This window comes from Muntiacus reevesi, chromosome 3 (genome assembly GCF_963930625.1).
Source record: "Muntiacus reevesi chromosome 3, mMunRee1.1, whole genome shotgun sequence".
Classification (NCBI taxonomy): Eukaryota; Metazoa; Chordata; class Mammalia; order Artiodactyla; family Cervidae; genus Muntiacus; species Muntiacus reevesi.
Window position 1 is genome coordinate 111,158,748 of NC_089251.1, and position 137,571 is coordinate 111,296,318.

Below are 137,571 nucleotides of genomic sequence, written 5' to 3' on the forward strand. Positions count from 1 at the left end.
TCCTGGTTCAAACCCCCGACTTGAGTGAAAAATAATTTCAAAGTTCTACTTGTATTAGGGGGCACTATTTGGAGAAGGTATACTTTGCCTACTTAGGCAATTTCAGGCATTTGCTTCCATTATTGCTGAAATAGTTCTAGGGTGTTGGTTGTTAATTTTTATTCAGGGATGGTGTCATTTTCAAGTGGAGCCTTTTAACAACTGTTAAGAGTCGGGTATGGCAACTTGTTATTGCACAGAAGTTGCAGGATTTGAGAAAGCCACAGTTAAGGTTACCTTATCAGTATTTGTTAAGAGTTCAGATTGTTGAGATCTGTTGAGACATAGACCAGGCTAGGAGTTTGGCCACTTTCTGTCCTTTGGGTCAGTCTATGTAGATGTTATCCCCATTTTATAGTTAAGTGATTCAGAAGTGAAGTGACTGGCTTAGATTATATTCAGTAAGCATCTTTTTTTTGTTACCTAGAAATTAGGATGAGGAAGGTGAGCTTGAACTTTTTTCCCCCCCTTCCTGGAAAATATTTACTGATTTGACTAAATGTGGAGCATGAGAGTGCGTGGACTTAAAAATCAAGAAAGTAAATGTGAAAACCTTGTAAGGACATTTAAGACAATCTTAATAGCTTGATCAGTGGCAGTCCTGACCTGAACATAGGAAAAAAAACAGATTCTCTTCCCTATGCCTTGTCTCCAAGCCCAGTTGGAAAGAGTTGCCAGTAACCTGCCTTGAACTGCTTTCTTGACTCTTAAAAAAAAAAAAAAAATGACTTAAACAGGAGGATTTCTGTCCCTAAGAAAAATCTTGGCTTTTTTGGTAGAGTGCTTCTAAGAACCCAGGTGGTTCTTTCCAGCTTTTCTGCCCTCAGAGTGTGGTCCACCCACCACCCCTCCCCAGTCAGCTGCTCCAGACCTCAGCTTTATTCCAGTGTGCAGAGGCAGAAGATGATTTCTTTTTTTTCTTAAGAATAATGAATTATTTCACTGATGTGCCTCAATAGCTTGAGTCTGATTGGTCAAAAGTAGATCACCTGCTCACTTTTAAGACGGTCATGGCAAGAGGGATGGAACCACAGAATGTGCTGAGGATTCAGCCAGAATTACTGAAATTAAATAGGGTAGAGATGATAACAGAACTGTGAGTGGATTTCACCACTACACTCCAGTCCTGTGATGTCTCCAAGCCTCACGTTGCCTGGCTTGACTACAGCATTTAATATTGCTGAGTGCAGGCCCCCCACCTTATTTCAAGTTGAGAAAAAATTAACACTGTAAATTCCACCATTTTAACACATAGTTGAGTGGTTTTAAGAATATTCACAAGTTTGTACAACAGTTTCCACTATCTGATTGCGAAATATTCTTAGCACTCCAGAAAAACCACATACCTACTAGCAGTCATTCCCCATTCCCCCTCCCATCAACCCTAGGCAACTGCTAATCCCCATTGTCTTAATTTTTTTAATTAATTTTTATTGAAATAGAGTTCCACATTGTCTAGTTTGGCCAATCAAAGACATTGCATCTAAATGAAATCTTAGAATACAAGGTCTTGTGACTGACTGCTTTCACTAAGCATGTTTTCAGAGTTCATCCATGGAGTTAGTTGCAAGTACTTCATTCCTCTTGCCAAGTGTCCATCGTATGGATGATAAACCATTTTTTATCCACTGATGAGTTGGACATTCAGGTTGTTTCCACTTTTTGGCTATTAGAAATACTGCTTAAAATATTGTATATGAGTTTCTTGTATGGACATGTATTCAGATCTTTGGGGCTTATGGTATCTCTTATGTTTTAACTTTTTGATGAACCAACAGTTTTCCATAGCAGTCGTGCCATTTTACATTCCTACCAGTGGTGACAAATGAGGGTTCCATTTTCCCCACATCATCACCAACACATATTTCCTGTTTTATTATAGGCATTCTGGTGGGTATGAAGTGATGTTTCATTGTGGTATTGATTTACATTTCCCTTATGACTTGGATGTTGAGCATCTTTTCATGTGCATTGGCCATTTGTATATTTTTTTTTAAATTTTGGCCAAGGGCTTGTGAGATCCTAGTTTCCCAACCAGGGGTTGAATGTATGTCTCCAGCAAAAGAAGCACAAGAGTTTTAACCAGTGGAGTGCCAGAAAATTTATTTATTTTTTGAGAAATGTTTATTTAGATCCTTTGCCCATTTTTAATTGAGTTGTCTTCTGTTGACGTGCAAGGGTTCTTTATATATTCTGCATACTAGATTCTCAGATATATGATTTGCAAGGACTCCCATCCTGTGGGATTATCTTTTCTTGTCATGTGACTATAGCAGTCTTTATATTTGAAATTCAGAAGGAAACAGCTGAGTTCCAAAACACACTCAGGTCCAAAAAATGAAGGAATTTTTTTTGAACTGCCATGTTCACTCCAAAGCCCATCCCATCTCAGCATCCAAAGATTAAGGACATGTTCTGCTTAGCTATATGATAGAGTGGCGAACACACTGCACCACTGATGTCACAGGACAGTTCGCTATAAAACGACGTCTGCCGCTGGGCCCCAGCTTCACTTTTTCACAGGCTATCTTCATCCAGAGCAGTTGTCTGAGCATCCCTGTAGACTGCTCGTGCTGTTCTGCCAGGACGAGAGCAGGCACGGCGACAGACTCCAAGAGGAAGCGCTTTTCAAAGTTGTAGTTCCTTTGGCAGCGGTGTCAGTACTGAAGATTCTTTCTGGGGAAGACAGTGGACTGTGCCTTAACCTTTCTGTCCTTAACATCTACTCTGTTGCCACACAACACAGTGGGGATGTTCTCACACTGGTACCAGATCTCTTTGTGAGTTAGGCACATACTGTACATGACTCTCGTTAACAACATCAAACATGGTGGCACACTGCGCCTTGGATATAATAGTCATCTCTCAGTCCACCAAATTTCTCCTAACCAACTGTATCCCATACATTGAATTTAATAGGTCCTCTGTTGGTATGGAACTCAAGGAGATGGACCTCAACACCCAAGGTGGTGGTGGTAGTGGTTTAGTCGCTAAGCCGTGGCCAACGCTTGTGACCCCATGAACAGAGGAGCTTGGCAGGCTACAGTCCATGGGATTCTCCAGGCAAGAAGACGAGTGGGTTGCCATTTCCTAGGTAGCTACGTAATCTCAGTCACCAGTCAGATGTTTTACCAGTTTAGTTTTTTCCAGTACCACCACCACCAGCCAATACAAGCTACTTGGAACTGAACTTGGGATTCTCCTTGGGCAGCCATCGATTTATTTTTGAAAGTGTCTCCATGCCCATCCGACTGAGGGCCGGGTTTTATTATTTAATAGTGTGTTTTGATTGATTGTGATAAATCCATCGCCTAGTTCAAGGTCATAAAGATTTACACTTAATGTTTTTCTAAAAGTTTTAAATTTAATTCTTAAATTTAGCTCAACCATTTGAGTTAATTTTTTGTATGTTGTGAGATCTAAGCTGTTCTGGATCTCTTCCTGGGCCTTCCCATTTTCTAAGACACCGTTTATCCAAGTCTTTGCCTTATGACCACTGAGACTCCTTTGAGATCCTCTTCTACAGTTTCTCCTAGTAATGTCATCCAGTGACTCCCATTTTCATCTTCCACCCACATCTCTGGAGTTTAGTATTCCCACCATTGCACAGATTCTCCTGTGCAATCCCATCTAGACATACTATAGACACCCCAAGTTAAGCATGACCCACATGGAGTTCATCTTGCTCACAAACTAACCTCCCCAGCTGGTCTCTGGTCTGGTAAAAGCACAATATCCATTCCATCCCTCAAACTATCCTGAAGTTTAGCCCAGATAACCCCGCTCCCTCTGTCATCACACATTTCCAGTGAGTGCTGAAATCATGGAGACCTTTGGGAAAATTTTTTTTTCATTTTTTTGTCATGAAAAATTTTAAACATGCAAAAGTAAAATAAACCCCAGTGTACCTATCACGTTGTACAGTTGCTAAGTCTTTTCTGACTCTGCAACCCATGGACTGCAGCATGTCAGGCTTCCCTGTCCTTCACTGTGTCTTGAGTTTGCTCAAACTCATGTGCATTGAGTCAATGATGCCATCCAACCATCTCATCCTCTGGTGCCCCTTTCTGCCCTCAAATCTTTCCTACCATCTGGGTCATTTCCAGTGGGCTGGCTCTTTGCATCAGGTAGCCAAAGTATTGGAGCTTCAGCTTCAGCATCAGTCCTTCCAATGAATATTCAGGACTATTTTCCTTGAGGATTGACTGGTTTGATTTTCTCACTGTCCAAGGGACTCTCAAGAGTCTTCTCCAGCCTCCACAGTTCGAAAGCATCAATTCTTCGGTGCTCAGCTTGCTTTATGATCCAACTCTCGCATCTGTACATGACTACTGGGAAAACCATAGCTTTGACTATACAGACCTTTGCTGACAAAGTAATGTCTCTGCTTTTTAATACACTGTCTAGGTTTGTCATAGCTTTTCTTCCAAGGAGCAAGTGTCTTTTAATTTCATGGCTGCAGTCATCAGCTGCAGTGATTTTGGAGCCCAAAATGACATCTCTCACTGTTTCCATTGTTTCCCATCTATTTGCCATGAAGTGATGGGACTGGATGCCATGATCTTAGTTTTTTGAAGGTTGCGTTTTAAGCCAGCTTTTTCACTCTCCTCTTTAACTTTCATCAAGAGGCTCTTTAGTTGTTCCTCACTTTTTGCCATAAGGGTGGTGTCATCTGCATATCTGAGGTTATTGATATTTCCCAGCATTTCGCATGATGTACTCTGCATGTAAGTTAAATAAGCAGGGTGACAATATACAGCCTTGATGAACTCCTTTCCCAATTTGGAACCAATCTGTTGTTCCATATCCAGTTCTAACTGTTGCTTCTTGACCTGCACACAGATTTCTCAGGAGGCAGGTCAGGTGGTCTGGTGTTCCCATCTCTTGAAGAATTTTCCACAGTTTGTGGTGATCACACAGTCAAAGGCTTTAGCATAGTCAATGAGGCAGAAGTAGATGGTTTTCTGTTTCTCTTGCTTTTTCTATGAGCCAATGGATGTTGGCCATTTGAGCTCTGATTCCTCTGCTTTTTTTAAAATTCAGCTTGTATATCTGCAAGTTCTCTATTCATATACTGTTGAAACCTAGCTTGAAGGATTTTAAGTATTACCTTGCTAGCATGTGAAATGAGTGCAACTGTGCGGTAGTCTGAACATTTTTCGGCATTGCCCTTTGGGATTGGAATGAAAACTGACCTTTACAGTCCTGTGGCCACTGCTGAGTTTTCCAAATATGCTGGCATATTGAACACAGCACTTTAACAGCATCATCTTTTAGGATTTGAAATGGCTCAGCTGGAATTCCATCATCTCCAATACCTTTGTAGTAATGCTTCATTTGACCCACTTGACCTCACACTCCAGGATGTCTGGCTTTTAAGTGAGTGATGACACCATTGTGGTTATCTGGGTCATTAAGACCTTTTTTTGTACAGTTCTTTTGCATATTCTTGCCACCTCTTAATATCTTCTGCTTCTCTTAGGTCCATACCATTTCTATCCTTTATTGTACCCATCTTTGCATGAAATGTTCCCTTGGTTTCCCTAATTTTCTTCAAGAGATCCCTAGTCTTTCCCATTCTATTGTTTTCCTTTGTTTCTTTGCATTGTTCACTTACTAACTGAAAAGAAATATCTGTTACATAGCTTCAGTATTTATCAGCTCATGCATGGCCAGTCTTAATTTAATACCACTGTCTACTTATTCCTCTTAACCATACATAGCCTGACATCATATTTCATCCATAAGTACTTCAGTATATATGGATATGAACTTTAAGATACACAATCATAATATCAGCATATCAAAAACATTAATTCCTTAATGTTATGAAATACTGAAGTTCTCAAATTTCTATGTCTTTATTTTTCAGTAATTTGTTTATTTGAAAATCCAAACAGGGTTTTACATTAAAGTTAGCATATTTCTTGAAGTCTTTTTGAGCTGGTAGGTTCTTCTCCATTTCTTTCCCAGTCTGGCTTTTGCTAAGGTGTCATTTAACAGGTTTCTTTAACCTTTGTATTTCCTGTTAATTAGGAATAGATCTGGAAGTGTGAGTGAATTCAGATTTAATGGCAAGAAAACCTCATAGATAGTGGTGTATCTTTTCATCAAAGATGCATCATGTTTGATTGTGTTTTTCTGTGTTGCAGCCATTGAAGCTCAATGCTTAGATCCATTAATTTATCAAGTTTGCAAAATGGTGATAATGTCTTTTTACCATTCCTCTTCCTTATAATACCTGAAATACCACTATAAACGGAAACTTGTCTACATTACCGTTCATATTGGAAAGAGGAAAAGTGTCCAGATTTTTTGCCAGTTTTCTAAATAATGAGGTGATTTACTGACACCCTCCAAAAGTGACCAGTAGGCTGTTTTTTTTTTTTTTTTTAGTATCATAGTTACTGAATTAAATAAATTTTATGTGTTTCAGTTCATTGCAGTTATTAAACATCAATGATGCTTAAATTGTCCTTAATTTTGTCCAGTGGCAGTCTCTTCAAGTTGGCTCCCAAGTTCTTTTGCTATAACCCTTTTGATAGTAATATTTGGTAACTTCTTTGCTATCTAGTATGATAAGATGTTCCAAACACATCTTGTCCATTTTCTGCTTCAGACCTGGAGTCAGTTATTTTTAGGGGAATAGAACAAAACAACAAAATTCATCGTTCTTTTTAGTGATGAGAGGTAAATCTAGGCTCTAGAAGGCCCATTTGCTGCTGTGTTGGTCATTGTTTCTAGGCCTTTTTAGGACACAAAGCTAGTATACATATTTTAAGATAAAACACAGAGATACTTCCTGTTCAAATTCAAGACTTCAGAATATTTTGTTTTTAATATTTATTTATTTGGCTGTACCTGGTCTTATTTGCAGATTGTGTGATCTTTGATCTTCATTGTTTCAGCATGCAGGATCTTTAGTTGCAGTATGTGGAATCTAGTTCCCGGACCATCGATCGAACCCATGCCCACTGCAGTGGAAGTATGGAATCCTAACCACTGGGCCACCAGGGAAGTCCCTCATTTAATTTTACTTATGTAAAATAATTATGTAGTTCCAGGTCTAATCTTTAAAATATACTCAGACAAGTCTAATTTCTGTTCCTGTATCATCCTCTGGCTTCCCAGGTGACTCAGTGGTAAAAGAATCCACCTGCCGATGCCGGAGACATCGGTTCGATCCCTGGGTCAGGAAGATCCTTTGGAGAAGAGAATGGCAACCCACTCCAGTATTCTTGCCTGGGAAATCACATGGACAGAGGAACCTGGCAGCTACAGTCTGTGGGGTCGCAAAAGAGTTGGACACGACTGAATGGCTAAACAACATCCAGTCATCCTCTACCTTATGCCCTCGCTTCCCATTGAGGGACTTTTTAATTTTTTTCCTTAAAATTTTTTAACAGATAAATAATGTGATATTCCCCCTTTCTTTTATGCTTATTCACTTAATATAGTCTGGAGATGGGTAATGCCCCTTTTACAGTACCATTTTGTGTTATATTTATGTGTATTTCAAGTCTTTTGTATATAGTTGTTAGGTAGTGTATTTTTTATCTTTTAGATGTTTTTTAAAAAATTTTAGCTGCTTTTGGTATTTAAAAACGTGTGTGTGTTTGCTCAATGGTAATGAGTAATTATAATTACTTTATAGTAAATTACCATTACTTTATAGAAATGCCTTTATATGATAAACTTAGTCTCTTCCAACCCCAAACTCCCAAATCGTTGACCTTTCTTACTTTTTCCCCACCAGTCACTACTTCTCTCTGTATTCATTTGCCTTCTCACACCTTAGGTTCCACTGTCCAGCACCGAAGCGACACTCAGCTCCCTTCTCCCACCTCCATCACTCTCACCAAGCACTTAGCCAGCATGTGCACGCAAGCAGCTGAATGTTGCAGAGGACACCTACCACCATGCAGCCAGATTCACTTCACAGTTTAGACATTTCAAATGGGCCCCAAACACTGCCGACCTATTACATTTCTCTGAAAGACTCAGCTTTCCTCTCAGTCTGTTCCGTCCCATTACCTCCTCTCCCATCTGCAACACCCCGTCTCCATCCCATTGGTGACTTCCATTCAGACTTCATAGTCATGGAAGATGCAGTTGAGAGGAGCCCCCTTGTCTTCCTGCCACCTGCATATCTCCCAAAGGTGGGGGAACACCTCTCTTCTCTAGTCCAAGCCTTTGACTTGGTGTCCAGATCCTTCCCTCTCAGCTCCTCTGAGACTAAACCCACACAGGTGCCCCCTTTCTCTTATGCCTTATCCATTTCTCCTGTCCTGGATTGTTCTTGCCTCAAGAGCATCTTCCCTTGGCCCTCTAGTCACCACCCCATTCTTCTGCTCCCCTTTACAGTAAAACTACTCAAGGAACTTGTCTGTTTTCTCCATCACCACTTCCTCTTCCCCTAGTCTTTCCTCAGCCCACTCTAACGAGGAAGCTTTGCCTCTCACCCACCTGTTAAGCCACAGTGGTGTACATCTTGCCAAAGTCAAAAATGTCTGCCTCATCTCCTCTTTGCTCTCAACCGACCTCTTTTCTTCGATGTTGACAACCAGTATTCTGACTTTACCATCTACATGTGTGCGTGCTCAGTTGTGTCTGACTCTCTGTCACCCTGTGGCGTGTAGCCTACCAGGCTCCTCCATCCATGGGATTTTCCAGGCAAGAATACGGGAGTGGGTTGCTGTTTTCTACTCCAGAGGATCTTCCCAACCCAGGGATAGAATGCGCATCTTCCGTGTCTCCTGCATTGGCAGGCAGGCTTGTTACCACTGAGCCACCTGGGAAGCCCACCATCTACATGACAGTGACTCAAATTCCTATCTCCAAATAGAACTTCTCCCCTCAAATCCAGACTTAGACAACTTAATAGACATCACCAATCTACCAAAATTTATTAATTTTCCTAACAAAGTACCTTTCCCTCAAGCTTTCCCCATCTAAGTAAATAGCACCATCATCCACCAAAACTTTTATTTCTCTCTTTGCCCGTCCATCACTCCATTCACAATCAATCCATCAATAAATTTTTTTGGTCCAATTTGAAAAATCTGTTTTGGACCCAACCAGTTTACAGTGTCCTAAATGCAGAGGACACAGACTCTATGAGATCCCTCAGACTCCTCAGCTGCCTCTGCAGCTCTTGTTTGGACCCCACCTGCACCCAGTCGCCTCTCTACTTTCAGACTTGGATGAAAGACCACCCTTGGGCCACGAAACCTGACTTCCTAAAAGGCAGCCCAGCGGCTGGTCCAGAACTGTGGAGACATCAGCTCAGAAACACGGGGGACAGGAGATGAAAGGTGAACTGTGGTAGTCAACACCTCTGCCTCCTCCAAGTTTCCTCCTTTCAGCCCTTCCAGAAAAGTCTCTTGTGCCAAGTAAATACAGCCTCTGAATGGCCTGCTGTGTCTCTGCAGATTGTTGGGAAACAGTAGCCAGTGTATCAGGCATCCCATCTCATGACTCTGCATCTTTTCCGTTCCTCACCCTTGTCGCTCTGGGCTTGCTTAGATCAAGTAAAGTTGTTTTAGTCACTAAATCATGTCTGACTCTTCTGCGACCCCCTGGACTGAAAAACACCTGCTTCACTGACTACGCTAATGTCGATGATGGTGTGGATCACACCATACTATGGGAGATTCTTAAAGAGATGGAAATACCAGACCCCCTTACCTGTCTCTGAGAAACCTGTATGCAGGTCAAGAAGCAACAGTTGGAACTGGACATGGAACAATGGACTGGTTCAAAATTGGGAAAAGAGTATGTCAAGGCTGTCTATTGTCACCCTGCTTGTTTAATTTGTATGCAGAGTACATCATGCGAAATGCTGGGCTGGATGAAGCACAAGCTGGAATCAAGGTTGCTGAGAGAAACATCAGCAACCTCAGACATGCAGATGATACAACTATAACGGCAGAAAGCAAAGAGGAACTTGATGAGGGTGAAAGAGGAGAGTGAAAAATCTGGCTTAAAATGGAGGAAAAGCGGAAGCAGTGATAGATTTTATTTTCTTGGGCTCCAAAATCACTGTGGACAGTGACTACAGTGTAAAATTTAAAGATGCTAGCTCCTTGGAAGGAAAGCTATGACAAACCTAGACAGCGTATTAAAAAGCAGAGACATCATTTTGCCAACAGAGGTCCATATAGTCAAGGCCATGATTTTTCCAGAAGGCGTGTATGGATGTGAGAGTTGATTCATCAAGAAGGCTGAGCACAAAAGAATTGATGCTTTCGAATTGTGCTGGAGAAGACTTGAGAGTCCCTTGGATGGCAAGGAGATCAAACCAGTCAATCCTAATGGAAATCAACCCTGGATATTCATTGGAAGGACTGACACTGAAGTTGAAGCTCCAGTACTTTGGCCATCTGATGCGAAGAGATGACTCATTGGAAAAGACCCTGATGCTGGAAAGATTGAGGGTGGGGGGAGAAAGGGCGCCAAGAGAATGAGATGGCTGGATGGCATCACTGACTCAATGGACATGAGTTTGAGCAAGCTCTGGGAGATAGTGAAGGATGAGGAAGCGTAGTGTGCCTCAATCCATGGGGATCACAAAGAGTCTGATACGACTTAGCAACTGAACAACAACAGTAACATGGACTGCAGCCCGTCAGGCTCCTCTGTCCATAGGATTTCCCAGGCAAGGGTACTGGAGTGGGTTGCCATTTCCTTCTCCAGGGAGTCTTCTCGACCCAGGGATGGAACCCACATCTCCTGCATTGGCAGGTGGATTCTTTACCGCTGAGCCACCAGGGAACCCTCTCAAGTAAAATATCAGTACTTTAATCCTTTCCTCAGCCTTTTCTCTCCCAAGGAACAAGGATAATACCAGAGTAAATTACAACCCAGTTCCAAGCCACTGTTCACTCTCTCTGGGGCGGTGCCTCAGAGCACCTGTGAACTTGTGAGCAGTGCAGCCCTCCCCAGGATCCACAGAGTTGGACTGCTGCAGAAGGGGCTCAGGACTCTGATTTGAGAAGTTCTTCAGGTGGTTCTTGTGCCCATAAAGTTTGAGGAAGAAAGAGTTTCTAAAGGAGAAAAACCTGCTGCTATCTTCCTCTCGTTAACTCCCTGTTTGGAGGCGTATGAGGGTGTGAATCTTGGAGCTGTAGCAACCACTTTGTGACCACATGGCCAGATGTTGCCAATACACAGGAGATGGCAGAGCAGAAAGCCTGGGACAGCCCTGAGCTGCTGAGCTCATTTCAGAACTACCAAATCTAGATACTTATTTTTGTCTGGTAATCTGTTACATGCAGCTGAAAACAGCCCTAACAGACTCCATGTGTGTATGCTCAGTTCGGTTCAGTTCAGTTGCTCAGTCGTGTCCGGCTCCTTGTGACCCCATGGACTGCAGCACACCAGGCTTCCCTGTCCGTCACCAACTCCCGGAGCCTACTCAAACTCCTGTCCATTGCATCAGTGACGCCATCCAACCATCTCATCCTCTGTCGTCCCCTTCTCCTCCTGCCCTTAATCTTTCCCAGCATGATTTTTTCAAATGAGTTGGTTCTTCGCAGCAGGTGGCCAAAGTATTGGAGTTTCAGCTTCAACATCAGTCCTTCCAATGAACAACCAGAACTGATCTCCTTTAGGATGGACTGGTTGGATCTCCTTGCATTACTGCAATGTATATTTGAAAGTTGCCAAATATACAATAGATGGTAAAAATATACAATATACAATATATACAAATATGCAATAGATGGTAAAAGTTTTCGTGGCAGGGGAAAAAATTTGAAACTATGTATGCTGACAGATGTTAACTAAACTTATTGTGGTAATCAATTCCCAATATATACAAACATTGAATCGAATAAAATGAGTACAATATTATATGCTGATTACATCTCAATAAAAATAAATAATTTAAAAAAGTATATTGGGCCTCTCCTGCATGCTTGGCTCAGTCCCAGGTGCTGGGGATATAATGGCAAAGAAAACAACAGGTTCCCCATGTCTCCTGTATTGGCTGGTGGATTCTTTACCCCTGAGCCACCAGGGAAGCCCGGATTCCAGGAATTGGAATGGAAGATTCTCAGTGACACTGGTTTCTGGACAGAAAACATAATGTGATATTATAGTCACATCATCTGGATTCTTAATGGGAAATGCAATTTAGTAATTCCATGTGTGTGTGTGCTCAGTTGCTCAGTTGTTTCTGGCAAAAAGGGAAAGGAGAAAAAAGAAAAGGAGAAGGGATAAAAAAGGCAGGTTCCGTCTCTTGCAAAGCTCACACTCTATGGGGGAATCTGATGTTAAACCCAGAAGCCCACCAGTGGACACACAACTGCAAACTGAGTCCTGCAGAAAAAGAGCATGGTTTAAGAATCAGACAGTGGGGGAACTTCCCTTGTGGTCTCCCTGCTTCCACTGCAGGGAGCACAGGTTTGATCCCTGGTCGGGGAACTAAGACCTCACATGCCACATGCCATGTCATACAGTAAAAAAAAAAAAAAATAAATGGCTTTAAAAAAGAATCAGACTGTGGGAAGGAGGGATAAATTGGGAGGTTGGGATTGATATATATACCCTACTATATACAAAATAGATAACTAATAAGGACCTACTGTACAGCTCAGGGAACTCTACTCAATACTCTGTCATGACCTATATGGGAAAGGACTTAAAAAAAACGAGTGGATGTATGTATATGTGAAACTGGCTCACTGTTCTGTACAACTGAAACTGAAACAACACTAAGTCAACTGTTGTTCAGTCGTGTCACTCTCTGTGACCCCACGGACTGCAGCACGCCAGCCTTCCCTGTCCTTCACCATCTCTCGGAGTTTGCTCAGACTCACATCCATTGAATCAGTGGTGCCATCCAACCATCTCATCCTCTGTCATCCCCTTCTCTTCCTGCCCTCAATCTTTCCCAACACTGGGGTCTTTTCCAATGAGTCGGCTCTTCCCATCAGGTGGCCAAAGTATGAAAATGATTTAAAATGTACAGAACAGAAAGACATGATTAATACAAAAGAAGAAGAAGAAGAACCAGGCAGTAGTCTCCTAAGGCCACTATGGGAATGTGGAGGGGCCAGGTGAGGGACTGAGGCTGGGGAGGGAATGTCAGCCAGGGGACCTTCTGGAGGGACCAGAGTGGAGTGTGATAGATGGAAGACCGGCTGGAGACGGAGGGCCCACAGGACGCAGGCCCTGCGTGCACAAAGACCTGCTCTCCCCTGCTGGTCATTCCCCTGCTCCCAGACCTTCTGTGGAGCCCTCTGTTGGCCTCCGTGGCCCTTTGTTGGCCTTCGAGTTCTACTCTACAGGGAGAAACCTGAAGGTCATTCTCCTCTCTTTTCTTTCCCCTCTTCACCCCTCCACGTCCAGTCACAAACATTTATCATATGTGTCTGGTAACCAGACAACTAGGCATATATACACAGTAGGCATGTCTGGGTTAATACACAGCAGGCAGCAGAGTGGATGTGGCTCCTGCCCTTTTGGAGGTGACAGGCTGCCTGTGTCCTGAACGGCTCCCTCCAGCTCTCCAGCCATCACCTTTCCAGTCCAGCCCAGCCTTCACCTTGATCACCAGTGGCTTCCTCACTGTCTCCAACCCCACGAATGTTCCTCACATTCTCTTCTCTACACTGAAGCAAGGCGCGTAGTTTAGAGATACAGCTCTGCATTTCCTAAGTCTGAGTCGTCCTGTGGTTGTTCATGTTTTGGTCTCGTGTTTGTTTCCTCTGCAGCTATCACAGTCTGTAATTATTACTTCTTTTAAATATTTATTTATTTGGTTGCACCAGGTCTTAGATGCAACACACATACTCTTAGTTGAGGCATGTGGGACCTAGTTCCCTGACCAGAGATGAAACTTGGGCCCCTTGCATTGAGAGCACAGAGTCTTAGCCACTGGACCACCACAGAAATCCCTAAGTCTGTAATTATTCATCTGTTTACTGGCTCAGGTAAAAATGGAAGCTCTGAAAATTATGGCAAATTGAACATACGCATCTAATTTCACTCCCTTCCTAAAGTTCACTAAAACTACAGTAAAGGGATTTTGTTTAAGGCACAAACCCTTTAACATGAGCGGAATAAGGGAGGAGACAAGAGCAGGGCATTGGAAGCTGGAAAACAGATGGTCGGGTGGTAACTGCACTGCAAACCCAAGGAGACCACTGCCTAACCTGGGGCGGGGAAGGAGCGCCAACCCAGGTTAGACCCCTGGCTCCCCTGAAAGGCGCGGGTACCTGTTTAAATGGGGGTGGGAATACGAAATAAGGAGAAGAGGTTGGAAGATGTGTCAGCATCAAAACTGTTAGGTCCCTGTGTCCCTTCTCCAATCCTGGGAGGAAACTGGAGGTTTATTCTCTGACAGAATTAAACAGGATCATTGGGACGGTAGACCATAGGCATAGTAGAGGGCAGGGGTATCTTTCCCAAACCAGCTGGTGAAGTGACTGTATACACTGGGAGGGCTGAGACAACTCCCAGCCTGTTTCTCAGCCTGCCTTCCAGAAAGCTGGCAGCCATGGCTCTGCTCTCTGGGCAAGAGGATCAGAAAAAGTTCTCTCAAGACTAATCTGGCCCGACCGAGAGGAAGGACCTACAGACACATCTTCAGAGAGATAAGAGAAATAGTTTGTCCAGGAGGTAAGAATGGGATGTTCTTTTAAAAAGAAACAAACATCAACAACAAAAAATTCTTGCAAATTAAAAATTCAACAGGGACTTCCCTGGTGATCCAGTGGTTAAACATGCACCTGCCAATTCAGCGGACACAGGTTCGGGGAGATTCCACAAACCTGGGGCAAAGAAAGCCATGCAATTACTCACAATTACTGAGCCCAGGCTCTAGAGCCCGAGAGCCGCAACTACAGAAGACCATGAGCCTTACAGCCCAAGCTCTGTAACAAAAGAAGCCACTGCAATGAGAAGCCCGTGCACCATAACTAGAGAGTAGCCCCCATTCACTGCAACTGGAGAAAGCCCTGGCACAGTAATGAAGACCCAGTACAGCCAAAAAAGTAAAGTAAGTCAATAACTTCATTAAAAATTCAGTGGAAGGGTTGGAAGACAAACTTGAGGAAAGCTTCCAGAAAGTAAAACAAAGAAAATAAGAGATTAAAAAAAAAAAAAAGGAAATAAGAGATAGAAAAGCAGAGAGAGAGGAGAAAAAAAGAAAGCTAGAGTATTGGTCCGAGACACTCAACATCTGAATAACAGAAATTAAAGAAAGAGAAAGCAGAAAGAAACAGAGAGGAAGTGTCATCAATTAAAAATTGAAGAAAATTCCCAGAACTGAAGGACATAATGTTTTCATGTTGAAAGGTGTCTCCAAGGCAAAAATATACAATGGAGAAAAGATAGTCTCTAACAAGTGGTGCTGGGAAAACTGGTCAACCACCTGTAAAAGCATGAAACTAGAACACTTTCTAACACCATACACAAAAATAAACCCAAAATGTATTAAAGATCTAGAAACTATAAAACTCCTAGAGGAAAACACAGGCAGAACACTCTCTGACACAGATCACAGCAGGATCCTCTATGACCCACCTCCCAGAGCAATGAAAATAAAAGCAAAAATAAACAAATGGGTCCTAATGAAACTTAAAAGCTTTTGCACAATAAAGGAAACTATAAGCAAGGTGAAAAGACAGCCTTCAGAATGGGAGAAAACAATAGCAAATGAAACAACTGACAAAGAATTAATCTCCAAAATATATAAGCAGCTCATGCAGCTCAATTCCAGAAAAATAAACGACCCAATCAAAAAATGGGCCAAAGAACTAAACAGACATTTCTCCAAAGAAGGCATACAGATGGCTAACAAACACATGAAAAGATGCTCAACAGCACTCATTATCAGAGAAATGCAAATCAAAACCACAATGAGGTACCATCTCAGGCTGGTCAGAATGGCTGCTATCAAAAAGTCCACAAACAATAAATGCTGGAGAGGGTGTGGAGAAAAGGGAACCCTCTTACACTGTTGGTGGGAATGCAAATTAAGACAGCCACTATGGAGAACAGTGTGAAGATTCCTTAAAAAACTGGAAATAGAACCGCCATACTAGCCAACAATCCCACTGCTGGGCATACACACTGAGGAAACCAGACTGAAAGAGACACGTGTACCCCAATGCTCATTGCAGCACTGTTTACAATAGCTTGGACACGGAAGCCACGTAGATGTCCACCAGCAGATGAATGGATAAGGAAGTCGTGGTACATATACACAATGGAATATTACTCAGCTATAAGAAAGAACACATTTGAGTCAGTTCTAAAGAGGTGGATGAATCTGGAGCCTATTATATAGAGTGAAATAAATCAGAAAGAAAAACACCAATTCAGTATATTAATGTACATATACTGAATTTAGAAAGATGGTAATGACCACCCTATATCCAAGACAGCAAAAGAGACACAAATGTAAAACCAGATTTTTGGACTCTGTGGGAGAAGGCGAGGGTGGGATGATTTGAGAGAGTAGCACTGAAACATGTATATGACCATATGTGAAATAGATGACCAGTCCAAGGTCAGTGTATGAAACAAGGCACTCAGAGCTGGTGCACTGGGAAAATCCAGAGGGATGGGGTGGGGAGCGAGGTAGGATGGGGGTTCGGGACGGGCCGGGGTGGGGGAACACGCGTACACCCGTGGCTGATTCATGCCAGCGTATGGCAAAAACCATCACAATATTGTAATTAGCCTCCAATTAAAATTAGTTAATTAATTTTAAAAAAAAAGAAAGGTGCCTCCAAGTGCTCAGTGCCATGGATGGAAATGGACCTGTCCCAAAGGTACTGTCGGGGAGGAGGGCAGGGGCCGGGAGATATAAAGAGAAAACCCTGTAGCTTCCAGAGCAGAAAAGAGACCCCACACAAAGCACCAGGGATCAGGATGCCTTTGGACTTCTCACAAGAACACTGAAAGAAAATAATCTCCAATAAGAGTTTTTTAATAATAATGAAAACAAAACTCCTGTCACTTACGATGTGCCAGGCACTGTTCTAAGAGTTTTCATATATCCTGTACTGAGCCACATTATTAAGGGCAAAGATAGAATGAAGATATTTGCAGACTTGTAAGGTCTCAAAAATCCTCTTTCCCACATCCTCTTTCCTAAGAAACTGTTCGAAGAGGTACTCCACTGAAAGGAAGGGTAAAAAAAGAAGCAGTCCCAGGGAAATCCAACAGAGGAGTGAGATGAGAGATGCCCCTGAAGACCCCAGGATCAGAGAGGGGCTCACTTAGAACCTAAGCTTCTGGTTCCTGCAACTCTCCCCTGGGCACTGGCGTGCTGGGGTGGGGGTGGGTTGTAAGTGTTCTCTAAGGAGGCGGGGAAAAGCCAAACAGAAGAAAGCATTTCCGCTGGATTGCCCAATCAGAGCTCAGAAGAATCTCCAGGGATCTCAAGCTCCAGGAATTTATTGATTTATCAATCCAAATGAAATATACCTAACTTTGTATATACCTATTTTTTGAAGGGCCCCCAGATTGTATAAACTTGAAACCCTACGAAGTCTGGATCTTTCCCTGCTCGGAATGAGAACCGTTCACCAGGTAGAAAGGCCAGCACTCCAGACTGGAGCAGAAGGTAGACTCCAGGGAAAGTTCCCTTTATGAAGACGGGATTGACAGAAAACCTGATGTGGTGGTCATGGAGCTCGCCTTCCAGAGCCCTCTTCAAGGAAGGGCTTGTGGCCCAGCTGTGGGGAATTTGGACAGCAGACCACCTCCAGCTGTTAGCTCCTTCAGGGTCGGTCTCTGATCCAGAGAGCTGCATTGAAAATGCAGATCCTTCCTGGGGCCGCCCACAGCGGGGACTGAGTCAGGCATAAAGGCCTGGCCATTTCAGTGGGGTTCAGGACACTCTAAGATGGGCCATACTTGCTTCCGCGCTCCCTGCCAGGCGAGTGGAAGCTTTCCAGGCTTCAGTGCAGTTCCTTTCCCTCTGCCCCATCCGCTTCCACCCACTGCCACTTCAGAGGTGTTGATCCCTAGTAAACATCTCTGTCTCCACCTCTATTGCCAGAGACCCCAACCTGAGACACCTGATTCATAGGAACCTCTTGAGAAGAGATTTAGATAACTGGTAGGGGGTGGAACACATACAAACTAAGCAAGTGACGAAACAGGACAATTACTGACTCTGGGGAAAACAAAAAGGTGTACAGGAAAGGAAAAATGATCATAGCATACATATAGTAATGTACATAGTGACTACTGAACTAACCAAGATTATACTGGCAATTTGGAGACGTGGGGATTATGTGTATGATGGAGCAGGGGATGGGGAAAGAGAATTAAAACTGTATCTTCCATAGTAGAAAATCAAAAGATAGTGTTTAAAACAGAAACATCTAGGGACTCCCTTGATGGTCCAGTGTTTAAGGACTCTACCTTCCCACATGGGACCTATCCCTGGTTGAGGAACTAGGATTCCAGATGCTGTGAAGTAAAAAAAAAAAAACAAAAAAACTTTAAACCCCCCTAAAACCCTGAAACATCTAGAAGTGGCAAGATGAGAAGATCAGAGATGATGGAGATGAATCTAAAATACAGTCAGTTAAAAAGAGTTCAAAGTATCCATAGATGTGTCTGTGAACATGGAGATGAGGCAAAAGCATAGTGGACCGGACCATTTTCCGTTTTCAGAGAAAACCTTGTAATACTTGGTATGTCTTTAAACCACGTGTATGTATCACTTCTGTTTTTTTAAAAGAATATAAGCTTTCTGGAGGTACGGACCATGAGAGTCTTGTTCTATAAAATCCCCAGCTGAAGTAGGTGTTCAAAAAGTTATTTGTTATTCGAATAATTGAAGTCAACTTGCGTTGAAGCTCTAAAGAGCTCCTCATAAGGCATACATACTATGATGATCACAATGCTTGTGATGCCTCCAGGGACGGCAGGTGGGGTCTGGCCCCTGCAAACTCCTCTCCCTGACTCTTCCTCTCATGCCTCTTTCAGGTGCTCACAGGCACACTGTTCCTTCCTGCCTCAGGAACTTTGCACATGCTGTTCTTCTACCTAAAAAGCTCTTCACCAGAATCACCTAGTTCTCTTCCATAAATCAGACTTGAGCTCAAATGTCACTTCCTCCAGGAGGTCCTCCCTGTCTTGTCTCCCTCTCTTTACCACCAGCAGGCCTATCCCAGGATCCTCAAGGACCTTGTAGGTTATGTTAAGGCATTTACTCCTTATCGAGAAGACAGGGAGCCACCAGTGTTGCCAGCCAGGAAAGATAAGATTGAACATGCTAGTAGGTCTGGGGCTCAGAGAATTACGAACAGTAACAAGCAACTTACTTGGGACACAGATGACCCTTGCTCAACAAACAACGGCCTCATCCTATCTCCCCAGGGTACCTCGGTAATTCCCTATGTGTTTTCCAGAATGGGGCATGACTACCACTGAGGGCTAAATGAGTAATTTTAGAGGCATATGGCCAAATATTTTTCAGAGTTACATATTTTCTTAATGTGCTAAGTCACTTCAGTTGTGTCCGATTCTTTGTGACCCTATGGGGTGTGGCCCGCCAGGCTCCTCTGTCCATGTGATTTCTCAGGTAAGAAAACTGGAATGGGTTGCCGCTTCCTTCTCCAGGTGATCTTCCTGAGCCACGGATCAAACCGGAGTCTCTTCTGTCTCCTGCATCTGCATGCAGGCAGGTGGCTTCGTTACCACTGGTGCCACCTTGGAAGCCCTAATTTTTATTTATTTATTTATTTTTGACTGTGCTGGGTCTTCGTTGCTGTGCGGGTTTTTCTCTAGTTGCAGCGAGTGGGGGCTACTCTCTAGCTGCCGTGTGCAGACTTCTCGTTGCTGTGGCTTCTTGTTGCAGAGCACAGGCTCTAGGGTGGGCAGACTTCAGTCGTTGTGGCACGTGGGCTCAACAGTTGTGGTTCCTGGGCTCTAGAGCACAGGCTCAATAGCTGCATCACGTGGGCTTAGTTGCTCTGCAGTGTGAGGGATCTTTCCAGATCAGAGGTAGAACCCATGTCTCCTACATTGGCTGGTGAATTCTTTACCACTGAGCCACCAGGGAAGCCCAAAGACTTACAAATTTATTTCAACTGGTATTCAAAAATAAAACTTTCATACTAAACCCATGATTTCACGGCCATTATTGCTTAGGACAAACTTCATGAGGTTGACACTCAATTGACCAACTAAGATTTGGAGCCTCTTGGTCAAGTCAAATTTGTCAAATACCCTAAAAATCCCTCCATGTCTTTTTCTATACAAGTCTCCTGCCTGAAAGGTCTTTCCTACCCCCTGCTTTGGAAATTCTATGTACCCTTCAAAGTCCCAGTTGAATCCCTGCTCAGGAACATGGCCTTCAGTTAGGGTAGGAGGTTGGCATAGTGGTTAAAAGCCAAGACTTATCAAATATATAAAGTTTGGGCTTTGGGTGATAATGATGTATCAATGTAGGTTCACTGATTGTAACAAATGCACTATTCTCAGTGTGAGATGCTCAAAGGGGGAGGAGGTCATGTGTTGGGGCAGTAGGCACAGGGAAACACTGCATCTTAGCTTGATTTTGCTGTCAATGTAAAAATGCTGTAAAAAAAATAAAAGTCTATTTGAAAAAAAAAACAAAAAAGCCAAGGGAGTTCCCTGGTGGCCTAGTGGTTAGGATTCTAGATTTTCACTCCAGAGGCTGCAGTTTGTCATTGGTGGGGGAACTGAGATCCTGCAAGCCCCAAGCTTGGCCAAAAAAAAAAACACACACCAAGGCTTAGAAATTTGATCCTTAGCTAGCTGTGTGACTTTGAGCAAGACACTTAACTTCTCTGAACTCTTCCTCATCTGCTGGATAGGAATAACAGTGCCTACCCTTAGAGGATTGTGGTGAGAATTTAATGCCATCATGCATATAAAAGTAATCAGTAAATGTCTACCATACAGTAAGCCCTCTTCAAAAGTAACCTGTTATTTTCATGAGTATGGGGAGCAACGAACATGACTTTCCCTACTTACTTAAATTATTCGTCTTTGTACGCCTTTCACATAGTACGTGCTTAGGAAAAGCTGGCTGGTCGTTGGAGAATTCGCTGCCTTTGGAAGGGGCCATTCTCATCCACACCTCCACACCTCCTTCTTCAGTGAGCAACAAGATGCTGGCGGTTACTGGATGTCCACACCCGAGTCCTATGCCGTCCTGAGTAGGATCCACGGCAGCTGGGGGAAGCCCTGGTGACCGCTCCGCCGCCGCCATGGCAACTTCAACCCCATTTCTGGAAGCTAGATGGTGAGGAGCAGGGTGTCTAAAGTCAGTCTCCCCAAGGGCGGCCCTCCCGAAGTCTTGGAGACCTGTTCTCCCGCTCTGGCCCTGAGGAGACTCTCCAGGTACCGGGTAGGCGCTGCTCCCGGGGGCCACACGGTGGCGGCGTAGAGCCGAGCCCCGCGCCCCACCTGGGAAGCGCTGGCAGAGGCAGAGCCCCAAAGGGTGGCCTCCTGCTCCCCACCCTTTTGCCAGGACAGGTCACGGCATCCAGGCCGAGAGAACCGCTGGGCCTAACCTCACTTCACTACCTCCGACTGGACCCTCGACTCCCGACCCTAGGCCGGACGCTCCCGGTTCGCTTGACTCGCCCTCCGCGCCCGACAAACACTGCCGGAGCTACCCCGCCGTGCCGCCACTCCCGCGCAGCACACCTGGCGGGTACCGCGCCAGCTCGTGCTCAGATTCAGGCTCCGAGCCCGCCGGACCCAGACCGAGGGTCCAGTCCCAGCTCCCATAGTGCGCGGGCCCGGAGGGATGGAGGTGGGCGTGGGCTCGGACTCTGAGGTCCTCACAGCCCGGACCTCCGGCCCGCTTCATCCTCGGCTTCCGCTTCCGGGCCTGCGTCGTCTCCGAGCTTCTCTTAATGCCGCGAATCCCCTTCCCTGCCATCCGAACGCAAGTCTCAAGGACTGAAAGCATCCCCAGGGCTCGACCTGTAGCAGGGTCCCCTTAACGGCGGGGAGAGGCAAACAGGGCAAGCGCGGGCACAGGGGGCGGGGCTTTGGGGGCGGGGCCTCGGGCGGCACTTTGGGGCGGGGCCCTGGGGGCGGGGCCTCCGAGCTAGCGCTCCCGCGGGCCGGGGAGGTACGCGAGGCGCGCGCAGGGTGCCGGGAGCGCGAACTACGCGGAAACCGGGTGGGGGAGAAGGGAAGGCGCGGGACTGGGGGCTGGGCGGACGCCGAGGTGGTTTGAGTGAGCGAGCGCAGGGCCGGCTAGACCTGGGGGGTGAATGGTCAGGCCCTGGGACTGGGCCTGGATTTGGGGCCCGAAAGCGACAAGGGCCTGGGTTTGGGGGGGCGAGAGGAAGAAAGAAGCAGGAACCCCGCCCACTTTCCGACCTGGGTTTCTTGGAACGAGCCAGGAAATCTTGGGGCTTGATCTGTCGGCCATGGTGTTTATAGAGAGGGCTGATAGGGGGCCCCATATGGTTTTTATAGAGATGGCTGATAAGACACCCATTTCCCCCACATTCCAGGAAGTTCTCAGGCTTGTGCCCCAAGTGTTTGGGGGCGCTCAGCAGCCCCCTCCCCCACACGCTGCAGAGTGAGCCCCACCCTGAGAACCCAGGAAGGCCCTGTGGTCCCTCCAGAGCCCGCCCTCATCTTCAGTTTCAACGAGATTTGGGGAGAGGAAGTCTTGGGGGCCACAGGCCACATACATCTAGAAAGATCTTCAGGCCCCAGGGCCTTCACTCTTCCTCCTACCCTCCTGGCTCCCACAAACCTTACTCTCCTTAGCAGAGGTATTAGAGGGATCTCCGTGGGGCGAAATGGAGCAATTTCAACTGGCTTCTTTCTGTTGCAGTCTGCAAAAGAGGACGTGGGGCGAGGACGAAGATGAGGGGCCCTGTTAACCCTTCCTGCCCTGCCTAGTGGCTGGCAGGAGCTCAGCATTGGGCTGAGGTGCGCAGAATCTCGGAGTCCTTTTGTTTTCTGGTGTTCCGTTCTGCTGTGGGCCTGGGAAACACAGCTAGAAACTCTGCCAGTTTTTTAAGCCCCTTCAGTGTTTCTCTTTTGTGTAAAAGTAGTTCATGCATATTATATTTTTTAATTAAACTTTACAAAAATACAGATTTGAAAATTGCAAAACATCTTCACTGGTAATTGCTTAACATGTATAAAAACACAGCCATACATAAAGGGATCAAACCACATATAGTTTTGCAACTTGCTGTATATTGTGGACATTTTTAGTGTGTGTCATTTATAGAGATACTTCATTTTTAAGGAGTTCATAATATTCCAGAATACAGGTACCCCATAATTCTTTTGATCTACTGATAAACATTTAGTTTTATGCTTATGTTTATAGTGATCTTCATGTTGTTTCATTTTAAATTACAAATACGTGCTTATTGGAAAAAATTAAATAAAATCTTGATAAAGGCAAGAAATATGGATAAAGGCAGCACCATATTCGTACCAGCTAACTCCTTTATTTTGTCAGCTACGTTTTATGGAACGCTTACTGTATGCCAGATACCATGCTAAGTCATTCACGGAACAGCAATCTGAGGTTTGAAGAAATGTCTTCAGTGAGGCTTGCCCAAGGTCACACAGCTAGAAAGTAACAGAGCCAGGACCCGATTTTATCTGATTCCAAAGCTTTCCTGGCATCTTCCTGTTAACATTCGTGTGTCTTTCCTTCCAACCTTTTTTTTTTTTCTTTAAACATGCAACAGGACAAAAATACTCACATGTAAATATGCACTGTTTTTCCTCCTCCCAAGGCTTAGTTCTAAGGAGCCTTTGTAAGGAGGGCAGAGGGAGACAAATAGACCTAAGCAGAAGAGTGGAGAGACCTGGAGGAATTTCCTTCCAGTCCCACTCAGGAAAAGCTGCTACTGAGAGGAGGGAGGGGAGTTGGCGGAGTTTGGGTGGTCAAGAATTTGGAAAAAAAGGAGAAAAAAGGGAGAGCTTGGGGAGCTGTTGTAATAGTGTGGAACTTTAAGGAAGAGAGATTTGGGAGGATTCTGAAAAAGAGGTCTTGCCATGCGTTGTGCTTCGTAATCAATCCCTTTGCAGTGTCCTCCAGAGAGCTTTGGTAACAAAGCTTTTTGTTTCCTGCCAGTGCTTTTTGCAGTTGGATCGATTTGTTTTGGGTGAGAAGGGAGCAAAGAAAGACGAGCTTTCTCCAGGTTCTCGTGCATTTTGTTTACTTTTTCTTTTATGAAGATGAGATAGTCTCTCTACTCTTGCTCACTCAGTACCCGCCCCCTAGAGTGCCCTGTCTTTCCTGTGTCCTTCTCCAGTCCCCTTGTCCTCGAAGGCTCACCTCTTTCCCTCCGGTTGGCCCTTGCTTTTTCCAAGTCCCTCATGATAGCCCAAATCAGGACAGATGACTGGCCTCTTGCTGGTAGGCCATATTGAGTAGGAATTTTGCCATCACCAGAATCTCTTTGGTTACAACAAACTGTGCTGGTTTGCTGGCTTTAGAAATCCTGGTGTCAAGCAGAGTACCCACGCACCAGTTATCATTACCAGGGGAAGACTCTATAAACACGTCTACCCATTTCCTTTTGCCATCTGAGTAGTCAAGGGAGACATAAAGCAGTCAAGCACCAGATAGAACAATGCTTTACTCACGTAGAGAAAAGACAGAACAAGATCAACTTCAGGAGTGGGTGTTGGTCTCTCATTGCCTGGGGATCTCTCGCACAGGGAATTCACTGTATTCCCCGTTTTGTGCCACAAGGGGAAGGACCTTGTCCTCTCTAAGAGGAGGACAGATACAGCAATGGGGTTGACTCGATGCCAAATGACCAACATGCTTTAAGCAGAGATGAACGAGTACTCGTGACACCTGAAACAAGGAAAGAAACCCACACAAAGTGATAAATCCAGCACTGGTTGCATGGGCTCTTTATCTCCTGGTTAGGAAGAGTTCCAGACCCAGGGCCCATTCTTATGTGATTGAGTAAGGGTTCAAAAACTGCAGGCAAGAGACTTTCTCAACATTTGGCCATCATGACTCTTGTCTCCATCTTTGTTTTGACTGCTAAGAAACTCAGAACTTTAAAAAGAAATCCATATTTTGTTTATTTAAAATTTTTATTTACTTATTTTTGTCTGCGCTGGATCTTTGCTTCGTGTGGCCTTTCTCTAGTTGCGGTGAGTGGGGACTGCTCTCTAAATTCGGTGCACGGGCTTCTCATTGCAGCGGCTTCTCTTGTTGCAGAGGCGAGTGGGCACCATAGTTGCGGTGCACAGTCTTAGTTGCTCCACCGCATGTGGAATCGTCCTGGAGCAGGAATCGAATGTAAGTCTCCTGTGTTGGCAGGCAGATTCTTAATCACTAGACCATCAGGGAAGTCCCAGAACTTTTCTACTGCTGGATCGGTATTTTCTCTTTGTCCCAATTTTCTTAATTACTTATTTTTAGCCTTTAAAAATCTTTTTATTATGGAATATTTCAACATTTATTTATTTATTTTTGGCTGCATCAGGTCTTAGTTATGGTAGTCCAGCTCCATTGTAGTTGTGGAGTGCAGGCTTAGTTGCCCCAAGTCATGTGGGATCTTAGTTCCCCGACCAGGGATCAAACCTGCATCCTCTGTATTAGAAGGTGGAATCTTAACCAGTGGACCACCAGAGAAGTCCATTTATTATGGAAGATTTCAAACACTTGAAAGTAGAAAGAATGTAATAAATTTTCGCGTATCTATAACCCATCCTCAGTAATTATCAACATTTTGCCAATCTTGTTTCATCTGCCTTCCCACTTTTCCTTCCCTCTGAAGTATTATAAAGCACACCCCAGACATCATATCACTTCACTGGAATTATTTCAGCATATGTCTTTAAAAGACAGGGCTTTTTCAAACACAACTGCAATGCCACTATCATACCTAACAAAATTAATACAAACTCCTTAAAACCTTTTAATACCTAGTTCATGTTCAGATTTCTTTAATAGTTTGTTTCAATCAGGACTCAAATAAGGCTCACATAGTTCATTTGGTTGATGTATCTCATAAGTAACTTTTCATCTGTAACAGTTTTCACTTTTCTTTCATTTTTCATGCTATTTATTTGTAAAGGAAACCAAAGAATTTGTTCTGTAAAGCTTCCCACATCCCAGAAGATTTGACTGATTGTTTCCTGATGGTGTAGTTTAACTTGTTCTTCTGTCTCTTGAATTTCCAGTAGACTGAACGTTAGATCTAGAGCTGGATTGTGTGTGTTAGTCGCTCAGTTGTGTCCAACTGTTTGTGACCCCTCAGACTGTAGCCTGCCCGGCTCCTCTGTCCTTGGGATTTTCCAGGCAAGGATACTGGAGTTGGTTGCCATTTCCTTCTCCAGGAGATCTTCCCAACCCAGGGATTGAACCCCGGTCTCCTGCATTGCAGGCAGATACTTTACTGTCTGAGCTACTAGGGAAGCCCCAGAGCTTGATTAGGTTTAATGTCTTTGGCAAGCATACCTTATTGGCGATGATGTTATTATGTCATATCTAGTGGTACATAATATTGACTTGAAATATTTTTATTGACTGATTCATGGTTTCAGGGCCCTTGGCCTAATCTCTTCATTATAGAATTTCCCCCAAAGTTTTATCTGTTAATTTCAGCATCCACTGATGATCCATTATTTCATTAGGTGTTACAAAATGGTGACTTTCTATTAATAATTCTATCATTCTTTTTGCATTCATTAGCTGGAATTCTTCCATAAAGAATAACTTTTCCTCATCCATTATTTGATTTTCCTGAAACAGGGTGTACAGGAAAGTTAAGATAAATGCTTCGTTCCTTTTATGTATTTTTAATTTTTTTGGCTATGCTGTGCATCTTCAGGATCTTAGTTCCATGACCAGAGACCAGGCCACTCCAGTGAAAGTGCTGAGTCTTAACTACTGGACTGCCAAGGAATTCCCTCTTTTTTGTATTTTTATAAGTTGCCTAAACTCCTTTGTGGAACAAGGTGTTACAAAAAAAGGAGAGGGGGTAGGCAGAGAAGTGGAATGGAAAGAGCACAGGCCTTGGGTTTGGACACCATCCTGACTCCATCACTTCCTAGCTGTGTGACCTTGGGTCAGCCTTCTGGGCCTCAATTTCCTTAACTGCAGATTGGGGATATTGCTCCCCATTTCCCCACACCTTCAGTAGAATCATTTCTACTGAAATGATCTAGGCCTAGATCAAGCAATTCCTTTCACAGGAAAATAAAATAATTTTATTCATTGTGGAAATTTTAGAGGATGCAGATAAATATAAAGGAGAAAAAAAGGAAGAGAATACTAAAAACTCTGAAAAGCATCTAGCACATGATTGGCATATAGGCTTTTTTTTTTTTAATCTTTATCTATTTGGCTGTCTTCATTGTGGCACGCACAATCTTCTTTGGGACGTGCAGGGTCTCTAATTGTGGTGCCTGGTGGAGAGGACTCTGAAGTGTGGAGGCTCAGTAGTTTCGAAGTGCAGGCTTAATTGCTCTGAGACATGTGGGATCTGAGTTTCCCGACCAGAGAGAGAACCCGTGTCCCCTGCATTGCAAGGCAGATTCTTAACCACTGGACCACCAGGGAAGTCCCTGTATCAGTATTTCTGACAACTCCAGCTTGACTCTCAGGCTGCCCTGTATCAGCATCCTTCTGGAAGAGAGTAGATGTAACCAGCCATGACTCCAGCCTCAGCCTAAGAAAATCCTAGCGAGAGCGAGAGATGGCGGCCTTTGGGAGGGAGCAGGAGGTGGACGCCTCTGTTCTTATGTTGAGAGCTAGTGAAGTTAGACAGACCTGCCACATACTTCCAGTGAGCTCCTGGGAGAGTCACAAGCCCCTGAACCATAGTTTCTCACCCGTAAGATAGAGGTTGTCAAGGTTGACCTGCCAGAGTCATTGGGAGATTCCCATGAGATGTTGATGTGGAAACGCCCACCTTGGGGACAAGTGGGAGGTGCGCAGGAAATAGGGGTTAGCTTGATCGGTCTGGAAACCCCCTTTCTGAGCCCCCATCAAGTGTAAAATCACAAGTGACTCGTCACTGAAGGGTTGTGTAAGGCCTGGCTTGAGTCCAGCTCAAAGTTCTGTGTGAACTGGGTAAACCTCTTCCCCTCTGGGGCTTGGATTCTTCCATTTGTGAAATGGAAGTCCAAATGGAAGTACATTAGGGGTCCAAATTCCAAGCCCCCAGGAGCAGTCAGGTAGCAAGTGAATGAAAGGGAAGAGGCATTGGTACAATTGGGGGTGGTGGAGACTGTGGTAATCTGATGAGCTTGTTTTACCTAAGAAAGGCTGCCTGCTGATGGTCACAAAACTGGACTGTGAGCCCAGGTAGCCTGACTTTTAAAGAGGCTGGAAAGTTCTATTTTAAATTTTCTTCTTCCTGTTTGTTTGGGTTTTTTATATACACTTTCTTTTTACAAACCCTTCTCTCTGCCTTTCAATAGATCCCAGCAAGGAAGCTGCTGTGTCACATAGGAAACTCCAACCCAGAAGCAGGTCATCTATGAATGGTTTAACCCCAGGTTCCCCGCCAATGTGCGTTGTGTGACAGGTGAGGGGGTGGCTGCCTTTCCAGCTATGCCTCCCTGGGCTTTCCCTGACCAGAGGGGCAGCGGAATGTGCCTCCCTGTATTTTTAATTTAAATTCAAGTTATCTGAGATACTTAGCAACCGTATGAACTACACAAAATGTAAATATAAACAAAATGTAAAATAGGATTAAGAGCATAGACTCTAAGAGAACTTCATGCACCAGCTTTACCACTTAATTAACTGTATAACTTTGGGCAAATCATTTAGCTTCTCTGTGCCTCACTTTTCTTATCTGTAAAATGGGGGTAATTATTGCACCTACTTCACATGATTGTTGAAAGGGTCACATGAGCAAGGACAGGACTAGGCTGAGGTTACTAGAATGAAGTTAATGAGGAACCATCCTGGATGCAGATTTTAAGGGGAGCACCACCAAAAAAGCTCAACAGTGCGTGGGCTTCTCATTGTGGTGCCTTCTCTTGTTGCAGAGCACAGGCTCCAGAGAGTTTGTCTTAGCATTTGTCTAAGGCTTCTGGGCCTTAGGGTGCAGGCTCAGTAGTTGTGGCTCATGGGCTTAGTTGTCCCACAGCATGTGGGATCTTCCTGGACCAGGGATTAAACCCATGTCTCCTGCATTGGCAGGTGGATTCTTTACCACTGAGCCACTGGAGAAGCCCCACATGTGTCTTTTTGAATTGTGATTTCCTTAGGGTATATGCCCAGTAATGGGATTTGCTGGGTCATATGGTAGTTTTTTCCCTAGTTTTTTTTAAAGAATTTCCATACTGTTCTCCATGACTATATCAGTTTATATTCTCACCATAGCTTTATTCTTAAAACATGATGATACACATAGAGAACACCCATTCCACCTCCAGGCCCAGTGGTTCAAGACTAAGAGAGAGAAAGCATTTGACTTTGTTCACTGTCATATCCGCAGCACCTACCATGGTGCCTCATACATGGGTAGGATCTTAATAAATATTTCTTGAGTGGAGGAAATAACGGGGTGACACATGTCAAACCTTAGAACAGTGCCTGGCACCAAGCAGGTGGCTCAATAAAATAATAATGATGATTATGTTTGAGAAGATAACAATGTCATTGTCTGTGGGTCCTGTTCTGTCTTCAAACCAATGGTGATCTTGGTATGTTTGACACCCAGAATGTATCTTTTTTTCCCCCCGAGTTATCAAATTTTATTTTTCATTAACTTCTTTAACTTATATTTTCTGGTAATTATTAAAAAATATTTTTATTTTTACTGCAGTATAGTTGATTTACAATGTGTTAGTTTCGGGTGTACCACAAAGTGATTCAGTTATACGTATATTCATTCTTTTTTAGATTCTTTTCTCATATAGGTTATCACAGAATATTGAGTAGAGTTTCCTGTGCTATACAGTAAGTCCTTGTTGGTTATCCATCTTGTATACAGTAGTGTGTGTAGAAGAGATCATTTTTTTAAGGCCAACATGACAAGAATTATCTTCAGTAATAATCATGAAATAAATAATAATAATGGCAGAAAAGCAACAAAAATAGTAAACACTTGCTTTCACTGAACCTCATGTATGCACTCAGACCAATAAAATTTTTAATAAATTAAAATAAAACTTGTAAAAAATAAAATAAAAATTGTAGTACAAAGGGGAACAAAGTAATGGACTAATAATTTTTGGTTACATTAGTTTATTTTTTTTAAGAAAAAGGGACATACACACACGACAAATGCCTCTAAAAGAGGCAACTTGTCAAGTTCAAAGAATGATTTATACAGAGAATGACAGAACTGCAGTAACAATTTACTGTTTTACCATCACTGTGCTATCACTATTGATTTCAAATCTGCTGTTTAAATGCAGGGACATGGGAACTTCCCTGGGCATCCAGTGGTTGTGACTTCGCTTTCCAATGCAGAGGGTGCAAGTCTGATCCCTGGTCAGGGAGCTAAGTTCCCACGTGCCTCACAGGCAAAAAACCGAACCATGAAACGGAAATGTTGAAATTCAATAAAGACTTTAAAAATGTAGATAAATGAAGGGACACAGGGACATGAACACTTCTGATGTGAGCTCCAGTGATGCTGACCTGCTATGAACTCTCAAACTGAAGGTGTATATTGGGGCCAGTTGTGTAACTGGGAATTCTTCAAATTAGCTTCCATGTAGAATGCATTTTTTATGAAAGGTTAGGTGATAAAATGTACTAATTTGAAGCCTACACACACACACACACACACACACACACACACACACACACATATGTATGTATATAATTTAAGTTAGACCAATAAAGATCTCTTCAGGAGGGAGGGTTTTATCACCAAGGACATTGTTTAGAATTGCCAGGGCATGGTGATAATAAAAGCTGACGCACCCAGTTTCACTAATGTTTTAAACTTCTCCACAGACAATGCATGCCTTCTGTCTTGCACATGGAGGACTGGCCACCACCCTTACCTGATTCACCTCTTGCCTCAGGCCATCAGTTTCCTATCTCTGGCTGAGACAGTCTCAAAGGCCCTTCCAAAGCTGACATTGCACTACTTTCTAATTCTGGCTCTGCAAGCTGTTTCAAGCTATATGACCCTGGGTAAGTCAGGTCCTCCCTCCAAGTCTCAGTTTCCTCATCTGTAGGGGAACAGTAACCCCAAGCCATGGCTTATCCCGTAAGGGCTCAAGGAGATGGTGTGAGAGAAGACTTTGTAAAGAAGGAGATACCGCACACAGGTGGCAGGTACCCAGATGCAGACCTTGATGACAAAGGTGACAAGGTTCCTCCAAAGTCATAAAGGAATTGTTCCTAGATCGAGGATCTGAGATAGGGGAAGGGGATCTAGTGGGTGCTGGACTTCACAAATCACTGACAGTGACTTTTTCCTTCCAGGAAAAGGCTTGATCCTCTTGGCCAGGAAGCAGGGGCCTGATCACAATGACCCCAGTTCCTCTCTTGCTGTATTACATCCCAGCTGGGAGGGAGCAACTTCCCTTCCCGGGGAAGGTGGCTGAGGCAGAAGCAGGGTGTGAGGAAATGCGGATGCCGGCTGGTTCTGAAATTAGCTTACCTGCTTGTTTAACCATTTCTCCAAAGAGAATGCAAGTTCCTAGAGCAGGGGTTGACAAAAAAAAAGATTTTTTTTTTTTTTTCCTGAAGAGCCAGCTAGTAAACATTTTAGGCTTTCTTGGCCATATGGTCTCTGTTGCGACTGCTCTGCACTGCTGTTGTAGTGTGGAAGCAGCCCTAGACCATACGTAAACGGAGCGTGGCTGTGCTCCAATAAAACTTTATTTATGGATCCTGGAATCTGAATTTCACATAATTTTCACACGTTATAAAATATCCTTTTGATTTTTTTTTTTCAGTCTTTTAAAGATGTAGAAACCATTCTTAGCTCATAGGCACATAAAAAGAGGCCAGACTTGGTCCACGGGCCATTCATAGTTTACCCACCAGTACTGGGCAGAGACCCTCTCTGTTTTCCTCCACGGTGTCCTCAGTGCCCAGAACGGTGCCTGGCACATAGCTGCCCATTAGTATCTGTCGATGACCCCCTGCTTACTCACTGCCCGTTGTCTCCAGTTCCATCCTCATCTCTTGTTACTACTGTATCTCCCTCTCCTGCCAGCTCCCATCCTCTGTAACCTGCAGCGAGAAGCTTCTGCCTCTCTCTGCCCTCCCACCCCCGGTCCCATCTCCAGGTCAGCGGAGGAGCCCATTAGCTAATTCTCCAGAAGCCCTGGGACTGTCTCATCTGGATGCTACCGTGTCTCCTCTTCTTCTCTGACTACCTTTGGCCTCATATTTATTTCTCCAGTGTCTAAAATCTTTTTACTAACAAGGCAGGGTCTGGGGTTAGTTTTTGTAGCAGCAGCTGGCCCATTGGTTTCCGGCACACTTAAACTTCTAGCCCTTGGAATGCAGGATTTGCCTGTACACCTCTCAGTTTTCACCAGGACCAGAGAGCAGGCCAGTGCTACAGCCCTTGGGAGAGTCCAGGCCCAGCTGGTTGAAGGTGAGGATCTTGCTCCAGGCCTTGGAGGTGATGCTCTGGGTGCAGCTGCTCCTGGGGCAGTCCACACACCCTCCGTTTGGTACCTTCTGGGCAGGCACATCATTGATTAGAGTCCCTACAACCACAGGTGTTTTGCCTTCCCGGCCAGGAAATTCCATCTTCCAGATCATCCGGGAAAGGGCCAGAGGTGACTGATTGGTGCAAATCATGAATAACCTCTTTAGCACAACTTGATCAAAGGATTTGGTTCATTTGGCCAGAAACCTGTACAGCTTGACCAACAGCCTTAAGTAGATGTCCTGGCTTTTGGCCTCATTCTTTACCAGCCTCTTGATCACAGTTATGGCAGGAAGTGAAGAAGAACCAAAGAACTTCTTGATGAAAGTGAAAGAGGAGAGTGAAAAAGTTGGTTTAAAGCTCAACATTCAGAAAACTATGATCATGGCATCTGGTCCCATCACTTCATGGCAAATAGATGGGGAAACAGTGGACACAATGGCTGCCTTTATTTTTCTGGGCTCCAAAATCACTGCAGATGGTGATTGCAGCCATGAAATTAAAAGACGCTTACTCCTTGGAAGAAAAGTTATGACCAACCTAGACAGCATATTAAAAAGCAGAGACATTACTTTGTCAACAAAGGTCCGTCTAGTCAAGGCTATGGTTTTCTCAGTGGTCACATATGGATGTGAGAGTTGGACTATAAAGAAAGTTGAGCCCAGAAGAATTGATGCTTTTGAATTGTGGTGTTGGAGAAGACTCCTGAGAGTCCCTTGGACTGCAAGGAGATCCAACCAGTCCATCCTAAAGGAGATCAGTCCTGGGTATTCATTGGAAGGACTGATGCTGAAGCTGAAACTCCAGTACTTTGTTCACCTGATACAAAGAACTGACTCATTTGAAAAGACCCTGATGCTGGAAAAGATTGAGGGCAGGAGGGGAAGGGAATGATGGAGGATGAGATGGTTGGATGGCATCACCGACACAACGGACATGGGTTTGGGTGGACTCCAGGAGTTGGTGATAGACAGGGAGGCCTGGCGTGCTACAGTTCATGCGGTTGCAAAGAGTCAAACACGACTGAGCGACTGAACTGAACTGAACTGATCACGGAATTCCTTCAAGCTGAAGCCTCTTCTTACATCTTCATCTCACACCAATGGAGAACTCACCCAGTGAACCCCCCAAGCCCCAGTCCACTGCCCTCCTCCTACTTTTCAGGGGCAAGAATTTGGAGAGAAGGGAGAGAGTCTATGATTGTTACATACCCTTTCCAGTGAGCACTGATCATCTACCAGACACTGCACAGGTATTTTGTTCCCTGACTTCACCTAATAACTCATAACCACTCCTATTTTACAGATGTATAAACAAACTCAGAGGTGTTAACCAAAATTCTCAGTCATGCAACTAGGAAGCGGGCGAGCAGGGGTTAGAGTCCAGGTTGGTGTGGCTCTGTTCACAAGCCTATTTTGAGGGCTTGCCGTGTCTGCCATATCCAGCGAGTAGCAGTAAACACAACAGACAAGTCCCACCTCATGGAGCTTTTTTCTAGTGGGAGAAACAAACAATAAACCGGTAAATATACAATATGATTGCTGGTAGAGAGGCATGCCACGAAAGAAAGATGAGAAAATACCATTGGGACTTCCCTGGTGGTCCAGTGGTTAAGAATCCACCTGCCGATGCAGGGGACAGGGGTTCGATCCCTGGTCAGGGAACTGGATACCTCATGCCACAACGAAGACTGAAAACCCCGTGTGCCACAACTAAGACCTGGTGCAGCCAAATAAATAAATAAAATATTTTTTTAATGTTTAATTATCCAGATTAAAAAAATAAGCTGTCATAGCTGCTGATGATGATTATTTAAATGCTGAGCCAAGTTCTGGTTAAAGGTAACTACCATTATGATCATTCTCTGAATGCTGTTCTACCTGCTGCCAGGAGACACATGTGCCAATACCTTCCTCTACTGAAAGGCCAGGAAAAAAATAATGACAGACTCCCTTCCTGGGCCAGGGAGCATCCAGAACCTGCACTCTTGAACATTATAGCAAGCTCATGGCCAGGCTGCAGGAGAAGGACCTAAAACCAAGTGCTCAGCCCCTATCAGTTCAGACCCCTGCTCTAGGCCAGAATAACCTCTTCCACAGGGGACAGACTAAGAACCTCACCTGTGTCCAGCACACACTTATGAGTCATTCATTTAACAAACACCTCAAGTGACTGCCCAGAACAGCCTGTTTTCATCCTATTATGAATAGTAATCATAGCTAGCATTTATGCACACCTCAGAGTGTAGCATTTCAGAGCCTGAGAATAGGATCCGAGTCCCAGATTTGCTGTGTTGTAACCAGATGATGTTGGACATATCATTTAGCCTCGCTGAACATCTCCTATGTGCCAGGCAATGTGTCAGGTGCCAGGAAAACAGGAAAGAGCCAAGAAGAGCCGACTGCCGCCCTCTCACAGCTTACTGTCTAATTGGAGAGCCAGATGTTAATCAAGTAATCACAAAAACAAATGCAAAAGTATACCTTGAGGTATACTTCCCTGGTGGCCCAGACACTAGAGAATCTGCTTGCATTGCCGGAGACCTGAGTTCGATCCCTGGGCTGGGACAATCCCCTGGAGAAGGAAATGGCAAACCACTCCAGTATTCTCTCCTGGAGAATGTCATGAACAGTGGAGCCTGGTAGGCTACAGTTCATGGGGTCTCAGAGAGTTGGACACGACTGAGCAACTAACAGTTTCATTTTCATATCTTGAGGAGCACTCAGGAGCAGTGTCCATTGTCCATAACAGGGAGGTAGAGAAAGATGTCCTGGAGGAAGTGATTGTGGAGATAAACTGGCTTGAGGAATATGGAAGCTAGTTTTAAGAACAAAGAAGAAGGTGCTGTGGCAGGAGAACTGCAGGAAAGTCAGTGTGGCTGGAGCCTGGAGAGAAACTGAGAAAACGGTGAACTGAGGTGGCAGTGGGATCAGCATATTGTAGGCTATAGACTGGTGTCTTGGTGTCTACAGCTCTCTGCTGAGTGACCGCAACGTTCCTACTACAATGATGGGAAGCTGACCTGCCCAAGCTCCCAGGCAGGGCCCAGGAGTCCTCTGTCTCCTCCCCCACCCTCCGCTCCCTTTTTCATCATGACCTGCTGCCTCCCCAATACTTTTCAGAGGACACAGGAAATGAAATATTCATAGGAAAACACAATCACTACTGGATCCTTAAATTGAGATGATGCACTTGATAGGGAATCCTTTCGTGTAAGAAGGGGAAGGACAAGACCAGCAGCTTCAGGAAGGGGGCAGACTGAAGGCAAAATCATTCCAGTTTTCCCTTCATCTACACCCCTCCCACTCATCTACCTCATTTTCCTCACCCAGTCCTTTGCCCTTATTCTCTGGGTCTCAATGTCTCTTCCCAAGTTTAATTTATTTAAACTAGCTTGCAGCCAGATATTTGGCCCCTGTGTGCAATCTACTCTGAACCCTGAGTAAGATGACTAGATTTAGCAAATCAATGGGATACCCAGTTAAATCTGAATTCAGATAAACAACAATTTTTTAGTCTAACTAGGTCCAAATGTTACAACGCTATCCCTGAGCAGCAGGGGCTGGGGTGTCAGAAACTGGCTCCGGTCAACTGATAACTAACGCTGATGATAATAACAGGTATCAGCACTGGCCCAGGTTACCTCCCGTTTGGCCCTCATCAGGGAGGTAACTAAGTGAGTGAACAAGACTCTGGGCCCAGACTACCAGGGTTGTCTTTCAGCTCTGCCTATTTCTAGCTGTGTAACCTTGGAGGAACCCAACAAATGAAATGCTTAACTTTCCTGTCCTCAATTTCTTCATCTGTATATTGCAGATAATAATAGCACCTATGTTATAAAGATGTCGTGAGGATTCAATGCATTTACAGATGAAGTGTTTAGAATAGTACCTGGTCCAAAGTAAATGCTGTGTTAATGTTAGCTGTGATTATTTATCTAATCACACCAGACCAAATGTAAACTCCATGAGAACATGGATTTTCTTTTGTTCATTGCTAGGAGTTGGGCTGTTTTACAGTACATGCTCAAGAAGAGGGCCTGGCATGTAATATATCCCCATTAATGTTTATTGAATTAAATTTGTCCTCAGGATATACCAGAAAGATTGGAATCATAATTCCCTTTTTACAGATAAGGAAACAGGTTTAGGGACATGAAAGGAGTTTTCCAATGTTAAGGAGGTAGCAGGGACGGGATTCCAATCCAGATTTGTTAGGTTCCAAAGTCTTTCCACTCAAAACTCAATTCACTTCAACAGTTGAGGTGCTACCCTTGGAAAATCATGGAATAGCAGGAGCATGTGGATTCAGTAGAAACCTTCACTGACTTTGATTAATCAAAGTCCTATAATCTGTTCCCGACCTGTTGTGTGACCTCACGTAAGTCACCCCATCTTTCTGAAGCTGTTTTATGACGTGTAAACCAGGTGGTGGTGAGGATCCACAGAGGTCATAAGTTGGTGAAGCCTGATCAGAAGAAGGCTTCTGATAATCTGCCTTAGAATAGCTTTGCAAATGGCCATTCTTCCCCCTCCGTGAAACCCTCAAAGCCATCTCTCCACTCTTCCAGGTGTGAATCTCACCACACCTGGACCCCTAACACTGCTTTAGATGGAGGCTGAGTTTCTCCAGTGGGAATCCCTCTCCCTAGTCTCTTACAACAAGTGCAGCCCAAGCGTCGGTGGATCCTGGGAGCCTGGGCCCTGGCCTCCCCAGAGGGGGGCAAACCCAAATCAGCCCAGAGCCAGGTCTGCAGCTGGAGAAATTCTGGAGAGACTTGGCTTAAAAGAGCAAAGCATGCCTATTAAGACATCAGTCTGCAGGCACTGTGGGCCCTGAAGGTGACGAAAGAAGATCCATACCTTGCCCGGAGCTGGGGCGCAGGGGATCCCAGTGTCGCTCTGGGGGCGGAGGGGTGGGATGCGGGGAGTGTCTTAGGGCCTCGCCACGAGGGGAGTAGGGCTCCAGTTCCTTTCCAGCTTCTCCCTGGTCAGGCCTAGGACATTCGGTGTGACTGGGGGTGGGGTGGAGGGGTTGAGGGGAGTTGGGGAGGTAAAGGGAATAAGGGGGTACAGGCCCGCTGGAGAGAGAGGGGGCATTTGGGGAACTATTCCAAATGTGCTGAGTGTGGGGAGATCGGTGGCCCTAACGAGGTCTGGGCCCCGGGGACCGGGTTTGGGAGGGAGGAGCCAGGAGGGCCTCTCCTGGGCTGGGCGGAGCGTGGGCCCGGGGCTCGCGGTGGAGGCGGGGCCCTCACTCCCCGCGTGGCGGAGGCGGGGGTCCTCCTTGGGAATGCCGCGCCGCGGGGGCCGGGGCGGGGCTTCGCTGGCCCCGCCCCCTCGCGCAGGTAGCCAATGGGCGCGGCGGCGCCGGGTGACGGAGGGAGCCGAAGTGCTAGTGCCGCGGCGGCGGCGGCGGCGGCGGACGGCCCAGCCAGAGCAAGAGGGTCTCGGCGGGGAGAAAGGGGGCGCTGGGGGCTCTGAGCGTGGGACCTCAGGACCCAGGAGGCGGCGCGGCTCGGGCCGCCGTTGGAGCACGGGCGGCCCGGCGGCGGCGCGATGCCGCTCGCCCAGCTCAAGGAGCCCTGGCCGCTCATGGAGCTGGTGCCGCTGGACCCGGAGGTGAGTGAGCTGGGCGGGGGACGGGCGCCGGCGGCCGGCAAGCCCGAGTCCCCACAGGGGCGGGGCGGCCCGCGGCGCCGCTGTAGCCTGGCGGGCGCCCGCGAGGACGCGAGTGCCCTCCGATCTCCAGCCTCGTCTCCGGCTCCACCCCCTAATGCCCCGGGTGTGTGTGCGCGAAGGACCGTTCTGCCAAGCCCCCGGGAAGCCCCTTACCCCGGAGAGGGAATCCCGTGCTGCGCTTAGATCTGACCCCCGCCTCGCCCCACACACACCTGGGACCTGTACCCGGAGCTGTAGGAGGTTCCTTCACTAGGGCACACGGCCCAGGGCTGGGATGCCAGATGTCTTGGATTCTACAAGAGACAAGGGTCATGGGAGCACCCCCCCCCCCACTTCTTCTTGATGTCTCACAGCGGCCCTACCCCAAGAGCTCCCAGTGTCTCCGCTGCTGACCTTAGAAGGCTTTCCTTCTTGATCGTCGCAGTTGTGGAATTTGGGGTGACTCTGCCCGTCTGGGGCTGAAACCCTCGGTTTTCTTTGCCCCAGGCTAGGGTCAGAGGACGCCTGTGTCACCTCTCCCAGGCTAGGGAGAAGAGAATGGGGGAAAGCCCTTAGACCTGAGAAAATTATTCCTGGAGATGAGGAGGTCGTTGGTTCCTGCCCCCTCCCATAGAAAGGGTTGGGCCTCCAGAGAATTTGGCTTTTGCCTCTTCCAGAAGCAACTCTTGCCTTCTGAGGATACTGTGGTTTAGGCCCTAACCTTGCAGAGGCCTGCTCTTCCTGTGCCCTTTGACCCTCCAGGGTCAAGGTCAAGCCCTTGAACCAGCAGATGGAGAAAACTTTCCCCTCAGCCTCCTTATGGGAAGGACAGTAGGTGATAACTGCCATTCCAGAGGGATGTGGGGATATGAGGGCGACGATAGAAACCTCAGAGAGCCTGAGACCCATAGTGATTTTCTTCTGGCTGGGGCTCGGACCCCTCCCCGCTTCGATCCCCTCCTCTGCCCTCTCTTACCTGGGGCAACCACCAAGTGCCCTGCCTCTCAGGGTCGCTGGTTGAGAGCTGAGTGACGATCCTGGGTCCCCAGCACGCAGAGTGTGCTGCCCCTTTAAAGGGATGGTCATGGCTGACACTGGCTATTGGAGGGTGGGCGCGGCAAGATTAGGTAACCAACCTGAAGGCGCAATTTGGAGTAAATTGCTCTGGGATTTCTGCCATGGGGTTTTTACGGGCCCTGCACAGCTCAGAAGTTCTCCCGCTGACTCACCCTCCGAACTGAGGAACATGGCCCTCTGCAGCCCCTATCCACGGGCTGCCCACCCCCTGGGACTGGGGCACAAGGGGTTGGGGTGGTGGTGGTGCTCAGAGGTAAATTCCTTTGTCCTGGCACACCCTTGAGACCTAGGCCTCTCTAGAGGAAGGTGGACTAGGAGAGGCCAGGGAGGGACTTACCGTGGGTTATACTAGTCTGGAAGGCAGACACCCAGAAACTTGATTCCCAGTCCAGGGCACTGTTTCCTGCTTCTCTTTGGGAAATCCTGAGGCAGGGACCAGGTTTAAACAGGAAACTCAACTCAGTTTTAGTCCTACTGCACCTGAACTTTGAGAGGAAAAAATGGTGGGCTTATTTCCTTGGATTAGGGGGGCTGTGATTTCTCCAGGAGCTTCACCTCAGATTCGCAGTATGACCCTCAGTCATTCCGTAGCCTCTCTGGACCTCTGTTTCTCCACTGGCCAGGGCTGAGTTCTGGTCTCTGCTTTCTGGGCCTGAGAGGGTGCAGAGCCCTAAGGAGCGCTGCCTATTTTCCTCCTCCCCACTCCATGGAGGTGCCAGGCGACTCGGTGTTATTGTTTGGGTAACAGGAGCCACGGGGCAGACAGGGCGCGGGTTGGGTGCGGGTTCTTACTGGAGAACAGGGCCTCGCTGTTCTCAGCCCAGGTGACATGTAAGTGATACAGCACCCTGACCTGCAGGTACAGGCTCCTGGCTGGGAGGGAGGCAGGCCGAGGGACTGGCAGGGCATTTGGCAGAGGCCTGGGATCTGCCCTCCCTGTGACGCTGCTGAAAATGGGCTGCTCGGAGGCAGGGCCTTGTCAGGGGTGTGGCCCAGGTGGAGTCAACCCACTGGAAGTGTGGGTGAGGATTCTGCTGGGGCCTTCCCCTGGCCCTGCTGGGCGCAGTAACCTTGGCCCCAGGCCCAGCCTCGCTGGGTGCAGACCTTCACTCTGTGCCATCCACCCCACTTCAGCACTGTGACCTTATTAAAATCAAATAATTCTCCAAACAGTTTCTCAAGGTAGGGATTATTACCCCTGTCTTCATATAGAACAAGTGAACTCAGAGGGAACTGGCCTGTGAATTAATGTCAGAGTCAGAATTAGAACCCAGATCTCTCACTGTCTTCTACCCAGTAGGGGGAGTCTTAAGGACAGGCAAGAGCTGGGATCAAGCTGGCCAGGTGGAAGGTACTCCAGGAGAGGCTCCGGATGTTGGCAGACTCTCCTGTCCAGCCTTGGCTGAGGGCTAGTAGTGCCAGCCAGCCCTGGCACCTGGCCCCCAGCTTCCAGCAGCGGGCAGGGTTGCCAGTGCTGGGCTCTGAACCCAACTCCTGGGGCTGCTTCCTGCCTGTGGGGCACGTGCCGTCTTTGTCCATCTGCTGCCCGGCTTCTCCAGACACTGCCCCGGACGCTTCTCTTCCCAAGACAGAGCGGCTTGGGTGGTAAGGAAGGATGCTTATTGGAACCCATCTCTGACCTCTGGGGAGGGGAAATAATGGCCTGGGGTCCCTCGGTTGCTGTGCCCATAAGTGTTGCTCTCTGAGAAAGTGGAGGAGAGTGAGTCTCCATCCTCTAAGAGGCTAGAAGCCCTTTCCTGTACCAGACTCGTAGACAAGGTCTTTCATTCCATATTCTGCAAGGTCAGTATCATTCTCCTTATTCATTCATTCAGCAAATATTTATTGAGCACTTACAATGTGACAAGTACTTCTCCAACCAGCAGGGTGTCACTGTGAACAAGACAGACCTGCCCTCCTAGTACAGGTGAGGAAACCAAGGCTCAGAGAAGTAATGTGACAGACACATTCAGCGTGAGTGGCTGGCAGAGCTAGCATTAGGGACTCTGTCTTTGTGGCTGCAGACCTATGTTCTTTCCACCCTCTGTGCAACAGTCAGTCCAGAAGGGCAGATGCGCCATCTTCCTAGGACCCTGGCTTTCAAGGGGAAGGTTACCTGTGGTCCTCTTTGCACTCCTAGTCCTTTCTCCAGGGCCATCCATTCCCCACTAGAGACCTTGTGCATCAGCTCTTACAGGCCTGGGGTTCCATCAGGATGGTACCCAAGCCAGACCCTGGGACTGGAGGCAGCCAAACAGGCTCCCTGAATCCTCCAAGATACTTCTCTGTAAGCGCCCTCCTCTGGGTTCACCCACCACCTCCTGCTCTCTCTCACTGGGGATGCATGTGACTCTGGGTCATAGCCCCATGTCTGTTACCTACTAACGGAGGGTCTGCAGTTAAGTCACTCAGCTCTTCTGAGCCTCATCTGAAAAATGGGAGTAACAACCTACTGTGGCCTCCTTGCTCGCTTTGCTGGTTTGAGGTTTCATTTGACAGGCTATGTGCCAGACCCTGAGCTGGGTGCCAAGGAGACAATACTGGACAAGCCGTGGCTCCTCCCTGAGTTAATCTGAGGTTTGCTCGGTGCTGTGAGGCCCAGAGGAGGGAGGAAAGGACTTGAGGCTGTGTGGACAGAGGAGAAGACATATAACTGAGTCCTGAAAGATCAGGAGTGCGCTGAAGTGACTGGGCAGGAAAGATTTTCTTGGTAGAAGGAGCCACCGTGCAAATGCTTGGGGACACGCTGGTCTGTTCGGGGTCTCAGGTTGTTCAGTTTAGCTCCAAAATAGGAATAGTAATAAGTGGTGATTGTTTGTGGACCAGTTATATGCCAGGTGTACTTTTTTTTTTTAATATTTCTTTATTTAGCTGTGCCGGATCTTAGTTGTAGCACTTGGGATCTTTAGTTGTGGCATGTGGGAACTGACCAGGGATCAAACCTGGGCCCCCTGCATTGGGAGTGTAGAGTCTTAGCCCACTGGACCACCAGGGAAGTCCCTGGATGTATGTATTTTAGAGACATTATTTTGCTTGCTTCTTAAAGCCACCCAGTGAAGTACATTACTTTTATCCCCATTTCACAGATGAGGAAACTGAAGCTTTGAGAAATGAAGTAACCTCAGGGTTATTATACAGGTGATAGAAACCAGAATTTGAACCCACAAGGTCAGATTCCAGAACCCACATTAATCACCTGTGGGAGCTGGAGATGATGGCTTTGAATGCCATACCAAGGAGCTGGGACTTTATCCCATAGGCAGTGGGAAGCCATGGAAAAGTTTGAGGCCCGGTACCTAGAAAGTTCTCAGTAAGGAGTGAGTGAGTGAGTGACCAGGGGAGTCTTACTCAAATGTAATGATTGCAGTTGAGTTTTAGGAAGGGTGAGGGCTTAGAATGGGGGAGGCTGGTGTGTAGACCCTTGTTACCATCCGGGGTTATGTCAAGAGTCTACAATGCTGGGTGAAGTGGAACGCTGTCTACAAAGGCATCACACCTCCTCCTCCCCTCAGGCCTGGTTCCACCCGGTCCTGCTCCCCAAGCTCCTGAGAAAGAACACATATGGTGGGGCCTCGGAATACTGGCCCCTGGGGAGGATTAGGGGCATTAAGGGGGTTCAAGGGGCAGGATGTCCAGGGAGTGGTGGGGATGGAGTGCTGCTCCAGGAGCGGGGAGATTATATAACGGGGAGAACACAGCTGTGCCCGCTGCTGCCAACAAGACTGCAGCTGCCCTGTGGACTTGGCCCCTGGCTCCAAAGTCCTGGGTCTTCCTGGTTTCTCCACACTCTTGCTGCGCAGGAGGGCTGGGGACAGCTCCTTTTAGCTTCCCAAGGCCCGGATGGGGTAGGTTACTCACCTCATATCACACAGGAAAGGGGTGGTATACCCAGGGTGGACAGCACCCAGCAGAGGGTGAAATCTGGGGCCTGGAGGACTGCCCAGGGGCAAGCTCCCGTGCCTGCCTCTCTGTTGCCCTGGCTGGGCACTGGGCTTCTCATCCTCAGTCCTCTTGAGCACCTCCTGGTGTCAGAGACTGGATTTTGAATCCCCGCTTGGCAGTGGTGTGATGCCCCTCTGTGCATCAGTTTCTTTCTCTGCCAAATGGGACCCGGGCCTACCGCCCAGGTCAGGAGGGTTTAATGGTGCCACAGGTTTGAGGCATTAAGCGCAGTGCTGGGCGTGCAGCACGGGCTCGGAAGAGAGCAGCTGTTAGCACCAAAGCCTAATCTCTGCCTCCCAGGGCTCCCCATTTCTTAGGAGGGGCTCCCAGGTGGGACTAGTGGTAAAGAACCTGCCTGCCAATGCAGGAGACCTAAGAGACGTGGGTTCGATCCCTGGGTGGGGAAGATTCCCTGGAGAAGAGAACGGCCACCCACTCCAGTACTCTTGTCTGGAGAATCCCATGGTCAGAGGAGCCTGGCAGGCTACAGTCCATGGGGTCGCGAAGAGTCAGACACAATTGAAGTGACTTAGCACGCACGGCCCACGAGTCAGTAGTCCCTGCATTGTGATAAGTGGTAAAATGAAGGCTCATAGGGAGTAGCAGTGATTCTGCAAGGATGGAGAGGGGTCCCAGAGAAGGCAGGGCCAGGGCATTTCTGGGCTGGACACTCTCCCAGACTTTGTCTCCTTCAGCCCTTACGTCAACTCTGGGAGGTGGATGTAAATACCCATGTTACAGATCAGGAAACTGAGGCCTCTTGAGTTGGTTAGTTGGCACACACACACAGTCCTTTCCTTCTCACTGGGAGGAGGTGACATTTGAGCCAGACCTTCGAAGATGAGATGTTTTCTAGGCAGAGACCATGGGAGAGGGGTGCCCAAAATGGGCTGCCTGAGTCGGGGTGTTTGCAGGAGGCTTGAGGCCTGTGCCCTCCCAGAACTCCCGCCCCTGCCTCCAGGGCCCTTCTAGCCACTGGGAGCATCCAAGGGCCGGGGTGCCCCGTAGGGGCTGTCTTTGCTTTGTGCCACTCTGGTAAGTTCTGACAGTGTTCCCCACTCTCTCTTCTCTTTTCCAGAATGGACAAGCCTCAGGGGAAGAAGCTGGACTTCAGCCATCCAAGGTAAGGATCGTCAAGGGTGGAGTCACTGCATGGAGTAGAAGAGGAGGGAGACACTGACCTTGTCCCACACAGGTGTGAGACCCCTGGCCCAGCTCAGCCTTCCTTCTGAAAGTGAAAGTGAAAGTCACTCAGTCGTGTCCGACTCTTTGCAACCCCATGGGATTCTCCAGGCCAGAATACTAGAGTGGGTAGCCGTTCCCTTCTCCAAGGGATCTTCCCAACCCAGGGATCGAACCCCGCATTGAAGGTGGATTCTTTACCAACTGAGCCACCAAGTCCTTCTCTGGTCCTACCTAATACTGGAGGCAACCCCGTATGTCAAGATTACTCCCTTCCACCTTCTGGTTTCTCGAGTGGACTATGGCCCAGTCAGGGTCAGAAGCCAGGCTAGAACTCAGGTTTACCCGTCACCCAGACCAGGATGCTTCCTCTGTTTATTTACTCGTGGTGGCTTGGCTGACTGTATTAAGAGGGTGAAGGGGTGACGGGAGAGGCTCAAGTCCACTGGGCCTGACGAGGGCCTGGAATGGTCTGGGCACCTTGCACTGGAGGGAACCTGGCGGCGTCCAATCAAACCGGGACCCAGTGCCTGGCATGTGGCACACAGCCCGTTTCTCAGGGCTCCCAGCCCCAGGCCGGCTCCGTCACCTCTCCACTCTCTGCTTCCCTTGGGCGCCTCCCTTCAGCCCTCCAGGTCCAGTTGCTGGTTTTGTGTGTTGACAGCACTGCCGAGGCTAGGGGACAATCTGGCCTGGGCTTTCTCATTGGCGTGTTGGGAATGACCTCACCCGATCCTCAAGGTGCCGTGAGGTCGCAGAGCTGCTAGCTGGGAAGCGGCTGTGGAAGCCGCCAGGCAGCACAGGGTGTGAGTTCTGGCGGTAGAGCTGACCTGAGTTCTAGTCCTGCCTCCACCATCACCATTTGACCTGAAGCTTCTCCCTTCTGAGTCTAGTTTCCTCAGCAGTAAATTGGGAATGATGGTACCTGCCTCCTACCTCTCAAGAGTGACATGAAGGACAAATGGAAGAGCAGTTGCCTGGCACACAGTAGCTTTAGCCCTGGCAGCCTGAGTGCCTGGCCGTGTTGCTCAGCCCCACTGCCTGTTAGTGGCCGCGCCCTTCTGGCCTGGGTCTGCCTAGGTACCAGACCATAAGCCCGACCTTTGAGATAGACCGAGGGCTGGCCCTGATGTTTGCCTTGACTCAGCCTCCTAAGATAAGGGAGCCGAGTTTCCTGGGGTAGGGCAGGCCAACAGAAGTAGGCTCCCATCCCCTCCTCTTTTTTACTATGGCAACCTTGGGTCACCAAAGGCCAGGCCGAGTCATGTGGACTGGGCCCCTTGACTTGTCTCAGCCCCATGTCTCAGCTTCATGTGGGAGAATCTCTTCCCACCACATAGCTACCCCTGGTTGCCTAGTAATGAAGGGACTGTAGGTCTCCAGTGAAGATCCAGATGTTCAGATCTTGGGACTGTAAGTTCTCAGGGTTGCAGAGGTGCCTGCAGCTTTGAGGGAACTGGTAGTGAGTGCAGCTTCTCACCTCAGAGCTAGAGGGGCTGGTTAAGAGAGGACAAGCAATTACCCAGGTGGACAACCTACATTTGATCCCAAGTCTGTGACTTCTTCCTGCTTCTAGAGCAGATCCTGGGGTGGGAAGGGAGACGAGGCTGGACATGGATGGGACAGGGAGAGCCTTGAATGCCACGTTAAGGGAGAGAAAGTGCCATACCAAGAGCTTTGCATTTGGTTCTCATAACACCCCCAGAGGTAGAAACTGTTACTCTCCCCATTGTACAGATGAGAAAGTTGAGGCCCAAGGTCATATTGCTAGTGGGCAATGAAGTCAGGTCTTGCTTGACCACAGAACCCACATTCCTCCCAGCCCAGGAAACACACTGAGTGTTGAAGAGGAGGAGCATTGTGTCCCCGTGACCCCAGTTTCCATCATTACTCGGCACCTGCTCATTCACCTTCTCTGTTGCTGCAGAATCTCATAGCATCCCCAGTGCCCACTTTTGGGCTCAACACACCAGGGGGCGCTCAGCCTGTGGTCAGAACCTCATCACTTTGTGTAGTGGAAGGAGCTGGTTTATCTTTTGCCTCATCACATTTTCATGGCACTGGGAACCCCAAAATGAAGTCAACACCCCACAATCAGGGAGTTCTCAGTGTTGGGGAAGGGTGGTAACAAGACAGCTGTGTGGTGGATGCAGTGATGGAGAACAGGCTCTGGTCACATAGAACCTCCATTCAGTGCCAGGCCTGACAGTGGACAGTGAAATATACCACCTTCCTACCTGCCTCTCTGGGGCATGATGAGATGACCACGTCCCAGGGAACCCAGTAGCATCCGCACTCAAGGTTGAGGGTGGACCAGACGGACGGGCACTGCTGTGTATGGAGAAGAGGAAGCGTGGGCTGTGGGGCACCAGGTCACCTTCCCTGCAGAGCTGGCATTTGCCTGGGCCTTGAAAGCTGGGATTTGGGCAGCTGGAGAGAGAAGTGGGCCTTCCAGGGGAAGGAGAGGTCTTACTTGGAGGAGAGGCAGGCTCTCTGAGTTCAAAATCCTGCTCCTCTTTCTTATTTGCCTGCTGACCTTGGGCAAGTTGTTTTACCCCTCCGAGGCTCAGCTGCCTCTTCTGTAAAAGGAGAATAGAGTCCACCCATCAGGGCCACCCAGAAGGAGAGAGCGTGATGTGCATAAATTGGAGCATCCAGCAGTGTTTGAGACATCATATTGGTGTTTAATGCTTGTTTATTTGATCCGTTTCAGGCAGAAGAAGGGATTGGGGTTTTAGCAGCTGTAGAGAGGACTGCAGTCTAGGATGAGAGCTCCCCGTGTGCACCTGGTCCTTCAGGCATGCTGGGGCTCCATTCACCCGCCCTCCCTTCCTGGGGGTGGACTGGGCACCCCAGGCCCCCTCCCTGGCTATCTCCGGAGCTGGACCCCTTGGAAGCGCCTGCAGGTCTATTTTGAGAGCTGCGCTCCCCCCCTCCCCTCCTCTCTTCCTGTTTATGAAACCCTGATCCCTCCCGGATCCCTCATGCTCCCCTGGCTGGAGCTCAGGCAGGATGTGATTGTGGACTTCAGGGAGCCTTGGGAGTCTCAGGTGTTGGAGGGGAATTTCCCTGGGACTGGCCGGGGAAGGCTCCCCCACCCTCCACCATCTCAATACCTGAGACCGGTGGACTCTGTCCCTTCAGCCTGCCCAGAGGAGACCCTGCAGCAGTAAGAATGCCCTTGCCATTCAGGGCGTTCTGTTTACCACATCCCTTTATCTCTGTGGTCCATTTTGCTTCTCAAAACAATCTTCTGAGGGTGTGAACATTTTACAGAAGAAACTGAGGCTCAGATAGGAAGAGAGGGTTGCATGGGAACAAATGAGTAGATGGTTCTTAACTTCCCACCCGGCCTTCCTGGCCTCAGGCCTCTTTTCCATGCTCTCTGTGTGGTGTGTCTGTTTTCCTCCTCTCTGCTTGGCCAGCTCCTGTTCATCTTCAGGGTCCAGCCAGACTGTCGCATCTTCCCAGATCTCACGCCGGGCAGACAGAACCTGCAGGCCCCTCCAGCACCTTGCCTGAGCTGCTGTGTGTACCATAGTTCCGTTTTGTTGTGTGTTTGGGGGAGCTGCCTGAGGACAAGGCTGGAGTCTTCCTTAACACGTGCGCCTCCTAGTGTCTGGCTCCTGGCCTGGGGATACACCCGGGGGTCCGTGGCTGTGAGTAATGGCCAGAAGGGAGGCAGGCTGGCGCCCTTACAAGGAGAGTGATGACGAAATGGTTCAGCCTGTAGGCTTCGATTTTGCCCCGAGCTCTCTGCCTTTCTGGCCGTGTGGCCTTGGGCAAGTCACTTTCTGTCTGAATGTAGTTTCCTCTTCTCTGGAATGGGATGACAGCACTTCCCTTGGACACCTGAGCCTGGCAGAATCCACACCAATAAAAGCTGAAGGAAAGAACGGCTTCCTGCAATAAATGCTCAGTTAAGAGGCACGATTCTCATCGTCACTGCATGCCAGTCCTGGCCTCGGGCCCAAGGCCAGCTCGCCTATCAAGGAGGCCCGGGAACTGTGGCCCCACTGCCCAGAGGCATGCCGGGAGAGGCGTCTGGGGATGTTTGCCCCATGAGAGGGGGCACCCCTGGGAGGCCCTGCAGATGCTGCTGGCTGGGGGAGGGGCTGTTGGTGTCCGTTAGGGCCAGAGATCAGCAGGTGGGCTTGGGCTGCAGCTGCTGGAGGGAGGCCCGGGCTGGGGACCCTACAGGCCAGGGATCGGGCAGGCAGGTTGTGTGTTGGAGGCGGGGGGGGGGGCGTCGCTCTGGGCTTCTCTCCAGCTGCCCTGTGGGAGGAAGTAAATAAGAGGAAGTATCTATGGGGGGAATGGGGCCACGACCAGGGGGTGGGGTCTGATGCTGTCCTCCCCGCTGCTGCCACCGGAGGCTCCCAGGCCCTGCACACACCCCTTCAGTGAAGGCAGTTTGGAGACAGCTTCCTTCCTGTTGCCCCTTCTTGTATCCCCACCCCCCCCATGGGTACATGGAGAGCGTTCCTTTGCTTCTGAAGGATATGGGGGTAGTGGGGAGTCGACGGGGGCTGCATAGCTGGTACTGGGCCAGAGAGCTTTAAGGCTCTCAGGGCAACTCCAGACCCCAGGCCCTCCAGAAGCAGCTGAGGTACAACGAGAGGCCTCAGTCTAAGGAAGCATCTTGCACAACAGCCGGCAGGCCCTCCTCAGACTGCTGTCAGGGGCTCTGTGGGGACTGGAAGGGGAAGTTCTGTGTACGTGGGGGCGTGTTTCCACATAGGGGATGTCTGTGGAAATGGTTTCCGATCAGCGGACTGTGCGCATTTGTGTGTGTGTCAGTTCCTGTGCGGGTCCTGGGTGAGTGATGCGGTAGGCCCATGTGGCAAAGGGCCGGGCCTGGTCCCCACCCTGCCCCACGGCTACCTGTGAGGCCCATGCCTTCTGCCCCATTGCCCACCCCACCCCGCCCTGCCCCAGGGCCCTGGGCTGGCAGACTTCAGGGCAGCGCTGAGTGTGGTCCTGCCTGCTGCCATGTTGGGTGGGCCCAGCCACGGGGAGGTCACCACAGGGGAGGGAACGCCCGTGCCCTGGCCGGACTGTCAGAGATGGTGGCCTTGGCAGCTTTTGCCCGCCGTTCTCTCCTGGGGACGTTTGCAGGTAGAGGGTACCCCCTGTGTCGCTGCCGCCTCTCCTTGTGACTTCTGTCTGTGTCCCGGTCTCCCTTCCTTAGGATCAGAGGAGACGAGGAGAGGGGTCTCTCTGGGTCCACCCTGGAGTCGGGAGCTTGGGGGCTACGGTGTCCCCTCCTCCGCAGGGGAGCCTTGCCCACGTCCTGTCCCTCCTCCCGGCAGAGGGGGAAGTGAGAAGGAGGGGATCAGGGACCCTGCCTTCTGGGCCAGGAAAGTTGAAAAAGCAGAAGTGAGGGGAGTAGCCAGGCTCTCTGGCCATAGGCGTGGGCCCCACCATGCAGACCCCAGCAGACTTCCCCAGAGTTGAGAGAGACTCACGCCCCTGCCCCAGAAAGGTGAGCAGAGGCTGGGCCAGCCTCCAGCGGTGTCTGTCACCGAGACGCTGGGCCAGGAATGGGTTTGGGGGTGGCTCTGTGCCCTGAGGTTTCCGGGTGGCTAGCTCTGTCCCCAGGGACGGTTCTCAGTCAGAGGCAGACCGAGAGGTGGAGGCTCAGACCCAGGACGGGGTGGGTGGGTGTTGCTGTGTGGTCTTGGCCTCCCCAGCCCCTCCCGGAGCCAGGTTTTCTGCCAGTCCCACCTACTGGGTTCCTCTCCGGGGCCTGATTGACCTGCAGTTTCTCATGACTGCAGCTTCTGTGGCTGTTCAGGGTCCCTCAAGGGAGGCGTCTCTGAGGGTCGACATCTAGAGTGGGAAGTCCCCAGACTGTCCCTGGTACTAAGGGAGAGGGTGGGCTTGGCTCGGCAGGATGTGTTTCTGACTGACTTACCCGCCCTCCCTTTCCTGGCTCCTGAGGCCTGCTGACCCCCAGGCAGGCAGGGACCAGGGAAAGGACTTGGGTTTGAGCCGGCTCTGCCACCAGTTCACTCTGAGCCTGGGTGAGTCGCTGTCCGGTGGAGCTCAGATTCTGGTTCCTGAAGTGGGGCATGACAGCTTCGGGATATCTGTCTGGGTCAGGGTCAGAGTCATCAGATTACACTCAGCAGACATCCGTCTCCATCGGGTGACTTGATCCTGGGCGCCTCTCAGGCCCTGGCATGGGAAGGAAAGCCCAAAGAAATGGAATTCCTCAGAGATGAATCCACCACAAATACCAGACTGCTCTCTCTCAAGTGCTGGGGTTTTGCAGGTGATGTTCCCCCAGGTGGACCAGCAGGAACCCAGAGCTCTTGCCCTTAAGTCCAGGGTCTGACTCTCTGGGTGCCCGTGTGTCTGCCCTGGGTGTCTGTCAGCCTCCTTGGGCCTCACTGACTCTGGCTGCCTCTGACTGCTGCCCATCTGCTTCTGTTGTTGGGCTCCTGTCTGTCTCCACTCCATGAGTGCCTGTCTTTACCTGTTGGGTCCGCATCACATTAGCTGGGTGCTTGTTGGGTCGTGTCCCTTCTGTCTCTGCCTGTTGAGTACATTCCCCATCTGTCTCCACCTGTTGGATGCAAGCCCCCATCTGCCTCTGCCTGTTGGATCTCCATCTGTCTCTGCCTGTTGGGTACATGTCACCATCTATCTTTGCCTGTTGGAATGTGTCCCCCCCATCTGCCTCTCCATGGTAGAGACTCCACTTCTGCCTGTTGGGTGTGAGTCCCTTCCTGCCTCCTCTGTGTGTTGGGTACATGTCCCCATCTGTCTCTGCCTGTTGGATGTGTATTCTTCCCACCTCCTTCCTATTGGGTGCATGGCCCCGTGCATCCCAGCCTGTTGGGCACGTGGACTCTCCTACCCATCTGTTGGATGTGTGCCTTCATCTGTCTTCACCTGTAGGGTGCCTGCCTCTGCCTGTTGGGTGTCCCTCCTTATCTCCCTGAACATGTCAGGTCCTTGTGTCTGCCTGTTGGGCACCTGTCTCCTCCTCAGCAGCTGGCTCGGCATGGGGCTTTCCCTCTGCAGGCCTATAGGGAGGATGGGGGGGAGGGCCAGAGGGCAGCCCTCTGGCGATGGGGAAGGGGGGAGAAGAGAGAGGAAGGGAACGTGGTAAGAGAGCTGGGAAACCACAGGCCCTGAGTGATTGGCGGCCCTGGGCTGGCCCAGCCCCCGCCTTTACCCTGCACATCCGCCTTGGGCCTGGCCACCTCCGCAGCAGCCCCGGACGCTGCCTGCTCCTGCCATGGTGCCTCGGCCCGGCCGGGCGCATGGAACAGGATCCCAAGCCGCCCCGTCTGCGGCTCTGGGCCCTGCTCCCCTGGCTGCCCAGGAAGCAGCGGCCCAGGATCAGCCAGACCTCCCTGCCTGCCCCTGGCCCTGGCCCTGGCCCTGGCCCCAGGCAGGACTCGGTGAGTGTGCTCAGATATCTGGGCCTGGCCTAACGGTGGCCCCTGGAACAGGTGCCCCGGTAACCGGTTTGGAAACAGCTGGCTCTGGGTTCTCCTTGCCCATGCCTGACCCTCCTGGGTGACTAGACCCTGTCCAGCCTTGTTTCCTGGGAAAGTGAGGAGGCACTTCCGGGCTCCAGGGTGGTATCGACAGATTGGAGGGAGAGCAGAGGGGTTCTAGAACATCTGGGACCTGGCAGAAGTTTCTGGTAGACTTGCGTGAAGGAGGTTTCAGACGGTGGGGCATAGAGTCTCCGGTCTTGCTCGCACCCACCCCAGGCTGGCACTTATTGGGCTGGAAGGGGAAGTCTGAGGTGACAACCCTGTGTTCTTGGGTATCTTAGCCCTGTCCTTCTACCAGAGAGAGCCCATCTTCCATCTTGACGAGAAACAAAAGCCCAGTTATGCCTTCCCAGGATGCAAGCAAACTCTACTTCCTATTGTATCAAAACCAAAACCTTTGTAGCCACGGAGGGGAGCCTCACAGGGAGGACCGGGGCCAGGTCTGTAGGCCTCAACCAGAGGCTGGCATTGGCTCCGCCTGGCCGTGCCTGGGCACCCCTCTGGGCTTGACCAGGCTGGAGCAGCAGGAGTGATACGAGCTCACCTGACCTGGCACCTTGGTAGTCTGACCCTCCCTGGGTTTTGATACTGATGAACTGGGAGGCCCCGTCTTCCAGGGTAGCTGGCTGGTTGGGCCTGCAGGACCCTGTCTGCTGAGATCTGGAAGGAGTTGGATCTCAGGGTGGGGGGCCATGCCCTGTGCTGACCTGGATGGGGCCCACCGTGCTCACCAGCTCTGTTCCTCCATCAGGATGAGGGCGTTCTCAAGGAGATCTCCATTACGCACCATGTCAAGGCTGGCTCGGAGAAGGCCGACCCATCCCATTTTGAGCTCCTCAAGGTCCTGGGCCAGGGATCCTTTGGCAAAGTGAGTCCCGAGCCCACAGCTGGGAGGGCAGCACTGGTCATGTCACAGTGGGGGTGGGAGGACCACCTTGGAGCTCAGAGGGTCAGAGGGCAAGGGTTGATGGGTCTGAGGGGAGGAGGAGAGAGGTCACTGTGGTACCCAGGGGCGACACAGGTCAACGTGGTGCTCAGGGAAGCTGGAGGTCAGCCTGGGACCTGGGGCATGCGAGCTGACAGATTAACCCCCCTGCCCATCTTCTTTTCTGCTTCCCCCTCACCACCCCCCCCCCCAAACCCCCCAATGCCGTCTCAGGTCTTCCTGGTACGAAAGGTCACCCGACCTGACAGTGGACACTTGTACGCCATGAAGGTACTAAAGAAGGCGACACTGAAAGGTGAGTGGGGGTGCCTCCCCTGCAGAGCCTCAGGCTGGGCAGAGATAGAGGACAGATAACACCCGCGCTTAGGGGCCTTGGGTCTGATGGGAGAGATAGCTCTCTCACCAGGAATACCCAGTCTGAAGATCCAGAATAGGTCTATTTTCAGCCCCTCCTTCTCTCCCACCTCCCCTGATGGCAAAGACAGGATCCATGCAGAAGAAAAGACTTCCGGGGATTAACCCCTTCCCACCCCCCTAAGCCAAGTGCCAGTGTCTGTAGCTGAAGGGCGTCTGGCAGGAGGCAGGGGGTGAGTGCGGTGTGTTGGTGGGCGTGGGCAAGGGCTTCAGATATCAGGCATCAGCTTGGTTGGGCAGAGGCATTCTGTGAGCAGAATTGCTTCATGATGCTTGAAGAGTCTGAGGGAGGCGTCTCAGAGTGGAGGAGTGCATGAGAGGAGAGGAGGGGGCCCAGGGAACGAGGCAGTTGGGTAGGTTGGAAAGGATGAGTCAAGGCAGGGCCCCAGAGATGGATGGAGAGGTTCAGAAGGGAGCTGAGCCCATGTCTAGAATTCCCAGACTTACAGAGGGTGTGAGGGTGGTTGGGAGTAGGCTTTGGACTGGACCAGGCTGGTCCCGCTGACCAGGAGGAGTGGACCCCGGCTAGGATGGGGGCAGAATAGGAGGTACTGGCCACAGTGGGCTTAGCTGTGGTGCTGTAAGACCAGCCTGGTAGGGATGGGAATCCTTCCCTAGGAAGGATGATGGGAGAAGAAAGGTGCTGTGGAGGGCTCCCGGGCTAGGACAGGGGAGCGGGTGCGGGCCCCCCCAGGGTGCTGCAGTTGGTGCTGGGACCCGGGAGAGTCTGGGTTTCAGCCTCACAGGGAAGGGGCTCCCATGGGAGTAGCCAGGTGAGCTGTGTCTTTAGAGAGCGAGTTAGGCCTTCTCTCCAGACTGAAAACATAGAGGAAAGATACCCCAGGAGGGAGTAACTATGCCTGAACAGAAATGTAGAGGAATAGTAATAGTTTGAAAATGTTAGGTGTATTTTGGAAACAGTGATGAGGGTATTTAATCCGGCATGGTCCCGGTCTTGTCTGATGAGGGAAGCAAAAAAATTACAAGAGGGTAAAAGGTGCTCTGAAGGGGAAAATAGAGCACGATAGGAGTCCAGAGGGTTCCAGCTCAGCTTGGCAAGTTAAGGAAGGCTTCCTGGAGGAGAAAATGTCTGAACTGAGTCAGAAGAGAACCTGCTGATGATCAGAGTGGCTTAGGGACTTTTATTCTTAAAAAAATAAAAGGGTGAGGTGCCTGCTCAGACCCATGAGTCTGAATTTCAGGCCCAGGGACTCTGCCTCAGGCTAGAATTGGGGATTTTTTTTCTTGCTTTTTTTGGCCACACCGAATGGCATGTGGAACTTCCCCAACCAGGGATCGAACCCACACCCACTGTAGTGGAAGGGCAGAGTCTTAACCACTGGACCACCAGTGAAGTCTGGGAACTGGAGATTTTTATGCCAGATGGAGAGGGGGCTGATGAAGGCATCCCAGGGGGAGCCACAGGGGCAGAGGCTGGGGGCACGCAAGGAGCAGGTTGCTTAGACTGGCTGGATTGAATGGCCCCTTGGGGCACAGCTAGCGACAGGGCTAGAGAGATGGGCAGGGCACCGAGGGCCAGTCTCGGGCACTGCCGAGAGACGTGAGGAACAAGTAGAAAAGAGAGTCCTTCTTAGCCAAGGCTGGAGGGGCGCTGTGCTGGGCAACCAGACCTCTGGTAAGCCCTTTCTTCCTTTGACCAGTGCGTGACCGCGTTCGGACCAAAATGGAGAGAGACATCCTGGCTGACGTAAACCACCCGTTCGTGGTGAAGCTGCACTACGGTAAGACCGCAGAGCCTCCCTGACCTCCCACCCCGCCTGCCGGCCTTTGCCCTTGCTGGGGGCCTGTTGCCTTCCCTGCATACTGCCCCATCTGCCGCCCGGCAGACCAAGGGAGCCGAGGGGCAGAGAGACAAGGCCCAGGGCCCAGCTGGCTCCTCCACGGCCTTCTCCCGTCTCCACAGCCTTCCAGACCGAGGGCAAGCTCTACCTTATCCTGGACTTCCTGCGCGGCGGGGACCTCTTCACTCGGCTCTCTAAAGAGGTGAGCTGACGCCCGGGACGCCCACTGCCAGGGCCGCGGATGGAGCTGGCGTGACAGTGAGGCCTCCACGTGGGACTCCCCAGGCCTGCCCAGCATTCCCTGACCCACCCTGGGACAGAGCCCATTCCCTGGCAGAGTTTCTGAGAGTTCCCTGAGATGGGTGAGACGAATCAGGCCCAGGATGTGATCCTGCCCTGATTGCAGGAACCCAAGGGTGGCTCTCACCTCTTCACCTCCATGCTTCTTCTTCTTCTTCTTTTTTTTTTAGGATTTATTTATTTACCAGTTTTTATTTATTTTTTGGCTATGGTGGGTCTTTATTGCTGCATGCAGGCTTTCCCTAGTTGCTGCGATTGGGGGCCATTCTTCACTGCAGTGCTTGGGTTCCTCATTGAGGTAGTTTCTCTCGTAGAGCACGAGCTCTAGGGTGAATGGGCTTCAGTAGTTGTAGCTTGTGGCCTCTAGAGCTCGGGCTTAGCAGTTGTGGTGCACAGATTTAGTTGCTCCAAGGCATGTGGGATGTTCCCAGACCAGGATCGAATCCATGCCCCTTACATTGCAAGATGGATTCTTAACCACTGGACCACCAGGGAAACCCCTTCACTTCCATTTTTTTCAGGGTTTCTCCAGGCAAGGTTATGAGGATTTGGAGAAGCCCAAATCCATCTGGAAAGCTGGATTCTTTAGGATTATGTCCTATTAACCAAAAGGCTTTTGAACTCACATAAAAGAATTTGAACCAGATATAAAAATGGGACCATTAATACAAATTAAATTTTAGAAGAGAACCAAAGTTTTTAAATGTTTAAAATGCTGTTTGAATGATCGAATAGATAATACATGACTGAGAAGAAAAATATCCATTGAGAAATCTTCCTCCCACTCCAGCCCTCTCGACTCCCCCCTAGGTAAACATTTTTCTTATCTAAATTTCCCATGTTTCTTTGGGAAAAAATTACAAACCAATTCAATGTATGATCTGAATCCTGACCGCTACTTTCTTATATACAAAATACTGTTCTGTATATACTGTACTTTGCTTTTTTCATGACAGTGTGTTTTGGAGTGACTTAGCACTTAAATCTTGGAGGTGAATCTGCAGCCATCCATTGTATGGAGGAATCCTTGCTCTAGTTTATGGCTGCATTTTTGTTGTTTAGTCGCCAAGTCGAGTCTGACTCTTTTGCGACCCCATGGACTGTAGCCTGCCAGGTTCCTCTGTCCATGGGATTTTCCAGACAAGAATACTGGAATGGGTTGCCATGTCCTCCTCCAGGGGATCTTCCCAACCCAGATGTTGAACCCGTGTCTCCTGCTTGGCAGGCATATTCTTCATCACTGAACTACCTAGGAACCCCTCATAGCTGGCATAGCGCTCCATTGTCTGGGAAGTAGACAGTTTAGTTTACTGCTTGACCCTTGGGCTGTTTCCAGTGTTTCCCTATTTGCCTTTCAATGCTACCATGAGTGACTTGGATATTAGTCATTTCATTCTTCAAACCCCTTCATAAAGAGAAGGGGGTATGGAATCTCAGGAGGGCGAGGAAACCTGCTGACTGCCCAGTGCCCCAGCTCCTGAGAAAGGGGCGATCCCGGCTGAAGCCCCCTCCCTCCTGTTGCAGGTTATGTTCACGGAAGAGGATGTGAAGTTTTACCTGGCCGAGCTGGCGTTGGGCCTGGACCACCTGCACAGTCTAGGCATCATTTACAGAGACCTGAAGCCTGAGAAGTGAGTGAAGGCCCAGCTCTGCCCAGCTCCCTAGGGTGTGCAGAGGCAGGCCCCAGGGGCCTCTTCTAGAACAGAGCCAGTCTGAGGCGGGTGGGTGTGACTTCCCCTGAGAAAGTCCCTCTCTCTTGGGTTGCCCCAAGAATGGGTGGGTGGAGCAGCGTGGTGGTAGCACCGGGCTCACCTGGGGGGCTGCCTCATCACTAGTGCTGCCATCACCAAGCACCAGTTACCTCTGTGCCTGGGGGTTGCCTACTTTTTTTGCTAATCCAGCATGACATCTGAGATGCCACCATTAAAAGCCCTTCCTTGATATGACTCTCTGTAGAATTTTCCTTAACATCTAAATATCCTTAAGTGGTAACTTGGGAGCCAGGGGCAGGTGCTAACGTGAAGTGAGATGTGGCTTTAGAGTCAGGCAGAAAGTGAAAAGTGAAAGTGTTAAGTCAGTCATGTCCAACTCTTTGCAACCACTTGGACTGTAGCCCACCAGATTCTTCTGTCCGTGAAATTCTCCAGGCAATATCACTGGAGTGGGTAGCCCTTCCTTTTTCCAGGGGATATTCCTGACCCAGGGATCAAACCTGGGTCTCCTGCATTGCAGGCAGATTCTTTACCATCTGAGCTACCAGGGAAGCCCAGAGTCAGGCAGACCCGAATTCAGATCTTATCTCTGCCACCTCCTAACTCTCTGACCAGGGGAGTTATTTAACCTTCCTGGGCCTTAGCTTCCCCATGATTAAAATGGGGCATGAAAGTACCTACCTCACACAGTTGTTTCAAGAATTAGTGGAGAGGTAGGCAACACACCTGTGTGGCACCATGAGTACCTTCCACCCACCCATTCATCAGCCGGACCTGGGTGGATCAGCTTCTCTGGGCTGGGCCCAACCTCTGCAGCCCCATGGTGTCACCTGACTCCACCAGAGGCCCGAGGCTGAGGGGCCCTGACCCCCTCTCTCCATTGCAGCATCCTTCTGGATGAGGAAGGCCACATCAAACTCACTGGTGAGTGGAGGGCTCCTGCCCCTCCGGTTTCAGGGGAGGGCAAGATGGGCTCTAGATGGACCTGGGCTGGGTACTAGGGTATCCTCTTGTCGTGAGAGGCTGTGCTAGGCACTTAGAAGTGGTCAAAAGTCCAGGCCTGGCATGACCTGGGCTTGAATCCCAGGTCCCCACTGTGTAATGCTGAGCAGACCATCTCACCCCCCTGGGCCTCAGTTTCCTCCTGAGTACCATGGCAGTGATGCCCTCAGGCCTCTGGACAGTGGGGATGGGTGTGCAGGGGCGGCAGCGAGGAAGGCAAGGGGTCCTGAAGGTGTGTCCGCTTGCCCTCCTTGCCACAGACTTCGGCTTGAGCAAGGAGGCCATCGACCATGAGAAGAAGGCCTATTCCTTCTGCGGGACGGTGGAGTACATGGCCCCCGAGGTCGTCAACCGCCAGGGCCACACCCACAGTGCAGACTGGTGGTCCTATGGGGTCCTGATGGTGAGTGCCCACGCAGGGGTAAAGCATCCAGCCCAGGCACTGGGCCTCAGTTTCCCCATCTGTGGGGCAGGGGGCGGGGGAGGGTGGTTGCTGGTCTCTAAGGCTCTTCTCTTGTCCTCTCATAGCTAAACTGGCTTCACACTCCTCCGAGCTGCAGTTTCCTTCCTTGGAAGGATTCCGGGCTTGGCCCCACCTGGGGTGCCCCTGGCCCGGTACTGGGCCTCTCCCCAACCTCAGGCCCCTAGTCCTGCTCCTGGTGGTCTGATTGACGGAGTGGGGAGGGACACACACAGTTCTTGATCCAGGTGGACCTCCTGGGCGGGGGGCTGAGTGGCTGGCCCAGGTGGGAGGAGGTGGGGGAGTCTCGGGGGCAGGACCAGAGCCTGAACGGACCCTTGTTCCCTGCAGTTTGAGATGTTGACGGGGTCCCTGCCCTTCCAGGGGAAGGACCGGAAGGAGACCATGACACTGATTCTGAAGTAAGCTCCAGCCTCTCTCTGACACCTCCAGGTGTCTCCTCTCCTTGGCCTCGTTTGGGGGTCAGAGTAACACCCCACACCTACCCTCAGATTCTCCAAGAACGAGACACTCCACTGGTTCGAGCGCTGTGCTTTTGCTAGGGCTCCCTTTTCACCCACAGGGGCCTATGGGCGGAGAATCCTGAGTCTCTGGGAGGGAAGTTAGTGGACAGCTCGTCTGGACTGACTGAGCTGGAAATGAGACGTGGACAGAGGCGGGAGGTGAGACGGGGCCTCCGGGGCGGGGCCCAGCCCTGACGAGACCCGGGGTCCGTTGCAGGGCGAAGCTAGGCATGCCCCAGTTTCTGAGCACGGAAGCCCAGAGCCTCCTGCGGGCCCTGTTCAAGCGGAATCCTGCCAACCGGCTCGGTAAGTGGCCCCAGCTCCGGGGAGGGGAACGGGTACAGCTGCGGCCTAGGCCACAGGGCCACATCTGGGGCTGAAAGGGGCCGTTGTCCTTTGTGTGGGCAGACAATGCCGGCGGCCACCCTGCCTTCTGGCCCCATGTGTGGAGTGGGGGGCGGGGGGGGGGTGGTGACCTGTGTCTGGGGGAAAGCAGGAACTGAGTCATCTCCACTCCCCCTGGGGATGAGGACAGAGGCCGGCACGGCTCCTCCGCCAAGGCTGCTGGCTCAGGAGAAGGGGCACAAGTTCAGGCGCCAGGGGCTCAGGACCCCACTGCTGGCACGTGGTGGTCCCTCCACAGATACCGTGGTCGAATGAGTACTGTTTGTGAGCAGAGTGACCCAAGGCAGTTGACATCTCCCCCTGGAGCCCGAGGTCCTTGTCTCCACTGGGGACAATGGTCTTGAGCTTCGTGGATTAAATGAAATCACGTGAACGTGCCTGTAGCGGCTGCTCAGTTGGCTCCTTGGCTCCTGGGTTCACCTGAACCTTGACCAGCTTCCTAAGGTCCCATCCAGGTGTCTGGGCTTGAATGGAGGGAGAGCCTGTCTGGTGGCTGATAAGGGTGATGAACTAAGAGCAGCAGAGATGAGGCCTAAGTTGGTGCGGGGTTGGGGGAGGTGGGGACCCTCTGGCAGATCTCAGGACAGGTTTGGCCTGTCCTGACTTTGACTTTGGACAAGTTGTCTAGCCTCTCTTCTCTGGACCCTCCTTCTCCCATCAGTACATGGGAGCCTGATCATCAAGAGGCTCCAGAAAGTGGAAAATGCTGAGTGGTCTGTAGGCCTCGGGGTGATGGCTGGATGGACTTGGGGTGGCATGAGCCTAGCCTCTGGTCCCAGACCCCAGTGAGGCGTGGCTGCTCAGAGGACAGGGCGGGTGTCTGGGGGTCAGAACGTCCTGGAGCAGACCCCTCATCTGGGCTCTTTCAGGCTCCGGCCCTGACGGGGCAGAGGAAATCAAGCGGCATGTCTTCTACTCCACCATTGACTGGAATGTGAGTGAGCCTGTCCACCCTGGGGCCCCAGGCAGGCCTTCAGCTGTGGTGGGAGGGGGCTTCTGCTGACTCGAGCCTCCAGCGTGAAGCAGAGGCGACGGCGTGGCCTTAGGGGCACGGGCTGGCCTCCCCCAGAGCGAGCAGTTATGCCCCGTCTGCGTAGCCTGTGATCTGTCCAGGCCATTAACTCCTCCTGCATGGGGCTTCCAGCGGGCTGTGGGGGGTGCCAAGGTAACCAGGGCGCCCACCCCACCTTGCAGAAGCTGTATCGGCGTGAGATCAAGCCACCCTTCAAGCCGGCCGTGGCACAACCCGATGACACCTTCTACTTTGACACTGAGTTCACATCCCGCACGCCCAAGGGTGCGTCCCTCGTCTGACTTTGTCCTGGGCTTTCCCTTCCCCAGGAGGGAAGCGGGGAGTCAGGGACCTCTTGGGGCGCAGGGGCCCTGAGGGCTGAGGCAGGCCCAGGTGTGTGGGCAGGCAGGCGGGGAGTCTCTGCCTCTTTGTCCCCGTCTCATTCAGCCTGGCTGTCCCACTCCGGGGCTCTATGGGCCTCTTTGTGCCTGGGCAAGGGGGTGGGAGTGAGTGGGTGAGTGGGCCACAATAGAAAAGTCAGGACCTTGGCCCCAGGCACCTTCAGCCCACTGGAAAGACCAGACACATCAGGCTCCCACTCACGTCAGGGGTGAAGAATCTGACCTGGCAAACACGCGAGGTGGGGACGGTCTGGCAGAGCAGGGGTGACAGTGCCCAGAGGTCAGGGGCAAGCGTGGGAATCGGCTTTGGCTGCTCTGACAACTGGGCTTTGGTGACGCATCTGGAACACGGGCTCAGCCGTAGACCTACTCAGTCCATGGGGTTACTGCTAGAAGCCAAGGAGGCGGCTTCTGGGAGGGGGCTTGGTAAATCCTAACGTTTTGGCCACATATGGGGGAAGTGTTCTGAAAGTCCTCCTGGGGGGACAGGTTTTAGCAGAGGGAATGCCTTTCTCACTGTGGCTTGCACGTCTCTGATGTTGGGGAACTTGTCACTTCTCCGAGCAGCGTGTCCCATCTTTATTTATCTGACAAGTATGTACCAGGTCCCTATTAGTGTGCCAGCCATGCGGGGATTGACGGTAAACAAGACAGACCCTGGCCCTGCCTTCATATGGCTCAGGCTCTAGTGGGAGAGAGATGAAGTCAGCTCTGGGCAGCTCGGCAAGTGCAGCCTAGTGGAGGCAACAGGCTGGAGGAGCAGCGTGAAGCCAGGTTTCTCAGAGGACAGTGTGTGAGCTGAGCCTCAAAGGATGGACAAGGAATGGTCTAGTTAGCAGGAACAGCACGTGCAATGGCTTAGAGTCTCCTCTAAGGATCTGAGAAGCTGGGCACGGCTGAGCTGTGGCGTGGGGCGAGAGGAGGCTAAGATCACAAGCACCTCATTGCCTGCGTTATCCCAAGGGCAGAGGAGGGGTACAGACGGGGGCAGACTTGTGGTTGGAACCATCCCTCCGGCTGCTGCATAGAAGATGGACCTGAAGGGGCAGACCAGACACAAGGAGGCCTCCAGGAGGGGATAAAGTGGGCGGGTGGTGGATGTGAGGGTTTTTGCTGTTTCTTGTATGACTGCACTGGGCTGGCCTGAACACACACGGGCAGATGGGCTAAAGCCGGGGATGAGAGGTCCTGCCCAGGCTCCCGTCCCAGCCAGCTTTCTGGGCTCCCTTGGGTCAAGGGTACCTCCTCTGGTTCACATCCCCCTCCTGCCTCTGCAGACTCCCCAGGCATCCCCCCAAGTGCAGGTGCCCATCAGCTGTTCCGCGGCTTCAGCTTCGTGGCCACTGGCCTAATGGAGGATGACGGCAAGCCTCGGGCCACACAGGCGCCCCTGCACGCGGTGGTACAGGTGAGGGGCGGGAGAAACTTCTCGAGTGTCCTTTTCCTCTTGGAAAGCACAGGGCAGAACAACTGAGAACACAGGCCCTGAACTTGGACAGACTTGGGTTCAGACCCTGCTGCCACCGGGGAGCCCACTGCGCCTCAACCTCCTTGAGCCTCAGTTTCCCCATTTGTAAAACAGGGAAGGCAGCGTGGTTATGAGTTTCTTTGTGTACACACACACACATGCATATATACGTATATAATTTGAAACTTTAAAATATTCTGAAATTTGAATTTTTCAAGAATCACCATCTGCTTTCCTTTCACACATGTTTGGTCCTTATAAGTCCTGTGTGTGTGTGTGTTCAGTTGCTCAGTCCTGTCTGACTCTCTGAGACCCCATGGACTGTAGCCTGCCAGGCTGCTTTGTCCATGGAATTTTCCAGGCAAGAATATTGCAGTAGGTAGCCATTCCCTCCTCCACGTTATGAGTTTCTTGACACAGAGGCAGAATGTTGTATGGCCAGGGCAAACCCAGGTTGGTGGTGCTGGGCGGTGGCTGGCCCTGACAGGGATGGGGGGGACACTCAGATCTCTTGCCACTGTCTCCCGCTTGCCTACTCTCCCAACTCCGTGGGAAATTTAGAGTTGAGAGGCAAGAATGGAGACTTTGGAGCTCACTGCCTGGGTCAGAACTTCCAAGGTCAGGGATCGTGGAGGGGACATGTCCTGGTGCCTCAGTTTCCTCATCTGTAAATGGGGGTGATGATAGAACCTTTCCCCAAGGGTTGTTTCAAGAATTATGTGAGTTACTGTGTATAAAGTTAGGGTGACTGTGTGATTTATTATCCAACTGGGATATCTTGGTCCCAGACAAGTTAAACCAGACTGGGTGTGAGGGCAACAGACATGAACCAGGGCCGCGTGTGGGCTGTGTGGTCACCTGGTGAGAAGGGCTCAGAATAGTACCTGCCACACACTCAGCATCACAGAAGCATTTGATACAGTTCATGTCTCAAAGCCTTGAGACATCCCACAAGGTGGGCTGTGTCACCCAGCAAAGGGAAACAACCCGCCAAAGCCCGCAGTAAGTGGCAGAGCTGGGACCTGGCTCAGGGCTCCCGTGCCCCCTCAGGCCTGCCGGGGTTCTGGGAGCCTCCAACTGCTCCATGTGTGTGTTGGCTCCTTACCTGCCCCCTCCAGCACCCACTGACCATAAACTGCAGCCTGGCACCCAGGAGCCGGCAAGTGCCCATCATAGTGTAGGAAACAGGCCCAGAGAGGGGCAGACTCTTGCTCGAGGTCTTCTACCCCAGGCCTCCTGCCTCCTGTTGTTCAGGCACTGAGTCGTATTCGACTCTTTGTGACCCCGTGGACTACAGCGCGCCAGGCTTCCTTCTTGCCCACTGCCACCTCCAGGGGCCCAAGGCCTGGGGTTCTGGGAGATGACTCTCCATTCCAGAGCACATAATCAGTCCCACCTCTTGGTCTCCTGCAGCAACTACACGGGAAGAACCTGGTTTTTAGCGATGGCTACGTGGTAAAAGAGACAATTGGTGTGGGCTCCTACTCTGAGTGCAAGCGCTGTGTCCACAAGGCCACCAACATGGAGTATGCTGTCAAGGTGAGCCTCATGACCTTGTTCAGGCCAAGGCCGCTCGGCTGGGGTGGAGGTGGTGGGTGATGTGGCCCTGGCCCACTGGTTGGAGATGGATGGTGCTAGAAGCTCTGTGGATGGATGGAAGGTGTGCGGCTGAGACTCCATGCCCTGCAGCATGGGGCTCTGTGGCAGGGAGGGACTCTGGAGTTGATCCCCCAACACTGCCACATGTACCCCCTTTCCTCAGGTCATCGACAAGAGCAAGCGAGACCCCTCGGAAGAGATTGAAATTCTTCTGCGGTACGGGCAGCACCCCAACATCATCACTCTGAAAGATGTGAGTGGGGGTCCTTGAGTGTGGGGTGGGGACACGGGCCCTCGGCTCTCAGACTGGTCTCGGGGTTGCCATTCCTTTTGGCTTCTGGTCCTCCTCTGCTCACAGATGGGAGGTCCACTGAGGTGCCTTTAGTCTGGCAGCAGCAGGTGCCCTCCCTGGGTGACGCTGGCATTCTCCGAGAGTGTTCTTGCCCTCAGGACAGAGCCAGCATCCTGTCCAATGGCCCAGGTGAAAGTGCTGCGAGGGTGATGAGACACAGCAGAACGCAGGCCCAGGGCTCAGTCTTTCCTCCCTGGCCCGGTGAGCTGGTGACCAGGGAGCCCAGGCCTGGCATCGAGGGGAGGGGCCTGATGGTGTGGCCTCTGGCAGGTGTACGATGACGGCAAACACGTGTACCTGGTGACAGAGCTGATGCGGGGAGGGGAGCTGCTGGATAAGATCCTACGGCAGAAATTCTTCTCGGAACGTGAGGCCAGCTTCGTCCTGCACACCATCAGCAAGACCGTGGAGTATCTGCACTCCCAGGGGGTAAGTCTTGAGTAGGGGGTACTGAGTGGGCCTGGGGCGGGGGGGCAGCCTGGGGTCTTACCATCAAAAGAGTGCATGGACCATGACTGGCCCAGACAGTGGCAATCTTCCACCAGCCAGAGGGGAGATTCGAGACGGGTGAGTGGGCAAGTGGATGGATTTAAGGAAGGAAAGGAGGGACAGATGAGGCCACATTGTGAAAAGGAACATTTACTCAGGACCTAGGCAGGCATCATGCTGAGTTCCTTCTTGCATTATCTCAACTGATTTTTGCAACAACTCTATTGGGTAGATGCTGTTCTTGGTCTCACTTTATAGTTATGGAAGCCAAGGCTCAGAGATGTGAGCTCACTTGCCTGAGGTCACACAGCCTGGGAAGAAGGGAGCCAGAGTGTTTGAGAAATTTGGGTGGGGAGCTACAGATGCAGAGTGGTTTTGAGTTAGGAAGCAGTGAGATCACTGTGGGAGCTTCAAGGCTTCAGGGAGAAATCTGGCTGTGGGTTCAGCTGTCAGGACAAGAGGAAGTGGATGTAGGAGGAAATGCTTATGGAAACACAGGCTAATTTTTTTACAATATTGTGGTTTTGGCTGTACATCGACATGAATCAGCCACAGGTGTAAATGTATCCCCGTATCCTGAACCCCCTCCCACCTCCCTGCACACCCCATTCCTCTGGGTTGTCCCAGAGCACTGGCTTTTGAGTGCTCCACTTCATGCATTGACCTTGCCCTGGTCATCTATTTTACATATGGTAATATACATATTTCAATGCTATTCTCTCAAATCATCCCACCCTTGCCTTCTCCCAGAGTCCAAAAGTCTGTTCTTTACATCTGTCTCTTTCGCTGCCTTTCATATAGGATTGTCGTTACCATCTTTCTAAATTCCATATGTATGCGTTAATATACTGGTGTTAATATATTGGTGTTTCTCTTTCTGACTTACTTCACTCCGTATAATAGGCTCCAGGTTCATCCACCTCATTAGAACTGACTAAAATGTCAAAAATGTCTTTCTGCGATTGGTTTATTGGATTCACAATCTCTGCAAGATTCTTACCTTTCATTCACTTATCATACCCCTTAAGCCTCTTATAAAACTGAGATAAAATTTGCCTACAGAAGATCTTCAGTGTACAAGTTGATGAGTTTCATTAAATGTGTACATCCATGTCACCTCCATAGTAAAACCTCCCTTTCGGATGCCACTGACTTGTTGAAGAGAGCAGTTCTGTGGAATGTCCCACATTATTTACTTATTTATTTGGCCGCACTGCAGAACATATTGGATCTTAGTTCCCCAACCAGGGATTGAATCCATAACCCTTGCATTGGCAGCACAAAGTCTTAACCACTGGACGACCAAGGAAGTCCTGGTCCCGCATTTTGAATGTGTTTGCTTCTTGTGGCATCATTTTAATTGTTTCTCTATTGCTTATATTTCCTGTAAACTGCAAGGTGCTCCAAAGTCTTAATTAGATTTCGCTTCAACTTCTTTTTGGGGGCATGGAGTCAAAAATCACTCCATGGGAGGTGCAGTGAACTTCGCACAGCATCATGTCTGGGAGCCAGTGTCTCATTGCCCCTGTTAGTCATCACAGTCTGGGGATGGGTGAACGGGTGTCAGGCAGTAGGTGGGTGTGAGGTGTATCGTGGAGATCCTCACCAACCTTTCATGCAATGGTTTCAGCCTTTTGTGACATTTCCCTGAATCATTTCATTAGAATTTGCAAAAATAACAATGTGTGATTCTGTCTAACTTATTAGGGGGATTCTTTTGTGAAAAAGAACTTACCTTATCACCAGAGGTCTAGTTTGGTTACTGCATGGTCGTGTTTGAAGTGGTTATGTGTTTTGAAATGACCGGTGCAAACAGACTGATATGGAAATATGTCAGGTCAGACAGTACACGGGCTTCCCTTTCCTGTTTCGTTCTCACGTGAGTACTAGCTAGCATTACCCGAAGAAGGTTTAGAAGATAGAGCTGAAGTGGTGAGTTTCCAGCAGGCCACCTAAAGCTCAGAGCAGGGATGGCTGTACCTCAGAGCTTATAGGATATTAGTTCCCTCAATGAGGAATTGAACCTGCACCCTCAGCTGTGAAAGCTCAGAGTCCCAACCACTGGACCACCAGGAAAATAACCAGGGAAGGGCTTTTCTAGAGTGGGAGTTGCTTCCAAAAGTAGTGAGCCTCTCTGTGAGGGGTAGGTGAGCTCCAAGTACAGACATTCACTCTGTAGAGGTGTCATGGGAGAATATTATTTCTTGCCCAAAGGACATCTTTGGGATTTTGGAACCTATGGGCCCTAAAGTTTCTTCAGTCCAGAATACTGGCGTTGGTAGCCTTTGCCTTTTCCAGGGGCTCTTCCCAACCTAGGAATCGAACCCAGGTCTTCCATATTGCAGGCAGGTTCTTTACCAGCTACCTCTAAAGTTTCTGGCCCTTTCCAAATACTAGGGGAAGATGAGGAGGAAATCGGAAGCTCTCATGGAGGTTTTTGGAGGGAGATTCTCAAGCCGTTTACCACTTTGGCCTCTGTGGTCCAGAAGCCAGGAATCTAGTCATCGTAACAGCTGAGAAATGAGAAGAAGGTGACCAGTTCTGGGCCCTCCTATTTGTTTTCATGTTATCTTCATATTGAAATATCACATAAATAGATCATCATGTACAGTTCAATAAGTCTTCAAAAGTGAATACACCCACATAACTAGCACCCAGAGCAGACAGGGCTGTGCCTCTCAGCTTAGTTCCCTGACCAGGAATTGAACCCACACCCTCAGCAATGAAAACTGGGAGTCCTAACCACTGGACCACCAAGAAACTCTTCAGGGAAGGGCTTTCTAGAGTGGGAGCTGAAGGATTTCTAGTTCCCCAAGCCCCTCGAACCCCTTCCACTCTCCCTCCTCCAAGATAACCATTCTAAGCTGACTTCTAATTTAATATAAATGTACTCTTTCATATCTGACTTCAGCCACTGATCACTCTCTCTGAGATTCACCTGTGATGTTGTGTGGATGCAGTTTCCTCGGTCTCATTGCTCTGTGGTTTCTACTGTGTGAATAAGCCACAGTTTAATTATCCTTTCTACCCTTAGTGGACATGGGTTGTTACTAGTTTACTTATTTATTTTTTTAAAGAAGGTATTCAAGAACGAAGGAGTTGATAGTGATGGTCCCTTCGGCATATTGCTTCACAAAGCTGATAAAGTAAGATTTTGACGATATTCAGGATTCTTCTTCTCTTTTGGCTGCTCTGGGTCTTGGTTGCAGGATGCGGGCTCTTTAGTTTTGGCTTGTGTGGTCTAGTTCCCTGACAAGAGACTGAACTGTGTTCAGAGCCCCCTGCGTTGGGAGCTTGGAGGTCTTAGCCACTGGACCACTAGGGAAGTCTCTGTTACCAGTTTTTTGACTATGACAAGTAACACAGCCGTGACATTCTTGCACTTGTCTCTCGTGAACACTTGTCCACTCTAACCTGGGTATAAACATAACAGTGCAATTGCTGGGTCATAGTGCAGGTTATATTCATCTTTAGTAGATGTTGCCAGATTTCTAAAGTTGTTTTACATAGTTATACTGTCCAAAAGTGTGTGAGAGTTCTGTTACTTGCCAACACTTGGCATTTTCCATCTTTTTAATTATAGCCACTCTTAAGAGAGGAGGAGTGGTATCCCATAATGGTTTTAATTTACGTTTTCCGGATGACTGATGAAGTTGAGCACCTCTTCGGCGGTTTATTGCCATTTGGACAGCCTCTTTTATGGAAAGTCGGTTCAAGTCTTTTGTCCATTAAATGAAATTGGGTTGTCTGCCTTTTTTCGTTTTATTTTGCAGGACTTCTTCGTTTAAGATGTGGAGCCCTTTCAAGTCTCTAGCTTCCGTCAGGGCCCCAGGGTGCCGAGAACAGCCTGTCTGAGAACTCGGTAGTGCTTCGCACTTTGACTTCTCTGTTTAACCAGATGACTTGCGTCAAAGAGCTTCATCCTTTATCTGTGTGTGTGTGGCTGGTCACAGGTGCCCTAACGCGCATCCGCCGATGATGCTGGCGATGACAGAGCACTTTGCTGCCACTAGCACCACAGAGCACTTTCCACGGGCCAGACAGATTCTAAGTATTTTACACATCCACTCAGTTGTTTCAACAAACCTATGAAGAAGGTGTGAGTATTAGTTCACCCATTTTATAGGTGAGGAAATTGAGGCTCTGGGAGCTTAAGTAAAAGTCTCATAGCTAAACTGGCTTCAGAGTCTGAGCTCCTTCCTTGCGTGTGATTGGCTGCTGCTTTGGACAGCATCTGTGCCCTCATTTTCCTGCCCTTCTTGTCCTTTAATTTTTAAGAGCTTCTTAACAAGCACTTGCTGTATCTTGATATCCAGCATGATGGTGGGGTTCAGCCCCAGGAAGTGCTGGGGTTACTCTGGCAGCAGCTGTCATTTTCCAGGCCCTGTGCTACATACTTCTGGTACATAACTCGTATGAGCCTTCCTGTAACGCTGGGGGCCAAGCACTCTTATCAGCCCCGTTTTACAGGTGACAAAACCAAAGGCTGGAGATGTTGAGTGATACATCATGATCACACAGCTGCTGCCGATAGAGCCAGGGTTCACACTACAGCCCGTCTGCCTCCTGACTGAAATCACAACTTCACTAGAGCCACAGCCTGTGACTCAGTGGCTGCGTTTGGCCTGCGCAACGTGGGTGTTTTCTTGGTTTGGTAATTTGGTTTGGTAATTCGGCTGCTTTTGAAACCTGGGCCCGAGTTGCTGCGTAGTGATTGTCAGCTGGAGTGAGCAGCAGCTGCCTCTGGAGCCTGTTGGCCTGGCTCCACAGGGACTGTGCAGGGATCCTCTTATAAAGCCAACTAACTGGCAAGATTCGGCCGATCTGATGTGCAAAGCGTCTGTGTGTTTCAGAGGTGCAATTCATTCATTCACGGCACAGAGCTCACATAGCGCTTGCTGTGTGCGAGTCCCTATGCTCCGTCCTGGGGGTGAGCAGGCATTCCACAGAGAGATATGGCTGTTCGTGGTTGAAGGACCCCCCTCTGGCCTGAGCTTCAGGCACTGGAGGGATGTGGTGGACAGTGAGGCTAGAACGAACAGCCAAGCTCTCCACACCAGGATGGGGACTTCAGGGTTTATCCTGAAGTAGTAGGGAGCCAGTGAAGGTTTTTCACAGCTCTCAGGGAGGTACCATGAGCTCATGGGAGAAGGAAGGTGAAAATGAGTTTAGTCTGGGATTGTTGGGCTTGAGGGGCTAGGGGGACATTCAGTGGTTGCCATCTGGTAAGCAGCTGTGTGATCCTGGACTCAGGAAAGTTCCGGGTTAGTGTCAGAGATCTGAGAGTTGTCAATAATTAGGTGAGAGTTAGTGACTCTGAATGGAACCATGCAGAGGGAGAGGGTGTGGATGAAAAGGAAGTGGAATGGGTCAGCCTCCTCAGGTTACACATGAGCCCAGGGCAGAGTCATGTGCTTAAGGCCTCCATTTCTTCAGCAGGTATTTATTGAATACCTGCTATGTGCTGGGAACTGTTCTTAATGCTGGGATGCAGCAGTGAGCAAAACACTCCTGGAGCTTACATTCCAGTGGGTGGGTTCAGAAGACGATGAAGTAAATATCCAACAGTGGTAAATGCTGTGGATAAAGATAAAGCAGGGTGAGGAGACGGAGGCGTTCTGGTCTGTGGTTGCTATTTTATATGGAATGGTCCAGGGAAGGCCTTAACTGGTAAGGTGACATTTGAGCTGAAACCCGAAAGAAATAAGAGAATGAGCCAGGCAGATGCCTAAGGGAAGAGTATTCCAGAAAGTGGAAACAGCAAGTACAAAGGCCCTGGGGCAGGAGTGTGCTTAGCAAGTTGAAGGAAGAGCAAAGAGGCTGGCATGGCCAAAGCCAGCTGAGCAAGGAAAGGAGTGCTAGAGGACCAGAGAGTGCCAGCAATGTGGGTGAGAGGTAGGGGAGAGAGGAGGTGAGACCACCAGGCCACTGTAAAGACTTTTCTTCTTAAGAGGGGACCCCTTGGAGGTGACATGAACTGGCTTACATTTAACAGGATCACTCTGGCTTCTCTGTTTAGAACAGGCCATAGGAGATGAAGCAGAAGCAGGGAGACCAGTTAGGAGGTTGTTGCCGTAATCCAGGGGAGGGATGATAATGGCTGGGATCCTCATGCTGCCAGTAGAGGGGCTCAAAAGTGCCTGGGCTCTGGATATTTTTTAAAAAATATTTATTTGTTTGACTGTACCAGGTCTTAGTTGCAGCACTCCAGATCTTTAGCTATGGCGTGTGGGATCTTGTTCCCTGACCAGGGATCAAACCTGGGCCGCCTGCATTGAGAGCACAGAGTCTTAACCACTGGACCACTATCCAGGGAAGTCCCTGGATATGTTTTAATGGTAGAGCCAGCAGTGTTTGCTGATGGATTGATCGAAGAATATGAGAAAAAAAGAGGAATTAAGAATGACTCTTTAAGATTTTGACCCATGCAATGGAAGGATGGAGTTGCCATTAGGTCACATGTGTGGTCCCCGCTTCCCAGGTGGCCAATGCAGGAGACGTAAGGAGACATGGGTTTGATCCCTGAGTTGGGAAGATCCCTTGGAGGACGTCATGGCACCCACTCCAGTATTCATGCCTAGAAAGTCCAATGGACAGAGGAGTCTGGCAGGCTACAGTCCATAGGTTCTCAAAGAGTCAGACACGACTGAAGCGACTTAGCATGCATGCACGTACACACATGTGTGGCAGGCAGATTTGAGGCGTTCACTGTGGACAATGAAGTTAGGGCTGCCAAGTGGCTCAGTGGTAAAGAACCCGCCTGCCAGTGCAGGAGACACAAGAGACTCGGGTTTGATCTCTGAGTCAGAAAGACCCCCTGGGGTAAGAAATGGCAACCCACGCCAGTATTCTTGCCTGGAAAATTCCATGGACAGAGGAACCTGACGGGCTACAGTCCATGGGATTGCAAAGTCAGACGCGACTGAGCACATGCACACACACAGACATTGACCTAGAGGGTTCAAGTTGATAACACCAGCAGCACCAAGGCCCCTTGGCAGCCCCTTCCCTCCCTTTCAGATTCTGGGTCCTTCTGCCCCCTCTCTGGGCCCATCTTCTGACTCTCCCATCCCTGGCAGTGGACCTGGGCCCCCAGCAGCCTGCTCACATGGAGAACTGACCCGGACCCTCTGCCCCCAGGTCGTGCACAGGGACCTCAAGCCCAGCAACATCCTGTATGTAGACGAGTCTGGGAACCCCGAGTGCCTCCGCATCTGTGACTTTGGCTTTGCCAAGCAGCTGCGGGCTGAGAACGGGCTCCTCATGACACCTTGCTACACTGCCAACTTCGTGGCACCCGAGGTGAGTGGCCCGGCCTCGTCGGCTGCAAGAGTGAGGGGGGGCCTGGCACGGGGGCCTTGTGTCCCTTCCAGAGGCCCCACGCTGTCCAGGACTCCAGTCTGTGTGGCCTCGGTCCAGGTACCAAGGGAGGATCAGCCCACACCTGGGACCCTTGTCCTGCATTTTGGGGAGCAGCAGGCAGGCATATGCCCCTTAGCCCAACCACCCTTCCCTGCCTGCCTTCCTTGCCAGGTCCTGAAGCGCCAGGGCTATGATGAAGGCTGCGACATTTGGAGCCTGGGCATTCTGCTGTACACCATGCTGGCGGGGTGAGTGCCCCTCTGGCCTGCACCCCGTCTGCCCCCCGCCCCCTCCTCCAGCCCTAGTGTACAGGCTGGGGTGGCGCTTGTCTGATGGGAGAGACTCATCCCTGCTTCAGGAAGGGCTGGAGACAGGAACATGATGCTGTCTTTGGGAGCTCCACCTTGGGGAGGAAGTGCCACCTTTGGGAGCACCCGCTCTGAAGGGGGAGACACAGTCCCCCCTCGCCACCCCCGCCGCCAGGAGGCCAGAGGCTATACCTACACCAGGTGGACTTTCCTCCAGATACACTCCATTTGCCAACGGACCCAGTGACACGCCAGAGGAAATCCTGACCCGGATTGGCAGTGGCAAGTTCACTCTCAGCGGGGGAAACTGGAACACGGTTTCAGACACAGCCAAGGTGAGTCTGTAAGGCCTGGACCCTGCTCACTTAGGGCTGGGGAGGCCGGGTCCCACCCCAGGGCTTTTCGGCATTCCATGGACAGGTGACCAGCAGCCTCATTTCTCCAAGTGGAATATCCCACAGGCCTCTGTTGCTCTATTTCTGCAAGTGGAAGATTCCCAGGCAGACTGCTGCCCCCTCCTCTGCACTCTATCTTGTGTGTTATTTGGACAACTTGGTGATCGTTCACTGGCCCTTCCTGTGTTCTGGGCCCTGAAGGGGGGCAGAGGGCTGCACTGTCACGGCCCCTGCCTCGTGGGGACTTAGTGTGAGGGGAGAGACAGGCTTGCACACAGAGGGACAGAGGCAGGTCCTCCTGGTCAGAGGTATAGGCAGTGGAGCCCAGACAGAGCTACGGGCCACCAGGCAGACAGGCCTTCTCAGAGGAGGGAACGTTTGCGCTTTCAGTGCTAAACAACAGGTCCCAGTGGTGGGAACCTCTGTGTCAGACACTGGGTTGAGTCCTTAGTGAACAGTACCCCCTCGCATTGACCTTATGAGTCGGGTACTTTTGTCATCCTATTTCTCAGAGGGCAAGCTGAGGCTCAGAGAGTCAAATTAACTCGCCCCGGATATGCAGGTGATCAGCAGCAGAGCCAGGTTTTGATCCTTCCCAGCCCCAGCCTTCGGTTCTTCCCACCTTCCTGCGTGGCTTCTAGATGGTGAAAGAGAAAAGAAAGGGCCTTCTAGGAAGAAATCCCCAAAAAGGGCATATGCCACTCGAGGAGGCCCTGGAGCGGCGTGGAGAAAGGATTGCAGGGGCTACTGCAATGGTCCAGGCAGGCGATTGCAGGAAACCGCTGCCTTAGCCAGTCCCCATCGGCCAGGCCTAGCACTCTGCTCCCCTGCTAGCCTCTCCCACCAACCCCCTTGCCTGCTCTTCCCCAGGACCTGGTGTCCAAGATGCTGCATGTGGACCCCCACCAGCGCCTCACAGCCAAGCAGGTCCTGCAGCACCCGTGGATCACCCAGAAAGACAAGCTTCCGCAGAGCCAGCTGTCACACCAGGACCTGCAGCTTGTGAAGGTACCGCCGCCCCCGGCTGCTGGGCCACAGGGGCCCAAGCCAGGGTTCCGGGGGCAAGGACTCGGGGTGGTAGAGCCAGGAGATGCCATGTGCGTCTCTCCCCAGGGAGCCCCTGTCTGACACGCCAGGGTGTCGACAGTGCCTTCATGGCCCCCAGTCCTTGGGGGCGGGCACAGCTCCTGCCCTCTGAAGCCTCTGATCTGAGGGAGGAGGCAGTGAAGAACCACCAAGGCAGGATTAACGGGGGCCCGGGTGGGCTGCAGAACCCTGGGAGGGGCTGGCTTGGCCCTGGAGCACATGTACCTCCCACCGTCATGAACTGAGTCCCCCTGTCTCCCAGGGAGCCATGGCAGCTACCTACTCAGCGCTCAACAGCTCCAAGCCCACCCCTCAGTTGAAGCCCATCGAGTCGTCTATCCTGGCCCAGCGGCGGGTGAGGAAGCTGCCGTCCACCACCCTGTGAGGGGCCCGAGCATCCAGGCCGCAGGGCGGTGCTAGCTGGATGGAGGCAGTGTGCTTCCCAGAGGAAGCAGACCTGAATCCCAGGGCCAAAGGGAGCGGAGCCCCGCGGGGCCCAGGAAGCAGCCAGCCCGGATCACCCCAGGGAGGGTGTGAGAAGTGCCTTCTCCTTCCCCAGGACAGATTCTTCTCGGCTCAGGCTCTGCTGGTTGAAATTGATTCACTGTACAAACTCTTTATCTATTTTTAAGGAAAAAATGGCGTCAACCACCATGGATTTCTACAAGAGCCATTTGCCTTTCTGGGAGCAGAAGTAGCCAGTGGAGCCCCAGAAGGGTGCTGAGTCATAAGGGCGCTCTGTGACTGAGTCCCCTTAGAGCAGCTTTAGGATTCCCCCTGGGGACCCCCACGACTGGCTGTCTGTAGCCATCTGCACCCACCTCCGAGGCAGTCCGGCGTCCCCTCCCAGAGCCTTTGGCTGTTTAGCAGAACTTGCTCTACCCTGGTTGGCTCCTATTCTGTTGTGCTGCGGGAGGGAGGTCTGGAACCACTTTCTGCTAGAGGAAAGGACCAAGGCCCTGTGGCTCCCAGCTCCAGGCACCAGCATCCACCCCTGGGCCCCCTGCAGTCAGGTCGAGCAGTCCCTGAAGGAGCATCGAGAAAGCACTTTCTGGCTGACTTCAGTTGGAGTCCGCCACAGGACAGAGTTCATGAGAGGCCTGTGGGGCGGGCCGAGAGGGGCAGGAGCTTTTTTCATTTCTTCCTCAGCTGGTAACTCAGGGTTCATCTGTCCATGGCCTTTCTAATAAACTTACAGTTGAACTGAAGCACGTTCGCCTCCGCTTGTCATCCCTGCATTTGCCCGCCCTCTGCTGTTGGTTGTTGAGGACTTTGGTCGTGACCAGTACTGGGCCCGGGCAAGTTAGCCCACTGCTTGGAGCTCAGTTGGGGAGCAGTGGGAGTCCCATTGGCTCTCCCCATTTCTGCCAGGGATTCCATTATGGTATTGATAATAGTAATGGGATTATTAGCCACTTGTGACCAAGTGCCAGGCACTGTGCCTGAGCCTTATGTGTATTTCTCATTTGATCTTTTTTTAAAATTTATTTTATTTTTGGCTGTGCTGGGTCTTCACTGCTACACTTGGGCTTTCTCTAGTTGCAGCAATAGGGGGTAGGGGCTACTGTCTATTCGCGGTGCACAGGCTTCTCATTGCAGGGGCTTCTCTTGTTGCAGAGCACGGGCTTTAGGCATGCAGGCTTCAGTAATTGTTGTATGTGGGCTCAGTTTGGTGACCTTTGACCTCCAGAGCACAGGCTGAGTGCTATAGGGCACAGGCTTAGTTGCTCTGAGGTATGTAGAATCTTCCCAGGCCAGGAATTGAACCTGTGTCCTCTGCATTGGCGGGCGGATTCTTAACCACTGGACCTCTAGGGCAGTCCTTCTCATTTAATCTTAACTCTGTGAGGAAGATGCTGTCATGTTATTATCCCTGTTTAATAGATGGGTAAACTGAGGCTTGGGGTGGAGGGAACTGACATTTCTTCACATGATAAATTTTCTCTGGGTACCTATTCTGGCCCTGTTCCAGATGCCGGTGGATCAAGTAGAAAACAAGGTTATTGTATTCCTGGACTTACTTCCTAGTAGAGAAACAGACAAACAAAGGTCAGCTACTGGTGAAACATGCGGAGTGAAATTGGGGTGAGAGATAAGGTGATCAGGGAAGGCCTCTCAGGGAGGTGACCGAGAAGCTGAGATCTGAATGATGAGAAAGGCCCAGCCAGGACCAGGAGACAAGAGGGCAGAGTCAGAACAAAGGCCCAAGGAGGAAATAGGCCATGCTCAGGACTGGAGAGAAGCCAAAAGACTGTGGTGTCAGGGCCAGGGGTTAGCCTGAGATGAGGTTCGGAAGGAAGGCAGAGGCCAGACATGCTGGGTGTTATAGGCTAGGGTAAGGAGTTAGGATTCAATTCTAGATGAGATGCAAGCTCCTAAAGGAATTTCATGAAGCAGGAAAGTGACACGATTTGATTTATATTTTAGAAAAATCACTCTAACTAATGTGTAGAGAATAGATAGGGGGAGAAAGGGGAGCGGGCAGGCAGGAAGCAAAGTCAGCAGTGGCTTCTGCAGTAGCTTACACAAGCGAGGAGGCCGCCTGGACTAGGGTGGTGGGAGTGGAGAGCAGAGGGAGTAAACGGGGTCCAGACAAGCTTTGGAGGTAAAGTAGACAGCACTTGCTATCAGTTGGGATGTAGAGACTGAGAAAAAGGATATTCATGGATAGTTTTTAGGGTTTTGACTTGAGTTCTTGAGTCCTGAGGGAGACGTTGGGCAAGAGTAGGTTTGAGAACCCTGTTGTTGTTTAGTCACTATGTCGTGTCTGACTCTTTTGTGACCCCAAGGGTAGTCCCGCCAGGCCTCCTCTGTCCATGGGATTCCCCAGGCAAGAAAACTGGAGTGGGTTGCCATTTCCTTCTCCAGATCTTCCCAGATCAGGGATCAAACCTGTGTCTCCTGCAGTGGCAGGCAGATTCTTTACCATTCTGAGCCACCAGGGAAGCCCTTGAGAAGTTTAGGAGATGCCTTATGAATATCCAAACAGAGGTGTCAACTAAGAGTTGTAATTAGAAGTGGCAGTTCGGGAGAGAGGTCTGGATTGGAAGTCTAAATTTGGGAACCATTAGTTTGGAGAAAGTTTATAGAGCCAGGAGGTTGGACTTTAAAAATGTGGTCCCTGGACCAGCAGTATCAGCATCACCTGGGAACCTGTTAGAAATGCAGAAACTTGGAGCCATCCCCAGAATTGCTCAGTCAGAATCTACATTCTAATGAGATCTACATGTGATTTGTGTGCACATTAAAGTTTGAGAAGTGCTATTGTAGGGACTGCTCATACCAAACACCCTTTCCAACAACACAAGAGACAACTCTACACATGGACATCACCTAATAGTCAATACCGAAATCAGATTGATTGTATTTTTTGCAGCCGAGGATACAGAAGCTCTATACAGTCAGCAAAAACAAGACTTGGAGCTGACTGTGGCTCAGACCATCAGCCCCTTATTGCAAAATTCAGGCTTAAATTGAAGAAAGTAGGGAAAACCACTGGACCATTCAGGTATGACCTGAATCAGATCCCTTATGATTTATACAGTGGAGGTAATGAATAAATTCAAGGGATTAGATCTAGTAGACAGATTGCCTGAAGAACTATAGACAGAAGTAGATAACATTGTACAGTAGGCAGTGACCAAAACCATCCCTAAGAAAAAGAAATGCGAGAAGGCAAAGTAGTTGTCTGAGGAGGTTTTACAAATGGCTGAGGAAAGAAGAGCAGTGAAAGGCAAGGGAGAAATTGAAATGCAGAATTCCAGAGAATAGCAAGGAGAGAAAAGAAGGCCTTCTTAAATGAACAATGCAAAGAAATAGAGGAAAACAACAGAATGGGGAAATTGGAGATAGCAAGGGAATATTTTGTGCAAGGATGGACACCATAAAGGACAGAAATGGTAAGGACCTAACAGAAGCAGAAGAGATTAAGAAGAGGTGGCAAGAATACACAGAAGAACTACACAAAAAAGGTCTTAATGACCCAGAAAACCATGATGGTGTGGTCACTCACTTAGAGCCAGACCTCCTGGACTATGAAGTCAAGTGAGCCTTAGAAAACATCACTGCAAACAAAGTTGGTGGAGGTGATGGAATTCCAGCAGAACTATTCAAAATCCTAAAAGATGATGGTGCTAAAGTGTTGCATTCAATATGTCAACAAACTTGGAAAACTCAGAGGTGGCCAAAGGACTGGAAAAGGTCAGTTTTCATTCCAATCCCAAAGAGGGGCAATGCCAAAGAATGTTTAAACTACCATACAATTGCATTCATTTCACATACTAGTAAGGTCATGCTCAAAATCCTTCAAGCTAGGTTTCAACAGTATGTGAGTCAAGAACTTCCAGATGTACAAACTTGCTTTAGAAAAGGCAGAGGAATCAGAAGTCAAATTGCCAACTTTCGTTGGATCATAGAGAAAGTAAGGGAATACCAGAAAAACATCTACTTCTGCTTCATTGATTACTCTAAAGCTTTTGACTGTGTGGATCACAGCAAACTGTGGAAAATTCTTAGACATGTGAATACTAGATCATCTTACCTGTCTCCTGAGAAGCCTGTATATGGGTCAAGAAGCAACAGTTAGAACCAGACATGGAACAATGGACTGGTTCCAAATTGGGAAAGGAGTACGTCAAGGCTGTATATTGTCACCCTGCTTATTTAACGTCTGTGCAGAGTATACCATGTGAAATGCCAGGCTGGATGAATCACAAGCTGGAATCAAGATTTCTGGGAGAAATATCAACAACCTCAGATATGCAGATGATACCACTCTAATGCCAGAAAGTGAAGAGGAACTAAAGAGTCTCTTGATGAGGGTGAAGGAAGAGAGTGAAAAGGCTGGCTTAAAACTCAATGTTCAAAAAATTAAGATCATGGCATCCAGTCCCATCACTTCATGGCAAATAGTCAGGGGAAAAGTGGAAGTGGTGACAGATTTTTCTCTTCTTGGGCTCCAAAATCACTACAGTGAATGCAGCCATGAAATTAAAAGACACTTGCTCCTTGGAAGGAAAGCTGTGACAAACCTAGGCAGCATATTAAAAAGCAGAGACATCATTTTCTGACAAAGGTTCATATAGTCAAAGCTATGGTCTTTCTAGTAATCATGTACAAATGTGAGAGTTGGACCATAAAGAAGGCTGAGTGCCAAAGAATTGATGCTTTTGAACTGTGGTGTTGGAGAAGACTCTTGAGAGTCCCTTGGACTGCATGGAGATCAAACCAGTCTATCTTAAAGGAAATCAACTCTGAACATTCACTGGAAGCACTGATGCTGAAGCTGAAGCTCCAATACTTTCACCACCTGATTGGAAGAGGGACTCATTGGAAAAGACCCTGATGCTGAGAAAGACTGAGGGCAAGAGTGGGGGATGACAGAGGATGAGATGGTTGGATAGCATTACCGGCTCAATGGACATGAATTTGAACAAACTCGAGGAGATAGTGAAGGACAGGAAAGCCTGGCATGCTGCAGTACATGGGGTCACAAAGCATCAGACTCAATTTAGCGACTGAACAATAATAACAATTGTAGGGACTGAGAGCAGAGACGGGGATTGATGGAGACTGAGCACATACTAGCATTTAGAGGAGATGACGGGGAGGAGGGAGAGCCAGCAAAGGAAAGGTGGTAACAGTGAATGGGAACCTGCCAGTCTGGCACAATCCAAAGCTTTACGAACCAGAGGCTTTTGCTTCTGTTATTTCTCAACCTTCTCACTTTATAGATAAGAAAGCAAGGACCCAAGAGATGAGTAAGTCTTATTATGATAGAAGGAGATTCTGACACTAGTAGTTCAACTTCTGAGCTGAACTTGGCTTGCAGTTTCTGAGCTCGAAGTCTCCCTACAGGAGCAGGGAAAGCTGCACTGGAACCCCAAAGGCTGAGGCACCCTCGTGAACACCCACTCACACACATAGTCCTGAGCCCCTGACCAGGGTGTGTTCCATTTCCGGTCCCACCCACCACCCGAGGTCATCCACCCTGGACCCCATCATCCTTGCTGGAATCCTGAGGCTCATCTCTGACCCCTTCCCCCACTTCCTACATCCAGTCTGCCTTCTGGTCCCATCAGTATTGTTCCCTAAATACTTTAGGGATCCATCCCCTTCTCTCCCTTCTCCCCATCTGCCTCTTTTTTGTTGCTTATTTGTTTTTGTTTTTTAATATTTATTATTTATTTATTGGCTACATTGGGTCTTAGCTGCAGCAGGTAGAATCTTTGTTGTGGCTCACAGGCTTCGCTCTAGTTGTGACACGTGGACTTAGCTGCCCTGCTGCATGTAGGGTCTTAGTTCCCTAACCAGGGGCCCAACCAGCACCTCCACCCCACCCATTGGAAGGCAGATTCTCAACCACTGGACTACCAGGGAAGTCCCCGATCTTGTTTTGTTGTTGTTATTGTTCTGCCGCTGCCTACTTCCCTTTGGTCTTTTGTGTCCCCAGCATCCTCCATTTAGAATCACAAATTCTGACCCAGCGTCTGACCTGGAGGAGCTCCCTGCTGTCCACAGAGAGAGCCCAGACAGTCAGTCCTAGTCTGACAGTCAGTGTCCTGTGTGACCTGGTCCCTGCTGAGCCCCAGCATCAGCTCTCATAACTTGTCCCCAGATTGCTCACAAGATCTGAACTTGCCAGGCTCCTGCCTCCACCAGATTCTGCCTGGCTAACTTCTACTCATCCTATAGGAAAATTCAAATGACACCTCCAGGAAGCCAACTAGGACATCCCAGACAGGGTTTGGCAGTTCTCTTTTGGGATCCCCATGTTATACAGATTTAGAACTGACTAATGATGTATTTTCTCCCTACCCAGACTGGGAACTCGAAGGTATGGGCTGTGTTTTGTTCATTTCTGTGTTCCAAGCACCTAGCTCCAGGCCTGGCACACAATAATTTGGTCCTCAGCTAGCATTTGTTGAATGAATGAATGAGAGAGAATGCAGAAACAGTGGGCTTGGAGGTGTAAGAGGAAGCATAGAAACTTCACCCACAGAGTTGCAGGAGCCTGGGAAGGCATCTAAGAAGGAGGAAAGGAAGCCGATGCTCTGACGAACCAAGCAGTTAGTGTCCTGCCCCAGGCACCAGACGGAGGATTCAAGAACCAAGAAGTGACGATGGGTAGAGTGGGAGCCCACAACTGCTTTCTCAGCAGTTAAACCCCGACACTCATATACTTCACCTCTCTGAGCCTCAGGTTCCTCACTTGCTAAATGGGAATTACAACCTGGGCTCATGTCACAGCTTAACCTAAAGATCAAATGAGCAAGTGAGTTTGCACATGTTTTGGAAGGTAAAAAGCGTGACTTGCACAGTTAAGCTTGTTCTAACTTTTACAAGCTCAGCCCCCACCCCCACCCCCTGCCCTCAGGAACTCAACGGACTTCAGAAGCACACTTCTCAGTCACCAGCATCTTAGCCAGGAACTTCCTTCTCTTGAGTGCTGACTCCCTGGGCAAAACCCATTTATAGAAATAACCTGACTTGAGGAATCGAATTGTCAGTCCAGATGTTCCCAAGTTCCAGAGTCACTCTTCCCATTAAGGCTCAAATAACAGTGCCTGGGCTGCCGTCCTCTAGGATGTCCATCCCATGAAATATCCCCATGCACCTATTAAACAGATACTCGCTCTGTGGAAGCGCTGGATGCCAGCTGTTTTCCAGGCTTTATTTCAGTTGATCCTCATGTGAAGGAGATTTTTTTTTTTTCTGGCTGTGCTCCATGGCTTGCAGGATCTTAGTTCCCCAACTAGGGATCGAACTCATGCCCCCTGCAGTGGAAGTGCAGAGGTCTAACCACTGGACTACTGGGGAAGTCCCCAGAGGTATGATCAATTCCATTCCAAGCATGAGAAAGTTGAGGCTAGGAGGTTACAGGATACAGCTGTGTGAAAAATATCCTCGCCCAAGGATCCAGCTAAGTGAAAGAGCAGAACTCAAACTGAGGTCTGGGTGGTTCTGAAACTTTGCTCTTAACAGGGTACTGTCCCACCTCTCCACTTCCAAGAAGCCCAAAATCTACTTACCATGTTCCACAGAGCTGTCTGGTTATCACTCTCCACCTCAGCTAGCCATGTGGTCATAAAGGTGCCTATAGTATTGGATAGTATTGGGGTCTGGTCTCAATTAGAAGATGTTAGAAAGTTGTTTTCCCAGCTGGCAAAGGACAGAAAACAACTTAGGGAATTTGGGGAGTTTCCTATGGACAGTCTCAGAAGGTAGTGAGTTCCCCATAACCTGGGCTAAGGCAGAGAACTAATGAGACTTGTCAAGATCTTCGAGAAGATTCCTGTTGCCAGGTGGGGACTTATTTAGATGATTTTACACATCCCTTCTGAGTCAGAGACGCCAGTTCTCAATTGTTGGCACAGGCATCAAAGTCCCTAATTGTTTCTTGTATTTCACCCACTTACATTTTATGTTTTTCATGGTTATTTCTGGGACAGGCACCCTCAGAGAAAAGGCTGGTTTCCCCTAAATGTTAAGCATCCAAACATTTGGTACTTTGATTAACATATGGATTTAATCCTTGATCTGACCATTCATTTACTGGCAATGATAGTAGGCATGATTGAGTTCCTGCTTTATGCTGGGCACAGTATATATATCACCCCTAATACTCAAAGCAATCTCATGAGGTGGGTATGATCATTTCCATCTTATAACAAGGAAACTGAAGCTAAGAGAAGAAACTTGCCCATCAGTCACCAGCAAGGAGGTTGACTGAGCCAGGTTTTGATTCCAGGTCTGTTTGGCCCCAGGCTTCCCTGGTGGCTTAACAGTAAAGAATCCACCTGCAATATAGGAGCCTCAGGAGACACGGGTTCAATCCCTGGGTAGGGAAGATCCCCCGAAGGAGGGCATGGCAACCCACTCCAGTATTTGCCTGGAGAATCCCAGGGACAGAGGAACCTGGCAGGCTACAGCCCAGGGGATCGCAAAGAGTTGTACACAGCTGAAGCAACTGAGCAAGCACACACGCTCTTTGGCCCCAAAGCCCGTTCTAGGCCACTCTGCTGCACAGCCTACGTTTCATCCCACACTGACTTGTAAAATTTCACAGTTAAAAGGGCTCTGAAGGCCTCAACCCAGTCTCCACCCACGACAGGAATCTCCAACAGATGGTTCTCCCGTTTCTACTCAGATACCGCCAGCGACTACGGAGACTCCCCCCCCCGCGCCCCGCCACCACATCACAAGGCATTCCCCCGCATGGCAGGAAGGTTCCTCTGCTTTGAACTGAGGTCTTCTGCGTAACTTCCATTTCTTGAGGGGGTTCCCACTAACTCCAAGGACTCGAGGGAGAAATGACTCAGCAGTAACAGGAGGGAAATCTAAAGGACACCCCCATCCCCACCCTCAGGGAAGCAGCTGCAGCCACAGGCAAAGGTTGTGCTGTCAAGAGACACAGATGTGGAGGTGAGCAGGAGGGCCTTGGGAGCCGAGCCCTCCCCAGGGCTGTGCAGTGGACCCTCTGGCCCAACTCATCCCCGAAGGCAGGTGGTGGTGGTGGGAACAGCTGGATCTGCAGTCACTCCCCAACCCCAAGGCTGACCGGCTCTTTGACCTGGGGCGAGTCATTTCACTCCTCTGAGGTTTCCCCAACGGTCAAACGGGGCTGATGTGAGTGTTAAAGGACAGGGTGTGTCTACAGAGTCTTGGTTATAAGCAAACATCAAACAGAACGTAGGAAGAAACCCGGAGTCCGGGGATTAAGCACGGACTCCACTCAGAGCCGTCCTGATTTTGTTTGTCGTGGCAGTCCGAGCGCGGGTTAGAAAAGAATTTCCAGGCACAGAGCGTTTTAGAAGGGAGTGAGTTTATTAAGAGCAGGGAGCAGAGATAATGAGGGCGTGGTGAGCACAGTGGGTTGACTTCCTGACAGGCCAGTGAGAGCCGACTGAGACGCTGTGAGAACAGCGGGTTGACTCAAGGGAGAGCTGACGCTTTTCATGGGTTAATAGCCAATTTTTATAGCCTCAAGACAAAGAAAGTTCCTGCTGGAAGATTGGCATTGTGAAGTGAAAATTGTTCAGTCATGTCCAACTCTTTGCGACCCCATGGACTGTAGCCCGCCAGGCTCCTCTGTCCACAGGCACTCTCCAGGCAAGAACACCGGAGTGGGTAGCTGTTCCCTTCTCCAGGGGATCTTCCCAACCCAGGGATCAAAGCAGGTCTCCCGTGTTGCAGGCAGATTCTTCACCGTCTGAGGTACCAGGGAAGTTAGGTGACTAGTTAGGGAACTGTAGGGTGAGCACTGAGGTGGGCATTTTTGCCTAGTATGGGGTCAGCTGAAACTCCAATACTTTGACCACCTGATGCAAAGAACTGACTCATTGGAAAAGACCCTGATGCTGGGAAAGATTGAAGGCAGGAAGAGAAGGGGACGACAGAGGATGAGATGGTTGGATGGACATGAATTTGCGAAAGCTCCAGGAGCTGGTGAAGGACAGGGAAGCCTGGCATGCTGCAGTCCATGGGGTCACAAAGAGCCGGACACGACCGAGCAACTGAACTGAACTGGGGTCAGGAAGCCTGCTGGTGATAATCAGGGGGGCTTTTGGCAGCGGTTACGGTGGGGCTCAGTCGGTTCCCAAGATGACCTTGTTTCTAGACTCCGCTTCTGTAGCCTCGGTGTGAGGTCCTGCTCAGTAGCCTTGGGGCAGGACTCCACATTGTTTACTTTTTTTCCTGAAGTATAAACATTTCTGGGTTAGAAGCCAATGTTGACCACTTGTCTGTGTGACCTTGGGCAAGTCATTTAGCCTTTCTGTCTCAATTTCCCCTTCTTTAAAAATGGGAATTAATAGTACTGTCTACTCTGGTAAAGGTAAAACTAAGCACCGCCTCAGAAGCACATGGCAGAGGGCCTGACACATAGGAAACGCTTAACACGTGTTGTTAACGCTACTACCCACTCTCTCCTCCCAGAGGACAGACTCCTCTCTCTGCCTCTCTGTCTGTCTCCAGAGCAGAGATACCAGTCAACTCGTCTGAACATCTTTGTCTCACGAGAAGAAGGAACCCTCTCAAGAGGACTGTCTCTGTCTTTTCCTCTCCTACATCAGAGCCTCTCTCTGAGTTATAACTCATGTGTATGACTCAACCTGAAACTTCTTTTTATAAGTAATTTCCTCTGTTTCTCTTCCCTTCTTCCGCTCCACACCCACTCCTCAGGCTGTGGGCTAAATTGAGAAATCGAGGGGCAGATGACACATGCTTGAGCGGAGCCTGAGGTCTGCACCTGGGCTGGGCCTGGCGTCACTCACCCATTGCAGAATCTTCTTACTAGAGGACTGGGTAAGGACAGTCATTCCTGCTGTTATTACAGAGCGTTCCAGGGCCCAGACCCTTTGTGTGAGCATCAGGGAGCAACTGAAGGGGACTGAATATTCTCACCTGGAGGAGTAAGTAGAGGATTAGAATCAGAAGGCACGAGAGTGAAGTCAGGTCTCAACATCAGCCATGACAGGCTGTGTGATCTCGGGCAGGTCACTTGACCTCTCTGAATTTTGTTTTCTTCATTTGTAAACTATCCTCAGAGGATCATAAGAGTGAAGGTTCTTGCAGAGATTAGGTGCAGGAAAAATGGTAGCTATGCTGCAAGAATGCTTGATAGAACATTCAGAGCTGAAAGAAACCCTCCAGAACCAGGGATCTTAACTTGAGGTCCATGGGCTTCCCAGAAACGAGGAAATGATATGTAAAAGGGTGTATGCTTGTGTAGTTTTCTTGGGGAGAAGGTTCAGGGTTCTCATCAGATTCTCAGAAGGGTTTGTGATCCCCTAAAATGTTGAGAACCATTGTGTCCAGGGGAGAAGATATTAGATTTTTACTTGACAAGCATGCGGAACAGTCTTCTCATCCCAGCACTGAACTGCAAAGACCAATGCTCCTCCCCTGTCTGGAGCACTGGGCTTCAGGGCGGGTAAGTGATTTAGCCAAGGTACAGACAGCTGAGAATGGAAGGAAGCCTACTGCTGGGATTGGAACCCCAAATCTCTGACTGCAAAGCTGGCCACATTTGTATCAGGAGAGGCCCCCCCCCACCCCCCCCACCCCCGCCAGGCCTGTGACTTGCCTAAGTTCCCTCTGGTTAGCCAAGACTAGCAGGATCAGCATTGCATAAGAAAGGCGCTGGGGGGACTTCCCTGGTGGTCTAGTGGTTAAGAATCCACCTTCCAACACAGGAGATGCAGGTTCAATCCCATTCGAGGCCACTAAGGACATATGCCGTGATGCAACAACTAAGCCTGTGGGCCCTAGAGCTCTACAACAAGAAAAGCTGGAGTACCACACGCAGCCAAAAAAATAAATAAATAATAATAATAGTAATAAAAAGTTGGGGATTCTCTGGCAGCCCAGTGGTTAGACGCCTTCACTTCTGGGGCCCAGGTTCCTTTCCTGGTCAGAGAACTAAGATACCACAAGTCACACAGTGCCGCCAAAAAAGAAAAAAAAAAAGGCCTTGGGGTCACAATGAGGGAGCTGAGGTGCAGATACAACTTTTGGAGGGATAGGCAAACTGCCGGCAGGTGGGCTAATCCTTGACTATAACCGGCCCTATTCTACTCTGAGGTGACTCAGGGAGGGGGGTTCCTTTCCTAAACTCCAACACAAGCTGACAGACCAGGAAGCAATTCCACAAGTGTATTTATATCAACTATGTGAGGTTTAATTCACCATCAACAAGATGCATGGGTTATATGTATACGATCAGATGAGTTCTGACAAATGTGTACACCTGTGAAACCCATACCACTCACAAGATACCGAACGCTTTTATTACCCAGAGAATTTCCTCCTGTCCCTTCTCAATCTCCCCCAAGGTCAGAGGCAGCCACCATTCTAATTTTTTGTCTCCATAAATTAGTGTTGCCTGTTCTAGAACATGTATAAATGGAATCATACAGAGTGTGCTCTTTCATGTCTGACTTCCTTTGTTCAACATAATATCTATGAAGATTCGTCTGTGTTATTCTCTGTGTCAGGAATTCATTTCGTTTTGTCCCTGAACTGCTCTCCATGGACTGAATGTGCCACAATTTTTTTAACCCATTCATCTGTTGATGGACACTTTTTCCCATTTTGGTTCATATGAATATTCATGTAGGAGCTTTGTGTGGACATATGTTTTTATTTCTCTTGGGTAAATATATAGAAGTGTCGTTGCTCCATGCTGGGGTAGGTGTATGTTTAACTAAAAAATGACTCAGCTGTTTCCCAAAGGACATTTTACACCCTGACTAGCAATGTATGAAAGTTCCATTTGCTTCATACCCTTGCCAATCTTTGGTATTATTAGTCTTTTTAACTTTAGTCATTCTAGTGGGTGTGAATTGGTTTCCCTTTGTGGTTTTACTTTGCATTTCTCTAATGACTATTGATGCTGAACATCTTTTCATGTATTTACTGGTTATTCCTACATATTCTTTTGTCTGTTCAAAACTTTTGCTTCATTTAAAAAATTGGGGAAACTTCCTGACCCTGGTGGTCCGGTAGCTAAGACTCTGTGCTCCTAATGCAGGGGCCTGGATTGGATCCCTGGATAGGGAACTAGATCACACATGCTAAAACTAAGAGTTCCCAGGCCTGGCACAGCCAAATAAATATTAAAAAAAAAAAAAAAAAAAAAAGGCAAGTATGAGTACAGTATAAGATAGATTTATCTTCTTAATGTTATATGTATAGAAAAAACCAAAATGATAGACAACAAAATGTTAACAATGATTCTTCTTTGTGCTTTTAAAAGACTTGACTAACTTTTTAAAATGAAGCTACAGACTTTAAAAAAAGTCACAAACTCATACACAAAAAATATATGCGTGCCTGTGTGTTTTCAGAACACAATCCAGCCCCAAGCACACGTCCTAAGAACCAAACCGGTGCAGAGATTCAGAATTAGCTACTGTACCGTTGAGCATAGCCCTATAGAGCCATCTTTCTGCCTTCTGGATATCAAGGAGAGTCCTAACTACTGTCCAGGGTCTCAGGGACACCATGGGAAAAAGGAATGATTTACTGATCCCCACCACTGAAACTGAGAAAGCCTAAATAGGGATGGGAAAGTGTTTTGATTGCCTGAAAAGCAACATGTTTAGACAGATGATATTTATTTATTACATGATACATTGCAGTGATGTTGGCATCAGCTCATTTGTCAGTCAACAAACATTTCCTGGGCACCTACCCAAAAAACATCTAATTTTTGAAGGATAAAAATGATGACTTTGGTTTGGTGTTTGTTGAAAGGTAATCACTCTTCTTTCCTCCCATTTACCACATGCTCAGCACTTAACCGGGGCCTTGAAATGCATGTTTTTGTTGTTGCTGTTCAGCGGCTAAGTCGTCTCCGACTCTTTGAGACCCCATGGACTGCAGCACGCCAGGCTTCCCTGTCCTTCACTATCTCCCGTAGTTTGTTCAAACTCATGTCCATTGAATCAGTGATACCATCCAACCATCTCATCCTCTGTTGCCCCCTTCTCCTCCTTCCCTCAATCTTTCCCAGAATCAGGGAGTCTTTTCCAATGAGATGGCTCTTCAAGTCAGGTTAGCTCATTTAATTATCAAAACCACATCAAAGAGATATTATTATTTCACACATGAAAAAATGGAGTGTCAGAGAACTTAAACAACTGAAATATCAAAGAACTTAAATCCTTTAATCAGTAGTTCATGTGTATTGAGTGCTTATTGGTGCTACTCACTGTACTAAGTGCTTTATAAGAATTACTGCCTTTACTTACTTACCTTTTATTATACTCATTTTACTTAAGAGTATGAGGTTAAATTATTTTGATGTTAAATTACCTACCCAAGGTCATCCTGTTAGAGAGTGGTAAAGCTGGTATCAGTACTGGACTTGGCATTGGTAGACTTTGTTCTGATTTTGCTTTTAGCATGTGATTTTAGGCAAGAAACTGAACAATTCAGTTTAGTTTTTTCCTTAAGTTTTTTGGAGTTTTGGGGTTTGTTTTTTTTTTGGAGAGGCATGCAGCATCAGATCGTCCCAAGACAAGGGATCAAACCTGTGCCTCTTCACTGGGGACATGGAGTCTTAACTACTGATCCACCAGGGAAGTCCTTGCTTAGGTTTTTTATGAGGATTGTTTTAAAGTCACAAATGGACTTTGTACACTTTTAAGGCACTTTAAACTTGTATTATTATTTAATCAAAAAACATTATTGGGATTTCCCTGGTGGCCCAGTGGTTAACAGTCTGCTTGCCAATGGAGGAGACACAGGTTCAATCCCTGGTCCAGGAAGATCCCACATGCTGTGGGTCAACTCTATTTACCCAGGAGAAATAAAAACATATGTCCACACAAAGCTCCTACATGAATATTCATAAGAGCCAAAATGGGGGAAAATGTCCATCAACAGATGAATGGGTTAAACGAATTGTGGCACATTCAGTCTGTGGGATGCTGTTCAGGGACAAAACGAAATGAAATTCACATGCTGTGGAGCCTGGGCACCATGATTACTGGGCCCGTGCTCTAGTGTCCAAGAGCTGCAAATGCTGAAGCCCGCATACTTCGGAGCTCATGCTCTGAAGCAAGAGGGGCCCCTGCAACAGGGGCCCACAGCTAGAGAGCAGTCCCACTTGCCACAACTAGAGAAAGCCTGAACACAGCAACAAAGACTCAGTGCAGCCAAGGATTTAAATATGTGTGTGTATATATATATATATATAGAGAGAGAGAGAGAGAAAGAGAGAGACAGAGAGAGAGAGAGACAGAGAAAGAGACCACAGCCTATACTGGGAAGCACTGGGAGGATGCATAAATGAATAATTTGTTTGCTCTCTAGTAGTTTATATAAAGGTGATCAGATAGAAATAAAACTAACGAACACAAGTTCAAGGGATCCCATTCTTACAACTAGACTGGGCTCTAGAATCAGACAGACCCAGGCTTGAAAACTTGGCTCTACGACCCACTATCTGTATGACTTTGGGTAAAATATCCAACCTTTCTGAACCTCAGTGTTTTTCTCTACCATCTTCTGTATAATATACCTACTTTACACAAGTGTTTCAGAGGACTGAGTTAAGTAAAGTGCCCTGCACCATGTTTCGCACTGAAGCAGACATTCAATCAGTGGTAATTATTTTATTTACATGCTGCAGGCAAGGTCCCTTTTGTCTGTATCCCCTCTGACTCTCTGCTTCCTCTTCTTCCTGGGCACACAGCTAGACTACACTTGATGTTAGATGTGCTCATGTGACAGAGCTCTAGCCAATGGGATGCGAGCAGACATTATCTGTTCACAAAATCCTCCCAAGAAGACCTCCCCATCGCTTTCTCCTTTCTGCAGTTTGACAAACATAGTCACTTTGGGCTTTATGTGGTGACATGGCATAGCCATGAGATGGAAAGAGCTTGGGTTAATGAATCAGTTTAGAAGAAGGTCGCATGTCAATCAGGGACACCTGTTCTGGACTTCACATTAGCCAAAAATAAATTGTTCATGGGTTTCTTTCTTACCCCAGCAAGAACTACCCTAAGAGATCAACAAAAGGTCCATTCTCATCATCCACAGCCTCCAAGTCTCCCAGGATCTGTCTCTTTGGACCTGAGAAGCTCACACAGGGTCGTGCCCCTCACTCCACACCTCTTCATACTCTGCACCCCCACTCGGTAGGCACAGCTATGAAATGATGGACGAGCTCATGACTGAATTCTGCATTCAGTGTGTTGGAGAGTTTCTATGACCTAGGACTCCTGGAAACATATGAATATGATCTCAACCTAAACAATTAAGGCTCCAGTGAAAGATAACATTCTGGGGTTGGCAGGTTTCCAGAGGAAAACACTCTGAATAGGATGGCAGGGTACCTTGTAAACATATTCCCATGATATCTATCCACTCCCCTGTAATTAAACTCTCTTGCACACAAATGTCACTATGGCTGTCTTTCCAGATTTCCATCAAGTCCCGCCTCCTCCAGAAAAACATTCTTAATCATTTGAGCCCCATAGCTTGCTCTTGCCTCTTTGTATTTTTGTTGCTTGCAACATTCATTTGACTATTGTTTTTCATCTTTTTTATTACTCTTTCTTTATGCTTTTCTCTTTGAGGCAGAGAAAAATGATAGAATGAAACTGGAGGAAAAGTGTCTCAAAGAGAAATCATAAAAACACTGAAGCCGAGTTATTGTCCCAATCGTGTCATTTACCAGCTGTGTGACCTTGGGTAAGTCACCTCCTTCTCTGGACTTCAGGTTTCTCATCTGTAATATGAGGGACTAAAAGCCAACCAACAGTTCTGTTTGTTTAAAACCACTAAATATCCCTTTGTGTTATTTTTCTTTCAGTAATCCTGTGTCTAAAATCGAACCACACTGGCTGATGGGAACAGTGGCAAGAGACTGAGATTTGAAGTCAGTTAGATCTAGACTGGGCTCTCAACTCCACAATTCATCAGCTATGTGATCTTAGGTAAATGACTTTGGTTTCTGAGCCTGAGTGATGCGTCTCCCTCACCTTCTCTTTCCTTTTCCCCTCCCTCCGCCTACTCCTTTTGTCTCCTAATCTTTTTTATTTTTAAAATCAAAGTGAAAAAGTGAAAGAAATGTCATAATTTTCACTTAATAAAATAGATCCACTTAAAGTATACAGTCGGATGAGTTTTGACAAATATATATACTTATGCAAAAACTCCCCAATCAAGATACAGAACATTTACATTAGCCCCCAAAATTCTATTGCTATTAACCTCTCTACCCCCAGAAAATCACTGACTCTATTTCCAGTTTTTCCTTAAAATTTCATGTAAAGAGGGTAATATATGATGTGCTGATATACTCTTTTTTGTCTATCTTCCTTCATCATCATGATGTTTTCAAGATTCATCCATAATTGCATATTTCAGTAGTTCATTCCTTTTTATTGCCAGGTGGTATTCCATTGTATTATTATACCACAGTTCATTTATTCATTTACCTTTCCAAAGACACTTGGGTTACTAGCAATTTGGGGCTATTATGAATGGAGCTGCTATAAACATTCATATACAAGACTTTTTTAAGGATTAGGTTTTTTAAAGTTTAAAAAAGATTATTTATTTGGCTGCAGCAGGTCTTAGTTGCAGCTGCAGGTTCCTCAGTCTTTATTGAGGCATGCGGGATCTTTTGTTGTTGTTGTTCTGGCATGCAGGCTCCTTAGTTGTGGCATGAGAGATCTCGTTCTCTGACCAAGGATGGAACGTGGGTTCCCTGCATTGGGAGCATGGAGTCTTAGCCACTGGACCATCAGAGAAGTCCCAAGACTTTTTGTAGACATACGTTTTTACTTATCTAGTAGAATTGCTGGGTCATAAGTTAAGCATATGTTCAACTTTTAAGGAACTATCAAACTGTTCTCCAAAATATTTGTATGAACCACTTTACAATCCCATCAGCCAAATATGAGGGTTCTGGTTGCTCAGCAACATCACTGACACTTGGTGTTATGCCTGTTTAAATTACAGCTTTTCTGGTGGAAGCATACAGATATATCTTATTGTGGTTTAATCTGCATTTCCCCTGATGCCTAATGATGCTGAACATCTCCTCATGTGCTTGCTCATTGTTCATATATCTTCCTTGGAAAAGAGTCTGAGCAAATCTTTCGCTTCTTTTTCCTTGAGTTTTCTTATTATTGAATTGATAGGTTTTTTAAGACGTATTGAGAATACGTTTTTTAATGTATTCTGGATAAAGTTTCCTTGTCAGTAATATACATAAAAAATATTTTCCCCTAGTCTGCAACTTGCGTTGTCTTTAGAAGGGCAGAAGACTTTTTTTATCAAGTAGTTTCAATGTAAAGTCTTACTCTGATGGTTAATTTTCTTTTTTAACTCTAAGAAAGCTCTTTCTTTCTTTCTTTCTTAAAGTGACTTTAAAAGTTCTTTTTACTTATTTATGTGGTTGTGCCAGGTCTTAGCTGCAGTACATGGGATCTTTGATCTCCCTTGCAGCATGCAAGGATCTTTAGTTGGGGCATGTGGGATCTAGTTCTCTGACCAATGATAGAACCTAAGTTCCCTGCATTGGGAGCATGGAGTCTTAGTCACTGAACCACCAGAGAAGTTCCTAAGAAAGCTTTTTCTATCCCAAGTTCTCAAAGATTTTCTTCTACTTTCTTGCAAAGTTTTAGCATTTATGATTAGATTTATGATCCACTTCAAATTAATTTTTTTGTATGGTATGAGAGAAGAATTGAAATTTATTTTTTACTTATGGATATCCAAGTTGGTTCTGCACCATTTTTTGAAAGACTGACTATCCTCTTACAGCACTTTTCTTGGTAACCAATTGACCATATACATGTGGCTCTGTCCCTTAACTCTCTATTCTATTGAGGTATATGTCTTAACATAATACCACACTGTTTTATTACTAAAGCTTTATATTATAGTTTATACTATAGTATACTTCATACTATAGCTTTATAATATTTAAAGTAAATACTAATATTGAGGTTAAAAGTATGCCTCTCCTGGGACTTCCTTGGTGGTTCAGTGGTTAAGACTGTGTACTTTCAATGCAGGGGGCTCAGGTTTGATCCCTGATGGGAGAACTAAGGGTCTCACAAGCTGCTCCACAAAGCCAAAAAAGTCCCCCTCTCCTGAATATTTTTGTGTTTTCTTTTCCTTGATTTTGTGCAGTTTCACTATGGTGTGACTCTTCTTTTTTTAATTTTGACTCAAGAACAGAATTACTGGGACATAGGCTAAAGCTAGAATTCACTTGACTGTATACTGGCAAATTGTTCTCCAGAATGGCTATATTGGCTCTTGAATCTCTATATCCCCTCATTCTGGCTAACAGTTAACATTCCCCAGGTTTATAATTTTTACTAGTCTCATGCTACAACCTGACATCTCCATGTTGTTTTTATTTTTAAAATATTTTTCTTGGCTGATTCATATCAATGTATGACAAAACCCACTGAAAAATTAAAAAAAATAAAAATAAATAAAATGTTAAAAAAAATAAAATATTTTTCTTGCTGTTTTTAAAAACAGCTCTATTGAAATAAAACTGACATACGATAGAGTACACAGTGTAAATTGGATGTTTTGACATCTGTATACACCTGTGAATCCATCTTCACAAAGAGGTGATGAATCTTTCACTTCTAACCTTTCTTGTGCCATTTTTGAGTCTGAGCTTTTTTTATCTGCAAAATGCAGCTCCGGAGTGAGAAAATATGATGTGAGCTTCATTTGTGGACTGGCATATATAGGGGGCACTGGGGAAATAGAGCTAGTACTACTGCAACTATACAGCTAGGCAATTAGGTGACGAGATAGGCCCTGAAGCCACACTGCCTGGATTCAAAGCCATTTCTGTTATTTGCTTCCTTGGACAGATTATTCAATGTCTCTATGAATTAACTTCCCCATCTGCAAAATGGGAATAATAGTGTGACACCTATCTCAAAGGATTAAAAGAGTTAATATGTGTGGAAAAAACTTTTTTCTGTGATAAGTAAAAGAACAATTTTAGCTAGACTTTTTGAAATTTTGAATTTTCATTAGACCTTCTCTGACATATGGGGGTCTGGAACTGTAGCTTTGTAACCTCTGAACTAAAGTGGTCTTTCAGTGTCTGACAACTTCCGCAAATGTGATCCTCTATGATTCATCTAAGTGATAATGGTAATTCTAGGAGTCACCAGAAGAGGGACTATGAATTCACTTTTGTGGACTGTGAACAACTCAATAATACTTTTTATCTACTTCGATACTAGGAAAGATTGAGGACAGGAGGAGAAGGGGTCGACGAGGATGAGATGGTTGGATGGCATCACCAACTCAATGGACATGAGTTTGAGCAAATTCCAGGAGATAGTGAAGGACAGGGAAGCCTGGCGTGCTGCAGTCCATGGGGTCGCAAAGAGTCAGACATGACTTAGCAACTAAACAACAATCTACCTACTTGGAAATATTGATAACAATATTGATATCTGAGGAACAGGCTCCTTCTTGGTACACACAGGGCTTCTGTAAGTGACTCATTGCTACTGTTTCGTCCACCCTGAGTCTCTACACTGTAATGTACATGTGACGAAAGGACAAAGACATGCTTAATATTAAGTAGCAGTTTTTATAATAACAACAGTAACCAACACTTACTGAACGCACACTTTGTGTCAGTTCTAAGTGTTTTTCATTAACCTATCAAGTTAAGTGGGTATTCTTATTATCTTATTTCCCCATTTTAAAGATGATAAAATTGAGGCCCAGAGAGTTAGGAAACTGGCAAAAGATCCCAAGTTATTAGAATGATATAGAGTTATTCTAGGAACATCCCGCAGTAGAGAAAAGAGCAAGCCTATTTTGATGAAGCACTTTTTGTCTTTTACCTGCTCTTACTATTTATCTGACATTACTAAAATTTATACAAACTGGCAAATGAATCCAACAGATGTGCAGATAAACGTCCAAAATAAGAGTTCCCGCTAAACTCAGTCAGCCGATGATGCCATCCTCACAAAGAGAAAAACATTGAATTTAGAGTCACAAGAGGCATCAAGACTTAGTGAAAAGGACACATCTTTGGGGTAAAAATAACTAGGTTCAACTTCTGACTCTTCTGATGGCTGTGACCTTGGATAAATTACCCTGGCTCTCTAAGCCTGTTTATTCAGGTGTTAAAAAAAATTTATATACGTCATTCACAGAGAGTTGGTGAGGTATAAATAAACTAGCTTTTGTAAGAGCACTTAACAGGTTCCGACGTAAAGTAGGAACTAAGGAAATGCTTAGGTGGATGCTTTGGAAACCTTAGAAGCAGAGTCTGAGACAACAATCCTAGATAGGCAATTAATTAAGGAAGTCCTCCAAGAAGCCAGAGAGGGCCAAGGGGAAGCAAGGCAAAGAAGAGAAAGAAGCCAAGCAAAACTGAGGTTTCAGGTAGTCCCAGAAAGTGTAGCTTAATCCCTTAGGGAACTCAGGAGTATAAATTCTACTGGAGACAATCAACTGAGTTTGCAAATTCCCACCTCCAGTTAGTCATTTGCTAGAGGCTAGGGAAGAGAGATTGGAGAAGGAAATGGCAATCCAGTCCAGTATTCTTGCCTGGAGAATCCCAGGGACAGGGGAGCCTGGTGGGCTGCCATCTATGGGGTCACACAGAGTCGGCCACGACTGAAGTGACTTAGCAGCAGCAGCAGCAGGGAAGAGAGAGGACTTCCTAGGTGCCGCTAGTGGTAAAGAACCCGCCTGCCAATTCAGGAAACAAGAGACGAGTGTTCCATCCCTGGGTCAGGAAGAGCATCTGAAGTAGGAAATGGCAACACTCTCTAGTATTCTTTCCTAGAGAATCTCATAGACAGAGGAGCCTGGTGGGCTACAGTCAATAGGGTTGCAGAGTCTGACTCAACTGAGGTGACTTAACACCACTGCACGCAAAGGGAAGAGGAAAGAATCAAAGCCATTCTAGTAGCCTGAGGACCGTCCTCCTGGGAAGAGCCGCAGGTACTGGTTATTGGAAACAAAAGCAAACAGCACCTAAAAGAGGTGGGGAGGAACTGGTAAAAGATCTGAGGGGATTTGGGGTGAGCAAAAATAGTATCTGCTACAGGGTTTGAGTTTTTTCCTTCCTTTTAGAAAACCTGGGTTCAAGTCCTTGCTTTGCCACTTATCAGAATCAAATGCCACAATATAATGAAAGCCTTCTGGAAATTAAAATGTTAGATGTGGGAATTCCCTGGTGACTGAGTGGTTAGTATTCCGAGCTTTCACTGCCATGGCACAGGTACAATCCCTGGTTGGGGAACCAAGATGCCGCAAGCCAAGTGGTACGACCAAAATAAATAAACAAAATGTTTTAGATGAATCCCTTATTGAGCAAGCATTTATAGAACTTCTAGTATAAACAAGACACAGTACTAGGTGCTGGGATATACACCTTTAAAATATTTTCATTTTATTTATTTTGGCGGCACTGGGTCTTTGTTGCTGCTTGAGGGCTTTTTCTGATGCAGTGAGAGGGGGCTACTCTAGTTGCAGTGTGTGGGCTTCTCACTGTAGCAGCTTCTCTTGTGGAATACAAGCTCTGGGGCGCAGGCTTCAGTAGTGGTGGCCCACGGCCTTTGTTGCCAAGCAGCATGTAGAATTCTCCCAGACCAGGGATCAAAACTGCATCCTCTGCATTGGCAGGCAGACTCTCAAACATTGGACCACCAGGGAAGTCCGGGATCTACCCCTTGATGCAAGATTCATAAACAAGGAGCTTTACATCCAGGGAAGGAGTCAGATAAGGAAAGAGAAAATTACCTATGTGATAAGTGATGTTATTATAGTATGGTGGGGAGGGGAGCCACTGGTACAAAGGAGGCTGTGGTCAGTTTTGTCGAAGGGCCAGGTGTCAGGAAAGGTGTCAAGAGGAGCTGATGCCTGAACTGAGTCCCAAAAGATGGGGAGGAGCTGTTAGGCAGATAATGAGAAGAGGCATCCCTGGCAGCATGAGCAAAATCACAAAGGGGTGAAATAGCATGGAGTCTGAACTTAATTCCATAAGGCAGTGGGAGCCTTTGAAAGATTCTGAGCTGGGGAATGGCTTCATCAACCTTCCTTTTTTTTTTTTTTTCTTTTCTTTTGACCATGCCATGCAGCATGCGGAATCTTAGTTCCTCAACCGGGGATCAAACCCATGCCCCCTATAATGGAAGCGCAGAGCCTTAACCACTGGATTGCTAGGGAAATCCCAACCTTGCATTTTAGAATGATCACTCTGGCTGGCACCAGGAGGGAAGAGAGACTACACAAGATGGTCAGATGGGAAACAATTAGAGCAGCCAAAGAGCTTAAGGAACATTGCTATTTATTTATCTATTTTTGGCTCCTCTGGGTCTTTGTTGCTGCATCGGGCTTTCTCTAGCTTCAGCGAGCAAGGGCTGCTCTCTGCTTGTGTTGTAGAGCACAAGCTCTGGGCCTTGGGCTTCAGTAATTCCATACCAAGGTCACAGGTGCGAGGCCTTGCACCAAGGCCACGGAAGTGGAGCTCAGAACCAAGGTCACCTCTGGAACTGACTGGGTCCCATTGTAACCGTTGCCAAAAGCCCCTTGATCTTTACCAGCCAGCTTCCTGACCCCACGAATAGTGAAAGTGTTAGTCGTTCAGTCGTGTCAGACTCTTTGCGACCCCACAGACTGCAGCCCACCAGGTTCCTCTGTCCATGGGATTCTCCAGGCAAGAATACTGGGGTGGGTTGCCATGCCCTCCTCCAGGGGACCTTCCCGACCCAGGGATTGAACCCAGGTCTCCTGCATGACTGGCAGATTCTTTACCATCTGAGCCACCAGAGTATTCTGACCCCATATTAGGCAAAAATGCCCACCCTGGGTGTACTCACCCTGTAGTGTCCTAACCAATCACCTAGTGCCACCCTTCCAGCAGGAATTTTCTTTGTCTTGAGGCTATAAAAATTGGCTCCTAGCCCACAAAAGCGTCGGCTCTCCCTTGAGCCCGCCCACTGTTCTAACAGCCTCCCGTGGACTCTCCTGGTCTGTCAGGAGGTCAGCCCGCTGAGCTTGCAGGACTCTCATTGTCTCTGCTCTTTGTTCTTAATAAACTCACTCCTGTCTGAAATACTGTGTCTGGAAATACTTTTCCTAGCTGCCCTTGGACTGCCACAACAGTTGCATTGTCTGGGCTCTAGAACGAGGGTTGTGGTGCAGGGACTTAGCTGCCGCACGGCATGTGGGATCTTCTAGGACCGGGGATCAAACCCGGGTCCCCTGCATGGGCAGGCGTATTCTTAACCGCTAGAACAACAGGGAAGAACAACAGGCTTAATCTGCTCTTTTAATCTGTTTTATTTTTATGTTGCATTTGAAGCACACCATCATGTCAAATTTTTCATGTAAATAATTACAGTAGCTTCAGAATATTCCACCAAGTAGACGATCCTAACCATTTGCTAGTTGGTGGACTTTTGAGTTGCTTCTGTAATTTTTTTCAATATAAAATGATCATTATGATAAACATCTTTGCACACATGGCCTTTTCTGAATTTCAGATTCATCCTTTAGAAGAGGTTTCTAGGAGTGAAATGATTAGGTCAAGGGAAAGAAGGTTCTACAACTAGAAACCATAGTGCCAGCTGTCCTCCCATTTTGGGGATATTCCATCAGTCATTAGCTCTACCTCACAATAGTAATTGAGAGCGATACTCTTAAAAAAAAAAAAAAAAAGGAAGATTTTAAACTGTACTGAATTTCTTTATCAACTGAGGAACGTTTTAGCTCATCCAACCTGTTTCTCTGCTGTTGTTTCTCTTTTGAACAGCAGATGGCAGGATAATCCCACAACAGGTGGTCATGACAATTTAATTGCAAGAAGAAAATTGCTTCTTTTCCCACATGTATTTCTTTCCTGAGATAAACAGCATGTAGGGCATCTGCCTCTTTATTGGAAGTAAGATATGTAAGAAGGTGGGTTTCAGCAAGGAATATAAGGTAGTCAACGTAAATTCTGGGTCTTAGGTTATTACACTCTGTGCAAAAACAAATTTCTCAGAAAGAAGCAAATGGAGGTTGAAAGCCGATTGTTAAAATTCCACATATTCTAGATTTCCCCAGTTAATAATCATAAAAAGTTTATAGCCAGAAAGTCACAGAGGCCCTTCTGTTGTAATTGTTAGAGCTTAGAGTCAGTGGGAACACCCTTCTCACCCAGGGGATTTTAAAAGCCAATCCCACCCCCTCCCTACAACCCTTTCCCCTAGCACTCATTTCCCATCCCTTCACAAAATTGCCAGGGTAATTGACTCTTAGATGAGATGAGTTTGACTTTCTACCCTGATTTTGTAACAGAAGTTCTTTTGGTGAGGTTCTTTGTTTGAAAATGCACAATAAAAATGGCTTTAGAATGACTTCAGAGGACTCTTTCTTTTTCTGGTGCCAACAACAGATTCCAAAGCAGCTATTATTCGAGGTGGGTGATAGGATCCCTTGAGACTGTTTAAGTGTCGGTTTTCAAAGTGCTTAGGAACCTGAAATGTTCTGTATGGTATATTTGCAGGTGCATAATTGGCCAAGTGCTCCAGGGGTTATAAAGACTGCCTTCCTGTAGTTGGAATGGACAGATTTAGCCTCTTACTGAAATTGAAGGCTGCAATGGCGATAACAAATCTGATTCTAACTCTCCCACGTCACTGCTGCCCAAAGGTGCCTTTGTCTTCCAGGAGAAAGAGGTTGGAGGTAAGTGAATGGCCCTTCACCAGAGCCGTGTAGAAAACACTGCGAAGAAAAACTTTTGTCCTGAGAGAGTACGTTTAGGGCTATTGCCTGTGAAGCAAACTTGCTTTGTTCACAGCCAACCTGCCTGAATGCAAATACTGTGAGGTGACTGGAACTGTGGAGAAGCAAGCTGCTCGAAAAGCAGGCTTTCAGTGGGAAACTTCAAGCATACAATGGCTTTTGTTTTTGTTTTAGACATAATTCTCCAACCTGGCTTTTTTATTGCACTAACCGAAATAAATTTGGATAAACTTAAAGAGTTGCCTTGATGTCAGAAGAAAATGGATATTGTCTCTCCTGCACACATTTGAATGGTCATACATAACCCTAGATACATCCAGATAAGAATACACCTCCTCCCATAGAAAGCTTTTCTGGAACAGAATATCACCAAGAATGTTCACTTTGGGGTTTCATGGTTCCAGCCTGTCTTACCAAAACTTTTAAAGAGTTTGCCTGCTCTTTCACTCTTCCACTGCAGTTAATACTTAGGTGTACTTAGTGGTGTTCTGAACTCCTTTTATTCCTCAAGGCTCCTGGCATTTGATGAGACCTGTGCAGCAGGAGCTTTCATCATACCAAATCCAGGGTGGTGTTTAGTGGAGAAGGGGCCAGGAAAGGGGTGGGGGAGAAGCCCGTGCTTTTTACTAAATCAGTGGGAAACTAGTGGGCTCTTTTTAAGATTAAATATCTTTACATATCAGGATCTCCGGTTATGAAGGCATGGGTGAAATTGCTTCTCTCAGACAAACCTGAGGTGGAGGATGTAGGTGTCACATTCAAATCAGAGAGGTGCCTCTCAACAGGAAAGATTTAATCAGCTCTCCTTCCCAGGATCAGCTGCCAGGTTTGAACATTTACTTGTCTGTGTTCCAGGCAGGAGACACTGCTAATTATGGGAGCAATTCCCATGGATACAGAGAAGAATTGTCTGAGCTGAGGAGTCAAAGCTCAGATCAAGATGGGGCTAAGAGGAAAAAATACCCCCAACATTCTCAGGGAAATTCCAGAGTTGTCAAGGGACATGCCTCCTCAGCAGGAATGCCCCTATATCTGGCATTTGATGATTTAGAAACATCCTTTCCCTCACTTTCCTAACTCATGTGTTAAGAATCCCTTTGTTTGAGAAAGGAATTTAAAAACTGGTTTCTTTCATTCAAACATTATGTGATAAAGTTATCTGGGGGGAAAAAAAAACAAACCCTGGGCTCCACCAAGAGTGATTTTCATAAATGACTGTACCTGAAAAGAGGCCGACTTGGCCATCAGGGCAGCCAAAACTGCACAAGCATTTGGAATCTGTTGCCTTATCCTTGGCAAAGACACCACCAGATCCTTTCTGCTGCATGTAAAGTAAGCTGTGGTAAAACTTACCTATCTTGTGGTAGAAACCCTAGACTCACGAGTGAGCTGAATTTATATTCTGCCCCTCTTCTTTCTCCATTATGCAGAGCACCTGCTCCTTGTCCCTCCCCCACTCCTCCAGCTGTCTGTCTGTCTCATTTGTGTCAATTAAGGATTCAATACAGCTTGATTTAATTGAATGACTTTCCCTGTATAGAATCCCAACCACAGACAGGGACCAACTATCATTCCCATTGCCCAGAATAAAAAACTCAAAAAAGCCAAAGGCATGTAAGTGTGTCTTAGAAAAGAGTAACATATGTGTAATATACATGTTAAATAAATATGTCATATAATATTTTAAAAAAAAAAAAAACAAAGAAAAGAGAAAGGTATTCAGTAAGCTTTGCAGTGAACCAGAGAAGGTGATAGGGGCAAGACTGGGCTCCTGGACATACCCAGTTATATGACTGGTAGCCTGCCAACTGGTAGTCAGCACTGCATAAACCAAGATCATTTGATCCACTCAATTTAGTTAAAGCTTTCAGAAGCTGTTGAGTTTATTTTTTTTAAGTTGTGCTGGGTCTTCGTTGCTGCGCTCGAGCTTTCTCTAGTTGAGGTGAGCAGGGGCTCCTCTTCGTTGCAGGGCTAGCTTTCGCACTCCTGTGGCTCCTCTTGTTGCAAAGCCTTGACTCTAGGCTGGCTTGGTAGTTGTGGTGCACGGGCTTAATTGCCTAGAGGAATGTGGAATCTTCCTGGACCAGGGATCGAATCTGTGTCTCCCGCATTGGCAGGTGGATTCTTTACCACAGAGCCACCAGGGGAGTCCAGAAGCTGTTCTTAAGGCTTCGAAACCAAAGAATCAACTGGAAGAAATAAACCTCTGCCATGACTTCCTAGTTTAAAAAGTGCTTTCCCATCCTCAGGAGAACGATTTTGTCTTTCTGTTCATTCAGTCATTGATCAAATAGGCTCTGTTCTTTAGTCACCTGCCTCTATTCATTGAGCCAGGCAGTGTTCTAGGAGCTGAAATCTGTGTTCTAAGAACAGAGCATAAAATCCCTGTCCTCAGGAACTTATATTTTGAAGGGCAGGGGGGGAAGCAAACAAGAAATAAGCAAATCTATGGTCTACCTCATGGTGCTCAGGGTTGTGGAGAATCAGACAGTAGGGTGAAGGAAGATGAGGCTATGGTTTGGGTAAACTTATCCATTTTACAAAGGGTGATCAGAAAGGGCCCCCTGAGCTAAGACATTAAAAAAATGGAGGACACTTTACAAACATTAGAGAGAGGAGAATTCCTGGCAGGAAGAACAGCAAATGTAAAGGTCTTCAGATAAGAGTTTCCTTGTTGAAGGAGACTACTGTAGCTGAATAGAGTGAGCTAGGGAGAGATTTAGGAGCTAGGCCAGGGAAGCAGGAGTGTAGGGGGCAGAATTGTAGGGCCTTGAAAGTCATTAAAGACTTTTATTTGAGTGACATGGGAAGTCACTGGAGGAATGATTTATGTTTTATGATATGACTTATGTTTTAGAAGGTTTATTCTGGCTGCTTTGCAGAAAAAAAAGAAGATAGGATAGCAAGGGCAGAAGCAGGGAGAACAGTTCGGAGGCAATTGCAGGAATCTAGGTAAAAAACAATGTTGTCTCAGATCAGGACAGCAGCAGCAGAGATGCTGACAAGTTGTTAGGTTTTAGAGGTAAACATACCAGGATTTGCAGTCCTGGGTGTTCATTGGAAGGACTGATGTTGAAGCTGAAACTCCAGTACTTTGGCCACCTCATGTGAAGAGTTGACTCATTGGAAAAGACCCTGATGCTGGGAGGGATTGGAGGCAGGAGGAGAAGGGGGTGACAGAGGGTGAGATGGCTGGATGGCATCACCGACTCGATGGGCATGAGTTTGAGTAAACTCTGGGAATCTGTGATGGACAGGGAGGCCTAGCGTGCTGCGATTCATGGGGTTGCAAAGAGTCGGACACGACTGAGTGACTGAATTGAACTGAACTGAACTAATAAGAGGGGAGGGGTATATGAGAAATAGAGAGGAGTCAAAGATACTGTGGATATTTGGCCTGAGTAACTGTTAGATAATCTGGTGGGATGAACAGAGAGACCTTGAATCATAGCTGAGACTAAATTTCAAATCACGGCTTTGGGCTAATATCGATAAAATCTTGGGCAAGTCACTGAATCTCTCTGAGCATCAGTTTCTTAATGAGTGGGAAAGTGATAATGACATAATACCTCACTCACAGGTCTATTAGGGCTTCCCCAGTGGCTTGGTGGTAAAGAATCCACCTGCAGTGCAGGAGACACAGGAGATACCAGTTCGATCCCTGGGTCAGGAAGATCCCTTGATGAAGAAGGAAATGGCAACACACTCCAGTATTATTGCCTGGAAAATCCCATGGTCAGAGGGGCCTGGCAGGCTACAGCCCAAGGTTCACAAAGAGTTGGATACAACTGAAGCAACTTAGAGCCTGCACGCATGCACACACGCGCACACACACACACACACACACACATGTCTACGGTGAGAACTGAATGGGATGTTAAAATGCTGAGAAGAGTACCTGGTACAGAGATATTCCATAAATGCCATTTGAATGTGGGAGCAAATAATGTCTTTTGAAATATTATCAATCTGGGGCCTTCTCAATTCTCTCTTCATTAACTTATCATCCTCCATGGGCTCCACTATATTTAGAATAAAAAAAAAATCTTTCCAAGACCAGGAAGATCCATCATGATCTGGCTTCAACTACCTGTCCAACCCACTGGCCACATCGGCCTTCTGTTCAGCTGCTAAGAAAACTTGACAATTTTCTAGTTTCAGAATTACCACACTTCTCTCTGCCTGCAATGGCCCTCATCCAAGAGGCTGGTGCCTTCTCATCCTCCAAGAAACTTACCTTCCTCAGAGAGACGTTTCCTGACCATCAACTTCAAAAAAATTTCCCACCATTATTCTTGCTTTCCATGTTTCTTCTGGAAATTCCTTGGTGGTCCAGTGATTAGGACTCAGTACTTTCACTGCTGGGGCCCTGGTTCAATCCCTGGTTGGGAAACTAAGATCCCCATTTGGTGAGGACAACCCCAAAAAGGGGGGTTGTCCTTTACATTCAGAAAAGTTAATCACAATTTATAATTCTTGTCACCTAATTATTGTGTCTCTTATTCTAGACTGTTCCATGAAAGAAGGGAGCACCAAGTATATACACAATTCCTGGCATAATCTTGGCTCATAGTAGGCTCTCAATAAATGTTTGCTGGAAAGCTGAGTGACAGAAGATTCTCACTGGTATTCTGTTGCTGTTCTTTAAAAAATAAAAAAGTCTCATTTTTTCTGCCTTTTGCATAGTTCTCTATTGCATTTCACTGGTGAGTGGGAACACTTTACTTCGTTGAATCAGAAAAGCCCTTGAAAACAAAACAAAGAGAAAAAAGAAAGAAAGCCCTTGACTTTTCTTTTGTGTATACTATGCTGGGCTTAACATTTATGTATAGTACTAACATTGATTTTTTTTTTTTCTGTGCTCACTTCTCAAGGTTATACTTGTCTTTAGAGGCAAGTGACAAAAGAATAGGCCTTAAAAAAAAAAAAGGAAAAAGAAAAAAGAATGGACCTAAGTTTCAGATCATCTAAGAATCCTCACTTCTATCCATCCAAAGTACTTGAATAGGCAAAGAGAGTGGGGAGGGAATTCCAAGGAAGGAATTTCAAGGAAGGGGAACCGTCAGCATGTAGCATGCTGTTTGGAGGAAAATTAGGAAACATGCATAGTTTCTGTCTCTAGATTTTGGTAATTAGGGCAGGAATGTCAAAGATCAGATTGACTATCTAAGGTTGAATGAACTGAAAATATTCCCTCCTTATCTATTTTCTAAAAGAATTTGTGTAAGATTGATCTTACTTCTTCCTTAAATGTTTGATAGAATTTTCCAGTGAAACCATCTGGGTCTAGAGCTTTCTTTAAGAAAGATATTTATTAATAAATTTGATTTCTTTAAGAGATATAGGACAATTCGCATTTTCTACTTCATCTTGTGTCAATTTTAGTAAGTTGTGTTATAAGTAATATCTTGAATGCTAAACTGAATCTTATTTTCTTAATGAACTGTATTTTGGAGTCACTAAAGTTTTTTATGCAAAAGAGTAAAATTTGGGAAGTAAAAGTTTGGGGAAAAGGTCAGGGAAAGGGGAGAAACTGACAGTAGACTTTTACAAAAAGTCTGTACAGACTTACAGAAATAAGTGACAAGAGCCCTGATTGGGTGGTTTTGGAAATAAGGGGGAAGAACCAAATTCCAGTAATATAACCAGTTCTTTATCTACCTCTTTTGCCTGAACTGGGTATTGATAAATTTTCGTACTTAATGAAACATTGTGCTGCTTCTAGCATCCACTCTGCCCTAGGTGGAAAGCATTCCTTGTACCAGAGCCCAGTGTAGAAAGGTATAATGTTTCTGCTGTGATTTAGACTTCCAGCCTCTAAGACTTAGGCCTCAGGAACTGGTGCCAGCTGTCTGTCCTTTGGTTTTAAGTTTAACTTGACAACTGGCTTTTCCAATATACTGTTGTTATTTCTCTTTTTTATATGACAGATGTGGTTTCACAGGGCATCTAGAGGTTGCTCAAATTCTGTAAGTAAGTACTATGCTGTAGCTGTTTTCCTAATTTGGGAACTGAAATGGCAGCTATGATAGAGGGAAGAAACATGGAATTTAGAGTCAAAAGACCTGAGTTTTAACACTGGCTCAACCATTTATTAACTGTGGGACCTATGACAAGGCATCTAATTTCTCTGGACCTTAGCATCCTCATGTGTGTAGAGAACATAATGCCAGTTTTGCACATATCACAATTTGTTCTGAGAACCAAACGAGGAACTATTTTTCATCTTTTAAAAACAAGCAATCCATTTAAATTTCAATGTCTAATTGTTTATATGAATAATGTTTTTTAAAGTAATTAATTAATATAAATGGGATCTCTCAGCTGAAAATTACAAGAAACTTTATTTGTTGGTTTGTTTGGTTTTAGGATGGTATTCTATGCCTTTAAGTGATTATGGTAGTACTGTTAAGCTTTCAGGAAATTATTATTATTTTTTTTGCTTTTCAATAGAAAATCTTCAACTAAGCCTTAGAAGACTTCACAGTTGAGGACTGAATAACTTTCAAGGGGGAAGTTATTGTGCATTTAGCAAAGACACTAATGTTTGATTAGAATTTGCAAGACCTAACTCTTAACCTATAATCTGAGAGGTATTAAACCAGCTATTGGGAATTTTCTTTTTGCAGATATCTACATGGCTTGCTTCCTCACTTCCTTTAGGTCTTTACTCCAGTGATACCCTCTCAGAACTTCCTTGTCCATTCAGTTTAAAATTTAACATTTCCCCCAACACTTCTCATTTCCATTCTCTGCTAATTTTATTCTCCACGGCATTCATCATTTAATGTATAACATGATTATTTATTTAGCTTATATGTTGCCCTTCACAAACGCTGTTCATGAATTTGAGCAAATTCCAGGAGATAGTGGAGGACAAAGGAGCCTGGCATGCTGCAGGCCATGGAGTTACAAAGAGCGAGACACAAATTGGCGATTGAACAACAGCCTCCATGAGTTTCATCTGTTCATTGTTGTATCTCTAGAATATAGGACAGTCCCTGGGACATAATAGGCACCCAATAAATATTTGTTGGATGAATAATAGAAGACTTCAAGGGTTTTCTCTTTTGAATTTAATAGTGTAAGAATGTGAAAAATCCAGAAGATGCTGTTTTGACAAAGCAGTAATGGGACTCTGACTCAGATGCTTCTTCTAACACCATCCACAGCAGACCAACATGTCCACATTTAAACTGTTTTCAGCTCTAGGAACAACAATTGTAAATTTCTATGGTCACTGTTTACTTTATTGAAAATTGTAGCATTCAGGAAGAAGCAAAGGGGTGCCCAGGGGGTCATCTTCTAAGAAAATGCTCACCCAAATCTTGGGCTCTGGCAGTTTGCCTGTCAAGTAAGTTTAGGAATCATTAAGATAATCTCCTCCTCTTACTTCCAGAGGATTCCCTCTGAAATACTAGTACCCCAGGAGGGGATCACAGCTTAATCCTTCATCATTTAACACTTGAGTTGGATTTAGTATATGGGGCGAGGACTGAGGAGGAAGATAACATTTTACCAATTTTGCAGTTATGCCTGGAGTTTTTTTCACATACCAAAGTACCCTTTCCCCTAAATATTACTTCACAGAAAAATACTATAGATTATAACTGATTGAACAGAATAGGAAATGAAGATGGGAATGTTTCTAATCAGCTACAATTCCATCTATTCAATCAGCCCAATCTCTATAATTGTAATTACAAAGAGATCATAAGGTGGAGAGATTTGAATTCCAAACATACCAAACTGAAGCCAGCAAAAGTAAACCAGATTCTCTGCCTCCAAACCTGTGCCCTGAGGTATACATTTGGCAGTGGGAGTGCCCATCAATTAGGTCACCGTGTGATATAAATAACTACATATATTGTAGTTAAAACCCAGATGTTCACAGTCAAGCTGAGTGACTACTGTGTCATGTGCTATGAGCAGTGATCTCTAACTACAGTCAAGGGCTGACTATACCTGAAGAACTTGCAAAACATACAGACTCCCGGGTCTCACTGGAGACCTAACAAAACAGAAACACAGGGAGGGTACAACTTGATAATTTGTGTTTGTAAATAAGCACTGATGATTATCATGGATGGCCATGTTGGGATACCAAGGAAGTATATGATATGGGCCCTGGCTTTTAGAACTTAACAGTTTACTTGGAAAATTAGAACTGAGATAAGAAATAAGTGAATATGGTTTCATCAGAGTGGTCAACATGTGGTACTTTACATAAACATGTGGTACTTTATATAAATATTACCAGTGTGAAGACAGAGGGGAGAAGTTAGTGGTGGGGAAGATTGAATGGAGGAAGTAAAACCTTGGTGGGCCTTGAGGTTTGGATAGGATTCAAATAAAGGGGAGAGGAGCATGTAGGAGAAATATCAGTTGGGAATTGAACAAAGGTTCAAAGGCAGGAACATAGCAGTGTGTCTTCAGAACACTGAGGTTGGCCAAATTAGGAAATGCACTTTGATGAAGAGTTAGAAATAGGGATTGATGGGTAGGTGAGACCAGATTGTAGACGGTCTTGGATGTCAGGCAGAAGAGTTTAACTTCCCTGAGATGGAAAAACTGGTAGTAAAAATTAAAACACCAGCTGAGCAAAATCCACTCTGAATGACAGAAAGGGAATGGGTTCTGGTGGATATTCCCCCTCTGCCTCTTAATTCTAAGATTCTTTCCAGCAACAGCAAGCTTTCAGAGGAATCTGGGAAGAAACTTGTGTCTTTTATCTCACCCAACCCTCTAGTACAAATCTTTTCAATCTCTGATATAAATTTGCCTCTTCCTTTTGAAATCAGCCAGAAAGTTCCCAGGGAGCCTGAAAGCTGTTTCACAATTTAAAGCAATCCTTAATTCTAATGCTAGAAGCCCATCTAGGTCTGTCTGTAACCCTTAATTCTGAACACATATTGGTCTGGAAATTCCCTATAACTCAGGAAGCGTTTTACCAACCTAAATGTTTGCTCCCAATTCTCCTGGTGAAAGGAGGTGTGAACTGTGATCCTATAGAAAGCCACTATGAAGACAGGAGGGCACAGGAGGTATGGTATGTACCTAAGGAGGTAAGCTTTCTTCTCCCTTTGTGTTTCTTTGCTCACTACTGAAAGAGAAGTTTCAGAAGGCAAGACAGAGAGCCAAGCTCCTGGGTGATTGAGGATTTTCTGGTTTCAAATTAAACAGAAAACTAAATTAGCAAATTAATTGTTGGATGTGTTTTCCTGGGCCCTTCATCAGCTGCTGCAGGACCAGTAGCCAATCAAAGACGACTTTTGGCTGCCCTGGAGAGGGGGCAGGGTTCAGAATCAGGTTCTGCTAGCTACCAAGTGTCAGACATGTTAATTTTAAATTACTTTCGTACAGCTTGGTGTCAAAATGATTAAACCATGAAGAGAAAAACAGAACCAAAGGAGAGAGAAGGAAATCATTTACCTTGCTTTTGGAGCAAGGACACTTGCAATTCCATTTCAGCTGACTTTCTCCAATAAGTTATACAAGTTGTAGGTTTTATGCCCTTTAGTGACCACTTAAGATGGGATGGTTATGCAGTGGTCATGGCTCTTCATTCCCTTTGTATAATATCATTATCTCTACATGGCAGAATCTATATCACAGATATTAATATGGTCACACTTTTTTCCCCTGCTTTCTCAATAAAATTTATTCTGTTAATATATTAGGCACTCTGTGTCAGGCATTGTCTTAACTATATTTTATTTTTTTTCTAACTATATTTTAAATGTAATTTATTATATAACCCTCAACAACAATGCCATGAGGTGGATGTTATTATCATTCCCATTCCACAGATAAGAAAACTAAGGCTCAGAAAGGTAAAGTCATTTGCTCTAGTTGCTCATCTAGCAGAGGCAGAGCTGGGTTTCTAGTCCTAATTTTGCCCTATTCCACAGCAGTCTTGTCTCCTTTCCATTTTCCCTTTTTGGTAGGAGGAAAAGGAATCTAAGTAAGTCTGATTGCTAAGACAGCTTCATTGTCCCTTTTAACAGTCATGTATGTTTATTTGTTTGAAGATGTAGCTGGGATCAGCTTTATTCTCCATGAAACAGCCACATCTTTACCGTACTCCTTTCCTGGGGTAAGTGCATAACCGGCTCACTAATGGGCTTGTCTTTGTTTCTATCTCCACCTTTACCAGTCAGTTTCATGGGCCTCACGACACATTCTGCTCAAAATGAGCCGTCTCATCTGACTCTTACATGTGAAATTTAAGGCTGACCTAGCTGCTATTGTTTTTCAATCATCAACACAAAGCTGTACTGCTTGATTTCTATCTGCCAGATTTTATTAATTTTACTTTATCCACCCTTCCTACAGTCACCCCACATTATCTTACTGTGTTGTTTGCCTCTGGAATTGCAGTGTAATGCTACAATTCAATTTTTAAGATCCTGGTGGTGTAGAATTCACCATCCTGCTGGTGTTACTAAATAAGTGTTACTTATTTTTAGTTTTAAGTGTTACTTATTTTAAGTTTTAGTTGCACCAAGATCTCCTAAAGGTGCCAACTGATACCCAAGCCATCATTCAGGATACTATTGATAATGCTAAAGAAGTGATCTATAAACACAAGACTTAAATAGTTACCCACTGATAAATTTAGAAATCCTGACTCTTAGAACTTCAGGGATGTTATTATCAGCTGACTTTTAGTGAGTGCTTTCACATCACTATGTGCTAAGTGTTTTTCAACGAACTACTGAAGTATGTAATATTGTTTTCCCCCTTTTTTACAGTGACCAGGTGAATGGCAGCAAGGATGAAAGGCACCTCAATCTTATATGGTCCAGCCTCCACATATATTTTGAATACTTGTAGTGATGAATGTGGAGCTTGTTACATTCTAAGATGATCTATTTCAAATTTGTGTGACTTCTTCCATATTCTGAGCTACAGTGTGTGTCTCTGAAGCTCCTAATTCATCAGTTTTAGAATCTTAGAACCTCCCAGGACAAGTCTTAATTCTTTTTTTCACACAATAGCTCTTCAGGTATTTCAAGATAGCTCTGCCATCACTTATGAATTCAACGCTTCCTCCTAAGCCTGTATTTCAAGCCTCCTCACCATCTTGGTTGGTTGCTCTCTTTATTACATCCCTTTAAAAGTGAACACGTTACCTAGATGAAGTCTAACATAGAATGAAGTGGAGCTCTTTCTCTCCTCATTCCAGATGCTATATTTCTATTAATCCAGGCCAAAATTGTATTTAATTCATCTGAAGCCCCACATGCTGAAAAAACCCAACCTGACACCCCACCACCCCTCTTTGTTATGTACTTGATTTTCACGTTTATGCTCCTTTTCTAGTTCTCTTGTAACACATGCACAGGATTCAATTCTTTTCTGCATGACCTTGATCCTCATTCTTTGCTCTGTCAGACTATTCTCTCCCTGTGCACATATGTTACATTTATTTTCTCTCAGCTTCCATCACCTTATCTCTTCCCACTTCATCTCCTGGTTTCTACCTATTTCAACATCAGAGAATCCAAATCACTTTTAACCATCTTGCTTCTTTCTGACTCTGGTGAGGTTAGATGTGTCTGTCCTGGTTAACATTTACAATGCATATGCTGACAGTTTCAGGCTAGCTTCCAAGAGAGTAATCTGATTTGGGAATGCTTTTCCTAAGCAGATCTCAACAGATTTCACTTTACTGGAGTTCCAGAGGAAAAAGCATAGCCCTAGACTTGGTCATATAGGGGACATCCTGAAAACAAAAGATGGTGAATTAATGAATGATGACTCTTCATTTTAAGAACAGTTAAACTGACAAACAGCTTGGATGATAAGAAGCACAATGGAAACAGTCTGGGTTTAAAACTTAGTTCTGTAGGTTCCAGCCTGGGTTGTGCTAATTATTTCTTTGTCTCAATTTCATCATCTGTAAAATAGTAGCAACAATTGTACCCACTTCACATATGCCGGCAGTGAGGAGTTAATTCATATGAAGAGTTTAGAACAGTGTCTATCTCACACACAGTAAAGGACAAATATTATTACTGGAAAATAATTTAAAGGTAGAAGAGATTATTTCTCCTAGGTACTTAGGTTTTTCTGCCTGCATCTTTACAAACCTTAATTCACGGAACCTTATTATTGAGGTTTTGGCTTTATAAGGAAGCAGACACTCAGAAAGAAGCTCAAGAGTCATTTGTGAATGAATGCCCTTCAATCTGGGGCTGGGGAGAAGCAGGGTAGAATTGTTATTTGAGAGAGAGTAAAGGCTAGAATAATTATAATCTATCAGGCAAGAGATCTGGCTTGCTCTCTTCCTTTTTTCTCCATTGAAACCAACCAACCAACCCACTTTCAAAAATGAGTTAAGTGTAGTTCCCAGTAAGGGCTGTGGAGCTACAGATCTTACCAAAGAATTAAATGGTCTACAATGGTCAACATTTTGTGTTTTTAAAATCTCTGGATTAGAAAAAAAATGAAAACACGACTTCCTGACCACCCCTCCCCCCCCAACCCCCTTTCAGTCTTGGTCATATAGCAGTTTAGCACAGAATTCTACAAAAAGTCAAAGGTTCCACAGAAAGTTTCATTTGGTCATGTTGTATGGTCTACAGTGTAGACTACACTAACAGAAGAAATTAGTTTAGGTTGTGTCAAATCATGTTAAAATACAACATTAAATAAATGCAAAGAGCCCAGAACAAAGAAAGTGATTAAGCTGGTTTAACTGCATTCAACCCACTATGCTAAATCCCCGTAGGGGGCTCTAGTTAAACAACAAATTTAGTTTCTTGGCCTAAATCCTTTTCTTCAAAGAAGAAATTTTTCTTGTGAGTAACTCTGATAAATTTGTTTTCATCTTCTTCATTTCTTAGTCTCTAGAGAAGCTAGGGTGAAAAGAATCTATCTGATTGGGTTGCATTTTTGGAAAAGATGTACTGTGAAGAATGGAATAGAAGGCGATGGGTTACACAGTTAAAGAGGCGTTGGAGGAACTGAGGCATGGGTGAAGTGTGATTGTTCAGCCCCAGAAAAAGGCCAGCTAGTGACACCCGGGATAGGATTTTATCAGGCAGTGAATCAAATAAGGCTGCGAGGGAGATAATAAGGTGTAATTATAGCAGTGCTGTTAGTGCCTGTTCATGGGGTCTGGCAGCAATTTGGTTGAACACCCCTCATTTTGAGAAATTTGTAATTTGGCAGTAAGAATTCTTGCCTTAAAATTTGGCACAAACCTTCACAGTTTAATATTGCAAAATCTGGGAAATGTTGAAATGTGGCTGCTATTCTAATTGAACTTTTTCAGGCTTTTTCGAATTGGTTTTTTTCCTGTTGGATTCAGAAACAAACGCCTCTCTTTTAAAAAGTTCACTAAGGTTTTTTTAAACCACAAACTCATGTACGCTTACAAGCAGATGTACTGCTGTAATAAATTCTCATGACTTAAATCTTTGTGTACATACAGAGGGGGGAAAAGCTTTCATTTGAAAAACCCGAGTTCCTTGTTGGTAGCCCTTTAAAAATTCCCCACAATCAGTATTTTGTTTAATTTCCTTTGAGTCAGAGCGGTGCAACGTGGTGTTGCTCTTGGTTTTATGAACCGACTGCTTCCCCGAAGCTTATTCCCCGTTGTTTTAAAGTAGAAGGGAGGTCACCGGGCTGTAGTGAAATGTGGCCAACTCCGCCTGGGACCAAGCTGGCCCAAAGGGCTTCTCCAAAGTAACTGGAAGTTTTCTGACAGGAAACCGGTCAGTTCTTATAAGCGTCTGCTCGCGTTCCCACGGCCCCGGCAGCTGCGGCTCCCCCGACGCCCCTCTCGGGGCCGGGCAGGAGCGCGGGGTGCGGGGCGCTGTGGGCGGCAGGGGGCAGCAGCGGGAACCCGTTGTTCTCCAGGCAGGGGGTGGGGCGGGAAGCCGCCCCCCCCACCCCGTTTCCGTGCCCCGCGCTCTCCCCTCCCCCTCTCGCGCCTTGCCGCGCCTTGCCTAGCCTTGCCTTGCCTTGCCTTGCCTTCCCTCCCCTCCCCGCGGGGAGGAGGGCGGGGGTGCGGAGCCCTCCCCCGGGACAGGGGGCGTGTGCGTCCCCTCCGCTCCCCTCCCCCCGGCCGGGCTCTCCTGGCTCCCCGAGGCGGGAGTTTCCAGGAAGAGCTCAGAGCGCGGTCGCACCACCGAGCGCACGGAGACGTCAAGTAGTCCCTGAGAGCGACCTGATTCAGAGAATTCTAGCTGCCAGAGGCTGCCGGGAGTTGGAACTCCGAAAAGACTGGGAACAGCTCTCTGGCCTGGGGAGCTCTGGCAAAGAGGTCCGAGGTCCCACTTTCCATTCCTGGAGAAATATGTGTAGTGGAGGCGGAACGAGTTCCGGCGGAGGGCTCGGACGCGCCGGGTGGAGTGAAGCGCAGCGCGGTCGAAGCGCTCACAGAGTTAAAGTGGGCGGGAAAACCCGGAGCGGACTCTCCCTGACACGCCTAGGACCTCCCTCCCCACACTTCGTGGGGGAGGGGAACGAAAAAAGAAGGGACAGAAACGTGTTCCCTTTCTCTGCTTCCTAAATACCTAGTGAAGAAACAAGTGGCGACTTGCCACTTCATGAAATGCGCGGCAGGACCTTCAGGTCCCGGCGGGGAGGGATCGTGTTGCTCCTCCTCCAGTAACGTCCGCACCGTCGGCGCTGGGCGCGCGGTCAGAAACCCAGGCCTGCGACCTGGAGGAGCTAGGCGCGCGCATGCGTGCGGTGGGCGCGCGCTTCCCGCCCCTTTCCTGAGCGCGTTCGCTTCCCCCCCGCCTCCCCCCACGTTCCTCAGCCGCCACCTCAGAGCTTCCCCCGCACACAGCCCTTTCCTTTCGGGGGAGGTGGCCCTTCTTGCCCATCGACTGACTAACCCCTTCACCCCAGCTTCGCCCCGCCTCCCTGAGCCTCGGTACGAACTCCGCAGCTCGGGCTCAGCTTTCACATTCCCGCCTCCGCCTTCTATCTCCCCTCCCAACCCTTAAAGCACTTCCTGCAAACTACCCTGTTCTCTCTCCTTTCGGCGCCGCCTCCTCCTAGCCCTAACTGGATGGCTGCGTTCACGCTGGTGGGGCTCTGGGTAGTACCTTGTATTCCTCCTGCAGGCGATGGCTGCTCCATTTTACAGATGAGGAAGTTAAAGTCCAGAGCGCCGACGAGCTGGACTCTAAAGGCTTCTTGTTCAATCGCTAAGTCGTGTACGACTTTGCGACCCGGTGGCCCGTAGCACGTCAGGCTGCCAAGTCGTTTAACTCTCTCCGGAGTTTTCTCAAACTCCTGTCCATTGAGTGTCTGATGCGCTCTAACTACCTGACAAAACGTGGTCCTGTGGAGGAGGGAATGGCAAACCACGCCAGTACTCTTGCCAGGAGACGCCCATGCACAGTATGAAAAGGCTGCTTTTGACTTGTCCCCAAAAGCAGACACTGTTACTGGCTTTGGAAAGAGTAATCCTTGACTTGCTACAATTTAAGCAACCATGGAAAGCCAGTCCCAGTCTTTTGGCAGCCTCAATCCAGGCCAAACCACCGAGCCCAGTTGGCAAACACCATAGAAACAATTTATCCCAAATCAACTATGTAGCGATCACTAAATTAGAAAAAGAGCAAATTGGCGATTTTAGAGGTTATGTATAGGCTATTTATTCAATGTGAAGTCATTTTTAAACGCACTGTGTAATATTTTCTCTTAGATTTTGTAATTCTCTTACTCCTTCCCCAATTTGAGATCATGTTTTTGGTTTTGAACATTTTGACATAATTTGTCTCCCAGTAACAGCAACAACAACAACAAACTTTTCCTTTTTATTAGTATCAGTGTTGATCGGACAGTACTGTCCGACTGTTTGCAACCCCGTGGACTGTAGCCCACCAGGCTCCTCTAGTTCATGGGATTATCCAGGCAAGAATACTGGAGAGCGTTCCCATTTCCTCCGCCAGGGGATCTTCCACACCCAGGGACTGAACCTAGGTCTTCTGTATTGCAGGCAGAGTGTTTACCTTCTTAGACACCACAGAAGCTCTTTGTTAGTATGGTTGATTGTTATTCCTAAATTCCACCCCTGAGTCCCTAAAGTCCATTCTTCCCTGGGCTTCAGCTCCAGTTAAAAGTTATCTCCAATCAGTGAGAGGTTTGCGAGAGATGTCACAGAGAATCTCGAGGCACTGCATCTCTAAGCTTTTTGTGTATCACAAACTTTAAAGCTGCAAGTAGGAATTAAAAGAAAAGATTTGTATAATTTTATGTATATCAAGAGATTCATTATTTCAGATTCAAATGTTTTGAGATCCTCATTCCAAGCATGGTAAATATGGGTCTGTTTTGTTAATTTATTTTATTTATTGGCTATGCTGGGTCTTCCTTGCTGGGGGCTTTCTCTAGTTGCTGTGTGCAGGAGAGCTACTGTTTGTTGAGGTCTGCAGGCTTCTTGTGGTGGTGGCTTCTCTTGTTTCAGAGCACAGACTTTAGGCGCTTGGGCTTCAGTAGTTGCAGCACACGGGCTCACTAGTTGTCGTGCGTGAGCTAAGTTGCTCTGTGGTGTGTGGGATCTTCTTGGACTAGGGATGGAATACGTGTCCCCTACATTGGCCCCCTGCTTTGGCAGGCAGATTCTTATCCACTGCGCCACTGGGAAAGTCACTGGTGGGACTTTCTTTTAGATGACTGTTTTATCACTATTTCCTTCTATTGCAAGTATTTCTAAATTATTTATTGGACTGATGTCTTCTAAGCATAATTATGGTCTGAAGAACCAGTCCAGATTGTTTCAAGCCAGTTTCTTAAGTTGACTGAATATTGCTTGATAAACTTTCTGAACATTTGTTCAGTAAATAAATGTTTTCTATGTGCAAAGCACTTTATTAGGTCTTTTGTGAGACATAAAGTTGGACAAGCTAGGGAGGGCTATTCTTAAGAAGCAATCTAAGTGGAGATAAAATTCTCTACCACAGGCTCAAATCAGTAAAAATTTGTTATTTCTAGATTGATTTTTTTTAAATCACTTAAGTTATATTGATTTGAGTTTTCCAGAAATTTCCCCCAATGTTTATGTGCAGTTATCAGGTTCTGGAGAGCCAAGAAGCATCTAAATAGAAAAGATCATGAGTGGGCAGTGACTTAATGGGAATATGAATAAGGATAGTTCAGTATTGAAAAATGAGATTATAGGAATGGCAGGAAAGAAAAATGTAAGTGTAAGAATATCCAGGTCTTCAGATTTTAAATTGTGAAGAAAGATAGGAAGGCCTTAGGAATTATATGCTGTTTAACTTTGCATGAGTGTTCATAAATGTAGCTTTTATTTCAGGAAAGATGAAACAGTTTTGAATTTAAGCACATGACTACTGACACAGATTTGGTAAAGTTTTGTTGTTGTTGTTGCCTCACTATGCAGCATGTTGGAGAAGGCAATGGCAAACCACTCCAGTACTCTTGCCTGGAAACTCCCATGGATGGAGGGGCCTGGTAGGCTGCAGTCCATGGGGTCGCTAAGTGTTGGACACAACTGAGTGACTTCACTTACACTTTTCACTTTCATGCATTGGAGAAGGAAATGGCAACCCACTCCAGTGTTCTTGCCTGGAGAATCCCAGGGACGGGGGAGCCTGGTGGGCTGCCGTCTATGGGGTCGCACAGAGTCGGACACGACTGAAGCGACATAGCAGCAGCAGCAGCATGCAGCGTGTAGGATCTTAGTTCCCCAACCAAAGATCGAACCATGCTCCCACAGTGGAAGCACAGAGTCCTAACCACTGAACCAGGGAATTCTCTGATGGGGAGTTTCAAGGAATACCAGTGGTAGAGAAGAAAAATCTAGTTTGCAGTGGAATTCAAACTTTGGAAATCAAATCCTTTGATTTAGGTTAGACAGAGTCAAAACTCTTACCTACCCCACTGCCAAAGAAAATCAGTTATAGTTGGGATTAAACATATAACTTAAATCTAAATACTTTTAGATCAATTAAGGATGCATTGCCTTTGAACTTTGTTATTCAAATTTACATTTCTACAGTGATTTTATAAGCTTTAGCTTCATTCTGCTACTCTGAATATTTCTGCTAGGCTCCTACTTCCAGTTACTGCAACTTTGCTGTTACATCCTGGTTTGCAGACTGATGCCTCTCATGGGGGTGGTGCTGTATTATAGCGTAACTAGGTTTTCAGCTCGATTCTGTTCTACTTCTAACAGATTCAGAAGTTAAATTGTAAGAACCCCAAGAACATAGTCTTTCTTGAGTAAAATGAAGAAATTACATGGGAAAATGTGTTCAGTTCAGTCGCTCAGTCATGTCTGACTCTTTGTGACCTCGTGAACCTCAGCACGCCAGGCCTCCTTGTCCATCACCAACTCCCGGAGTCCACCCAAATCCATGTCCATTGAGTCGGTGATGCCATCCAACCATCTCATCCTCTGTCGTCCCCTTCTCCTCCTGCCCTCAGTCTTTCCCAGCATCAAGGTCTTTTCCAATGAATCAACTCTTCTAATCAAGTGGCCAAAGTATTGGACTTTCAGCTTCAGCATCAGTCCTTCCAAAGAACACCCAGGACTGCTTTCCTTTAGGATGGACTGGTTGGATCTCCTTGCAGTCCAAGGGACTCTCAAGAGTCTTCTCCAACACCACAGTTCAAAAGCATCAATTCTTCTGTGGTCAACTTTCTTTATAGTGCAACTCTCACATCCATACATGACCACTGGAAAAACCACAGCTTTGACTAGACGGACCTTTGTTGACAAAGTAATGTCTCTGCTTTTTAATATGCTGTCTAGGTTGGTCATAACTTTCCTTCCAAGGAATAAGCGTCTTTTAATTTCATGGCTGCAATCACCATCTGCAGTGATTTTGGAGCCCAGAAAAATAGTCAGCCACTGTTTCCACTATTTCCCCATCTGTTTGCCGTGAAGTGATGGGACTGGATGCCATGATCTTAGTTTTCTGAATGTTGAGCTTTAGGCCAACTTTTTCACTCTCCTTTTTCACTTTTATCAAGAGGCTCTCTCTTTTTTTTTTAAGAGGCTCTTTAGTTCTTTACTTTTCATTAAATCTGGGGATAATTTTCTGAACTCTCGTATGTACTGGAGGAGGGCATGGCAACCCACTCCAGCATTCTTGCCTGGAGAATCCCATGGACAGAGGAGCCTGGTGGGCTACAATCCATACAGTTGCAAAAAGTCGGACACGACTGAAGCAACTTAGTGTGTGCGGGCACACGCGCACACACACACACATACAACACACATACACGCAACTATGCCCCATAGACATTAGAGTCAGACTGCTGTGGTTTATTCTCACTGAACTGGGAGATCAGTGGCACCATCTGATTTCCTAAGGGAAAATCACGTTGTAGACTAAAACCTATAGAAAAATTGACACAGTCATCAGCATTATCATAATGGAATTCAGGTTTTGCTTTTCCCTTTATTGTCAACCTCTGGGTCATATAGCATAAATAGATCCTTACTTGCATCCAAGTTGGAAGTCATAAAGCTTCCATTTCTTTGGTCATTTTATGAGCCATAGTTTGAATAGATGCCTATTAAATCTTTTTATCATCAAGTTTTCTAAAGATGATGGTTCTGGTCACTGCCTCTAACTCTGTTCTTTTTGGGATCCTGGGTAACTCATTCCTCTTAATTTGGGCTTCAGTTTCTCTATCTAGAATCTTGCTGAACCTATGACCAGCCCCAGGTCATTCTACAGTGGGTCATTTCTTTGCCTCAGTGCTGCAGAGCTCTGGACTTTTAAAGTAATTTCTTCTTTTACTTCAAATCTGAGTCATTTAGCTTTTATACATTGATAAGAGAACTTTTACATTGAGGGATTGAAATTTTGGGGTTCAAAAATGATGTTATGTTAAGGCAAGGCCTTAGAGAGGTTAAAGGAACAAAGAGACTATTTCAAGAATTCTTAACCTGGCATCCAGAATAGAATGCATTGGGTCCTGAATGTGGATAGGGGAAAATCACATCTTTATTTTCACTAATTCGTAATTGAAATTTAACATTTCTTTTTAGTCTGAATGAAACAAAACCACAGCAGTATTAGCAGTACTGTACTTGAGACAGTCACTGATAGAAATCACAGGTAATTTCATAACAACACTGCAATTGTTGCAGACATGCTGATACAGTTTTTATTCATTACTAGGAGATCTTGTTATTTAATGTGTTAATAAAGAAATACATTCATTACTGTATCATACATTTTTAAAATTTGGGTGAATTCTCTTGCAGTCTAATGGATAAGACCAGACTCCCAATGGAGGGGACATGGGTTTGATCCCTGGTTGGGGAATTAAGATCCCACAAGCTACCAAAAAAGTTTTGATAATTATTTCAGTATAATAGGTTTCCTCTGTAAACCAATGTAATATCCTCTATAGTTATTTTATGGATTTAAAAACATAATTCTGAGAAAGGATCTATAGGTTTTTCCACATTGCTAAAGGAATCCTTGGTACAATGAAAGATTAAGAACTCCTGCTTTAATCAAAAATAAATACTGTTTGTTCTTTTTAACTTATTTATTTTTTAACTGGATGATAATTGCTTACAGAATTTTGTTGGTTTCTGCCAAACATTCAATAGTGGGTTTTAAATCATTGAATAAAATAAGAATCCATGAGTCCACACTGATATAAATAAGTAAATGAATCATTACATAAATGTAGAAAAACTGAAAGTTTTTCTTTCAGTAGTTTGAAAACAAATAAATATGAATGCTAAAACCAGTGACTGAAAGTTTGTTGAGTAGCAGGATATTTACAAGGCAAAGCATCTTTCCATAAATTATTTAATAGTTACAAAGAAACCAGAGGAACCTCATTAACACCACGTTAACCAAGTCATCAAACCTACATCACTAATATTGGAACAAATTGACTGCATGTACCTCTTAATAAGAAGCACCGAGGACACAATATCACTTCAGTGGTAACCCTGCCAAAATGCACAAACTGAATCTAATCATGAGGAAATGTCAGACAAACCCAAATTGAGGGCCATTTTACAAAATAACTGGCCTGTACTCTTCAAAAATGTCAAGGTCAGGAAACAAAAAGAAAGGCTGAGGAACTGATCCAGATTAAAAGAGACAAAAGAGACATGACAACTAAATGCAGTGTATGACCCTTAGATTTAATCCCAAACCCAGAAAAAAATATAGCTCTACATAATGTTTTTAGGACAATTGACAAAATTGTCCATGGACTATAAATTAGATAATAAATAATTGTATCAGCGTTAAATGTTCTCATTTTTATATCTACACACTGGTTACATAAGAGAATGACTTTGTTCCTAATAAATAACACACTGATGTATTTAGGGGTAAAAGTGTATATTTCTAAGTCTCAAATGGTTTAGGAAAAAATACATGTATCCATAAGTCTATATGTAAACAGAGAATAATACAGTAAGTGGGAAAAATAGAAATAATTTAAAAATTTGGATGAAGGACTTAAGGGAGTTCCTTCTACTATACTTGAAATTTTTCTGCAAGTTTGAAATTACATTGCTTTATAACAATTGTCCCACCCTCACTTTGAAGAGGTGAACATTGAGATTTTGTAAGGAGAAGACTGCTTAAGGTCACACAATAAGTTAGTGATAGAGTTAGTGTCAAAACTCAGATATCCAGATGTCAGTCCTCTTTTTACACCAACTGAATTGTTTGGTATTTGTGTTGGATGACAAAGGTTGAACCACCCCTTTTTTACTTCTCTTTTTAGTTTCTTGGTTCCTTAGAGCTAGTTCCTTCTACTAGAGAACCAAAGTAACATAACTAAATGCTTCTTTCAGTTCCTTCATGATTAGGCAAGGATCAATCTGAAGTTTTTGAGCTGGGATATCGCTCCTCTTGTAGGTTTAGTATCTTTCTTATTGCCAACCATTTTCTGTACATGGTAGGCTTATTTTATGTGATATTATTTGAATGCCCCTCCTCCATAGAGTGATGATGTTTTATTGTTTAAACTTCTTTCCATAGGCCAGTCCATTTCAAGGTCTCTTTACTATTGATGGTGGTGGTTTAGTTGCTAAGCTGTGTCTGATTCTTGCAACCCTGTAGACTGTAGTCTACCAGGCTTCTCTGTCCTTGGGCTTTTCCAGGCAAGAATACTGAAGTGGGTTGCCATTTCCTTCTCCAAGGGATCTTACTGACTCAACGAACCCAAGTCTGCATTGCAGGTAGAGTCTTTACCAACTGAGCCACCAGGGAAGCCGTCTTTAAATCATGCATTTTCATTTCTGTTGTTCTAAAACTCAGTTTCCTTAATTGGTGGAGAATTAAGACATAATATGCTGAAAAAAGGGGAATATAGCATTCAGAATTATAAAATACAGAGATTAATCTAACCACAATTATAGATGGTGGGGGCCATTTACTAGTCTTACCAGTTATTGAGTAAATTCAGCTTTATCAAAAAATTAAGAAATCAGATCTATCATTTTCCATGTGAATCATTGTAAATCAGCTATTTGTCATCAGTGTGGGAATGCTGTGTCTCCAAGTGAGATAATGGAAAGTATTAATTAACAATTAATTGTCAACAATTTCATATGGCTCAACCTGATGGCAAGTGTATTATTAAGGGAGTGATGTGTTTTCCCTTCTCTTAGGGAACTGGTAGAAAAATAGAGATAGTTCATGTGGTATCTGCTCTTGAATCTTTAACTTCTCACTTTTCCTACCCTGGCTGTCCCTCTGTCCTGTCACTCTCTGTGAGATTCCTGCTAGTCTTCAACTTCCTCCAGATTTCCATCTTGGCTTATATTAGTTTCTGCCACCTGGGATCCATCCAATAGTTCATAGAGTTGAAATATCAGAGGCAGTTTGTTCAGTCTCCTTATACTTGAGATGAGGAAATTAATATCGTAAAGCTGATAGCTAATATCGTAAAGCTGATATCTCAGAAGTATGGCATGAATGCAATATCCTGACTCCCAAGACAGTGGTCTTTCTATCTCAGTATCCATGTTCTACCATGCTCTACCTTATATTTTCTACAGCCCAATTTTTGGACGTGGGCCTATCTGTCAATCTCTCCCTCAGTTTCTCCTCTCCTTGTCTTTTTCTTAGCTCTCAATTCTTGTCAGTCACCTGGATCTTCTTTATTTCCTTGTTTTTGTCTTTTTATCATTCAAGAGAAACTTTAGCTTGTGCATTCTATCTTTCTCTTTCCATTTTTGCCATTGATGAATGGTGAAAAAATAATTGTATTTTCTTGATTTTTACTTCCTGGAGTGATACATAGCTGGGGCAGTTTTAAGATAATGAAAGATATCCTTGTGTATTTGTATGTCTAATGTGTATTATTTTATACTTATGAAATATTTTAAAAGTAATTTAAGAAAAACTGTGGTTGATAATACCTGTCTTTACAATAAAAATTACCATAGCCCAATGAAACAATCAAAAGGACTTAGAATATTATTTTTTTTAAATGAATGCGTGACGTTTTGTTAAGCTTCACAGAGTAGAGTTTGAATTGCCTTTTGACTCTGCTGAAAATATACCCTATCTTTATTCCTAAAATATTGAATTCTTTATTTGAAAAGACCTTTGGGAATCATGTTCAAGGGAACAGAGTAAAATATCAAGAAAAAAATTATTTAGCATGAGGGAAGTAGAAGACTTTAGGGTAAGAATAAGACTTTGGGTCCTAAGAATACTGTAGCAATTTTTAAAGAGCAGAGCAGACTCAATTGCTTTCTTATAATTCATGTATTTTTAAGACAATTCAGCTAGAGACTCAGCCAATATGTAGAAAAACTTGGGAGTGAATGTTTGGTATGTGAATCTGGTACCTTAAGGTTTATCTCAGATTTTCTCTACCTTTGAAGACTTAGTTGTGGATAAGAAGTATGCTGTGAACACCTTATTTAGCCAGCATCTGCATCTTACAGCCTAGAAATTTGATTTTGTGTGCTTTACCTACTCTGGGACAAATTGGCCTTCTATTGGTAGGTACTGGCTTCCCTTGTGGCCCATCTGGTAAAGGCTTTGCCTGCAATGCGGGAGACCTGGGTTCAATCACTGGATTGGGAAGATTCCCTGGAGAAGGGAATGGCTACCCACTTCAGTATTCTGGCCTGGAGAATTCCACAGACTATCCATGGGGTCACAAAGAGTCAGACACCACTGCCTGACTTTCACTTGTCATTGATAGGTATGCCTCATGTGAGATACTGTTTCATCCTGGAGACTGGATAAGCACTGACTGATAGATGTAAGACCTCAATGGAAGCTTTACTCTCTTTTTTAAAAAACACTTTTATTTATTTATTAGTTTTTGGCTGTGCTGAGTCTTTGTTGCTGTGAGGGTTTCTCGTTGCAGTGGCTTCTCTTGCTGTGGAGCATGGGCTCTAGGACACATGGGCTTCAGTCGTTGCAGCACGGGGTTCAGTAGTGGTGGTTCCTGGGCTCTAGAGAGTATAAGGTCAGTAGCTGTGGTGCATGAGCTTAGTTGCTTCACAACATATGGGATCTTCCTAGACCAGGGATTGAACCAGAGTCTCCTGCATTGGCAGGCAGATTCTTTATCACTGAGCCACCAGGGAAGCCCTGGAAGCTTTACTCTTAAAGAGAGAGATTGGGTGTTTATATTTTCTTCCTTCTGCCTTGTAGCTTTTCTAGAAATGATCTTTGGGTTTCTTTTATTAGTTAATCTCCTACTCCCACCCCCAACCCATCTTTTTATGTGTAAACTAAGTCTTTGCTGAAAGCAATTTATGTCAAAGTTGTACAGTTTTCTTTGGAAAATAAAGATGGTTGGGTATCAGTGGTCTCTTTTCCTTTCATTGGCCTGTTATTTATAAATTTGGAAAAACATAGAAGAGAAAGATCTCTTAATCTGGAGCTAAAGGAGTTACCATTGATGATTGTGAGTGAGTTTTAGAGACTTAATGATTCTGTCTTAATAAAGTAACAACTCTAATTCTCTTATTTTATCCCTACGAACTTGCAGAGTTTTCTCCAACTATCAATTGTTCATATTGGATAGCCAGAACTGAGAAAATGTAGATTGATTTCAGGGTGTATTCACAATTATATAGCTGGATGTGACACACACATTACCAAGTTTCTTATCAAATATAAAAGAATTACTTTATCAAATATAAATCACTTTGTCAAATATATTTTCAAATATAAAAGAATCATGCTTATTACTCATGCCTCTGTTCTGCAAGTATTTCCTATAAATACAGTGGCCAATAGATTAAAAAGATTTCTCACTTTGGCCTTTTTTAATTAATAATTTTTTTTTTTTAGAAAGGCTAAAGTGAGAAATTTTTTTCTTTTATTTGTTGAATTTGCTCCAGGACTCCAGAAAAAAGAGTGTTACTGATAAACTTTAAAGTGACTCACCACTGACTACCCTTTCAGATTTCTACTTGACTGAAGAACTTAGTTGATGAGCTTGACTTAATACCTACATTCATTCTACTTGGTCAGTACTTATCAGTCTCTTAAAATGTGTTTCAAATGCTCTTCCCTTCATAAAAATGTCCTAATAAGATGGCCAAGATGCTCTTGTTCTTCTCTTCTAGTCATCCGTTAACACACAAAACATATCAGTGTTTCCCAAGCCAGCTGATTGCTTGAGATATTAGTCTGTGTTCTGGGTGAAATGCATTTAATAAACACCGTATATTATATCCCTTTCTTGGAGATGATTCATGTTATGAATAATTATGAATGAATATTAAAGTCTCTGAGAACATCTTCAGTAAAAGAAATCTACTTAATTTTGTTTAGCCCATTGTACTCAGTAAATACTTTATGACTTGCAAGTTGTAATTCAAATGTTACGTTTCACATGAAGGCTTTTGTGACTCCCACAGGCAGCAGCCAGTGTATCTACCACTGAATTCACATAGCTTGAAGTTATACTATAAAAGTGCTGTAAAATTTTAGTTTCTGTTAATACTATGATGTAATCTTTGGATTGTTAACTTAAAGCTCATTCAAACTTAATTAGGGGAATTTACTAGTTATCAACTAATAAATCAAAGTTTGGTCCTCAGTGTTGAGGCGCAGTGATGTTCCTAAAGACTGAGTTCCTTTCCATTTCTTCTAAAATATTTGATTTTCTAAAGTTTCCTCTTTCATAATCTCAGTATGGATGCAGCAGTTTCTAAGAGGGCTGCATGTGCTTCTTTCATCTCTAGTGGGAAGAGGACATCTCTTAAGGAAGCTCCTTCAGAATAACAAGGAAGTGTCTTTCCCAGAAGCCCCAGCAAAGCTTTTTCATATCTCATTGACCTGAATCAAGATCACTTGCCCATCACTGAACTGATCAATGTCCATGGAGATAGCATGTGCTATGCTTAAGCCAAATAGGGTCTATCCTGAAGCTTCCTTTAGTGATTATACATAAGAGAATATGGGCACTCTTTCTAAGGGGAAGGAGGAGTAAGTGCTGGGGAGTCAAAGCCAGTAAAAATCCATTACATGATGCTTAACACATTCCATTACTTCTCTATTAAGTTATACCTAATTAGTACATTAATCATTCTGTATTAACTTTGTTCGCACAAAAGCTTGTACAGAAATGTTCATAGTATCAATATTCATAATGGCCAAAATTTAGAAAAAAACCCAAGTGTCTGTTAGCTAATGAATAGATCAACAAATGTGTTTCCATACAGTGGAATGATATTCAGAAATAAAAAAGAATGAAGTACCAGTACTTGCTACAACATAGATAAAACTTGAAAACATTATGCTAAGTTTAAGAAGCCAATCACAAAAGGCAACATAGTATATGATTCCCTTTATATGAAACGTCTAGAGTAAGCAAAACCATAGGGACAGAAAGTAGATTAATGGTCACCAGAGACTAGAGGAAGAGGGAAAAGGGAAATGGTTGCTAATAGATACAAGATTTCCTTTGGGGATGATGACAATGTTCTGGAATTAAATAGTGGTAATGCTTGCACAACTTTGTGAATATATTCAAAAGCACCAAATTATACAGTTTACATTTAAACTGTCAATTAAACATTTAACTGTCGATTAAAAATATGTTTTCATATATACCTTGAAGTTAGGAGCTCATTTTCCTATTTGTATTTTCAATGACCACCCACTACCAACCCCAGTGTCTTACACATAGCAGGTACTCAAAAAATATTTGAATCACCATTCAGTCGCTTAGTTGCATCTGACTCCTTGTGACTCCATAGACTGCAGCACACCAGACTTCCCTGTCCTTCACCATCTCCCGGAGTTTGTTCAAACTCATGTCCATTGAATTGGTGATGCCATCCAACCATCTCATCCTCTTTCATCCCCTTCTCCTACCTTCAATCTTTCCCGGCATCAGAGTCTTTTGCAATGAGTTGGCTCTTCGCATCAGGTGGCCACAGTATTGGAGTTTCAGCTTTAGCATCAGTCTTCCAATGAATATTCAAGTTTTATTTCCTTTAGGGAATGACTGGTTTGGTCTCTTTGGGGCCCAAGGGACCCTCAAGAGTCTTCTCTGACACCACAGTTTGAAAGCATCAATTCTTCAGTGCTCAGCCTTTTTTATGGTCCAACTCTCACATCTATACATACATAACTACTAGAAAAATCATAGCTTTGAATATACAGACCTTCGTCAGCAAAGTGATGTCTCTGCTTTTTAATATGCTATCTAGGTTTGTCATAGTTTTTCTTCCAAGGAGCAAGTGTCTTTTAAGCAACATCCACAGTGATTTTGGAGCCTAAGAAAATAAAGTCTGTCACTGTTTCCGTTGTTTCCCCATCTATATGCCATGAAGTGATGGGACTGGATGCCATGATCCTAGTTTTTAGAATGTTGGGTTTTAAGCCAGCTTTTTCACTCTCCTCTTTCACCTTCATCAAGATGCTCTTTAGCTCCTCTTCGATTTCTGCCATAAGGGTGGTGTTATTTGCATATCTGAGATTATTGCTATTTCTCATGGCAATCTAGATTCTGGCTTGTGATTCATCCAGCGTGGCATTTCATATGATGTACTCTGCATATAAGTTAGATAAGCAGGGTGACAATATACATCCTTGATGTTCTCCTTTCCCAATTTGGAACCAGTCGGTTGTTCCATGTCCGGTTCTAACTGTTGCTTTTGACCTGCATACAGGTTTCTCAGGAGGCAGGTAAGATGGTCTGGTATTCCCATCTCTTGAAGAATTTTCCAGTTTGTTGTGATCCACAGAGTAAAAAGCTTTAGGGTAGTCAATGAGGCAGAAGTAATGTTTTTCTGGAATTCTCTTGGTTTTCTATGATCCAATGGATGTTGGCAGTTTGATCTCTGGTTCCTCTTCCTTTCCTAAATTCAGCTTGTACATCTGGAAGTTCTCAGTTCATGTACTGTTGAAGCCTAGCTTGGAGGATTTTGAGCATTACCTAGCTAGCATGTGAAATGAGTGCAATTGTGCAGTAGTTTGAACACTCTTTAGCATTTCCGTTCTTTGGGATTGGAATGAAAACTGACCCTGAATGAGTGGAAAACTAAATTGAAATAACTGCTTATATTTTTATCTTTAGGCTCCAAAAAGTTGCTTAGTTCTCTCCTTAAATTAGCAATGCAGGTAGCATGAGTGCAGATCAACATCCTCACAATGTATTCAAAGATTATTCTTCACTTTTGTTGATTTACTTTGTGACTTGTCACCTTTAACAGATACTTTTCAGTTAAATACCATTACAGAATTGAGCTGGTTAGTCCATGTTCTCTTCACTTCCACAGTATTTATTTTACTGATTTACTTGTAAAAATTGCTTTAATTAACTTTCAGGTTTGAGAGCAAAGAGTTTAACTGGGTCACTGAATTTGTTTTGTCTGAATACTGCTTAAAATATTATTTTAAAAAACTGTTACCTTGAGTTTGTTCCCTCCTCACAGGGCTTTAATCATATTAGCACCATTCAAGTTCAGTTCAGTTCAGTCGTTCAGTTGTGTCCGACTCTTTGTGACCCCAAGAATCGCAGCACGCCAGGCCTCCCTGTCCATCACAAATTCCCAGAGTTTACTCAAACTCATGCCCATCGAGTTGGTGATGCCATCCAGCCATCTCATCCTCTGTCGTCCCCTTCTCCTCCTGCCCCCAATCCCTCCCAGCATCACAGTCTTTTCCTATGAGTCAACTCTTCTCATGAGGTGGCCAAAGTATTGGAGTTTCACCTTCAGCATCAGTCCTTCCTATGAACACCCAGGGCTGATCTCCTTTAGGATGGACTGGTTGGATCTCCTTGCAGTCCAAGGGACTCTCAAGAGTCTTCTCCAACACCACAGTTCAAAAGCATCAATTTTTCACGCTCAGCTTTCTTCCCAACTCTCACATCCATACATGACCACGGGAAAAACAATAGCCTTGACCAGACGGACCTTTGTTAGCAAAGTAATGCCTCTGCTTTTTAATATGCTGTCTAGGTTGGTCATAACTTTCCTTCCAAGGAGTAAGTGGCTTTTAATTTCATGGTTGCAGTCACCATCTGCAGTGATTTTGGAGCCCCAAAAAATAAAGTCTGACACTGTTTACACTGTCTCCCCATCTATTTCCCATAAGGTGATGGGACCAGATGCCATGATCTCAGTTTTCTGAATGTTAAGCTTTAAGCCAACTTTTTCACTCTCCTCTTTCACTTTCATCAAGAGGCTTTTTAGTTCCTCTTCACTTTCTGCCATAAGGGTGGTGTCATCTGCACATCTGAGGTTATTGATATTTCTCCCAGCAATCTTGATTCCAGCTTGTCCTTCTTCCAGCCCAGTGTTTCTCATGATGTACTCTGCATATAAGTTAAATAAGCGGGGTGACAATATACAGCCTTGACATACCCCTTTTCCTATTTGAAACCAGTCTGTTGGTCCATGTCCAGTTCTAACTGTTGCTTCCTGACCTGCATACAGGTTTCTCAAGAGGCAGGTCAGGTGGTCTGGTATTCCCATCTCTTTCAGAATTTTCCACAGTTTATTGTGATCCACATAGTCGAAGGCTTTGGCATAGTCAATAAAGCAGAAATAGATGTTTTTCTGGAACTCTCTTGCTTTTTCGATGATCCAGCGGATATTGACCATTTGATCTCTGGTTCCTCTGCCTTTTCTAAAACCAGCTTGAACAGTTGGAAGTTCTCAGTTCATGTATTGCCAAAGCCTGGCTTGGAGAATTTTGAGCATTACCTTACTAGCGTGTGAGATGAGTGCAATTGTGCGGTAGTTTGAGCATTCTTTGGGATTGCCTTTCTTTGGGATTGGAATGAAAACTGACCTTTTCCAGTCCTGTGGCCACTGCTGAGTTTTCCAAATTTGTTGGCATACTGAGTGAAGACTTAAACCATTCAAGTTAATCGTCTTTGTACTTGACTCTATAAAGGTGGAATGTGGAGGAACGCGTATGTACAAGTGGAATTATTTCTTCAGATCATGAATCTGAAGACAGGGAATATCATAAACAAATTTATTTCCAAGGTTCTTTCTGGTTTTACTTAACCTGGGTGCTCTACCTTTTCTGTCTCATCCCAGTTTATGTTATATATGGAGCCTGTTTATCTCTGCCATTTAGAAGCATTAGTTTTCATAGCCCTTCCGTCTTGAGGGTTGGGTGGGGGATATCATCCAGCAGATTTTGCTGGTTTTGAAGTAAGATTTCCAAGAAGTGTTCTGAAATAACTGTCCTTCTACCCGTGAATACTGTTTTTAAAAACTGACAGCCCCATGGCCAGTAAATGTCTCTTTGTTTTTTCTTATTTAGCTAGAGAAGTACACTTTTATCATTTTCTCCAAATTTCTTTTTTTTTTCACAAATTTCAATTCTATATAAAAATGAATAGTACAACATCCATGCCTTCATTTAAATTTATGAATTGATAGCATTAATATTTTGTCTTATTTGCTAAGTTGTGTATATATGCATATATCTTAAAAATATATACATCCATACTTTTAAAAATATTATTTTATGATCCTTTCAGAAGTAAGTTGCACATTGTAGACATCAGGGCATTTTCTTAATTTTATTTTATTTCTTGAAAAGTGAAAGTGAAGTAGCTCAGTCGTGTCTAACTCTTTGCGACCCTGTGGGCTGTAGCCTACCAGGCTCGTACCTCCATGGGATTCTCCAGGCAAGAATACTTAAGTTTATTTACTTGGCTGTGTCACATCCTAGCTGTGGCTCATAGCTCGCAGGCTCAGGAGCTGTGGTGCACAGGTTTAGTTGCCCCACAACATCTGGGATCTTAGTTTCTAGACTAAGGCACACACCTACAATCCCCTGCATTAGAAGCCAGATTTTTAACCACTGAACCACCAGAAGACTCCAGAATTTTTCATTTCTTTAATTTCCGTTATTCTAGAACAATTCCCCACCTTTTTTTTTTTTTTTTTTCCTTTATGACATTGCCATTTTTGGAGAGGTAAGGTCTCAATTTGGATTAATCAGATTATTTCTTTATGATTAAAGTTAAACATTTTCGGCAAAAGTATTACATAAGTAGCCAGTGTTCTTTAAGAATCAGTGTGCTCAAGACGTAATCAGCACTTGCTCGATCCCTGTTTTCCTTCCTAACTCTTCTTCCGTAGCCATTTGTTCATTCACAAACGTTTACTGAAACAGCCTGGTCTTTAGTCTTTTTTTTAGTCCTTTCCCAACTTAATTTTTTTCCCTCCTGTATACAGAAATAAAATTTTTGGATTGGAAAAGGCTAGATTCTTGAACATAATAGACTGAAAATTCCCATGCAGACCTTAGAAAATTATATTAAAGCCATCATTTCACTAATGATTCTGAGGCCTGGAAGCCACAACTATTGAAATGAAGACTTTCAAAAGATCAAAGAAGTGGATCAAGTTATCAGTAGCTATGGAATACCAGAAGTTTCACACTGTTATTAAATAAGCATATTTTATGGGGAAAAAAAATCTAGTTAATCTACTTGGTGATTCATTTTTTGGGCAAAATTTTATTATTTTTATTTTGTTTCCTCTTTGGTTTTGGGCTACAGATGCTTTCCTAAACACAGTAGATGTCGTCTCACTAGAGTTGAAGCAACTTTTAATGATATTTTTTTTCTTGCATCCTTCCTGCTTTGTATAATTGGTCATACTTCAACCTCTCTTTTTATTCTTCCTCAAAGAGCTACTATTAGTGTTCTGTCTGTTTTCTTCCTACTCTCTTCTTTTAGGGGAACATGGTTGAACAATGCTTTCTGTTTTCTTGATGAAGGTGAAGGTGACTGGTGCTTGATAGCCTGTTTGGCCTCCCTGTCCTCCTTATCTTTCTCAAAAATATCTTCAAAAGATGGATCCTTAGTTCTCAAAACTTTTTGCCATTTATCCCTTGGAGTGAAATTGGTTGCATTGGTTGATACGGGAATCCCTGAGGAATGCTCTGAATTTGTTAGTAATTGCTTGGATTCCTCATTCTTTGTTTTTCATAGAAGACATAGAATCCAAAGACACATAAGTGGAAAAATAATTCCTATCTTGAAGGATAGAATAATTGCTCTGAAAAGGTTTTGCACCTTACAAAAAGACAGACGAAGGAATGTCTGTCTTTGCATTTTTGTTTGTTTGCTTGTTTTTGAAATGAGGCAACAATTTGTTGTTCAGTCACTAAGACTCTGTGATCCCATGAATTATAGCACACCAGGCTTTCTTGTCCTTCGTTATCTCCCTCAGTTTTCTCAAACTCATGTCCTTTGAGTCTGTGATGCCATCCAACCATCTCATCCTCTGTTGCCCCCTTCTCCTTCTGCCCTCAATCTTTCCCAGCATCAGGTCTTTTCCAATGAGACAGTTCTTCGGATCAGGTGGCCAAAGTATTGAGCTTTAGTTTCAGCATGTTCCAATGAATATTCAGGGTTGATTTCCTTTAGGATTGACTGGTTTGATCTCCTTGCTGTCCAAGGGACTGTCAAGATACTTGAAAAGAAATGGTAGTTTTTTCACTAGAATAGGAGGAGGGGATGAAATCCTGACTAAGGGATAGCATATGAAAAAGCACAGGAATATAACATAAGAGCGTATATTTAGAGAACAGTAAGTAATCCTCTTTGGAGGAAAATATCATCCTCATTGGCCTCAAGCTATTTACATGCAATTTTTTTTTTTTTTTGGCTGCGTATCATGTGGAGTCTTAATTCCCCTGTGCTGTGCTTAGGTGCTCAGTCATGTCCGACTCTTTGTGATTCCCATAGACTGTACCCCACCAGGCTCTTTTGTTCATGGGGATTCTCCAGGCAAGAGTACTGGAATGGGTTGCCAAGCCCTCCTCCAGGGGATCTTCTCAAGCCCGGGATTAAACTCAGGTGTCCTGAATTGCAGGTGGATTCTCTACCATCTGAGCCGCCAGGGAAGCCCCTTAATTCCCCTGAAGTGAAGTGAAAGTCACTTAGTCATGTCCGACTCTTTGTGACCCTGTGGACTATACAGTCCACGGAATTCTCTAGGCTAGAATACTGAAGTGGGTTGCCATTTCCTTCTCCAGGGGAGCTTCCCAACCGAGGGATCGAACCCAGGTCTCTCACATTGCAGGCAGATTTTTTTTTTTTTTTTTTTTGGCAGATTCTTTACCAACTGAGCCACAAGGGAAGCCCCTTAATTCCCCTACCAGGGATTAAATCCGTGCCCTGGCTCTTGTCCCCTACAGTAGAAGCATGGCATAGAGTCCTAACCACTGAATCACCAGGGAATCCCCAATTTTTTTTTTTTTCCAAATACAGTGGCCAGCACAAAGATAACCAGGCACATGAGGAGAAAAGATACTATGAGGAAGGAGAGAAATAATAGATAATAGAAACAGACCCAAGGGAACTCTGATGAGTAGACAGAGACTATCAAACAACTCTGTTTACTATGTTCGAGGAGATAAAAGTTACACTTGAGCAATTTGGCAGAGAACTAGAAACTATAAAAAGTGAATTAGCAGATTTGTCAATGAACAAAGTAGAAACTCTAGACTGAGACATGGTGAGCACTGAAATTTGTAGGATCAGAGAGATTCAAGTCTGGTGATCTTGTTGGTCCTGTAAGTCCAAGGGGACATACAGAGAGAAAGAGAGAAGAGAAAACATGTGACCCCGGGAAAACAAAGATGCGTGGAGAGAAAGCTACCTGACTATTTTCCAATCTGACCTCTTCCCACTACAACTGATGCCACAATAAGTATCCTTGTACACATACGTGCTGGCATTTTTATGTACTGGCATTTTTATTTCTATAAAAAAGATCCCGTATACTGTGTTAAAAGGATATATTACATTTTAAAAGATACTGCCACATTACTTTCCCAAATAGTCATAGTACTTGTTATTTCCCCCTGCAATGTATGAGAGTCCTCATCTCCCCATATTCTTTCTAGTACTGAATGTTATCAATGTTTTGATATATTACCAATCTGAGGAGTTAAAAATAGTATATTAAAAGTCTATTTTTTTTTGTTTTTATAGTTTTTTTTTTTTTTTTGCTTCGTCATGCAGCATGTGAGATCTTAGTTTTATGGACTTCCAGGGAAGTCCATAAAAGTCTATTTTTCACAAAGAAAAAGATGACCAATGGAATAGAATAGAGTCCAGAAATAAATCTTTGCATAGATATTCAAAAAGTTTCCAATAATGATGTCAAGACCTTTCAATGGAGAAAGTAGTCTTTTCAACAGTTTTGAGATACCCTCGTGCAACAGACTCTTACCTAATAACATATACAAATATTAACTCAAAATGGATCAAAGACCTAAATGAAAGAATTAAAACTATAAAACTCTAAGGAGAAAAAAGCAAAGGAAAAATTTCATGTCACTGGATTTGGCAACAATATCTTGGATACGACGAGAAAAGGGAGAAAAGGGAACTCTCTTACGCTGTTAATGGGAATGTAAATTTATACAGCCACTATGGAGAATGGCATGGAGATTTCTTTAAAAACTAAGAATAAAGCTACTACTATATGACCCAGCAATCCCACTACTGGGCATATACCCTGAGAAAACCACAATTCTAAAAGACATATGTACCCCATTGTTCATTGTAGCACTATTTACAAGAGGCAGGACATGGAAGCAACCTAGATGTCCATAGACAGATGAATGGATAAAGAAATTGTGGTACATATATACAATGGAATATTACTCAGTCATTAAAAAAGGAATGAATTTGAGTCAGTTCTAGTGAGGTGGATGAACATAGAGCCTGTTATACAGAGTGAACTAAATCAGAAAGAGAGAAACAAAGATTGTATATTAACACACATATATATGAACTCTAGAAAAATGGTACTGATGAACCTACTTGTAGGGCAGACAGATAGAACAGACTGTGGACACAGCAGGGGAAGGAAAGGACGGGACACACTGAGAAAGCGCATAACCAAATAGAAAATAGATGGCCAGTGGGAATCTGCTGAATGACACAGGGAGCTGCTCAGTGTGGTCAAAATAATAATCATCATAATGATAATTTTTAAAAAATAAAAAAATCTATTTTGTTTTTCTCTGACTACAAGTTGACTATCTTCTGCTTTTGTTGTTTGGTTTTTTTAACATTTGCATTTCATCTTTAATAAACTGCCTGTTCTTATTCTTTGCCCATTTTTTTCCTGTTTATCATTTTGTTATTAATTCATAGAAGTTATTTTTGCGTTAATAATATTAACCTTCTGTCTAGGGGGATTTTCCTTCCATTTTAGTTAATTTGTAGTGTCTTTTGGTATTCTAAAATCTCAAAAAATGGTACCATGACCCCACTACCATTATAAGGTGAATTAATATGATGGGACTTCCCTCATAGCTCAGTGCGTAAAGAATCTGCCTGCAATGCAAGAGACCCGGTTCTGATTGCTGGGTCAGGAAGATCCCCTGGAGAAGGAAATGGCAACCTACTCCAGTATTCTTGCCTAGAGAATCTCCATGGACAGAGGAGCCTGGCAGGCTACAGTCCATGGGATTGCAAGAGTCAGACACGACTTAGCAACTAACCCACCACCACCACAGTGTGGTGGGAGGTGGGGAAAGCAGTTCACAGAAAATGTGATGCTGGTCGGAAAACTTAATGGGTGTCTACTGTATGAAATGTTATAAAGATATGGCCTTTCTAGCAAACAACTGCAAGGAAATGACAGGAGGCACTGGATGTGGGTGCTGTTATTTACCTGAGTCATCGTTTACATGTCACCATCCACCATAATTTCTCTAATCATTTATTTACTCAACAAACATTTATTAAGCAGCTATAATGTACCAAGCTCTGTATTATAGCAGAATACAAAAATAACTAAGATGTGGGTCCTACTTTTGAGAGGCTCATGCTGTATTTGGGGAGGTAGGAATGTTAAATTACCAGTAGTTGCAAAAGAATGTTGAATTACCATGACCATCACACTAGGAAGATGATGATGCCTCAGGCTAAGAAGCTGTAGACGTAAGAAGTGAATGGGAGACTTCCCTGGTGGTCCAGTGGTTAAGAATCTGCCTTGCAATGCAGGTGCCATGGGTTCAGTCCCTGGTCTGGGAACATCCCACATGCTGTGGGGCAAAGCCTGGGCACCACAGCTGGACAGTCCATGTGGCCAACAAAAGATCCCACATGACTCAAAGGAGATCTCTTGTGCCAAAAAAAAAAAAAAAAAAAAAAAAAAAAGTGAGTGGATCTGTGTTACATTTTAAAGGTAAAACTGAAAGAACTTATTGATCATTGGATATAGGTATCAGGAAAAGAGGGATCAGAGATGATCCTAGGTTTGGGGCCTGAATAATTGTGAATAATATCCAGAAGAGTCTTCATTTTGCGACCCCATGGACTGTAGCCTACCAGGCTCCTCCATCCATGGGATTTTCCAGGCAGTAGTACTGGAGTGGGTTGACATTTCCTTCTCCAGGGGATCTTCCTGACCCAGGGATCGAACCCGGGTCTCCCACATTGTAGACAGACGCTTTACTGTCTGAGCCACCAAGGAAATCCTTCATGTGTATATATATATATATGTATATATATATATATATATACATATATATATACATGTATGTATGTATATAATGTTTGGCTGCGTGGGGTCTTTGTTGCTGTGTGCAGGCTTTCTCCAGTTGTCAAGAGTGAGGACCACTCTCTAGTTGGGGTGCTTGGACTTCTGTTGCAGTGGCTTCTTTCATTGTGGAGCACAGGCTATATGGCACATGGGCTTAGTTGCCCCTTGGCATGTGGAAGCATCCCAGACCAGGGATCAAACCAGTGTCCCCTGCATTGCAAGGCAGATTCTTAACCACTGGACTGCCAGGGAAGCCCCCAGAAGAGTCTTTTACTGAGTTGGAGGAGACTGAAGTAGATAGAGGTTTTAGGGAGAAGTCAAGAGTTCTTTTTTTTGGCCACG

At 46.2% G+C, this 137,571-nt stretch overlaps 1 protein-coding gene across 5 annotated transcripts; it reads left to right on the forward strand.

The window, feature by feature from the left end:
- Positions 1 to 37,997: 37,997 nt before the first annotated feature.
- On the forward strand, positions 37,998 to 75,203 carry RPS6KA1 (ribosomal protein S6 kinase A1). Of its 5 annotated transcripts, none has more exons than XM_065930137.1 (22): positions 37,998 to 38,209; positions 44,346 to 44,390; positions 52,718 to 52,834; positions 53,126 to 53,207; positions 54,988 to 55,068; positions 55,251 to 55,330; positions 56,953 to 57,059; positions 58,027 to 58,064; positions 58,403 to 58,545; positions 58,954 to 59,024; positions 59,344 to 59,432; positions 60,401 to 60,465; positions 60,726 to 60,828; positions 62,222 to 62,352; positions 63,826 to 63,951; positions 64,175 to 64,264; positions 64,634 to 64,792; positions 71,993 to 72,154; positions 72,386 to 72,462; positions 72,740 to 72,857; positions 73,788 to 73,925; positions 74,266 to 75,203. In XM_065930137.1, exons 1-22 carry the CDS (start codon positions 38,147 to 38,149, stop codon positions 74,386 to 74,388), a joined length of 2,208 nt encoding a protein of 735 aa, XP_065786209.1. In that variant the 5' UTR covers positions 37,998 to 38,146; the 3' UTR covers positions 74,389 to 75,203. The 5 variants fall into 5 exon arrangements, with proteins under 5 accessions (XP_065786209.1, XP_065786211.1, XP_065786212.1 ...); XM_065930139.1 differs by having other exon boundaries at positions 58,987 to 59,024; XM_065930140.1 differs by lacking the exons at positions 37,998 to 38,209; positions 44,346 to 44,390 and adding an exon at positions 49,814 to 49,934.
- Positions 75,204 to 137,571: the final 62,368 nt, after the last annotated feature.

Coding starts and splice junctions, on each gene's coding strand:
- RPS6KA1 (XM_065930136.1), top strand. CDS start 51,724: ATGGAACAGGATCCCAAGCCGCCCCGTCTGCGGCTCTGGGCCCTGCTC. Junction 55,069..55,250: donor CGTGGTGAAGCTGCACTACG/GTAAGACCGCAG, acceptor CCGTCTCCACAG/CCTTCCAGACCGAGGGCAAG. Junction 64,265..64,633: donor ACATCATCACTCTGAAAGAT/GTGAGTGGGGGT, acceptor GGCCTCTGGCAG/GTGTACGATGACGGCAAACA.